General features: G+C 37.2%; 2 protein-coding genes across 2 annotated transcripts in view; both read right to left on the bottom strand.

Annotated features, from left to right (window-relative positions):
* LOC110207506 (liver carboxylesterase 1-like) overlaps positions 1-54,305 on the bottom strand; it is a 54,384-nt gene extending 79 nt beyond the window's left edge. Inside the window, exons 1-14 of the mRNA XM_020985200.2 lie at positions 53,978-54,305; positions 37,589-37,793; positions 35,979-36,123; positions 30,419-30,552; positions 27,546-27,699; positions 19,852-19,956; positions 19,434-19,538; positions 18,119-18,157; positions 13,497-13,637; positions 10,032-10,112; positions 8,906-9,053; positions 3,448-3,579; positions 551-623; positions 1-407 (exon numbers count right to left, since the gene is read on the bottom strand). The exon at positions 1-407 is cut by the window's left edge and continues 79 nt beyond it. Of these exons, the coding sequence (XP_020840859.1) occupies positions 230-407; positions 551-623; positions 3,448-3,579; positions 8,906-9,053; positions 10,032-10,112; positions 13,497-13,637; positions 18,119-18,157; positions 19,434-19,538; positions 19,852-19,956; positions 27,546-27,699; positions 30,419-30,552; positions 35,979-36,123; positions 37,589-37,793; positions 53,978-54,029 (1,692 nt within the window). The 5' untranslated portion in view covers positions 54,030-54,305 and the 3' untranslated portion in view covers positions 1-229. The remainder of the gene's footprint in view (positions 408-550; positions 624-3,447; positions 3,580-8,905; positions 9,054-10,031; positions 10,113-13,496; positions 13,638-18,118; positions 18,158-19,433; positions 19,539-19,851; positions 19,957-27,545; positions 27,700-30,418; positions 30,553-35,978; positions 36,124-37,588; positions 37,794-53,977) is intronic.
* A 7,381-nt stretch (positions 54,306-61,686) lies between these two features.
* LOC110207508 (liver carboxylesterase 1-like) lies at positions 61,687-133,217 on the bottom strand. Its single transcript, XM_020985202.2, is given in 14 exon segments — positions 61,687-61,864; positions 62,003-62,075; positions 64,663-64,667; positions 68,148-68,274; positions 96,265-96,412; positions 97,188-97,246; positions 97,249-97,267; positions 116,047-116,187; positions 119,144-119,182; positions 120,111-120,215; positions 121,832-121,936; positions 131,040-131,193; positions 132,605-132,735; positions 133,158-133,217. Coding segments are annotated over 14 exon segments (1,344 nt in total).
* Between the last annotated feature and the right edge of the window lie 10,962 nt (positions 133,218-144,179).

The following is a 144,179-nucleotide window of genomic DNA, read 5'->3' as shown; positions in this document are numbered from 1 at the left end:
AAGTAATCTTTGGCTCCTCATGCCTCCAGTGCTTACGTTGTGTTTCCTTCCCTTTATTAGGCTGATATATGGCTATATCTGTTTCTGTTTCTTTTTTTCCCCCTCCTTCCATGCTGAGAAGCTCTCTGACAACCAAAGGACCAGGCATCCATGCCAAGTAAAACAAAAAAACTCTTGCCATTGAGGTCTACTGAGGCTTCTTTCCTATGTGATGGCAGACCTGGTCAGATTAAAGCTCAACATGTTCTCTCTTCACCCCAGCTGGCTCCTTTGACATGACCTGAGTCCAAAATTTGACTTCTTTCTCTAGCAGACTTTTGGCTGCTTTAGGGGTGATGTTAATTTGGAGGTAACCTTCATTCTGATTATAGCTAGGCCACTTTGGCAGTCCTTCCCCGTTAGGGTTTCTGAAAAAAAAAATCAGTATTTTAAAAATAAAAATACTCATTGAATCAGTGGTGGTGGTTAAAAAAAAAGGAGAGAGAGAGAGATAACTACAAAACATACTGAAGCAAAATCCCTAGTAGCTCCCCTGTGTTACTAATCTTACCCATTCTTAGCAAAGTTGGCCCAGTATTTCATCACAGTCCTGCTAAGTTTCTTCTCTTCCTCTGGTGAGCCCACTGAAAATGAGAATTAAAGATATTAGAATGTGACTAGAATATTTTTAGGGATAAAATTGAGAGGTATATACTCAGTGCCCATCTCATGCTTCTTTCACACCCATTCCCACTCATGAGCTCTCCCATGACTCCTGCACTTTACAGTGTTGCATATATCCTGGTCTGTCCTCCCCAGGTATTGCTGTGACCCAATACCTCTCTATTTCTTTAACTTATTTTACTAATCCTACCAGAATTTTACCTTCCTGTTCTCTAGAAGTAATTTTAAGAAATAATCAAATAATACCTAATATTACCTAATAAGTACCAGTACATGGGCGTGCATATTTAGAGAGAAGGAAGGGCCACACTCGAGAAAGTAGAGGGCCACATATGTCCTTGAGGCTGCAGGTTCCCCACTCTTGGTTTAGATTCATACCTTTATCTTACAGATAGTGAGGCTGAAGACTAAGTGATCCATTGTATTAAACATTCAACTTCAAAGCCTTTGCTGAGGGTGACAATTAAAATGTCAAGGTGGTCTGCATTCAGATTTTATCTCATAGAGGAAAATATGTAGAAATCCTCAGGAAGCCCAATAAAGGTGGCCAGAACTGGCTGTGCTTAAAAGGAAAATGGGCATCCAGCTCATGGACCAAGGGTGGGGAACCTGCAGCCTTCAGGCCCCATATGGCCTTCTAGAGCCTTAACAAACTCTTTTGTTCTGTAAAATTTGGATTCAATCAAAAGGCCACACTTAAGGATCTAGAAGGCCACATGTGGCCTGGAGGCCACAGGTTCCCCAACCCTGGGTTAGACTAAAGACCCTAGATCCAAGGTTTGCTGTTACATGGCCATCATATAAATTAACCTTGAACACACTGATTAGCATTTTGATTCTGTGGTACAGAGACTTCTCTAAAGTATACTTTTGCTATGGTCATGTTACTATGAGGAGCCTCTAAAGCAGGGCAGACTATCAGTGAAAGCTACGCCCCAGAAGCAGAAGTATGTGCATGCTCCAGTGACAGGATATAAGCTTATTTTTGTCTTTGACCTCAAGTGCCTACTACAGTGCCCAGATCATAACAGATATTTAATAAACGCTTATTGATTGATTGTTCATGATATTCTTTCACTGAGAATTCTCTCATAATCAGAATTGAAATTTAGATGGACTTTGGATGAAGGATACCTAGTCCATCCAATCCTCAACAGGAATCCCTCCTACAACATTCTTAACAAGTGGCCATTCAGCCTTTGCTTTGTTGTGGTTGCTGTTGTTGTTATCATTTCAGTTATGTCCAACTCATCAAGAAGCCATTTGGGGTTTTCTTGGAGTTAAGTGACTTACCCAGGGTCACACAGTTAGTAAGTATCTGGGTCAGATTTAAATTCAAGTCTTCCTGACTCCAGGGCCAGTGCTCATCTACTGCACCACCAAGCTGCCCTCAGCCTTTGATCTCATGAAACAGAAGGACACTCTGGGACATTTCTAATTATTAAGAAATTTTCTTCACATCAAGCTGAAGTTCATCACTCTCTATAACTTTCATGCACAGCTCCTAGGTCTACCCAAGCAGAAAAAGGTTAATCCTTCAAATACTTGAAAAAGCTCTCAGATCCTGCAAAGTCTCCTCCTCTTCAGGTCAAATATCCTGCTTGTTTCCTTCAAGCATTGCTCATATGACAAAGTCTAAAGGTCCCTCACTCTCCTGGTTCCTTTCCCCTAGATGTTCTCCAGCTTGTCAATGTCTTTTCAAAATATGGTACCAGACCTGAACACAATATGCCAGATACCATCAAAACAAAGAACATTATAAGAATATTATCATCTCACTAATTCTATACACTACGATTCCATCAATTTAGCCCCAAATGCCATTTACTCCTTGTGGTAAGAAGAAACCCTTGTTCAGTGATGACACATAAAGCTTAGGATACATTGCCTAGTGAAAGAATCCTGGGAAGGGGCGTAGGGAGCCAAAAGACCTTCATTTTAGTTCTGGTTCTGCCACTAAATTTAGGTAATGCATTTCTTTTCTCGGGGCCTGTTTCCTTATCGGAGGGAATGGCTGTTAATCATTCCCATTTAAGAAACTCTAGTTGCTCTCTATCATGTCCAAGATCAATATAAAAATTCTTTGTTTGGCATTTAAAACCTTCATTGCCCAGCCAACTCTTAGCTTTCCAGTTTCTTTTATACCTAAATCTCCCCCCACTCACCCACCCTGTTTTCTCTATGATCTGGTGACACTGACCTCCTTGCTGTTGCTTGCACAACACCTTCCATCTCTCTCAACAGTGCATTTTCATTTACGGTTCCTCTCCCGTAATTGGAATTCTCACCCTCCTAATAACTGCTTTGGCTTCTCTGGCTTCCTTCAAGTCTCAGCAAAAATTCTACCTTCTGAAAGAAACCTTTCCTGCTCCTCCTTAGTCTAAGTGCATTTTATCTATCTATCTATCTATCTATCTATCTATCTATCTATCTATCTATCTATCTATGCATCTATCTACCTATCTAGTTTAAATGTAATTATTTGCATGTTATTTCCCCTATTAAACTGTGAGCTCCTTGCGAGCTTGTCTTTTACCTTACTTTTCATCCTTCCCTCTCCATGCATCCCTCAGTGCTTAGCACAGTGCCTGGCACATAGTAAATACTTAACAAATTCTTATTGACTTGACTTGATTTTCTGCTGCATAGGAGATGCTGTGAGAATCAAGTGAGATGACTGGTAAATTAAAAGGGTTAAGCAATTGTTTAAGTTAATATTATTTTTCAAAATAACCAGTAAGTAATGTTTTGATAAGGTTTTTGTAGTAAGCAGAGACCAATCACCTTTCAAAAATGGAGCCCCAAAGACAGAAAGAATTTCATCCCCATGGTCTGCCTTCACTGTCTCTGGTTTCAGGTTGGTTGAGAAGCTTGGCCGATGTTGAAATTCGTACATATATGTGGGTGCACCTGATGCTGAAAGAAAGAAGAGTAGAAAATTCAGTATATCAAGTTTTCTTCCTCAGATGTACTTACAAGGGAGTCTCTAGGGGCCACTTGGTAAATATGAAAGAATTTTGCTCTGAGTTCTTAAGTTAGTTTAATTAATAGGGAACCCTAAGTTCTGGGTATATAAGAGAACTAGAGGAGCTGACAGAGATATGCAGAGTGATGGCTGGTACTGATAGACATGATTTTCCTAATGTTGAAAACTGTCTTCAATTCAGTAAAAGATCTGCAACCTTGATCATATTATCTTAGTTGTCCAGGACCATCTAGTCCAGTCTTCCCTCATCTCCATCAGATGGTTCCTTATTCCTAAGCACATGGTAACATTATTCTACCCCGAGATGAATTAAAGATCCACAGAAGTTCATAGCCGAAAGAAACCTCAGGAGCTTTCTAGTCCAGCCTATCCCTGAAAAAGAATCCCACAACAGCCTAACCAACACGTGAGCAACCATCAGCTGCTTGAAGACCTTTAGTGAGGGGACACCACTACTTTTCACGACAGCCCATTCATTCCACTAGTTTATAACTCTCATTGTTAAGTAGTTCCTTTTTTTTTACATTAAACCTAATTTTCCCTTTTTGCAATAAATCCCTTACTCTCAACTCTTCCCTTTGCAGATACACAGAAAAAGCCTAATCCTTGCCTCCCCCCCTCCACCAAGATAGCCCTTTAAATACTTGCAGAGAGATATCATGTATTTCCTGAACCTTCTCTTCCCCAGGATAAAATCACCAGTTGTTTTTTTTTTAACTTATTTTCACACAGTTTAGATTTGATTTATTTCACAATGTTCATTGTCATTTCTGGAACATTCTCCAATTTATTAATGTCCTTCCTAACTGTAGCATCCAGAAATGAACATGTACTCTACATATGGTATGACCAGCGTGGAATATAATGGAATTAAACATTTTGTTAACTTAACCAGTCCCTCATTTCATTAAGGCAAACATTCTTTGTCTGGATTCTGTTGATTCACTATCCCAACATTCTCATCTCTCCTCAAGCCTCCCACACTTTCATCTGAAGACCTTGACTCTGGCTTCACTGAAAAATATTGAGAATATTTGTCAGGAGCTCTTCCCTTCTCCATTTCTTCTTAAGTCTCACATCACTTGAAAATCTCCTTCCACTTCTCCTTCACTCTGCTCTCAGATGAAGAAGAGGCTCTTCTTGCCATGGCAAATTCCGTTACATGCACCCTTGATTCCACTCCTTCAAAATTCTCAAGCAAATTGCCTCCTACTTTTATCCCCACTCTCATCTTCCAATATGTCCATGTCTCTCCCATCCTTAAAAACTAAAATCTCATGCAATCTGATCATTCTCAGTAGCTATCATCCTATATCTGTCTACTCCTGCATGACTGAAGTCCTTGAGAAAGAAGACTGCAATCAATGCCTCCATTTCCCTTCCTTTCATTCTTTTCTAAACATTGTACAATCTGGCTTCCAACCTCATGATTTAACTGAAACTGCCCTTTCCGAAGTTCTGAATGTTCTCTCAACTACCTATGAGAACTGGCCTTTTCTCATTCTTGATCTTCCTTGCTATCTCTATAGCATTTGACACTATTGATTGTCTTCTTTTCTTGGAAAACGTCTTCTCAAGGCTTTAGTGACACTGCTGTCTTCTAGTTCTTTATATCTGACTGTTCCTTCTTATTCTTCTATGCTGGTCACACTTACTAGCTTTGTGGCTTTGGGCAAATAATTGTAATATCTGATCCTGGAGTTAATTGGGAGTTCCTGCAGTTTACTGAATAGGGAAGTTACCTAGTCAGACCTATATTGTAGGATAAGCACACTTTATCACAAAAGCAACATATTAGGACGTCAAGAATATATAAAAATAAAATGTATCTATAACTTTTTTAATCTAAAATGTTCAATGAATCAAAGCAAACTAATGGATTCACAATCTGAAATTCTAGTGTGGCCTATTTAGGTCAAACAGTGTCCTGTGCTCACAAGCTGTTCCTCTCCCCCACATCAAAAAATGTATTGTCCTGTGTCCTAATAAAAAATAGTAGAGTCAGAATTTGAATCAGATTCCCTGAACCTATTACTTTTTTTTGAAATTATTTTTATATTTCATTAAATATTTCCCAATTGTATGTAAAAAAAATTAACAATCATTTTAAACTTTTGAGTCCCAAATTATCTCATTCCTAACCCTCCTCACTCCATGAGAAGGCAAACACTTTGATTTTGATTACATATGTGAGGTAATGGAAAATATATTTTCATATTAGCCATGTTGAAAAAGGAAACACAAACATAATAAAATCATGAAAATAAAGAAAGTTTAAAAAGTATGATTCAATCTGCATTCAGAGTTCACCAGTTCTTTCTCTGGAGGTAGATAACATTTTTCTTCAATTACTTTAGAATTGCATTGAATTATTGTCTTGATCATAGCAGCTAAATCTTTCAGAGTCTATCATCTTTATAACATCGCTGTTAGTGTATGCAATGTTCTCCAGGTTCTGCTCACTTCAGTTTGCATGAGTTCTATCCCTTCAATTTCTATTCTTTGCCACCACACAAAGAGTGACTATTATTATTTTTGTACAAATGCACCATTTTCCCTTTTCTTTGATCTCTTGGAGATATAGACCTAGTAGTGGTATGGCTATATCAAAGGGCACGCATAGTTTTATGATCTTTTGGGCATAGTTCCAAATGGTTCACCGGAATAGTTGGACCAATTCACAACTCCACCTACAGTGCATTAGTGTTCCAATTTTTCTACATCCTCTCTAGAATTTGTCATTTTGCTTTTCTGTCATGTTGGCCATTCTGGGGATGTGAGGTATCTTAGAGGTGCTTTAATTTGTATTTCTCTAATCAATAGTAATTTAGAGCATTTTTCTTGTGACTATTAATAGCTTTAATTTTTTCTTCTGACAATTGCCTGTTTGTAGCCTTTAATGATTTATCCACAAGAGAATAAATCTCATTTTCATGAATTTGACTCAGTTCCCAATATATTTGAGAAATGAGACCTTTATCAGAAAAAAAACTTATTGCAATTTTCCCCCACTTTCCTCTTTTTCTTCTAATTTTGCCAGAATTAGCTTTGTTTATGCAAAAGCTTTTTAATTTCATGTCACCAAAATTATCCATTTTACGTATTGTGATCCTCTCTGTCTCTTGCTTTGTCATAAACTCTTCCATTATCCATAGATCTGACAGGTACACGTTTCAATGATCTCCTGATTTACTTAGGATATTACCCTTTATGTCTAAATCACTTATTCATTTTCCTTTTATCTTGGTATAAAGTGTGAGATGTCAGTCTATGTTTAGTTTCTGCCAAATTGCTTTCTCATTTTTTCAAAACTTTTTTGTCAAACATTGAGTTCTTGGTTTATCAAACACTGGATTACTATACTCATTTACTACTGTGTATTGTGTATCTAATCTCTTCCATTTATCCTCTACTCTTTTCTTATCAAATACCAGAGTATTTTGATGATTACCATTTTTTAATATAGTTCAGAATCTGGCACTGTTGGGCTGCCTTCCTTCACATTTTTTTCATTGATTCCCTTAATATTCTCGACCTTTCATTTTTCCAGATGAATTTTGCTACTTTTTTTTCTAGTTCTATAAAATAACTTGGTAGTTTGATTGGTACAGTACCAAATAAATAAATTAACAGGTAGAACTGTCAGGTATTGTAGCCCAATAATTCTTAAATTAGCTCTCCTCAATATATTGTCCAGGTCAGGTACCTTTCCAAATACATATTTTACCTTTTCTTCCATTTTTCTATTCTTTTGAATTTGTTTTAAAATTGTTTCTTGATGTCTCATGGAGTCATGAGCTCTCTTTGGCCAATTGTAATTTTTAAATAATTATTTCCTTCAGTGATATTTTGTAGCCTCTTTTTCCATTTGGCCAATTCTACTTTTTTTAGGCAATTGGGGTTAAGTGACTTGCCTAGGGTCACAGAGCTAGTAAGTGTCAAGTGTTTGGTCTGAGGCTGGATTTGAACTCAGGTCCTCCTGACTTCTGGGCCAGTGATCTATCCACTGATCCTTCTTTAGATTATTTTTATGCCTCTTTTACCAAGCTGTTGATTGTTTTTTAATATTTTTTCCCTTTGCTTTCATTTCTTTACCTATTTTCTTTCTCTACCGCTCTTACTTGATTTTGAAAAAAAGATGAATTTTCCAAGAATTTTTGTTAGGCTGATGTCTAATTTACATTTTTCCCCTGTACATCTTTGCTTGTAGTTATTTTGATTTCATTGTCTCTTCTAGATTTGTGTTTTGATCTTCTGTATCACCTTATCAAGTTCTTTTTTTGTTGTTTGCTCCTTTTTCCACCCTATTTCTCTATTTGGAACTTTATGTTAATGTTGGGCTCTATTGTAGGCATGAGAGTTGGGATGTGCAATCTTTCCAACTTCAGGCTTTTTCACACTACTGTTTTCATAGCTAGTTCTGGAATTTGGGGTGCTTTCAAGGTGATATGATCTGGGGAGAGGTGTGGTAGTTGCTGTCTTGGTCTGCACCCTTCTCTTATCCAGGAAGGGCCCCTGATCCCTTGGGATTACAATCGATACTGATCCTCAGGGCCCCTCCTTCCTTAGGACTAGAAATGATACTGCATGTCTCGGTCTCTGATCTCTTGGGGCCAAAAGTGATAGCAACTCTTAGGGCCCCCAATCCCTGTTAGCTAAAAATGCTCCTGTCAGCCCTTGAACTTTGGCCCGGAAGTGGGCAAGTGCGATGAAGTTGCCAAGCAACGTCTGGTCCTATATGTAGTGCTACCACAGAGGTACCATGTAATTTCTTACCATTTGCCAGATCTCCTTACCATCTCTGGCTTGGGAGATCCTGAAGCTGCTGCTGCTTCTGTCTCCAATACCTAGTCCAACTAGTAGTGTTTCATCCACATGGTCTCCAGGCCAGCCTCTTCCCCCATGTCAAAAATCTCTCTTCCCAACCTCTTATGTTGTCTTGGACTGGAAGAATGTGTCACTCTGACCTTTTTTCCTTTTTTTTTTTTTTTTGGCTCTGCCACTCTAGAATTCAATTTGAGGTATTATTTTAAAGTTGTTTGGAGAAGAATGTTGGGAGAGCTCTGCTGAGTGCTTTTCTATTACATCATCTTGGCACTTTGCCCCTGAAAGTCTTAATATTCTTTTTACTAAAAAGACAGTATTCTATTTATTCTGTCTCAGGGTAGGGTTTGAGTGCTGAGTATTCATTGTTGCCTAATTATTGAGATGAATAAGGTTGACTCTGTTACTACTTGCTGTTACTCAGGAACTCACCCATATGAAATCGAGCCAACCTCACAGCTGGAATTCCAAATGCCAAGTCTCCTAACAATTTTGCAAACAGGTCTTTCCTTTCAATAGGATCATTTGTCATTCCAAGATATTCCTTAGTTAAAACAGGAGTAAGGTCTTTGTGGATTTTCTGAAATGATAAACAAAGAAGTAAAGAGGGAGAAATGACTGGCTTTTCATGCATTCATTCATTAACTAGTATGCATCACATAAGATTGTATCAATTAACACATTTTTACAACATCATTATACCATAACGAACCTGCATTGTAAAGTTATGGTACTTTGTTATGACATCATTTAGCCAATGCCCATTTATAACACTGCCACTGAACCAAATGTCCTTTGAAATACTGTTTCACCTAATATTATGTTTCTGTAAAGACGTTTATAAATTCTAGGTGAGATATCCTATTTTAAGCACTTATATAATGTTTCTATGGTATGCATGTTAGAAGTTATAGAAATGAATGAGACAGAATTGCTTTCCTCAAAGAGATTATAGTCAAACACATAATATGCTAAGTATATAAGAGAGATATAAACAATGTGATAGGGGGGTCCTTCAGAGAAGGATTAAAGTACTTCCATTTTAAGGGAAGAAAAGGATTAGAGAAGGCTTCATTAATTCACTACGTGCAGTCTTTTACTGACCACTACCTTACAGTGAGGAAAATTATGCTGAAGTTTTCTAGTTCTTAGCCAAAGGAAGGAAATACAAAGTAGAGTAAAATTCTGCCTCTTTTAGTGATTTTTTTTCTGCCTTAGGATGTTAGCCATCATAGTGAATTGAAAATCATGTAGGATTAGGAATCAGAATACTTTGATTTAAACCCTGGCACTACATATACATATACATACATAAGTATAGGTATATATGCATGTGTGTGTGTGTGTGTGCGCGCACGTGCGTATATATATATATATATATATGTATATATATGTATGTATATATATGTATATATATATATATGTATATATATGTATATATGTATGTATATATGTGATATGTGTGTGTGTGTTAGATTCTATGATCCTTTCTAGCTCTGACATTCCAAAGTCTAAGTTCCCTCCCGGCCCTGACATCATAAAGTTCTACATGTCTTACAACAAGTGGGTAGGAGTGCCATAACAGTGCCATTGCTGTTTCTTGGTCCGGTATGCCTTCTGAGAGAGGGAACTTCAAAAACTGCACAAAACAATCATTTCACATAAAAAAAAAAAACAATTAACATATGAAATAAAGCAGGCTTTATGAAACAAACATGGAGAGTACTCATTTTATTTTGCTTTAAATTGAGTTAATCAGTGAATTTACCTGGCTTATTAAATGTCCTAGGAAACATCTGAAGTGGAAATCAGGAAAATGTTTTTAAAAGTATGAGAACAGCAAATGCCCCACTTCTACTCAGCCAACAGGCATATCCATTAATACGAAGATCTCTATGGTGCCCAAATAATCAGAAAATATGAAGCTTCTAGATTACTGTTCCTCAGAGTTTACTTAGGTAACTAGGTAAGGGGGAAACTGAATCTTCAGTCCTTTTAGCAATGCCTTTAGAAGTCTCCCACACACCATTTGTGATTCCTGAAATTCTGGCATTAGAGTTTCCCTTAGCTTATAAGATTGTTCACAAGTAGAATGTAAATAACATTGAGAAATTTAATTGAATGAACTAGTTACTTCTTACATGAGTCATTTAAATTTGGAAGGATAAATTCAGAAAAGGAAGTAACCTCTAAGATCTCCTTGTTCAATGACCTCATTTTAAATATATGCATATACCCCTGTTTAAACCAATTACATAGAATAAGGACAGAGAAACTTAAATGTAAAGGGAAGGACTTTCAGATGTAAAGGTAACATTCTGCAACTTGGATAGGGTGGGAGGTGAAAATAGCATGTGAAGAAGCCATCAAGATAATGGATTTATCCTGAGACCACAGACTATTTCAAAAGCTCTGTTTCCAGCCTTTCATCTGCATGAACTGGACTCTGGGGACTGTAAGGTGGCTGATCATAAGTAAGGGCAGAACTCCTCACTGGGAGAAGCCATCTTTGAAGCAGAAAAAATGGTCAGTCAGAAATGAGTAGACCTCTCTACCCCCTCCCTGGACGTCACAAAACTAAGACCCAAAGCTCTGAAGGAATCAAAGGGGAGAGACTTCTGTCAGTCTCAGGCTAAGGGTTGTGGCCCTTGCTGAAAAGAGCACTGTAACACTTCAGCTGAGAAAAGTGTTGTAAGAGAGCCTGAGATTGTTGAAGATTTCAGATGTCCAACAAACACCAAGCACAGGAAATACAGAAGATAGAATACATACAGCAGAGCCAAGCTCTGGGAAGAGTACAGTGGCCTAGGGATTTATTTGCCTTACCCAGAACAGTAGTAGCTGATATTTTATTTACTTACACAGGTACATAAATAAAGCATGTGTCCAAAAATACACAGTGGTTGGGGGAGGATACTAATGAGGAAAGGCATAGTGAAGGATGTAGCATTTGAGCTGAGTCTTTAAGGAAACTGGGGTCCTGAGAGGTGGAGATGATTAGGGAGAGACAGGAATAAGTAAAGCTTTTCAAAGGCACAGAGACCAGAGATGTAATATTATGCAGAATCAACAGCCAAGTTGGCTTAAGTGCAGTGTAGAGAATAGTGGATAGCTAACTTGAAAAGATATGCTGGAATCAGAGTATGAAGGAATTAAAATGCTCCAGGAGTTTGTATTTTATCCTAAAGGCTTTGGGAAGTCATTGAAACTTACAAGATAGGGAAATTCCATGGTTAGATTTTCACTTTATAAATATCTATTTAGCAGCTTTGAGGAAGATAGATTAGAGAAGGGAAAAACCTGGGTATAGGGGGACCAATCAGGAGGCTATTAAATTAGTGTCTAGGCCAGACCTGTATAACTTTGCAGTAGATAGGGGCCAAAATTAAAATAGGCTAAACTTCTTTGGGCCACAGAGAGGTTTTTAGCTGCTCTCTTTCCAAATAAAGGTATAATAAATGATTAAATTATTTTGCAAATAAACCATATTAACAAAAGGAAATTTAAATTAATATCAATTAATTATACTTGAGATTTTTATTTATTATGAAATTGCTCCTCTCAGACTAGAGACAGACTGAGAATAGTTGGTTGCTGTGGGTCATGTAACACACAGGAGAGAGTACGCAGTGGCAACCCACCTGCCAAGTTACATGATGGGCACAATAGTGACTAGTGGAAGGTGGGTTAAGTGGGGCATGGACAAAGCACTCGTTACTTTTTTACTTTTTTTTACATCCTCTACATTTTTTGTGGGCCACCCAAAATCCTTAGACTGAATGTTGTGCTGGCCTGATCTAGGTAATAGGCAATGATGTCTTTGACTAGGGTGGTTGTGGTATTAGTAAGGAGAGATACTCATGGGAGAATTGTTGGAGAGGCAGAATTCTTGAGGCTTGTTATCCTTACCCTTGGATAAGGGAAGTAAGAGTGAAGAAACAAGGATGACTGTTAGGTTTTGAATTTATATGATTGAACTTGTGCTTCTCTCACCAATAATAGGGGATGGTTGAGTTTAGGGGAAAAAATAGCTCTGCTTTAGATGCGTTGGATTTGAGATGCTTATGAGACATTCAGATGCAGATGTGAATCAGCCAGGTGAAGATGTTGGACTGGAACTCAGGAGGATATGTGGACTCAGGAGCCATCTGTAGAGAACTATTAGTTAAATCTATGGGAACTGGTAAGATTGCATTGACTATTGAGAGAAAAGAAGATGAAGAAAAAAAGAAGACCCACTGCTAGGATATACCCATGCACTAGGGCAGACCATGGATAATGAATCTCTGAATACAAATAAGAAAGAGTAGTTCAACAGGCAGTCCAATGTCACACCAAACACACACACACACACACACACACACACACACACACACAATGGGTCGAGGAGAGATATCCACAGGAAAGAGGGATCAGTGGTGTCAGATTCTGCAGAGAGATCAAAAAAGATAAATTCTCTTTTGGTTCTAACTCTGAGAGACTCTAATATTTACCAACCCTTAAAAGGAACTGGATGGAAAAGACTATAAAATCACTGGATAGCTGATTGTGTGTCCATATTGGGGCAGGAGGCAGTGGGAGAGAGGGTATAAGAAAAAACAGGGAAAGACCCAGGTTTTAATCCTAGCTATGCCACTAACTTACCTTGTCACTCTGAGTCTCAATTTTACCACATGAAAAATAAGAGATTCAGATTAGATGGTCTCTAAAGTTTCTTCTTGGTTTAATATTCCATTCTGTGAGTGAAAGTGCCAAATACCAGGTTTGCCTTTCCAACAATTTTACCGCTACCTAGAGCAGCTATTGAGGAATGAAGTTTGATGCCGATGTGAGGGTGGGGGTGGGGGTAGTTATTGTAATTAGCTCAGAACCTGCAGCAGATTATCTCTAGATCAAGTTATAGATTATTTTTCCAGTTAAACTACAAGGAAGCCCTAGTCCTGCAGACTGCAGAAAGAGAAACATGAGATTCCAGAAAACACAAAACCAAAAACTTAAACAAACAAAAACACAGTGTTCTCACAGTTGGAAGAATCCAGCCAAATTCATGATTGTTAATTCCTATGATATAGGGAACATGATTGAACTTCTTTTCAGCCAGGAGCTCTTCAGGACTTTTTGGCAAAAATACTCCATCAATGACTCCAGACAGGAAAGAAATTTTCTGGAAGAAGATTGAAAAATAAATAACATCTGCTTTCCATTAGTAGAATCGAATAAAAATAGATGACATTACTATGAACTATAATACAGGGGTACTATGCTGGCATTTATCCAAGATCATCATGGAAGCATTCCTCTTGGCTTCTGAAACACAAGGATATTTGAAAGCTAGTGTAGTTATGACATTACCAAAGCGAGATACCCAAGAGAGAACTGTTAGGAAGGCAGAATTCTTCAGACTTGTTCACTTATTGCATAAGGGCAGTAAGAGTTAAGAAACAAGGATGACTCTTAGGTTTTGAATTTATGGGATTGTAAGAATGGTTATTTTCTCATGAGTAATAGATGTCTGTAATCACAAATACTCAGTTCATCAGTGAGCTAATTACTTTCAGCTATATTAAAACTGTATCAACAAAATGACACATTTGGAAAAGTTAAATTGGATTGATATAACAAAATATATATTTTTTATGAATTTAACAAACACCCAAAAAGGAGCATTTCCATACACAAAGTAGAATTTTTAAAAGTATCATAGATGAAACTATAAGTTCCTACTACACACAACTTGCTTTAAAAAAAAAAGGTTTAACTTGTCACTTTCAAAGCTACCCTGCTTGTCTGTTTCTCTCTGAACTTCTTTGCATTTGACTCTCTTTTATTCCATTTCTTCTTCTTCTTCTTCTTCTTCTTCTTCTTCTTCTTCTTCTTCTTCTTCTTCTTCTTCTTCTTCTTCTTCTTCTTCTTCTTTTCTTCTTCTTCTTGAAATGTTGTCATTAGTTCCCTTATTCCCCAAATAAAAAGGGAAAAATAATTATTATAAAAAAACAAGCAGGCAAGCAAAATGAATCTATATATTTGACATGTGCAAAAAATAAATGCCTCATTCTGCACCTTGGTTCTATTATCTCTGATAAGAGAGGGTTAGAATGTTTCATCATCAGTCCTATAGAGTAGTGTTGTTCTCATTGATCAGAGATCTTAAATCTTTAAGTTGTTTTTATTTTATAAATTGCTCTCCTGAGTTGTTCAGTCCACTGTACATCACATCAGTTTATAGAAGTCTTCTAAGGCTTCTCTGAAAGCATTTCATAATGTCAAATGGCACAATAATATGACATAATTTGTTCAGCCATTCCCTAATTGATGGACACCCCTTAGTTTCTAGTTCTTCGCTTCTTCAAAAAGAGCTTCTATAAATATTTTTGTACAAATGGGTTTTTTTAACTTAAAAAATTAATTTCAATAAGTACTTATTAAGCATTTAATATATGCCAGGTACTATGCTAACTTCTGAGAGTACATGTAGGAACAGAAAGACAATCCTTGTCTTCAAGGAGCTTACATTCTAATGGAAGTAGTCAACAAATACCAGGTGAAGTCAAAGCTAAGGGAAAGGAAGGGAGTAGAAATGAAGGTTCTGAGAACTGAGGCATTGCAGAGAAAGTCTGGGAGAATAAGTATAGCCTGGGGAGAAATTAAGATGTGGCTGGCCTGGGCCTCCTGCAAAAGGAGGTTCTGTGAGGAACCAGTCAATCAGAGGGAGAGTGCATACTGGTGAAGAGTACTTCCAATGTGTGAAGTCCGGCAATGGGGTGAACTTTTAAGATGAAGAGATTTTCAGAATAGGAGAGTCTGGGAGTGTCAGGAGTACAGCAGCCTGGAGGTGTTCCTTTGGGGGTACAGGACTACTAATAGTAGCTCTGAGTAAAAGAGGAGGCACAATTTAGTGGCTTCCAAACTGATTTCCAAAATGGCAGTTTCACCAAAAATGTAGCAGAGTACCCGTCTTCCCCCAGTCCCTCCAATGCTGTCATTTTCCTTTTTTGTCATCTTTGCTAATCTGATAGAATTGTTTTAATTTTCATGGCAAAATAAAGTTTTTAAAAATTAGGGCATAAAAACAAGTCCTTCAGGGTTGGGATAGCTGTGCAGGATAATGACCATCCTAGGGCTCAGTGCTTCTGAGATAAAAGCTATCTGTCTTTTCATCTCTCCAACATCAAGTCAAGCCCTACCTCCCTCCAGAAAGTCTTTCCTGACTTTGCCTATACAGATCTCTCCTTCTTCTAAACTCATATAGCACTGCTGTGGAGATGAAAAGATTGCTGAATTTGGAGCCATACCAGGATTCAAGTTCTGGCTCCAACACATCCCAGTCATGTGACTGTGAGCAAATGACTTATACTCTCCAAACCCAACCCTACTTTCCTTAATTATAACAGAGAGAGAGAGAGACAGTTCCAACTGCCTAACTCATGGAATTGAGAGATAAAAAGTTAAAAACAAAAGGAGTCTGAACCAAATTAAAATGTAATTATGAAATATTTAACAAAATCAATGAAATATAATTGAACATAAATAATATTAATATGCAATTACACACACACACACATATATTACCTCATATTAACATTACAAAGTTAATCCTCAACTTTCACAGGGTAACTTTTCTGAAAAATGGTGCAAAAGTCATAAATGCTATTGTTGATACATTGAACCTATGGGAAATAGGGAGTTAGGTTCCAAGGACCACCAAAAATACCATTTTTTTTTACTAGAGTTGGCTGAAAATATACTTTTCTGCATCCAATTGTTTTTTTCCAATTTATTTGTTTATTTTTAGTTTTCAACATTCACTTCCACAAAATTTTGAGTTCAACTCCCTATCTCTCCTCTTCTCCCCCCTCTGTGATGGCATGAATTCTGATTCCTTCCCCCAATCTACCCTTTACCACCTCACCCCTTTTCTGATCCCCTTCTCCTTCTATTTTCCTGTAGGGTAAGATAGATTTCTATACCCCATTGCCCATGTATCTTATTTTCCAGTTGCATGCAAAAAAATTTCCAACATTCATTTTTAAAACTTTGAGTTCCAAATTCTCTCCCTTCTTCCCTCCTCATCCACCCTCCCTGAGAGGGCAAGCAATTAGAGCCTATACCGTATAATCATGCAAAACACTTTCATAATAGTCATGTTGTGAAAAACTAACTGTATTTCTCTCCATTCTATCCCACCCCTCATTTGTTCTATTCTCTCTTTTGACCCTGTCCCTCCTCAAAATGTGTTTGCTTCTGATTACCCCCTCCCCCTGCATCCAATTGTTTATAATAAAACATTAATTTTGATGAAATGAACTTTTCCTAACATAGTAACTATTAAATAACCCATAAAATGCAGTACACAAAATGAAATTGGTAACATGAAAAACATTTTTCTCATTAGTAATTCCCTAGAATTCTGTGACTTTTTGTGCTAACATTTCAATAAAAACAAAACAAAACCTTAATTTCAAACAATATTCACTTTTTATAACACATGATACCCATAGTACCATAAATGCAATAAAGTACAGTAAACAAAATTTTTAGAGCTAAAATATTTTTTAACAAGAATCTCATCTTTCACTGTGTCAGATGGTGGTGTGAGTCTGTGGTATTATATACTGTATTACTGTAAACCTCTCTACCTTGGCTGCACTCTGAAAACCGAAGGAAAGATTGCTGGGGCTTCAGTCACTGCTGTTGGAAGAAGGTAAGACTTCAAAGAATTTGACATCACCTTAGAGTCCAAAGATGTTATACTTTGGAGGCATAATTGCAACACAAAACTCAGTTTTAAAGGCAAACAATGAAAATATTCAAGGAATGCATGAGTACCTCTTTACAATGGTAGGGCGAACAAGATCAGTGAAATGTCTAATAGTGAAATGTCTATTGCTCTACAGACTTACGAGCATCACACCTCTTTTTTTTTCTCTACTTGCACATAGCTGCGAATGTCAAAATGAGGTCACTAATAAAATCACACTGATGCTTGAAGTCACAAAAAAATTAAACATGGTAATGTTAAAGGTTGACTCTGTGTGTCTGTGTATGTGTATGCATTATATAGTACAGAGGACATTTCCTCCCCCAGAAGTGGCCCAGATCAATAAAATCCTTAGTTCCTTTCTGTATCTCTATCACCTAGCTCAGGACTTTTATTTGTGTTTGCTAAATGAATTGTTTAATTGGTAAATTAATAGGAAAAAAAAAGTTTGGAGTCTCAAAAGAGACAGTAACAGCAAATGGTTTTGCAAAAGGCACTGGATTAATACTTTGTTCAAAGCAAAGTGGTTCTGTAGCAGTTGCAAGTATTCACCTCACAAATTGGTGGAGATTAACAGAGAACTGATTGTCTGAAGCCTTGGCCTTATTTCTGAGAGCTACTGAAAGGATTCATCAGCCCAGCTCATGTGGTTCCCTAGAGGCCACTATGAAACTGACAAAGCCAACCACAGCCTCAAGAAAGGGCATGTTTAGCAGTGGCTAATTGTATGTGTGTTGGGGAGGAGGCAAGGTAAGAGAGGAAGACAGGATGGTAGTGGAGGAATGGGACTGAAAGAATTCATGCTGGGCTTCCTCCTGTCTTTAATCAGCACTTGAAGGAGCCAAGATTTAAAACCCATAATTAAGAAAAGAAGAATTTTTTTTTACCTCCAAGGGATCTCCCAAGAAATCCAGGCCAAATAATCCCTGTGAAAACAAACAAAAAGGGTGGATGAGAGAACTTCACATAAAGAGTAGATCATGCTTTACATACTGTTTCAGTTCCTTCTCTCAATGTTCTTATGGATTAAGTGAACAGTTTCTGATCCCTTTCATACCAGGAGCAAACTGAAGCTGGGATAGTTACTGAGATAATGACAAAGTCTCCTGGAGCAAAACTAGGAGTCACCATATAAGGATCTCTTACCCAATTTTTCCCCACATGCTAGGCCTCTGAAGGAGAAAACTGGCCTGTGAATAACAGATGCTTTTTTTTCACTATTTTTGAGAACACCTAATCTGTCAGCAGGCCTTCCCTGCCATCAACCCATTCCCAGCTCCAGAATAGAAGCTGGGGAAATAAGAATGCATTGTTCATTCATATAACTGCAATTAGGATCATATTTGCGCTTGGTGGAAACATTGCCAATGGGCCTAGAACTGATCTAGGAACAGCCCCTTCATTGCTGTTGCACAAACCAGCTGGAGATGATTCCTTCATTACTTAAAGAAACCTGGCTAGAACCTTGACCTATATCACTAGAATTGAGATTCTCCAGAATCCCACCAGCCCCTTACCAACTGAGCTCATATGCATAAAGCAGAGTATTGTTGATATAGCCAAGTTGTGTTCTAAGCCCTGAAAACCACTTTTGCTTCAGTTTCCCAAACGTGTCTTACTTAATTGTTTGGGGCTGGAGCATATCTAGTTAAATATTCTAAGGCTGTATTTTATACTGTATGTGTGGACAGAGAACTAAACATCTGTGGGCAGATGACTTCAACTGAGTAGGCCAGAGAAATCCTGAGAAATGGGCCTATTTGGTGGAGAATTCAGGAGTTCGGCTTCCCTTTCCTCCAGAATGGGAACAAGAGCTCAGTTTCTCCTGAGCACCAAAGCATATACACACCACAGGCCCCTGCCTTTGTCTCCTCTGCAAAGATAGATTCTCAGGAATATCTGACAATGTGGTTTCCTTGAGTGGGCAGGGAATTCAAGAGTTCTTCTGATCTAGCCCCTCAGGTAGTTAGATAAGACATTCAGTAAGAAATCCTGAAGACTAGTTGTCTGGTCATGTCTTAATCAAACAAGGTGAGTTGGAAGGACTTTTATGAAAACATTTTTTTCTTAAAATATGGCTGTCTGTACTTTTGCAGATGAGAATTTCACATTCATAGAGGGCCATTCATTCTGTCTGAGAAAACTGAAGAATCTGAAGGGATCATGGGCATTGGCAATGGATTAGAATCCAAGGTCACTTACCATCTTCAGACCTACATCCAGGAGCTCCTCCTCTGATTTCTGTCGCATACAGTGAACCGTGCTGGCTGAAGTGACTTTTTTGCACCCAGAAAAAGTTGTAATTTTCTGCAACAAGATATAACAAGGACAATTTATGCTATCAGCCTATCCAGATAGGAATGCTGTGCCTAAATCCATGTGTTCTCAGACCTGTGACAGTACACCATAAAGGAAAGAACACTATATTAGAAGCTCAGGGTAAGTCCATGTTGTCATCAATTGCCCCTGCAACCTTCAGCAGGTTACTTTCCTTCTTTGGAATTCAGAATCCACTTCTGTAAAATGAAGGGTTTGGGCTAGATAATCTCAAAGGTCTAGATTCTATGACTCTTTGAAGACAGTAAAGGGTTTGGAATAAAATATAATGCAAAAGGCCTACCTCAGCTACTTCTGTGACACTAGAATTGAGCAAACTATCCAGTAAGGCAACTCCACTCTGAGAAATAGCTCGGTGGAAAAGGTTCTTGGTCAAAGGAGATAAAACCTAAAAGAAGAAAAGAAAGGGAAAAAATTACATTTCAAGAGCAGAGCCAGAGCTAGGATGGGGTCACTATGGCTCTGCCACTGGGCACTGAAATTCGGAGGGCACTGACAGCCCTAACATTTCTTCCCTTGCATTGAAAACAAAACAAGCAAACAAAACCTAATAACAACTGAGTTGGTATGTACATAGCATAAACAATTCATTAAAATAAGAAGCTACCATTTGATGACTACTTCCCCCAACTACTGTACCTTAGGTGAGCTCTTTCCCAACCTAGGCCTAACCTGTTCCTCACCATACATTAGTAGAGGCTTCTGCAACAGCCTTGAGATATTCCCAGGCTTTCTCCCCACCCAGGTCCTTTTTTCTAAGGATTCTCTTCCTTTCTCAAGTAAATTTTTCTTAAATGGTTGATTTGAGGGAATCCTGGGAAGGAGGCTAAATGAGAGATTTCTTAGTAGTAACTCTCCCTCAACTAGATTGAATAATAAAAATAAAGAACCACAAAATGCAAAACCAAAAATCTTCAATGACAATAAGAGGAAAAGTGAACGGCACCAACACAAATTCTTGGGGAAAGACAACTGGAGACCAACTTATCTGCTTCTGATTTCTCCTGCCATCCTTATTCTTAGAATTCCTTTATTTTACAACCTGGGTGCTAGCCCAGGGTAGAGAACTGCCATGCCCATGGCTGTGGCAGTTTCAGTTAATGACTTTGGAGTTAGTCCCTCGGGAGTCTACCAAGAGTATTCTTGATCCCAGAGCAGGTGGAAGTCTTACCATTCTGGTCCTACACTCTCCCACAGTTAATGTCCTGGTCTTAATAGGCCCTTATTTTAGGACAAGAAGAAACACAGAGGTAGTAGAAAGAATGAGAAAGAAGTGGAGAAGAGAGCCAATTACAAAGATTTTCCAAACACCTCTTTCAGCATTGTCCTGGGGGTCTCTCTCTTAACTCTTTCAAGATTAGCTCCTGGGAGCCATATATGAGTCTGAATAAAGATATATGTAGAGAGGAAAGTGGAAACCAGAAGAGCGAAACTGATAAAGGTGGTGAAAAGTCTCCCTCCTGTGGTATCCCAGAATTTGTTAACTTCACTCTCTAAGGGAAAGAGACCTCATCCATTTCTAGTAGTCTGAGAGAATAGAGAATAGACAGTGAGGGTTAGGGCCATGGGATAACAATACTGAATCTACAGGATGGAAAGGATTGGTTTACTAAGGGACACACTTTCATCAAGGACATGATAGAAAAATCAGCCCAGTGACTGATAAAAACAGACAAAAACTTATTGAATAGGAGACATAGACATTAGAAAAAAAGAAAAAAAAGGAACAAGGATCTTGCAACAAAGGAAACTGAGTAAATAATCACCTAAGCATTATGAAAGTATTGAAACAAATTGTTTGAGAGGCTCAGAAATGACAATTGAACAATTCAAAGAACAAAGTGAAAATATCAGAGAGATAAGAACAGAAATTAGAGATTTTAAGAAAGAAATCAGTGTCCAATCAAAAACTAGAGTGTTCGGAACAAAAGTCAGACATTTTCCCTATAGTACATTCTCTGAAAAAGGAAAAAAAAAGAATTAGAATAAAAAAATGAAAGAGAAGGAAAAATAATGGAGCAATTTTTTCTAAATGGGGGGAAAAAAACATGAAAGTTCTACAAACCAGGAATACTGAACATAAGGGAAGGTACATAAAGAAACAAACTGAAAATCATAGATTTTCCAGAAACACAAACACACACATGCACACACACACACACACACACGCACACACACACACACACACACACACACACACAGAGAAAGAAAACTTGAAACCTGAATATCTTGTAAGAAATCATTCAGAAATAGTGGAAGGACACAACAAAGCACAAATCAAGAGAACCCATAGAACAATGATAAAAAGACCCCCACCCAATTTTAATAAAGAAATCTTATAATCAAATTTTAGAACTGTAACATTAATACATTTTGTAGGTAGCATGGGAAAAATGCTTTACATTCCTAGAATAATCAGAATAGCACAGGATTGCTATTAAAATTAAAGAAGTAAAATTAAAGAAATTAAAAGAAAAATTGGAATATATTGTGATGAACAAAGAAAATCTGTTGACACCCCCAAATGGCATATCTTGCAAAGGTGAATCTCAATTGAAAACAGCAACAACAACAACAACTAATCATTCAGTAAAAGGAAAAGAAAAAAATTCATTCCTTCAAAGGAATCTCAAAGTGAGCTGAATATTTAACATGTAAACTAAGCAAACAGCATAGTTAAGTACTTTCACATAGTAATGAAAGATTAAGAAATGAAGTGTTTGTTTTCAAGAAGCTAGGGCTAGACAAGGATGTGAAAGTAGGCGGGGAGGGTGCTTTAATTATGTGATTTAATTTTTAAAAATATCATCTGAGAGGCAAGCAAAAGTCAACAAAAATATGACATAACTAAGAATAAAAGATATAATGGGAAAAATGAGTAAGTAGAATGAGTCAATCAAAATTTCAGGGAAAAAATTTCATTTTCTCCTAAATCAATATTAAAGGTGATGAAATAATATAGAAGAAAACCTTTTGGATGTGGAGATAGCAAAGTTAAAGTTAATGACAAATCAGGATTCAAGAGGAGAGATGGAAGATCTGTTCATTATCTATTCCCTCAACCACTGGAAAAGTAAGGATAAAAAACAAAACCTGACACTTTGCATAAAGTAACACATTGAAAACATACACACAGTAAAATTAAGGGGAAGAAAGAAAGTTTTTTATGTTTCAACCAACACTAAAAAAAGTAGGAGTTGAAATTGTGGTCTCAAATAATATAAGAATAAAATTTAAAGCCAGGAGTGACAAATAGTGAAATAACCTCATACTTGGTCAATAGAGTTAAAGCCTGAGATAAGACAAGTATGATTTAGTAGCAGAGACATGGAGGGTGGGGGTGAATAAAGATAGCTTTGTTCCAGAGCACCAAAATTCAGAGAATTCTGACAGGACTTTTCATTAGCATAGCCTACATAAATAATGAAAACAATTCTCTTCATCTCCCACCCCACTTTTCTCCTCTCTCTGTATCTGTCTCTCTCCCTCTCTTCTCTCCCTCTCTTCTTTCTCTCTCTCTCTCTCTCTCTCTCTCTCTCTCTCTCTCTCTCTCTCTCTCTCTCTCTCTTCTCTCTCTTCTCTCTCTCTCTCTCTCTCTTTTTCTCTCTCTCTCTCTCTCTCTCTCTCTCTCTCTCTTCTTCTCTCTCTCCTTATGTCTTTGTCTCTGTCTCTCTGTCTCTGGTAGCTTCTAAGTATTTGTTTCTATTGAGCTTTGTTGACTATCTTCTGGTCTAATATTTTCAATGCCATGCAAGTCATATTATACCCTACTAACCAAATTCAGGAAAAGTTGCTTAATGCAACTTTTGCAACCCATGTTCTGGGAAACAGATCATTGATTTCTGTTAAACATAGCTATCTAATTTAGTAGCAGCTGAGCATTCAGATGAAGTTTAGTCTGAATGAAAGTTAGGATAAAAAAGATGAATTCCTAGTTCCTCCACCTACCTAGCCTGTATTCCTGCCTTTGTAGTACATATATACAAGCTGACTTTGCATAGAAAAAGATCCAGCAAAAGAAATTGAGGAGTGATCACATGGGTAGGAGGAAAACCAGGAGAGAGTAGTACCATGTAAACCTAGAGAGAGGAGAATATCAAGAAAAAGGTAATTAACAGAATCAAAGGCTGCTGAGAGATCAAGAAGGCTGAGGATTCAGAAAAGGTCGTTGGATTTGGCAAATTAATATGTGATTGTTAACCTTGGAAAGAGGAGTTTCAGTTGATTGATGAAATCAAAAGCCAAATTGCAAAGATAAGAGAGGGAAAGGAGAGGAAGTAGAGGCACCTATTACAAATGGCCTTCTTGAGGAATTAGCCACAAAAGTGAGGTGAGATAAGCGATGATAGCTAGCTGGGACAGACAGATCAAATGAAGGATTTTTGAGGATGGGAAAGTCATGAGGGTGTTTGTAGGCAGTAGGGAAACAACCACCAGACATGAAGACATTGAAGATTAGTGAGTGAGTTGGGATGATAAAGAGTGCAATCTGCTGGAGATGTTGAAATGGAATTGGAGCATGTATTCATGTAGAAGAGTTATCTTTGCCAAAGAGAAGGGCCCACATGTTCATGTGAGACAGGGGTGAAGGAAGAGATAACTGCAGAAGGCATCTGAGTGATGAGAAAATATCTCATGACTATATAATCAATCTGAATGATAAGAGGATAAGAGGGAGCTTTAGTTAATGGCCTCAATTATTTCAGTGAAATAGGTGGAAGGGGAGGCATCAGAGGAACCAGGAGGCATCAAAAGATTTGGAAAAGCCAGTATGTTGGGCAGAATAGTGAGTCAATCAGGGACGTGTAAAATGATTGCCTCACTACACTGAGGTCCTCATTGAGATTACGAAACACCAATTTCTAATGGAGTTTGTTGACACAATTATAACAATACTACCTAAATTAATTCATATACTTGATATTATCCAATCAAATTACCAAGGGCACACATCTTTGTAGAATTAGAGATAATACCAAAATTCATGTGATAGGGAAAAAGGTCTACAACAGGGTTCTAAACTATGTGTATGTGTGAATCTGTCTGGGTGTCAGTCAGTGTGGTAAAGCTTATAGGTACCTTCTCAGAATCATATCTATAAATACATAAAATGTATAGTATAACAAATCAATTCTATTGAAATCCAGAAATCAAAATTAAAAAAAAAAGTTCATGAACTCCATGTTAAGAACTTTCTGTCTAGGTATGGGGGAAGGAAAGGGGAGGAACCTGCAGCCTCAAGGCCACATGTGGCCTTGTATGTCCTTGGGTGCGGCCCTTCTAACTCAAACTTCACAGAACAAATTCCTTTAATAAAAGAATTTATTCTATAAAATTTGGACTCAATTAAAAGGCCACACCCGAGGACCTAGAAGGCCACATGTGCTATTGAGGCTATAGGTTCCTCATCCCTGGCCAATGTCAGGGGAAATCATGAGAAAAAGAACAAATGACTGGGAAATATTACCAGAACTCAAACTATACAAAGTGTTCTAAAAGTCTTAGGGCAGCTTTAAGCCACTAAAGCTTGATAGGCTTACCTTCTTCAACCTCTTTAAACTTTAGTAGCTTAAAACTGCACTGAAAGTTTGGAATACTATCTACTATAAAACAAGTCTTTTGAACTATTGCATACTGCTAAAAAAAAAAAAAAACAGAAAAGGGGATAAGTAGAACTAACCCGAAAACCAAGACACAGAAGCAAATGAAAATAGCACCCCAGTGTTTGATAAACCCAAGGACAAAAGTTACTTGGGGGAAAGACTCTTTTTGACAAGAACAGCCAGGAAAATTGAAAACAAATTTGGCAGAAATTGAGTTTAAAGCAACATCTTATGCTATATATCATAGTATGCACATAATAGATATAAAAGCCAAACATAAAATGTCATAGTGCAAGAAAAGCAGAAGAGAATAAGACTATGATGAGTAGGCTTATAATTAAGAGAATTATTAGCTAAATTAGGGATAGAAAAGATCATAAAAGAAAAAATAGGCAATGATGACTGCATGTTTTTTAAAATCATACAGATAATATATATATATATATATATATATGTATATATATAATATATATATATATATATATATATATGAAAGTATAATTAGAAGAGAAATGAGAGAGTAGGGAAATATTTAAGCATCACTGATAATAAATTTTAAATCCCAGATGTTTAGGGAATCAATAAAAATAGAAAACATGAAGATGGATTCCCCAACAGAAATGTATGTGAACAATTTTCAAAAGCACTAAAAATCAATCAGTCCATCAACATGCATTTATTAAGCACCAGAAGCCTTAGGGGTAAGGTCTGGGCTTGGGGAATGCAAAGACAAAAGTGAAATAATTCCTACCCTCAAGAAGCTTAATAGGAGAGAGAATGTGCACATGTATTAATACATATACAACACATATAAAGCAGATACAAGATAATCTGTGTGGGGAGAGCACTAACATGGGGGGAATCAGGAAAGGCCTAATGCAGAAAGTGATGCTTTCAATGAATCTTACTAACAACTAGAGAATGAAAGAGGCAAGCAGAGATAAGAAGAGGGAGTATTCCAGGCATGGGAGAGTCAGTGTAAGGGCACAGAGATGGGTGATGGAGTGAATCACTAATAACAAAAGAAATATAAAGTTACAACAGTGAGTGGATGTCAAACTGTGAAGAATGGTGAAGATAAAAAAAAGTGACATCAGTGTTGGAAATACGGATATGGGAAAGCACATACTAATACATTGTTGGTGAGCTGTGAAAAACTCCAGCCATTCTTGATATTAATTTGGAATTATGTTAAAAAGAAAAAAACTATTTATATCCTTTGACCCAAACTTTTCTTTATTGGCCATATAACCCTAAGGGAAATCAAAAATAGAAACAAAAGTCTAGTATATACAAAAAATAAAATCATAGCATCACTCTGTGGTGGCAAAAAGACAGCAACAAAGCACCTTGTGGGAACTTGTGGGGAAAAACCAAATACCAAAAACAAAAAGACAAACTATGCTATATGGATGTAATAGAATATTGCTGTGCAGTAAGAGATTATAGAAATTAAGAATTAAAAGAAACATGGGAAGAACTATAGAAACTAATGTACAAGAAAATGAGAATTCCTTCTGAAATTTATAACTAGCAGTGGGATCTCTAGGTTAAACTATATGGATAGTTTGGGGTTACTTTCTTGGCATAATTCCTAATTCTTTTCCAGAATAAGTGGACTACAGCTCTATCAACAATAAGTCAATGTTCCTTTATTGCTTACTATCTCAGGGAAAGGCAAAGAGAGGAGAGAATATGGAACTCAAAATTTTTTTTAATGAGTGTTAAAAATTGTTTTTAGATATAATTGGGAAGATATTATACAAGGAAAAAAAAAACAAATAGTTTCCTTTATACAATATGTGAGAGGAAAAAGAACTAGAAAGATTGCCTTAGCCAGCCAGTGCCCTCACCACCCCCACCACTCCCATTGCCAGGCTCAATTTACAGAGGTAGAGAAAAATGGAGACAAGAGAAAGAAGAGAAAGAACCAAGAGGCAGAAAAGAGAGAAAACAGATGACAGAGAAAACAAGAAACAACAAAGAATATGGAGGAGAAAAAGGCTTTTCTAACCCCCCCCTCCACCCATTGACACCTTGACCACAAAGCCTTTTAATCTCCTGAGCCAGTCAATAACTTTCCCCTCCACTCGGACCTCATGCAGCTCTTTTGTCAGCACATTTTCAATACACTTATATGGAATATTGTATAGTATAGTCATCTGTGTTTGGGTCTTTTCCCTCTATCTGAGTATAGGGACCATAAATTAAATAAATTTTACATTTTTCCTATTATCTCAATCCTATGTACACAGTTGTCACCTAATAAAACATTTGCTGAATAAATGAGAAAAGGGGAAAATAGGTAGTTAAGAGGAAAAGAGGAGTGGACTGAATCCTCTTGTGCCATGGCATGGTACCCCTGGAAGCTCACCAATGTAGAAACACTGACACCTCCTGCTGACTCCCCAAAGATGGTGACTGAGCCTGGGTCTCCTCCAAAATTGGCGATGTTCTTCTGGACCCATTGGAGGGCAGCCACTTGATCTAAAAAACCCCAGTTTCCTCGGGCATGTTCATCTCCAGTGCTGTAAGGGAGAGGAAGCAAGAGGTATACATTGAATGGAAAAGACAGAGAAGGGATATCAGAGAAACAGTCACAAGTTAAGAGCAGAGCCAATAACCACCCAGACATGACAAACTTGGGTATCAGAAATAATGAGTAATGGTGAGCTTCCCCTTCTACTGAATCCAATTCATTTCATCCACATTGGGGTTTTTTTTTTGTTTGTTTTTGTTTTTGTTTTTACATATCTGTCATATATAAGTCCTGTTCACTTACTAGCTGTGAGACCTTCGGCAAGTTATTTAACCACTGTCTACCTCAGTTTACTTAATTATAAAATGGAAGAATAATAGCACTTAGTTTATAAGTAAGGTAAAAATCAAATGAAGAATATTTGTAACAGGCACTTAGCACAGTGCCTGGCTCTTACTAGGCGCTTAGTAAATGCTTATTTCCTCCTTTCCTCCCCTTCTGCTTCCTTCATTATATGTAAATTTACTAAGCACAGGAAATATGTGCTTGATTTCCTATTAACTCCATACCCCCATATTGCCTTCTGGGGGGGGGGTGTCTATCAGTATTGTTAACTGAATCCCTCAAAAGGGTCAAGATGAAGTCTCTCTTCCTTTGGTGCTCATCTCCTTGTAGTCTCACTATACCATGTTGATGCCCAGAGTCATAACTAGCATGAGGAAAATGGTGCTTTCCTTTACTTGGCCAACATGTAGGGCAGGGAGCATATTTCTTTCCTGGGAGTGTGTGTATGAGGGGTGGGGATGAGGCACAATAAGAGAAAGAATTGTTCTCTTTTGGTGAGCACCACAACCATGCCTTGGCATCCTGAGATTCTCTCCTCCTAGTGTTCTTCTCCCAGGACCACTATTCCCCCACCTCCCTTGAGGTGAAAGTTAGTGACTGTTCTCTTTTTATAACTATACCCAAGATTACAACATTCTCTTAAACACCACTGTTGCCCTCCACAGACACAATGGCTTTTGCTCAAGGCAAAATGATTCCTACTTTTGGCTCAGAATATGCCTTTTTCTCATGTTGTTTTCCTGCCCAAAATGCCTTCTTCCGACCTTTATGATCATGTTCCAAATTCTTTCTACTCCAGGCCACGGTGATTCCTCCCTCGTACGAATACCTGTAACTCTGGAGCTCTGGATTTGGAGACTGAAGGCCCCAATTCATTTAATAACTGCTATTTAATAACCTTGGGCAAGCTGCTTAACTACTACTCTGGGCCTCAGTTTCCTTATTCATAAAATGAGATTATAGTATATGACTGCTAAGGTCCCTGCCAGGGATATGATCCCCCTTAGCCAAATGTCTTTGTATTGTTAGTTTTTTTCAAGTGCACCTCATCTTCCCAGCTAAATGGTGATTTCTTCCTGGCCAAGGGATAGGTCCAACATTTTTATATCTTCTTCAGGGCTTAACTCAGAGCTAGACATAGAACCTTGTATCTGGTACTTAGAATTCATTATGTCAAAAGGGCAGCTAGGTGGCACAGTGGATAAAGTCAGAAAGACTCATCTTCCCAAATTCAAATCCAGCCTTACTGCCTGTGTGATCCTAGGAAAGTCACTTAACCCTGTTTACCTCAGTTTCCTCATCTGTAAAATGAGCTGGAGAAGGAAAAGGCAAACCATTTCAATAGCTTTGTGAAGAAAACCCCAAATGGGGTCACAACGAGTGGAACAGGACTAAAGCGACTGAATAATACAAATGTCAAAAGAGCTATGATTTCTACCGACATAGATTACAACCCCTCCACACTTTAATTTTAACTTTAATCTTCACTTGATGTCTAGAAATGGTGATTTGCCTCTCTGAATTTAGCTAAATTGTTCCTTAAAATAACAGCTTAATAGGGCCTGTCAGAATTTATATTACACTAGCATTCAAATTAAAAACAAACAAACAAACAAAACCATTTGTTTAGTAACTACTTCAGTCAGAGACAAACATTTATGAAGCACCTATTATACTCCAGTGACCTCCTGCCCCCCCCATGAAGTACCTTCTACTTATTTTGCATTTATTCTGTATATAGACATATTTTCTCCTCCAATAGAATGTATCCTCCTTGAGAGCAGAGGTTGTTCCATTTTGTCTTTATGTCCTCAGGGCCTAGTAGTGCCTTAATAAATGCTTACTAATCTATTAACTTAATGAGTAGCAGGTATATAATGCAAAACTCTTAATTCCATGATAGTAACTGGCACTCCAAGATGCATCTCACCAATCATAGGATAATAAGATTATAAATTTACAGCTCAGGGACCTTAGAGGCCATTTAATCCAACCACCTCATTTTACATGAGGTAAATGAGACTAGAGGAAGTTAAATGACTTGCTGAGGGAGAAGTGTGGGAGGGAGAATTTGAACTCAGATTCTCTTCAGATTCAAAGCCCTTTCTTCACTACTTCATTTGTGGATAAACAGTGACCCTGGCTATAGCTGTGAGATGCTGATGACATGATAGACTTTATGCCACAGTCTGTGACATTAAGAAGAGTAATTAGAGAAGAAGTCAAATAGGACCCATTTGTAGGCCAAGTTCCACTAAAGCACAAGGACACATAGAAGTGGTCTCTAGCAGGATGAGTTCACCATATTCCTGTGTCATGTGTTTCTCGAGAGTAGTTGTCATGGGAGAATCACAGCATTTCAGATTTGGATAGTGTCTAGGGTTCATATTGCCCTGTGGGGGTTCCTAGGTGGTAGATCTTACCTAAAGAGTCCAAAGATTCCCAGGCGATACTGAATGGCTACCACTACTACATCCTCAAAGGCTGAGAGGGCCAGCCCATCGTAGGTTGATGCAGCACCCACCAAAAGACCCCCTCCATGGATCCACACCATCACCTGAGGAAGTAACAAAGAATCGTACTGTCCACAGGAGCCCAGAGTTGAGAAAGCTCTCGAGGGGTCCCTTTCTGTAGCCCTAATTTCAGGAATATGAATTAATATTTAAACCACTCAGACCAGGTGTTATACCCATAGGTTCACACTTTTAGAACTGGAAAGGCCCTTAGTCCAACCCCCTCATTTTACACATAATACAACTGATGCTCTGACAGGTTAAATGACTTATTTGAAGTCACAAGGGCGGTGTGAGAGCTTGGATTTCAACCTAGATCCCTTGTCTACAAATCCAATATCATTTCCACTGTCTCCCTTCCAGTGACATCTAGGGAGTCGGTATAGGCATAGGTCTAGGAGATAGGAGACTTGGGTTCTAATCCTAGCATTCCCACTAACGTATTATATGAATTCAGATAAATTCCCTTCCTTTTACAAGCCTCATTTTATACCAAAAAAAAAATGAGAATGTTGTGCTAGGTGATCTCCAAGGTTCTTTTCAGCTCAGACATTCTGATTCTGAATGTCCTCTGATGGATAGATGGAAACAAAGGCCTGCTGGTAAATGTTTTGAAATTAGCTCTCTGATTTTAAAAAAAAAAAATGTATACAACACTCTTAACTTTAATCTGTTTCACTAATGTTTTCTCCATTACTTAGATCTAGACAATCAACAAAATATCAACAAAACAATCAAGAATTGTAGCATTTGTGGATTTCTGAAATGCATAAAAATGAACAATTGGCCCCTACTAGCCAGTCTGAGCTGGCTTCAGCACACCCTGGGATGGCAGGAAGGAAAAAATATCTCCAGCGATTAATCCCTGTTTTCAGTGTCTTTGTACCACACCTCTGAACCAGTTTTTAGTGTGGGAGCTCTAGTGTAAGATGATGGAAAGCGATAAACAGAGACAAATAATGCACACCTTAGCTCTATGGGCCGAACTAATTGGGAAGGGAAACCACTGGTGATGAAGGAAAGTAGAAGGTAATACTGTGCTTCCCATTCAAGTTTGTTAAAGAAATGTGATGTTTAAAAAGTTTGGGAGACATAATTTCTGGGTGATTTAATCATTTTATTAATAATGCCAGTATATTTATTAATAAAAGGATTTTATTTGGCTGTCTGTCTCTTAGACCAAAGACAATCATGGCAGGCTCATGGCTTATATGCCTTTTGGAAGAGGAGTGCTTCTGAGGGTGGCAATCAACTCTGACTGGTTAACAATTAATGAGAGGTAGACTTTACAAAGAGAAGTGTGCTCACTGCAATAAGGGGCTGAGAGTGACATCTTGTCACTCTTGGCCAGAGAGACTATCCCTATACCCAGACCACACCCAACCTTGGGCAATCTAGACAAAGAATCTATATCCCCCATCTAAGCCTGAGCTAGTTGGGTGGAGTAGCAATAACTAGAAAAAGGAGAATGCTCATCCTATCTTTCATCAGCCTGGTCCTTCAGAAAATGGACAGGAAAGTAGGAAGAGTAGATAAAACTGGGGTCTCCCCAATTTTGATAATTGTCCACTAATATGAGAGAGAAATAAACATTTCTCTCAGAAACTAGTGATGTTTGCCCTGGAGAACACTTCCGGGGAGATGAGTTTAGGTAGCTATTATCAAGTATATGAAGGACCGGCATGCAGAAAAAAAAAAAAAACTAAACAATAAACTTGTTCTGTGTGGCCCCAGAGGGAAGAACCTGAAGCAATGAATGGAAATTACAAGGAAACAGATTCTAACTCAATGTCAGAAAAAAATTTCCTAACACTAAGAGTTCCTTAAAAGGTGAATGGGATGCCTCAGTTGATCTCTCATTTTTCCTCATTGGAGGTCTTCAGGCAGTGGTTTCTTTATCATTTTTTCAGGTATGCTATAGGGGAGACTCCAGTTCTGGCATGGGTTGACTCGATAATCTCTGAATTAGTTCTAGCTCAGAAATTCTGTAATTAAGCTGGAGAACCTCCAGATGTTAGTGACCATGGTAGAGAAAAGCCTGAAGACAGGAGAAGCTTGGAGAAGATTCAGGTATAATATACCATTTTCATGTACATAAAAGAATGGCATAGGCCCATTAGTTCTCAAGAACAGAGCTAGAACGAGAGAGGAAGATAAGGAGCAACTTTTTAACAATTAGAGTTCTCCAACAATGTACTGGACCTCATGGAGGAGTGAAGTGCTGTGTGTTATCTTAGGCAAAACAATTTCGATCTGTTATCTAATACTTGAGGAGTTAAGGGTTTTCCAGCAATCCAAATTAAATAGGAAGCAGGGAGGTGGAAATGTCATGTTTCAGGGCTGTTCAGGTAGACTATCTATCTTCCAGATTAGAATTGGATTCAAGTTTGGTTCCAAGCTACCCCATCTGGCCTCTAAGAGAAGCCATATACCTCTATATGCCCAAGGAATTCTATTCCATTCTTAGAATTGTACAAATTAAAAAGAAATAAACAAGGAGTACAAATTTAGGCTTGAGAGGAACCTTAAAGACCATCCAGTTGAAGCCCATAACTTTACAGATGGGAAAACTGAGGCCAAGAGAAATTATCTTCAAGAAAATTGCAGAATACTTTGCAAAGTCAATCAGAATCCTATTAAATTGTTCATGCTGCTAGTTCTCTTTCTCATTGATGTGGATAAATGACAGTTATGGAGGAGAGGAGGAGTTACTAATCTAATGCAAGGGCCTTAAACAGAATCAGGAGACCAGATCTAAAGTTTTGGTGGAGGAAATGAAAACACGTCCCACGGAGAATACATGATTTGGGATAAGGGTGGGAGTACAATAGCTGCCTGCAGGCATTTAACAACCCATCACGTGGAATCAGTGGAGCATAGTATACAGATAGAGAGTCAGACTTCAAGCCAGAAAGACCTGGGCTCAGGTCCTGCCTCTGATATTCTGGCTATGTGACTCTAGGCAAACTAAGTTGAAGAGAAAAGTGCTGACCAACACAGGTAAAGGAAGATTCTTTACCTGCAAATTCTTTATACCAGAGGTGTCAAACACTTCAGCTGGCCTGAGCCAGATTAAAGTAAAATTGGGAAATATTTAACAAGATAGCTACAAATACAATAGAACAAAAATAATATTAACTTTAGGACAATTAGGTGGTGCGGTGAATAGAATTCTAGGCCTGGAGACAGAAGACTTAATTTCCTGAGTTCGAATCTGGCTTCAGACACTTAGTAAATGTGTGACCCTGGGCAAGTCACTTTACTCTATTTGCTTCAGTTTTCTCATCCGTAAAATGAATTGGAGAAGGAAATGGCAAACCATTCCTTGCCAAGAAAATCCCAAATGGAGTCATGAAGAGTTCAACATGTCTGAAATGACTGAACAACAATAAAATATTAATATGTAGCTTTCTAAGCCTATATGGCCTAGAGAGAGTCTTACATATGTTTTAGTCCTATTTCTATTTGAGTTAACACTACTGTTCTATACCAAAGTAATCATAATTCTAGCCTTTATCTTTTATCATATGGTATAGGGATTAGACTTTTCTCTTTTGCCAGAGAAAGCAGGGCTCATAATATCAGGGATGAATTACTGAGAGATTTGGCTGCCTTGAGAAGTAGTGGGTTCCCCCTCAAAGGAAGACTCTAAGCAGAAACTGGATGACCACATGTTAGAGATGTAGTAAAAGTTCTGGCTCAGTCATGTTTTTGAATTGATGCTCTCTGGGTTGCTGGTCAATTCTGAAATTCTGTGATATTGTCAGAGTTTCATCTCTTTCAGCTGGTCAACAAGCAGTGATGATGATGATGATGATGATGATGGCAGCTAGATGACTCAGTATATAGAGCAGTAAGCCTGGAGTCAGGAAGATCTGAGTTCAAATTTGCTCTCAGACATAGCTGAGAGACCTTGGACAAGTCATTTAATCTGTTTGACTTAGTTTTCTCATCTGTAAAACGGTAGTAATAATAATAGCACCTACCTCCTGGATTTGTTATGAGGTTTAAATGAGATAAGAATTGTGAATTTCTTAACCTAGTGCCTGCCATGTAGTGTTATATAATTGTTAGGTATAATAAAAATAAGAACTAATATCTATGTAGCACTTACCATATGCCAGGCACTATGTTAAGCTCTGGGGAAATAAAGAAGGGCAAAAGATGGTCCCTATTCTCAAGGAATTCAGAGTCTAATGGATGAGACAACATGTAAACAGCAATATATAAACAAGCTACATGCAGTATAAATAAAAAATGATTAGCAGCAGGAAGCCACTTTAATTAAAGGAGATTGGAAAAGACTTCCTATAGCTGGGACTTGAAGGAAGCCTGGAGACAGAGATGAGGAGGAAGAACATTTCAGACATGAGGGACAGCCAGAGAAAATGCCTGGGTCTGAGAGATGGAGGCTATTGTATCTGGATCTCAGAGTGAAGTGGGGGTGGTTTGGGAGGGCATAAGGTATAAGAAAACTGGAAAGGGGTGTGTGTGTGTGTGTGTGTGTGTGTGTGTGTGTGTGTGTGTGTGTGTGTGTAATTCAGAAGGGCTTTAAATGCCAAATAGAGAATTTTATATTTGATCACAGAAGTGATAGAGAGTAACTGGAGTTTATTGTGTAGAGAAATGACATGGTCAATTCTGTCCTTTAGGGAAATCATTTTGACAGCTGAGTGGAACATAAGCTGGAGTGGGGAGAGACTTGTGACAAGAAGACCGCTCAGTAGGCCAAGAGTCTATTGTGATAGACTAGGTACGAAATACCTAGTCTGTACCAGGGTGGTGGCAGTTTTAGAGGGGAAAAGGGACCTTATGCAAAAGATGTTGCAAAGATAAAATCAACAAGCCTTAGCAACAGATTAGATATGAGGGGTTAGGGGTAGAGTAAGGAGTCAAGGATGGCACCTAGATGATGAACTTGGGTGACTGGGAGGATGGTGGTACCCTTGACAGTAATAAGAAAATTAGGAAGAGGGGTAGGTTTGGGGGAAAGATAATGGATTTAGTTTTGTCCATGTTGAGTTTAAGATATGTATGAGATATCTGATAATTGGATATACCACTAACCAGCTGTGTTAACTTTGGTCACTCTCTGGATCTCATTTTCCTTCTCTGTCAAATGGAGAAGATAACATTTGTCCCTAGGGTTGAATGAAATAATGTGGATGAAAGAGTTTCACAAATGTAAGAGATATGTAACATTTTACTCTAAGTTACCACTGTGAGTTTCCTGCCACCTTCCAAGGCTATATAAATAAAGAAAACTGAGGTGAAGAGAGAGAAGCTATGTGTCTTTAAAAGGCTAAACAGCTTGCTGCTGAGAACCAATGGAAAAATCAGTATCCCAAGTCCCTGTTCCCCTCTTCCAGACCATGGGCTCTTTCTCTATCCTCTTCTACTGTAGATGCATGTAAGGACAATAAATCCCCAACTCTAAAGTCACAGTAAACCCCATCTACAGCCTCCTTACAGGTAAGTTGGTCTTCTTTGATAGGTCAGCAGGGGTATAAATATTTAGGTATAAACAGTCTTCAGATACTTTCAAGGAAATTTTTTCTTCCCGGTTGGTAAAAAGGTCAGAGAGTAATTGTCCAGAAACTGGATCCTGGGCACACCTGTGCAAGGAAACATGACAAAAACATCATTTATTTTCAACACCATAGACATGGAACTATAAGAGACCTTAGAAATCATCCAGCTCAACCGCTCCATTTTACAGACAGGGAAACTGAGATCCAGAGAACATAATGGACATCTAGTAAGTGTTCCTTGATTAACAAGTTGATTGTTAAGTGCATAAAAATAAGTGGCACAGCACGGGCTCCTGGTTTCTGCCTCTAAATTCAAATTGTCCTATACAGCAGCACATCTGGGAAATTTTACTTGAAGCCATAGACTCAAAGATCACAGATCATAATGGGTTTGAGGCTGGAAGGGACCTTAGAGGTCACCTAATCCAACCCCTTCATTTTACAGTTGACAAATTTGAAGCCCAAAGAGATGAAGTGATGCCTAATGTCATATAGGTTGGAGCAGAGACAGGATGTTGAGCCAGGTTCTTTGATCCCTCTCCCAATTCCTTCCCCTAATTATTTAATGGAAAGGGTAATTATGGTTTGGCTTTGAATGATTTATTTATTTTTTGAAAGTTTCTAATATGAACTACTTACTTTCAATGTGGCCTTGGGCAGGCCCTTCCCTGTCTAGATAACATTTCTCCCTCTGGATCATGAAGGGTTTATATTAGATGATTTCTAATGTCTCTTCCAAATCTAACATTCTATAGATAACTTAGGTTTAGGGACATCAGAATGGTAAGGAGAAAGAGAGTTGTAATGAGAGAGAGAGAGAGAGAGAGAGAGAGAGAGAGAGCCTGAAGATATCAGATTCATTTGGTAAACACTGAGATATTTCCAGGGCCAGCCATGAGCATATGTGGTAAAAAGAATTCTTCATGCCCTTTTACTCCCCATTTCTACTTAGTGTCCTCCCAATACACTTGAGCTGTCCCTAAGTTCCTTGGGGATCTGCTGTCCCTCTCCCAGATATTCCCTGTGCTCTGTAGATGCCAGTGGTCAAAGATCAGATCCACGCCTTTCCTCCTAAATCTCCTGATTTAAAGGTTAATGGCTCACCAATTACAAACATTTTATGGCTCAGGATCAGTCCTGACATGAGGGAAGAATAGAGGTGAAGTTCATTTGCCATTGTGCTTGGCAGTGTTCCCCTTCAGTAGATAAAATATCCACATACAAAAGAGGCAAAGGGCAGTGCCTTCTAATCACATGAAGGAAACAAACTCAAGAGATTTTAGGAATACTAGTGTCATCTGGCAGCAGTTAACTCATTTGGTCATTTGGCTGGGATACCCCAAGGCAGGCCAATCATTTCACAGCTTTAGGGAAGACCACTGTGCAGACCTGCTAGGTTCCCCTACAAGAGGCCCTCCAATCTCTGACAGTGCTTAAGCTCTGGGGTGAGCAAGTTGAAGGAACAGGAATGTTTCTCATTGAGTAAGGCAGAGGGCATGTTCTCTTAACTCTTCCCATCCTCAGAAGAAGCTGAAGGCTGATGGCTTACATGGGTGGGTAAGTAGTGGTGCTCTTCACATAGTCCCAGGGCTCTGCAGGCTGTGGTGGAGTAAATCTCAGGGGTCCAAGAGGAGCTTTGGCAAAAGGGACACCCAGGAAAACATTGACAGTTTTGTCAAATCCTTGTAGGCTCTCAAGTTTGCCTTGGACTTTTCCATACTGAGTGTCCACTACAGGTGTTGAGGACTGCTGCCCTGTGAAACATAGAAAAAGAGAGAAAGAGGGGTGATTGGATTGGGGAGGTAATATGGTGGAGTGGAAAAACCACTGGACTAGGGCTCAGGAAACCTTAGTGCTAGTCCTAAATCCATTTTTCACAAGCTTTATGACCTTGGGTAAGTAACTTAATCTCTCTGGTCTCTGCTTTTTCCCCTATAAGTACAGTACTAAGTCAATAATTCACATTTCTTTAGTGCTTTATAGTTCATAAAGTGTCTTCCTCACAACCTTGGAGTCAGGTAGCATAATTATCTCCATTTTGCATATGGGGAAACTGAGGATTCTAAAGGTTATATGATTTGCCCAAGACCACATAATAGGGTAACAGTTTCTAAAAAACCAAGATCTGTGCATTTTATACTATACCACAGCTTCATTTGCAAGGATTGGTTGATAGGAATGCATGAATTTTTTGGTATTTCTTCCCATGAAAAGTTCTGCATTTATTTGGTTATTATTTATCAAAGACCTACTATATGCTGGAAGTTGAGGACTACACAGATGAATAAGACCCAGTACTTTTCCTCAATGAGCTTATACCCTAGTAGGATAGATGACATATATAAATGGGTTCATTAAGGATGTGTGATTTTTCCAGCTAAGGAACTACCAGATGGAACTCTCTCCATTACTCATTTAGGTAAGTCCTAGGATCTCATCTGAGGTACACAGAGGTCAGGTGACATGGCTAGGGCCACATGGCTAGTAAATATCAGAGGCAGAGTTTGACCCTAGGTCTTCTAAGTTATAAATATAGCATTCTCTCCATCATGACACATTGCCTTTGAGTACACAACTAATTGATACAAAATAGAATGAAACATATAAAGAAAGATAGGAAGAAAGTGCTTCAGGAATACAAATGAGAGAAATTATTTCTAGCTGGGAACATCAGAGAAAGCTGTTGGTGGTACCACATCCTCCCAGTCACTTAGGCACTCCAGAGTTATTTGATTCCTCCCTCCCTTCATTACTCATGCTTGGTTAATCATGAGATTTATTAGTTCTTGGTAGGGGTGAGATATTTTTATAAAAATGTGGATAAAATACTCTATAGATAAAAAGCCCCATGAGGGCAGGAACTTTATATCTCCCTGAAAAACCTTGTACAGTTCTTATCTCAGTACATAGGAGATTCTTCATGAATGTTTATTAAATTAGGCCTTCTTTTTAGAACTGACTTCCCCCGTATAACTAGGCCTCCCCATTTAGAATGTGGCCTGTCCTTTTGAAGGCTATTACAAAGAGAGGAAAGATAAAGTTATTAATGATTATACACAGGTACTTGTGAGCAAGTGGACTCTGAATCCTTCCTTAGATATCTGGGGAATCATTTTTTTTTTCCTGTGGATTGTGCCAAACGTAACCGTAGTGGAGGGAAAAGTGCTTAGTTGACATTTTCTGACATTACCTAGAAGGCTAATAGAACATTTGGATAGCAGCCCAAAAGTCTTTGCCTTTGATCCCCTGAAGCTTTTTGTACTTTGGCTATGAAAACAGTTTTTAGACAAAAGTCTTGATTTCATAAAACTTGGAGGGGAATCACACCCAGGATTAGGAACACAGATTTGTGGAGCCTAATTGAAGAGGTTGGGCTGAAGTTTGGAATTAAACAGATGTCAAAAGTTCCAAGTTGCCCAGCCATTTGGCACCTTTCTAGCTACCTACAATTGGTAGAAATGTTCTATAGCATTGAGCCAAGCAAACATGATACAAGTGGGTATCAGAAGGCCTAAATTTAGTCAGAAGACATGGGAATTGACTTGATATGGTCTCCCAAGTAGAATGGATTAGAGCTTGGGCTATCCTGTTTGCTCAGAGATGGAGGGTCTCTATCAGCAGACACATGGGCCTGGAGGAAAGAAGCAAAAAGATGGGCAGCCCTAGTAATAAGTTGACAAGGGCATATTAGATTGGACTATGGGACTCATAGAGCTCCTCTTGCAAGAAATTTGAGACCTGAAATATCAAATCTTTCAGCTCTTCCTCTTGGCTCTAGTCCATACACTCTACAATGATATGTATAGTAACACCAGGGCTAACAGGTTACCCCACAGAGACTATGGCTACTGTTTATCTTCAAGACACACAAGAGATTCTTGAAGAACTTGGCTGTTTAGTTTTCATTCTGGAGAGATGGTTGAGTAATAGCTTGAGAGAAACAGTGAGAATACAAAAAGAATAAAGGGCTTTTCTGTTTTTTAGAGAGAACTCTTTCAACTTTGATCTTGGGAAGAAGATGAACAGAATTCTTAAAGGGCCGAAGGATGTGGAATAGACCTGTGAATTTATTGATAGAGAATACTCCCAGATAAAGATTGGCTTCTTCTAACCAATGTATAGTCCTAGAGAGTTGCCCTTAGCACTGAGAGGATGGTGGTATCCTGATAGAATTGAATGGCAAGACTGTGAACAGGATTAGGAAGTGTCTTAGTAGCTGGTTAGGGTCATAGATTTAGAATTTCAAGAGACTATCCAGCTGAACAGCTTCATTTTATAGATGGGGAAACCAAGGTCCAGGGCATATAATGGGCATCTAACAAGCATTTGTTGATTTACAGATTGATAACTAAGTGCATAGAAATAAGTAGCACAGTGCGCCTTCTGGTTTCTTTGACTCTAAATTCAGTGCTCTCTTCTATTGTTCCACAGAGCAGCACCTCTGGGAAAGTAGTTGTAATTATGGTTAGAGGACTGGCTGTGAACTTTCTTAGAGCTAAAACATTGTAAAAAAAATATGCTTTTGTGTAACTATTTGTCACATTGTTTAAAATGCATAGCCAGTAATTTTTATGTTTACTTAAGCCTAGAAGATTAGAGGTTTGGACAGATTGATAGATAGATAGATAGACAGACAGACAAATGTTTTTGGGAAAATAGGTCGCTTTAGCTTATTAAATGAGTAATATTTAATAAATGGGGGTGAGATTCAAAGAAAACTGATTAATTAATGAGAGTCTTCAATTTTAGTAATTATTAAGGAAATTCCCAAGCATATACATGTATTAACTTAGAATGCAGGATGATAAGAATGAATTTTATAAAGAGGTAAATAGCAGACTGAGAGGTGACCACAATATATAGGTGGAATGTGAAGCAGTTCACCCCCAAATTCTGCTATGGAGGAGGGTTTATGTCTGAGATCTATATTTTTTATTTCTTTCCCATGGAAAAATTCTCATTGAATCATAAATGCAAAGTATCTGGCAATCACTATTGTCTGTTATTAATGATATTAACTTGCTTGTTTTAGATTTTAATTGATAATTGCTAGAACTGTTAGTTTATTTCTTATATAGATTTTTATTTAGATTTATTGTTTTGATAAATTGTTCACTATATATTATATAGACTTCATGTTAAGTAATTGGCTAGCCTTATTGGTTTTCTAACTATACCTTTTATATCATCTCTATTTAAAAATGGAATGTATCATGCTTCAAAAGTATTGTGATGTATTTGTACTGGGAATTCGTTAAGGGTCCCTTAATTTTAGGAGAGATCTGGAAAATAATAACTAGAGTGTTATAAGAATTTTAAAAAGAAAGCTCAGTAGCATCATAAAAGTGGCAGAATCTGGCTTAGAAAGAGGGACACATCAATGAAGAATCTTATAGGTTTGTCTTATGGACCTATAGAAGGTATAAGATTTTCCTAGCCTGATATCACATGATGAACTTATTCCTAAAAACCTGAGAAGCATTTGGGGAATAATAAAATAGCAGGTCATCTATATGCTGCATTCATCGAATCTGCATTTAAAAGCATAGGGGAAACTCCCTCTACCTTTGTAAATGCATTTGAAATTCATGTTACAGAAATTGCTAAGAGATGGGTAACTACAAAACAGTTTCTATTCTTTCCTTCTTTGGGACTTAGAAGTTTAGTTCTGGGGTGATTTGTTGATCACTCTTAGGATGATCAAGATATTCTGGCCATTCCAGGGTTGAGGGAAGGGGACAGGCCATAATCAAGTCCATACAGGGGGAAGGAATACTGACTGCAAGCAGCTGTTGAGTGAGGGAAATGGTGGACACAGTATAATGAAGGGAGCTGGGCCCCAGTCTCTACAATGAATTGTATATTCCAGACCCCATGATATTTCAATGATGACAGTGCTTTCATGTGGTACCACAAACAGAAGCTAAGGAAGAATAGAGATGATGTGGGATGTGACACTCAGATTACACTGATCACTAGAATCTCCTGGTCAGGGAGATGGCAAACCAATTTGTCTAATCTCCCCAGTGGTTGAGGGGGCCAGGCCTTATGTATTTTGGGACTGGAGGAGGAGTTATTTCCATTCATTTTACAACCCAGAGAATGAAAAGACTAAGTGGCTTGACATGAATTGGTTCTCCTTTTACAAGTATGTTGAACAAAAGCAGTAAAAAGACAGTATATACAATGGGAGATTAATCTGAAGGCTACCTTAAAAAATGGGTGGAGATACAGATTCCATGTGCACTAATTGGCTGGACATCGTATTTTCAAAAGAAATTTCACCCTAAGTTTCTGATGAAGAAAACTGGCTCAGAGGGCTTGGCTTGAGACCAAAAAAAAAAATGGTAGGGGAGAAGCTAATGCCACTTTTGCTCTCAAAGGGAAAAAAAAATAGAGCTCTAGTAAATACCAGGAGTTTTTCTACCATGTAAGTTAAAAACAGAAATTCCAAGATGTTGTTGCCATCAAATGTCATTCAATTAATACATCCCCTAGATATAGTCCTTGCAAAAATGATATTCTTTTCTCTGAACAAAATCCTTGATATAACGTTGACTCAAACTTAAACTTTAAATATTTCTTTAGGTCATACAGGGGATAGAGCACTGGACTTGGAATCAGGAAGACTCATCTTCCTGAGTTCAAATCTGGCCTCACACACTGACTAGCTATGTGACCCTGGACATGGCCCTTAGCCCTGTTTGCCTCAGTTTTCTCATTTGTGAAATGAGCTGGGGAAGGAAACAGCAAACCACTCCAGAATTTTTGCCAAGAAAACCCCAAATGAGGTCATAAACAGTCAGATATGACTGGCAAAACAACTGAATAACAACAACAACAACAACAAACTAGTTTAGGAAGTCTTGATCTTTTCAAGATATTATATTAGGTTAGAGTGTTTTTCTATTTTATGATTTAAAGTTTTATTGATGCTTTATTTTTACATTATAAACATTTATTTACACATTATTCCCAGTTCATGAGGGGACTCGTAACAAAATAAAACAAGTATAATGATGAATATAGTGACTTCATCTGAAAGGGCGTGTGACATTTCATATTAGTGGCACCTCTACCTCTTTAAATCCAACACCTCTGTCAGAATATGTTTCATGTGGAATTATGAATGGTCATTGTCCTCACGGTTTTCAAAGTTGTCTATTTTCACACTATTGTTATTTTACAAATTTTTCTGGCTGGTTCTGCTCATTTCCTTCATCAGTTTCTGAGAGTCCTCAAAATTGTTTATAATTTTCATAATGATATTACAATATAAATTGTTCTTTTGTCTCTGCTTGCTTTACTTTTAGACAGTTTACATAAGCCTTTCCATGTATTTTTGAAATAATTTATTTCCTCATTTCTTAACAGTACGATAATATTCCATCACATTTATGTACTATGACTGATTTAGGAGTTCTTCAGTTTCTGGGCATCCCCTTACTTCCTAATTTTTTATTTTGTTTTGTTTTGCTACAATAAAAAGTGGGCCTTTTATCTTTTTTTGATCTCTTTTGGGTGTAGGTCTAGAACTGCTCGGTAACCTTTTGTGCATAACTGCAAACTGCTTTCCAAAATGCCTGTGCCCATTTACAGCTCCACCAACAGTGGATCAATATTCCTGCTTTCCACAATCCCTTGTTGTCAATTTTACTCATATTTTTCTCTTTAATTAACTTTTCTCATAATTTTTACTTTTTTTTTCAGTTGAGGGAAAATTGAAGTTCAATGAGAAATGTAAACTAGTTTCTCTGAGACTTTGAATGGCAAGGGAGCCAGTACCAAAATATGCCACCAATCAAGGATGAAGGCCTGGCTGCCAAGTTTGTCAGGTGCACTGATCCTCTCTTGTACTTAATTGGGTATCCATTACCTGGGGGACCCCCTCTGCTACCTCATGGCAAGTTGTCTATATCAATTCTCTGCTATCATTTCAGGATATCAATATTAATGCAAACTATGACATTGGCTGGCCTAATATCCATAATAGATGGTATTAAACAGTCACAGCTGGTATGGAGTGAATGTGGATTTGTCCCAGGGCACCAAAATGGTTGGTGGGAAAGGGAGTGGGGTTCTTCTTTCTCTGTAGAGCAACTTCTATCTCATTCCCCCTAGGCTCTATACATAAAGTAGAACCACCTAATATCCCTAGGATCCTAATATCATGGAATCCTTCTCCTGGGATTCTGTCATTGCCACTCCCCAATACACTTTGGAAGTCAAATCTCCCACTGTGGATGAACTATGTTTTCTTTCACCTCTGTCCCATCCCCATATACTTCAGATAACCCTTTTTATACTATACAAAAATAAAAAATTCTTTATTACAGCTATTGTGTATAATAGAAATGTGTCTTTTCTTCCCTCATGGGATGCTGCAGAGGATTGCCTCTGATGATGATGACACCCCCTTCCTAGCCCAGGAAGTGCAATATTAGGTTCATACTCTGACCTCTAGATAGACATAATCACATCTTAAATACCTTGGAAGATGCAGACCTCAAGAACTTAGAATGAGCTTTTAAAGTAGTATTTATTCAACTTGCTGTCCCCCTCTTTTCTGGCAGGCTGGGGGTACCTACCTCACTCAGGCAGTCTGCAGAGTTGAACACCTTGTTCCTCTGTGGCATTAACCATAACAGGCTAATAGAGTAAGGAAGGGGATGAAAAAGCAAACAACGAAGGGGTCCAGAGGTGGCAATAATGATTTGACCAATATCATTTACCTGCTTCCTCAAATCAAAATGAAAACCAGAATCTATAAATACCCTCTTTTCAGTTCCTACTCTGGAAGTAAAAGAGCAGTAAGACTATGTCCCCAGACCAGAAGAATGGGAATACTAAATCTGAGGGAACCCACCTTTCCTAAAAGCACAGGATTTGTATTCTCTAACCCAAATGGATATAGCTTACTTTTAGAATAGGTCTGGCCTAGCAGTTTAGAATGAGTTACAGACCAATTTTGAAAAAGCTGGGGAATTAATGATTTCATGAAATGTATTTATTAAGTACTTACTGTGTGCCAGGCACTGCAGATAAAAAATACAGTGAGACAGTTCCCTAAGGAATGGATGTTCTTTTAAAACATTTTGTTATTATATTTTGTTTTTATATAACTTAGATTTCCCATTAATCCTTCCTCCTTCCTCTTTCAGAAGGGTAATCACTGTCCTTTGTGGTAAAGAATTTTAAAAACAAACAAAAATTCTTTCAGAGAAAATTAAAGAATACATAGAAAGAATCTGACATTTTATACAGTCTTCCATATCCTAGTTCCCTCATCTCTTCAAAGAAATGTGGAAGATGTCTTCTCATAGCTATTCTCTGGGGCCAAACTTAGTTATTAGAATTTCATAGCATTAATTTTCAGTTGTTTTATTTGTGTAATTTCCATTTAATTTTTAATAATCATGTTTTATATACGGGGCCAGTTTAGACAATTATCCCACCTTACTTAAAGTTAATGACTAGATAGCCAGGCATGGTATTTGCCATTACCTGTTACTGGGGAAGGCTGAGGCAAGTGGATCATTGGAACTCATGAGGAATTCTGAAATGTAGGAGGGCTAAAACCGATTGGATGTCCATACTGAGCCTGGCACTAATATGGGAAGCCCCAAAGAGCAAGGGGCACCTGGTTTTCTTAGGAGGGGCAAACCAGCTCAGGACAAACAGAGCTAGTCAAAATTTCTATGCATTCAGCCAACAGTGGGATTGAGACCATAAATGGCTACTGCACTTCCATCTTGGGCTTGTAAGGAAGACTCAGTCTCAAAAAAAGTGACAATTTGCAACTCCTAATGCCTTAATTGTGTGAGAATGTATATTGATTGATCACTAGATATGAACAAGGTCTGGAAGTCTCTCTTGAATCAATAAATTAATCATGGACTTTATATTATATGTAAAACATCCTGATTGATTTAGATGTCATTGAGAGTCATTGAATAAACTGAAGTGATGTTACATAAGAAGTCTATTTGTTTGGCTGAAAACTTTGTTACATCCTGTGGGACTTGTTATAAAATCACTGAGATAGATGGAATTAGAATTGGATTGTCTAGTGGTGGATTGGGAAAAAAAAGGAAAAAACAAAACAAAACTTGAGACCTTAAGAGATGAGCTAGAAAGAATTAGCAGCACAGGGACAACAAATAAGAAGGAAAGGAGAAATTGAAGAGGGCCATTGGTCCCAGAGCCATTTTGGAGAAGATTTGTCATCATAAAGTATCCATTGAACCCATTTCCTTAACTACTGAAGGACATTCCAGGAAAAGTTCTACTTTTTCCCCAATTTGTCCACTTGGTGCCTGTCTATAACATGATCTATTTACTTCTTTACCCAAATGTTCCACAGGAATTTTGCCTCAATGATAAAGAGACTAGGAGTGAATTAGAAAGATTAACATAACCAAACCCCAACCTAAATGTTAGGAATTTTCCTAAATGGGGACTAAGCGATTGTCATTGTGCTCCTGGTTTTTCATTTAATATAAATTCCTTTAAGCAGCAGAGAACTACATGAACCTGAAGTGCCATTATCTTGCCCCTAGTATACATTGTAACAGGTTATGGCTGATTAGATCTCTAGAGATGAAGGGAAGAAAGGAGGGAAGGTTGAAAGAGCAGTGATGACTGTCTCTGGTCACCTACAATACTACATCCGTTGTTATTACATGCATATTAATTTCCAGATCTCACATTGTATCAGTTCATACAAATCTTGGTATGCTTCATTGGAAGCTCCACGTATTCATGGAGCTAAACCCATAGGAAGAGATAGTAAATGTAGAGGAATGGTTGCTAGAGTATTGAATTTTGGTCTGGTGAATCACAGGGATGAGGAGTTAAAGAGATGCAGCCATACAACTCCACTGTTATCTCCTTTCCAGAAGCAACATTAGCATTGATTTTATTTCTGTTCCAGAACAAAAACTGGAAAGCAAAGAGGGTGAGAGCATAAGAGGAAAGGCTGGCAGGCGTAAGGTATAATTCAAGTAGTGGGACAGATTAGAAGATATCCAGATGGATACAAAGAATGGTCAGGGTTAACCAGGATGGGAGACATAGTCTAGTCTGGATGGTGCTATTCTAGGAATGTTGGGCAGGGATAAGGGGAGGGAGGCAGTAGCAAGGCAGATTTGAAGATGTACAAATACTTTAAGGATGAATGGATTAAAATATGGTCTGGGAACAGTGAGATATGGTTAGTTTGATGATATTTAACTCACTTTCCAATCAAGTGATTGGAAATACCCCTACTAAATGAGAAGAAGAACAAATTGTCCAGATAGTATGGTTCAGATCCAGAAGGTGAAAAAAAAAGTAGTATTAGGCCCAGTCGTTTCATAATAATTCAAAATGATCCAAATATCAAATTGGTTGACTTGAGAGAAGCAATGGATTTCTTATCACAGGAGTAAAATCCATGGTTCCAAGGTCATCTGTGCCTCCAAAAGAGTCATGAGGAAAATGCCAGAAAAAAACTAGCTCTTATCCTGGGACTAAAGTTCATGTTTTGGACTTTCTGTTTACAAGTCACTCTTACTGGTTCTCTGACTTTCTGAATTTTAGAAAAATGCAATAAACTCCCTTTTGTCTTCACTTATTTCCATGAACTTGGCCTCTTGTCTGCCTAGTTCCTCAATAATATACCAGTCCTCTCTTGCCAAGTTTTGCCTCCTTATTACCTACAACACTGTGTGACAAAGACATTCCAAGTTTTATATTTCAAGAGAACCATTGGATAGAATCAGTCAAAAAAAGAAATATTCATCCTGCTAATGAAGGGAATTAATAAATCATCATGAGAGTTACTTTAAGAAGCCCTACTTATTGTGTTAGCTCTCAATGAATTATGTAAAAACAAACTTAGCCTAATAAATCCAAACCACAGATAACCCTTAGGATATTCCTATCAGGCATAATAAAAAAAACCAAAACACTCTTTGTGTATAGGGACCATGGGGAAAAGCCTGTCTACTCTTCTAACAGTCAGAAAAAAAAAAATGGAAAGCTGGCTGATAAATACAACCAGCCCTTAAAATAGATGCCTTTGAATTACAACTTATACCAATTTTTTCTACCTACTGTTATTCCTCTCTTTGAAATTCTATTCCTAAGGAATACAGGTGTACTCTTTATTTCTGTAAAGAATATCTAAACTGGGAGAAGAGAGGACTTCCTTGATCCCATGGAAAGAAGTCACAGAATCAAAGAATTTGAGTGTCAAAAAGAATCTCAGAGGCCATCTAGGTCAATGTCCACTGTAACATAACTGAAAAAAGGTCATCCAGCCTCCATTTGAAGATCTTCAATGAGGTGTAAGCCACTATCTCCCAAGGCAGCCCATTCCATTAATGTATAGTTCTAACTGATGGGAAGTTTTTCCAAACATTGAGAACAAACTCTCCTCTTTGCAACTTCTGTCCATTGCTACTGACTTGATGCCTTTTCTGTATGACAGCCCTTCACGTACTTGAACACAATTGTCATGTATTTTTCTTTCCCTATCCCCAAATTTTCTGCAGATTAAGCATTCTTTCAAACAATCATAAAATGACATAGATTCAAGGCCCTCATGATCCTAGTTGCCCTCCTCTGGCTACTTTCTACCATATCAATGTTCTTAAATTGCATTAGCCAGAACTGAACACAGTATTCCAGATATAGGATAATTTCAAGGACTTTCAGCTAAGATGGTTGGTAGATTACACACAAACTCAATTCTCTCACTCTTACTTCAGCGGTGGTTTAAAAAGAGGGCCAGATTGAATAACAAACAAAAAAGTCAAAGAGAAACTACAATTCTCTTCAATCTCCCTCACCACCGCTCCCCCCCCCCCAAGCTATGATTATACAAAAAAGTGAGAAGGCATAGACAGTGGCAGGGGAGTCTTGCCAAATAAATCAGTAGGAGAATAGATAAAGCAGACCATAAACTTTCCTAAAGAAGAACTGAAGAAAGAATCCTAAAGTAGAGCCCATCACCTTGACTGGAGCTCTAAAGGAGATAGAAGATGTAATACTTCATTATCGAGGAGTGAAGAAAGGGGCAGAGTCTGGTCCTGGCACTGTTTCAGTTAGGAAGTAAAGCTTGAAAAATAATTAAGAATAAGAAAACATTGCTGATAAAGAAATGTTATAGGCCAGAGATGTTCCAGAAACAAGCCCATAAGAACAGAATAACTCCACATTATCTATAAGCAAATAGTGAACAAAAATCACAGCTTTGCCACACAGTCTACTGGAATTTCTAGAATAAATGTGGTATGCTTGAAATAATCATATAATAAAATGAAAGCTACTGAGGAAAGAATGGGAAAGGAAATGAGAGTTCAGGGAGAAATAATTCGAGCTTAATTCAGGAGCTATAAAACTTTATTCAAGTAAGGGGCAGCTAGGGGGCACACTGAATAGAGCACCTGCCCTGAAGTCAGGAGGACCTGAGTTCAAATCCAGCCTCAGACCAAACACTTGACACTTACTAGATGTGTGACCTTGGGCAAGTCACATAACCCCAACTGCCTAAAAGCAAAAAACAAACAAACAAACAAAAAACCAAACCTTTATTCAAGTAACAGATTCCTTGAAATTTAGCTTGTAACAGAGTCCAATGATTACAAGAGACAGTGAAATATATCAAAACAAAATAGAAAGACTAAATAAACCCTCATAAAATGTAAAGTATTGTCTATCAAGAACAAATATCAAACAAATATATCTATGAATCATCAGACTAACCTGCAAAGCCCACCAGAAAGAGTCTATCAGGAATATCACATTTCATAAATTTATAAGTGAAAACTGGTCAGACCAACCAGAACAAGAGAACAAAGCAAATATAAAAAGAGTGCACTAGTTACTTCCTGAAAGAAATCTCAAAATGAAAACTCTCAGGAATGTCATGGACAAAATCCCAAACTTCCAGATCAAGAAAAAAAAATTGGCAGTATGTAATTAGCCAGAATGAAAGAGCTGAAGTACCAAGGAGTCACAATGAGGATTGTGCCAGACCTGGAAGTTTCCACCATAAAGGAAAACTTGAAATAAGATAAGTAGAAGGCAACAGATATAAGCTTATAACTTAAGAATAGCACCAAGAAAAGTTGAGCACATATAATCTTTTAGAGGGGGGAAATGGATCTTTAGTGAAATAGAGCACCTCTAAATATTCTTGACGAAGAGATCAGAGGTAGATACTCTGAAATGGAAACACAAGAGGCAAAAGAAACAAAGGCAAATACATTAGAAGAAGACTCAGAGGAATGTCTCTAGCCTATAACATTTCTTTATCAGTAAGAAGACTCAGGGGTTTCCCTATTCTAATGAGGAGGGGGAAAAAAGTGTCCTCTCAGAATCTCACTTCCTTCAAGGGTCAGAGAGAGAGAAAAAAAACTTCTGTACTAAATTTTGATGACCCTAACAGGAAAAAGGAATATGCTAAGAAGAAAGAAAGAGAGAAGGTAGAATTTATTATTTCTTATAAAGTGGATATTTGAGAAAATAGTATACAAATATAGAAAGAAGTGTGGTATGCATAAACTTCACTTTCTTTTGAACTGGAAAAGGAGAATTGAGTATGTGCACACAGTGAGGAAGAGTTTGGTATAGAAATACATTAAAGTCAACAAAGATTTAGATAGAGAAGTATCAAGAGGGAGGGCTTAGGGAGAGATTTATTATGACCAAAATAAACTCTATCTTCAGAGGGTACAATGTAAAGGAAAAGAATAAAAAGAAAGAATGGTTAATTTATTTTAATATAAACTATTGCTGCACGGTGGTTAAAACTTTGGCACTCAACCACACTGCCAAAGAAGAAAAGTAACAATACACTGCATTATCTTGCTACTACTTTTTTTTTTTTAAATCAATGCATTGCCTTAATGGAGTAGAACTGCTAGTGATAGTATTGTTGTTGGAAATAAATGAAGAGTATTTATTGGAAAAAATAATGTAAGTACCTAGGATTTAAAGTGGATGCCATTTGCATTTTTAAATCATTGACTTGTTAAAACACATATGTTGTGTAATAAAATAAAATTTTAGAAGAAAAAAAAAAACTGTGACTGAGGCCTAGATGGAAGGAGAGACCAGAAGTAGTTGAATAGAAGTAAAATGCATAAAATGTAAATCACCAGTGTTGAATATAACTCTTTCAAAATGCTCACTTCATTGAAAGAAGGGCTGATGAAGAGAATGAGAGGATGAAACAAGGAAAAAGTATAGAAGGACAAGAGAAAAGAAAATGTACAATTAACAAGTATAACTATGTGAATGAGATCCATTCACTCAAACAATAGACAAAGGTAATAAAGTAGATTAGAAAGCAGAATCCCCAAATACTGGATATATCCAAAAATACTGTGTTTGCAAGAAAAACACTTAGAACAAAAGTATTGCTGGAATATTAATATGGGAGTCAAGGAAAAAATTATGCTTCTAATATACTCAAAAGTCAGTGGCAGCAAGTATGATCTTAAATAAGGCAATAATAAAATTAGAGTTGATTGAAAGAAATAAATAGGGAAACCACATTATATTTAAAAGTACCATAGATAATGAATTATTCAATACATTTGCATAAAATAGCATAGCATCTAAATATTTAAAAGAAAAATTTGATCAATTTGCAGAAAAAATGGTAAAACCATAGTGGATGAGGATCTCAACGGCATTCCTCTTAGACTTTGACAAATCTAGTCAAAAGAATAGGAAATAAGTTAAGGCCCTAAATAGAATTTGAGAAATACTAAACATGATAGATCTGTGGCGACTATTGAATAGGAAAGAAACGAATATACATATTTCTTGCTTGTGTGTGGCATTAAAAAAAACTGACCATATATTAGCACATGTGAACTTTATAAAATTATTTTTAGTTGTGTACAGAACTCTGTCCACTAATCTACAGCAAAAATCTCACCATATTTCCATGATTTACCTTGGTTCTGACTTAATAAGCATAAATCATAGAATTGCAGAGTTTATAGCTAGGAGACACCTTAGAAATTATCTTATCTAATCACTTTATTTTACAAAGGAAGATACTCAAACCAGAGACTAGTATGAGCATAAAATAAATACCCGAGTGTTTTGACTTGCTCCCCTTCATCTTACCAAATTTAAGAGATTTCTTATCTTGGTCAGGAGATTTTTCTCACAATCTATCTCCTTCCAGCCAACATTGAATTATTCTTTTTAATACTAATTATTTTCATTTGCTTCTTGAGAACCTGATAGGCTTACTGACTGTTAGAGCTGGGAAATATTATGTTAATTATCTAGTCATTAGTGATATTAATTATTATTGTCTAGTTCAGGGGTTCTTAACTTTTTCATGTCATGAACTTCTTAGGTAGTCTGGTGAGCTTATGGAATAATGTTAAGAATAATGTTTTTAAATACATAAATTAAAATACATAGAATTACAAAGGAAAGTAGTTATATTGAAATAAAGATATAATTGTTTTCTACCCAAGTTCATAGACCCCTTAAATCTACCCATAAACCCCTGGGGTCTCTAGACCCCAGGTTTAACAACCCCTGTTCTAGCCCAGATCCTTCCTTTTATAGCGCCTTACCATACATATTTTTTTCTAAAGGAACAGAAAGAGACAAATGGTTCTTTTGAACTAGAGTCTTATCAGGGAGCTAGCTGCACACTGGATTTTCCCTCTATAAATCCCAACTCCATATAAGCAAATATACAAAGTGAACTGAGTTACTAAGGTGATATTTAATATGTCCAGGTAATGCAAAATCACAAGATGCAGATAAATCAAGGGCAAACTTGTTTTAAATCTTGATAAGTGTCAGTTTGCCATCTCATTTACATGCCCAATCTAGGCATGAAAGATTTTACCTCTTTTCCTCTTTAAGCCTGCCCCTGAATACCTACTCCCATATCCCACTCTAATCACCCCCAAGCAAATGCTTTTGCTCATTATCGAGAGCTTATCAATCAGTAGCAGAAATCTCTTCACCAGGTACAGCCCACTCTGTTCCCTCATACACTCTCTTCCTTTTTTACCTATTGAAACCTATTATTTGCTGTGAGCAGAGTACTCATTCTTGGGCACCTTGATCACCCTCTAACTGTACCTTTACTTGTGTTACTGATCAAGATCTTTTTAACCCTCAGCTTTATAACAAATGAGTGTTTTTGCCTATGAGGAAGGGGTAACTTTTTAACAAATTCCATAGAATGACAATGTAAAGAACAAACACTTAACCAGATTTTTTGTTGATTCTGCCATAAACTAGCTTGATGCTCTTAAACAAATCATTTCCCCTTACTAGGCCTCAATTTTGTTCATTGGATGATAGGGTTGACTTAGATAATCTCTCAGGTCCCTTTCAACTTTTATCATTCTCTGATTTGGACTATCCAAATGATTTGGACAAATGCACAAAATACTAGCATGCAAATTTTCTAGCTGTTTTAGAAAGCATTTTTTCTTTTTTTCTTTTCTCTGTCATTAATAAGATATCCATTTCCCATTGTTTCTGTGATTATTGAGATTCCATTAGCTTTATTTTAAAGTAGGAACTGGTTTGTTTGTTAAGTGGTTTCCTTTCCCAGATACTTATTCCAGTTCATCCAAAGCCAGAAACAGCACCCTGACCTCCTTAAGTAGGACACTAATTAGCCTAGAAGGAGGTGGCCCACCCTATCAGCTTTCTCACACAATTACTACCTTAATAAAACCACAGATCTCTTCTGGTAGAGAGTTATCCAAAGGCAAGTTCCAAATGTATCAGGAAAAACAAAACAAACCCAAAGAAACCATAAAATAAAACAACCCCCAAACCAGTCCTCACTTAGTTTTCTACCAAGTTAACACTACATCTTTCTAAGGTTTATAATTGTTCTCGGTTGGAAATTAAGAGAAAACAAACAAACAAAACAAAACAAATAAGCCCTTACCCTGCACAGAGACAGCAGTGAGGGAGCAGAAGAACAGGGAAAGCAGCCACATCTTGTCTGGAGCAGTGTGTTTCCAGCTGCTTGGTACAGGTATCTGAGTTGTTCTGCAGGGCTGCCTCTGCTGTGAGCTACACAGGAGTTAGCTGACTAGTTGGCTGGCTGATTGCCTATCTGAGCGACAGACCTATAGCCCAAACAGGCAAAAGCCAAGTCAGTGAGAAAAAAATAACAAAGATTTACCTTCTTCCAAAGATCTTGGTGTACTTCAGTGTTGGTATCTTGAAACTCCAACCACAAAATAAACTTTCCCTCTTTATTTGTGTGGCTCTAATTCCAGAAACACTCAGATTACAGTCTCAACACCCACATCAGTACACAAGGCCAGGGTTACATAATGGTGAACTATAATCTTGAAAACTAATCTGGAGTTTCTATCCATTTCTGAGATTCGCGAAAATCCAGTAGGCTCTGGAGAGCAAACAATAGGCTGGGAAAAGTCTGGGGCTGACCCCCCATACAGATGTACACTCCCTGTCTGTGTGACTTTGAAGAACTTTCCGAATTTTTAGTCGTTTTTCCAAGCATTACAAAAGGGCATGAATCCCTTACTCTCAGGTAATGAGTTCTTTAGAGAAGGAATTTCTCTAATTTATTAGGAAACACTGAGTTCTGACTGCACTATCAGGAGACAGAAAGAGACCACAATACATGGAAACTTGGCCTTAAGGAAGTTCAAGTTCACTAGGAGAAGACATTCACATTAGAAAAATAAGAAGAAATAATGACATCATAATAGAAATAATCATTCTCATTTCTCTGGCACTTTAAAGTTTATAAACCACTTCAAAGTTCTTTTAATATGCATTTCTCTAATGTCTAATTTAGAGCACTTTTTCATATGACTATTGATAGTTTTGATCCCTTCTTCTGAAAAATTGCCTGTTCATATTCTTTGACCATTTATCAATTGAGGAATGACTTAAATTCTTATAAATTTGGTTCATTTCCCTACACATTGTATTTGAGAAATGAGGCCTTAAAAGAAACATGCTGTAAACCCTGCCACACCCCCAGTTTCTTGCTTTCCTTCTAATCTTGGCTTCATTGGTTTTGCTGCTGCAAAAACTTTTTAATATAATATAATCCAAATTATCCATCTTATTTCCTATTATCCTCTTTGTCTCGTTTGGCCATAAATTTCTTCCTTATTCATCGATCTGATACGTAAAATTTTCCATGCTCCCTTAATTTTCTTGTGATATTATCCTTTATTTATCCATTAATTATGTACCAATATTGACCTTATCTTGGTATATGGTGTGAGATGTTGGTCTATGCCTTCCCAGAAATTTTTATCTAATAGTGAGTCCTAAACCCAAAGTTTGGGTCTTTGGGTTTATCGAACTAGATTACTATGGTGATTTACTACGGTGAATTGGGTACCTGATCCACTGTTTCATTTCTTAGCCGGTACCAGATTGTCTTGATGATTATCACTTTGTAATATAGTCTGAAATCTGGTACTCCTAGGCCACTTTCCTTCACATTTTTTCATTGATTGCCTTGATAGTCTTGACCTTTCGTTGTTCCGTATGAATTATTTTATTATTTTTCTAGCTTTACAAAATAATTTTTGGTGGTTTGATTATTATGGCACTGAATTAGTAAGTTAACATTGGTAGAATTTTCATTTTTATTATATTGGCTTGGCCTACCCATGAGCAATTAATATTTTTTCCAGTTTTTCAGATCTGACTTCATTTGTGTGAAATGTGTTTTGCAATTGTGTCATATAGTTCCTGGGTTTGTCCTGTGAGATAGACTTCCAAGTATTTTATGTTGTCTGCAGTTATTTTAAATGAAGTTTCTCTTTCTATCTCTACCTGATGAACTTCAATGTTAATATATAGAAATGCTGATGATTTCTGTCAGTTTGTTTTATGTCTTGCAACTTTGCTAAAGTTGTTCATTGTTTAAATTAGTTTTTCAATTGATTCTCTAGAGTTCTCTAAGTATAGCATCAAGTCATTTGCAAAAACAATAGTTTTGTTTTCTTATTAGCTATTTCATATTCTAATTCCTTCGATTTTTTTTTCTTTTCTTATTGCAATAGCTATCATTTCTGGTACAATATTGAATTAATTATTGAGCGTCCTTGCTTCATCCCCGCTCTTATTGAAAAGGCTTTTAGCTTATCCCCATTACAGATGTTTGCTAATTGTTTTAGATAGACACTACTTGTCATTTGAAGGAAAGCTCCATTTATTCTTATGCTTCCTAGTGTTTTTTTTAATATGAACCATTTTTTTTCAAAATTGTTTTTCTCCATCTATTAATATAATCACATGATTTTTGTTGGTTTTGTTATTGATATGGTTAATTATGCTAATAGTTTTCTTAATATTAAACCAGATCTGCATTCCTGGTATAAATCTCAACTGGTAATTCCCCATATATTTTTGCTATCATGGTTAGCAGAGGTGTCAGATGAATATTTTCAGACTACTATTATGCTTCTTTTCATTGCTTCATTGATTTTATGTGCCAAAAGTCTTCAATTTTGCATAATCAAAATTATCTATTGTATATTTCATGATTACTTCCACAACTTGCTATTCCTTTAAAATATACAAAAATATCACAAAAATTTCTTTTGTTCCTCTCTCCCCACTGCCATTGCCCTAGAGATTGCTACCATTAGACACAAATAGGTATGTATATATAAAATTATTCTATATATACTTATATCTATCAGTTCTTTCTCTGGGTATACTTAGCATCTTTCTTTATATGGCTTGTAGAGTTACTTTGGGTATTTATAATAGACAAAATAACTTATTTGCTGAAAGTCATTCTTAAAACAATATTGCGGTTACTACATACAATGTTCATTTCTTTTTAAAAATTAATTTATTTGTTTTTAATTTCCAACTTTCACTTCTGCAAGATTTTGAGTTTCAAATTTTCTCCTTATCTCTACCCTCCACCCCACTCCAACATGGCATAAATTCTTATTACCCCTTCCTCCCATCTGCCCTCCCTTCTATCATAACCTCCCCTTTCTCTTATCTCCTTCCTCTTCTATTTTCCCATAGGATAAGATAGATTTCTATACCCCATTGCCTGTGTATTTTATTTACCAGTTACATGTAAAAACGATGTTTAACATTTTTTTAAAAAACTTTGAATTCCAAATTCTCTCCCTTCCTTCCTCCTCACCCAACCTCTCTGAGAAGTCAAGCAATTCAATATAGGTTACACATGTGTAGTCATGCAAATCACATCCTTAACAATAATGTTATGAAAGACTATATTTCCCTCCATCCTATCCTGTCCTCCACCCTCACTTATTCTATTTTCTCCTTTGACCCTGTCCCTCCTCAAAAGTGTTTGTTTCTGATTACCCCCTCCTCCAATATGCCTTCCCTTCCATCACCCTACCTCTTATCCCCTTTCTCTCTACTTTCCTACAGGGTAAAATAAGTTTCCATACTCAAGTGATTGTGTATGTTATTCCCTCCTTAAGCCAAATCCGATTAGAGTAATGTTTACTCACTTCCTCTCACCTCACCCTTTGTTCCCCTCCGCGGCAAAAGCTTTCTCTTGCCTCTTTGATGTGAGATAATTTACCCCACTCTACCTCTCTCTTTCTCCTTCTCCCAATACATTCTTCTTTCACCCCTTAATTTTATTTTTAGATAGCACCCTTTTGTACTTAACTCACTCTGTGCCCTCTGCTTATATATATTCTGCAAGTACCCTAATAGCAAGAAAGGTCTCATGAGTTACAAATATCATTGTTCCATACAGTAATGTAAACAATTCTACTTTAATACATCCTTAATTATTTCTCTTTCCTGTTTATCTTTTCATGCTTTTCTTGAGTCTTGTATCTGAAAGTCATTTTTTTCTACAATATAGCCAAATTCCAGAGTTCCCAGGTCAAGGAGAAAATATTGCAAGCAGTCAGAAAGAAACAATTCAAGTATTGTGGAACCACAGTCAGGATAACAGAAGATTTAGCAACTTCTACATTAAGGGACCGCAGGGCTTGGAATATAATATTCTGGAGGAATTATTTTCTTCAGTGAGCTTTTGGGCCTTCTTTTCAATTTGGCCAAATCTACTTTTTAAGGCATTCTTCTCCCCATTGGCTTTTTGGACCTCTTTTGCCATTTGGTGTAGTCTATGTTGTAAGGTGCTATTTTCTTTAGCATTTTGGGGGGATTTCCTTAAGTAAGCTGCTGACTTATTTTTCATGATTTTCTTGCATCACTCTTTTCTTCTCAATTTTTCATCTTCTTCTCTTACTTGATTTTCAAAATCCTTTTTGCGTTCTTCCACGGACTGAGACCAATTCATATTTTTGTTGGAGGCTTTGGATGTAGGAGCTTGGATTTTGTTGCCTTCTCAATATATATTTTGGTCTTCCTTGTCACCACAATAAGATTCTATACTCTGAGGTTTTTTGTTCTGTTTGCTCATTTTCCCAGCCAATTACTTGACTTTTAAACTCTTTTTGTTAAGGTAGGAATCTGCTTTAAGTGTGGAGAATGTACTGTCCCAAGCTTCAGGGGTTTTGTGCAGCTATTTTCAGAGATACTTCTTGGACCTGTAAGTTTTCTGTTCTTCCAAGGTGGTATGATCTAAGGATAAGTGTTTACTCCTCTCCTGGTCTGTGCTCTGCTCTTTGAGTGACCACAAGCAATCGTTTCTGGCCTGGAATTGTAAGGAGGGTTCTCTCTCCACTGCTGGCAGAAGCCCTGCTATGCCAGTGTTCCTCCTTGCCGCAGTACTTCCACCCAGGAATGCAACCCAGATCCAAATGTGGACAAAGCAACAGAATCCTGCCTGGGTACCAGCAAAGAGCCCCCTGCAATCTCCTTTTGATCAGGTGTTCTATCCCCTTACCATCTGCATGTTGAGAGCACTGGAAGCCAGCACTGTTGCTGCCACTGCCACTGCTACCACTGCCACTGCCACTACCACTGTCACTGCCCTGTGGCCGTGGCTGGACTGCAGTCATCTTTTACCCAGGTCTGACAGACCTTTCCTACTGACCTTCTAAGTTGTTTTTAGCATTTGTGGTTGAGAAGTCTGGAAACTGCCACAACTACCAGTTATTCAGTCCCCTGAAGCCTACTCCAGGCTGCTGGGCCCTTGTTTGTGCTGGAATGCTTTCCTGAACAGCACTCCTCTCCCAGCCTGACATAAATTTCATGAGCAAATAAACATTGTCTCTTGAGAAGTAAGAGGCAACAAAGACATGTGGGCAGGAATACCTATCCTTAAGTGTGTTCCTCTGGATGAGCCCAGAAAAAGCACTATCTCTCCATGCACATCTCCTGGCTCCCAGATCTGTGCTGGCTATTTCATCATCATAACTCTGCTTCTTCTTTCATGGCTGTGGTTTTTTGAAGCTTTGCTTTCTCACTCTCCTACTCTACTGTTTGTTGGGGCTACTCTCCCTGGGTTCCTTCTCCTTCTCTTGGGTAGCTTCTCTCATGCTGGGGACTAATAAGAGTTTACCTTACCCTAGCTTTCATGAGACTTGCATCATCACCTTCCTTTAGAAAGAGAAGGAGGTTGCTTGTCAATGAAGTTCTGGCCACATCAGTTCAGAGCCAGGGAAGTTTTCCAGGGGATCAAAAAGCTGGGAGGTGGAGGGAGGCACGTAACATTGATTGTGGTTTTTGTTTGAATCAGCAGCCATTGCTTTCCAGAGACCATATTTTCTTCATAATCACAAAGGGCATTAGTAATAGTAGTAGCAAAATGTAAGGTCCTTGAGGGCAGGGTCTGTCTCTAAGCTATATTGCACTCATAGCACAAAGACTAGCACATCACATTTAATATGTACTTGCTATTGTTTTCTCTACTGGTGTATCTTAAATGTTGTTGTTTTAGTTCTTGCTGTTATGTGTCTTACACTTAGGTTTGGTTCTGTTGGTTTATTGTAATTTATGTAAGAAATCATATTTCAATGAGGTGTAGAGCTGAACAAAAGAATGGAGCTGGAATCTTTGGCAATACCTGGTTGGCTTGTTGACATATACTATTCTAAGTATGACAGCCAAGGCACTAGCATTCAAAGAAAGTATCTGCAAGTAATGAATGGGCTGTAGTGAAACTTTGCAAATAAATTACAATTTTCTTAAATAGAAACAAAAATAGGCAAGGAAACTGATAGCAAAAGAATGAAACTTGGTTAAACCTAGCTTGGATGATCAAGACAACCCTGCATAACAACTCTCTCACATCCAAGGGGGATTTTTGACAAAGGATAGTGATGATATAGGGATAGCCTGGATAGGATGATGTCTTTGGTCATCATAGAGAAGGAGAAGATAAGAAGTTCTGCACAATCTCTAGCCAGTTGAATTAGATCTTGAGAAAGAACATTCTTGTAACTAAGACAAATCACCTTGGACAATGAAGCAATCTAGATGTGCCAATGTCAATCAAACCAGATATTGTGCCCCTAAGGATTTAACCTTTTCATTTCCAAATCTCCTATTCTGATTGTTGAATGCCTCATAGGGCCCACTATATCAGGTCAGCTCTAGTTATGGTTCATTTTACTCTCTAGCCATCTGTTCAACATATACCTTGCTGCTGCTTGTATAGCTTCTACAACATCTTTCCTTCCCCTGTCTAATTCTTTAGCCATAATTGATTCAATACTGCCATCGTTTTTGGAAAGGATGTGCCATTGTATTCCCTTATGCCTCTACTCATCACCCTTGTTACTTTCTGAACCAAAATACCCCTCTCTGGCCATAATTCCCCTTTATTTGTGCTCTTCCTGTGTCTGCATGTAAACTCCTTTAGGGCAGGGACTATGGATATGATTAGATATGTTTGCATCTGTTATTTGGTATGGCTTTACTTTTGTATTTGTATCCCTAGTTCTTGGCTTTTAGGAAGTACTGAATAAATGCCTTTTAATTATTTCATTCATTAATATCTTAAAGTACAGATCTATATCTATATTTATGTATATGTATATGTATATGTATATGTATATGTATATGTATATGTATATGTATATGTATATGTATATGTATATGTATATGTATATGTATATGTATATGTATCTCTATCTCTATCTCTATCTCTATCTCTATATCAATCTATAGAGATTGATATAGAGATAGAGATAGAGATAGAGATAGAGATAGAGATAGAGATAGAGATAGAGATAGAGATAGAGATAGAGATAGAGATAGAGATAGAGATAGAGATAGAGATAGAGATAGAGATAGATAAAATTGTAAACCCAAACCTCTAAAGTATATAGCAAAGGCCGTGACTGGGCATGAAGGATAATAGCTTTATTTCAGGGAAGGGCTTATTCATCTCAATACCTGAAACCAAGACACTGACATAGGTACCAAGAATTCCAAGTAAAGTGGACTTTATTTAATATATTAGCATAATCCAAAGCCAGCCTCACCCACTAAAAACATTTCAGAAGAGAAAGTAATCTTTGGCTCCTCATGGCCCCCAGTGCTAAAGTTTTGTTTCCTTCCCTTTATGAGACTGATATACGGCTATTTCTGTTTCTGTTTCTTTTTTTTTCCCTCCACCCATGCTGAGAAGCTCTCTGACCACCAAAGGACCAGGCATCTATGCCAAGTGAAACAAAAATCTCTTGCCTTTGAGGTCTACTGAAGCCTCTTTACTATGTAATGGCAGACCTCACCAGATTAAAGCTCAACGTATTCTCTCTTCACCCCAGCTGTCTCCTTTGATATGACCTCAGTCCAAAATTCTACTTCTTTCTCCTTCAGATTTTTGGCTGCTTTGGGGGTGATGTTAATTTGGAGGCAACCTTCATTCTGATTATAGCCAGGCCACTTTGGCAGTCCTTCCCCATTAGGGTTTCTGAAAAAAAATTCAATATTTTAAAAATGAAAATACTCATTGAATCAGTGGTGGTGGTTAAAAAAAAAAAAGGAGAGATACCTACAAAACATACTAAAGGAAAAATCCCTAGTAGCTCCCCTGTGTTACCAGTCTTACCCATTCTTAGCAAAGTTAGCCGAGTATTTCATCACAGTCCTGCTAAGTTTCTTCTCCTCCTCTGATGAGTCTGCTGAAAATGAGAATTGAAGATATTAGAATGTGACTAGAATATTTTTAGGCATAAAATTGGGAGCTATATGCTCAGTGCCCATCTCATACTCCTTTCACACCTACTCCCACTTGTGAGTTTTCCCATACTCCTGCACTTTACAATGTTGCATACATCCTGGTGTGTCCTGCCCAGGTATTGCTATGACCCAATACCTCTTTATTTCTTTAACTTTTTTTTTGCTAATCCCACCAAGATTTTACCTTTCTTTTCTCTAGAAGTAATTTTAAGAAATAATCAAATAACATCTAATAGATGCCATGTCATGTGCATATGTATTTAAAGAGAAGGAACCAATTGTAAAGGAATTAGTCTCTAATGGTGGAATTTCAGGGATAAGCAATAGCTTAGCAGGAGAGAGATTTTGGAAAGGAGAATGAATACTAATAAATAGTATCAAGGATCATAAAATTTTACTTACAGGAACCATCTAGATCTTTGATAGTCAAAGGGCCATACTTGAGGACCTAGAGGGCCACATGTGGCCTTGAGGCTGCAGATTCCCCACCCTTGGCCTAGGACCCCTCCCCTTTATTTTGTAGATAATGAGGCTAAAGAGTAAGTGACTTGTCCAAGGTCATATATCTAATAAGCAGCAAAGCTTAGATTTGATGTCTTCTTAGGTCTTCTGACTCCAAATCCATTTGTTATGTTACACCACTTCCAGCTTGTATCTAAGGCCTAGGGATCCATTGTGTTAAACATTAAACCTCAAAGCCTTTGCTGAGAGTAGCAATTAAAATGTCAAGGTGGTCTGCATTCAGATTTTCTCTCAGAGGCGGAAATATGTAGAAATCCTCAGGAAGCCCAATAAAGGTGGCCAGAACTGGCTGTGCTTGAAAGGAAAATGGGCATCCAGTGCATAGAGCAGGGGTGGGGAACCTGCGGCCTTCAGGCCACAAGTGGTATTATACCTCCTTAACAAACTGCTTTGTTCTGTAAAATTTGGATTCAATCAAAAGGCCACACTTAAGTATCTAGAAGGCCACATGTGGCCTTCAGGCCACAGGTTGCCCAACCCTGGGTTAGACCAAAACCCCTAGACGCAAGGGTTGCTGTTACATGGCCATCATATAAATTAACCTTGAACACACTGATTAGCATTTTGATTCTGTGGCACAGAGACTCCTCTAAAGTATATCTTTCCTGTGTCCATGTTACTATGAGGAGCCTCTAAAGCAGGGCAGACTATCAGTGAAAGCTAGGCCCAAGAGGTAGAGCTATGTGAATACTCTAGTGACAGGATATAAGCTTATTTTTTTCTTCGACCCCAAGTGCCTACTTCGGTGCCCAGACCTTCAATAAATGCTTATTGATTTATTGATTGTTCATGATATTCTTTCACCGAGAATGCTCTCATAATTGGAATTAGAATTAAGATGAACTTTGGATGAAGGATACCTAGTCCATCCAATCCTCAACAGGAATCCCTCCTACAACATTCTTAACAAGTGGCCATTCAGCCTTTGCTTTGTTGTGGTTGCTGTTGTTGTTATCATTTCAGTTATGTCCAACTCATCAAGAAGCCATTTGGGGTTTTCTTGGCAAAGATGCTGAAGTAGCTTGCCATTTCTTTCTCCAGCTCATTTTGCAGATGAGGAAACTGAGACAAATAGAGTTAAGTGACTTACCCAGGGTCACACAGTTAGTAAGTATCTGGGTCAGATTTAAATTCAGGTCTTCCTGACTCCAGGGCCAGTGCTCATCTACTGCACCACCAAGCTGCCCTCAGCCTTTGATCTCATGAAACAGAAGGACACTCTGGGACATTTCTAATTATTAAGAAATTTTCTTCACATCAAGCTGAAGTTCATCTCTCTCTATAACTTTCATGCACAGCTCCTAGGTCTACCCAAGCAGAGCAAGGTTAATTCTTCAAATCCTTGACAAAGCTGTCCGATCCTGCAAAGTCTTCTCCTCTTCAGGTTAAATATCCTGTTTGTTTCCTTCAAGCATTGCTCATATGACAAAGTCTAAAGGCCCCTCACTCTCCTGGTTCCTTTCCCCTGGATGTTCTACAGCTTGTCAATGTCTTTTCAAAATATGGTACCAGACCTGAACGCAATATGCCAGATACCATCAAAACAAAGAACATTATAAGAATATTATCATCTCACTAATTCTATACACTACGATTCCATCAGTTTAGCCCCAAATGCCATTTACTCCTTGTGGTAAGAAGAAACCCTTGTTCAGTGATGACACATAAAGCTTAGGATACATTGCCTAGTGAAAGAATCCTGGGAAGGGGCGTAGGGAGCCAAAAGATCTTCATTTTAGTTCTGGTTCTGCCACTAAATTTAGGGAATGCGTGTCATTTCTCAGGGCCTGTTTCCTTATCTGGGGGGAATAGCTAATAACCATTCCCATTTAAGAAACTTTAATTGCTTTCTATCATGTCCAAGATCAATATAAAAATCCTTTGTTTGGCATTTAAAACCTTCATTGCCCAGCCAACTCTTAGCTTTCCAGTTTCTTTTATACCTAAATCTCCCCCCACTCACCCACCCCTGTTTTCTCTATGATCCAGTGACACTGACCTCCTTACTGTTCCTTGCACAATACCATCTCACCCAACAGTGCATTTTCACTGACGGTTCCCCTCCCATAATTTAAATTCTCGCACTCCTGATAACTGCTTTGGCTTCACTGGCTTCCTTCAAGTCTCAGTAAAAATTCCACCTTCTGAAAGAAGCCTTTCCTGCTCCTCCTTAGTCTATGTGCTTTCTCTCTGAGATGATTATCTGTAATTTACTCTATCTGTCCATCTATCTATCTATCTATCTAGTTTGAATATAATAATTTGCATGTTGTTTCCCCTATGAAACTGTTAGCTCTTTGAGAGCAGGGGCTGTCTTTCACCTTACTTTACATCCTTCCATCTCCATGCTCCCCTCAGTGCTCAGCACAGTGCCTGGCACATACTAAGTACTTAAATTCTTATTGACTTCACTTGATTTTCTGCTTCATAGGAGATGCTGTGAGAATCAAGTGAGATGATTGGTAAATTAAAAGGGTTAAGGAATTGTTTAAGTTAAATATTATTTTCCAAATAACCAGTAAGTAATATTTTGATAAGGTTTTTATAGCAAGAAGAGATCAATCACCTTTCAAAAATGGAATCCCAGGGGCAGAGGCAAGATGGCGGAGTGAAAGCAGTGACTTGCTTGAGCTCTCCTCCAAACCCCTTCAAATACTCATAAAAAATGGATCTAAACAAATTCTGAAGCAGCAGAAACCACAAAAAAACAGAGTGAAACAAATTTACAGCCCAAGACAACATGGATGATTGATCAGAAAGGTGTGTCCCGCCGGGCTGGGAGCACAGCGCAGCACAGCATGGGTGCGCAGGCTGCAGCAAACCTGGAGCAGGCCTCAGAGGACTGAATGACGGGCAGCTGTGGAGGTTTCCAGACTCCTCAATCCACAAATGCCAAAGACAACTTAGAAGGTCAGTGGGAAAAGTCTGTTTCTGTGGTGCCTGAGAAAGGAAGGCGGCATTTCAGCTCCATTCCCTAAGAGCGTGGCCCTGTGGGGGGCAGCTGCTTCCCGAGCTTCCGGCCCACAGACTGAGGGGGAATCCAGTGGCTGATCAGAGAGGGATTGCAGGGATCTCTTTGCCAGTGCTGAGGCAGGAATCTCTTGCTTTGCCCATGTTTGGATCTGGGCCACAGTTCTGGGCAGCGGTGCTGGGGTGAGGAGGAGTGCTGGTGTGGTGGAGCTTGTAGTGATTGTGGAGAGAAGGCCCTCCTCACAGTTACAGGACAGAAAGGAGTACTTATAGTCGCAGGCCAGGAAAGGAGTAAACACCTGGCCCCTTATCATACCACCTTGGAAGAACTGAAAATTTACAGGTCCCTACAAGTATCTCTGAAAACAGCTGTACAAACCCCCCGAAGCTTGGGACAGTACATTCTCCACATTGGAAGCAGATTCGTACCTTAACAAAGAGTTTAAAACTCAAGTAATTGGCCGGGATCATGAGCAAGCAGCACAAAAAGAGTCAGACTATATTATCTTACTTTGGTGAAAAAGAAGACCAAAATATACAACCAGAAGAAGACAACAAAGTCAAAGCCCCTACATCCAAAGCCTCCAAGAAAAATATGAATTGGTCCCAGGCCATGGAAGAGCTCAAAAATGATTTTGAGAAGCAAGTTAGAGAAGTAGAGGAAAAACTGAGAGTGATGCTAAAGGAGACCCAAAAAAATACTGAAGAAAATAACACCTTAAAAAATAGCCTAACCCAAATGGCAAAAGAGGTCCAAAAAGCCAATGAGGAGAAAAATGCCCTAAAAAGAAAAATTGGCCAATGGAAAAGGAAGTCCAAAAGCTTACTGAAGAAAATACTTCCTTAAAAATTAGAATAGAGCAATTGGAAGATAGTGACTTTATGAGAAATCAAGACACAGTAGAACAAATCCAAAAGAATGAAAAATTAGAAAACAATGTGAAATATCTCATTGGAAAAACAACTGACCTGGAAAATAGATCCAGGAGAGAGAATTTAAAAATTATTGGACTATCTGAAAGCCATGATCAAAAAAAGAGCCTAGACATCATCTTTCAAGAAATTATCAAGGAAAACTGCCCTGATATATTAGAACCAGAGGGCAAAATAGAAATTGAAAGAATCCACAGATCTCCTCCTGAAAGAGATCCCCAAAGGAAAACTCCTAGGAATATTGTAGCCAAATTCCAGAGTTCCCAGGTCAAGGAGAAAATATTACAAGCTGCCAGAAGGAAACAGTTCAAGTACTGTGGAAACACAATCAGGATAACACAAGATTTAGCAGCTTCTACATTAAAGGACCGTAGGGCATGGAATATAATATTCCGGAGGGCAAAGGAGATAGGATTACAACCAAGAATCACCTACCCAGCAAAACTGAGTATAATCCTTCAGGGGAAAAAATGGTCATTCAGTGAAATAGAGGACTTTCAAGCATTCTGATGAAAAGACCAGAGCTGAATAGAAAATTTGACTTTCAAATACAGGACTCAAGTGGAACATGAAGAGGTAAACAGGAAAGAGAAATCATAAGAGACTTATTAAGATTGAACTGTTTACATTCCTGCATGGAAAGATGATATTTATAACTCATGAGACCTTTGTCAGTATCAGGGTAGTTGGAGGGAAAAAATTATATGTATGTATATGTAGATAGACAGATAGAGGGCACAGGGTGAGTTGAAGATTAGAGGGTCATATCTGGAGAATAAAATTAAGGGATGAGAGAGGATTATATTAGGAGAAGAAGAAAGGGAGAGGTAGAATGGGGTAAATTATCTCACAAAAAAAAAACAACAGAAAAGTCTCTTACAGTGGAAGGGGAAACAGGGGAAGGTGAGAGGGAATGAGTGAATCTTATTCTCATAGGATTTGGCTTAAGGAGGGAATAACATACACATTCAATTGGGTATGGAAATCTGTCTTACCCTACAGGAAAATGGGGGGGGGGAAGGGGACAAGAGAGCAGGGGAATGATAGAGAGGAGGGCAGATTGCGAAAGGGGTTAATCAGAAGTAAATACTTCTGAGGAATACAGGATCAAAAGAAAGAATAGAATAAATGGGAGGGCAGGATAGGATTAAGGGAAATAGAGTTAGTTTTTCACAACATGTCTACTATGGACGTGTTTTGCATAACTGCACATGTACAACTTATATTGAGTTGCTTGCCTTTTCAATGAGGGTGGGTGGGGAGGGAGGAAGAGAGAAAATTTGAAACCTAAAGTTTTAAAAACATATGTTTAAAAAAAATGTTTTCACATGCTCTTGGGAAATAAATATAGGAAATGGGGTACAGAAGTCTATCCTGCCCTACAGGAAAATAGAAGGGGAAGGGGATAAGAGAAGGGGAGAGAGATAGAAGAGAGGACAGAGTAGGGGAAGGGATATTCAGAATGCATGCCATCTGGGGGTGGGGGCAAGGGGGAGATGGGGTGAAAATTTGGAACTCAAAAACTTGTGGAAGTGAATGTTGAAAACTAAAAATAAATAAATTTATATTAAAAAAAAACAAAAGAAAACAAAAATGGAGTCCCAACGACATAAAGAATTTCATCCCCATGGTCTGCCTTCACTGTCTCTGGTTTCAGGTTGGTTGAGAAGTTTGGCCAATGCTGAAATTCATACATGTATGTGGGTGCACCTGATGCTGAAAGAAAGAAGAGTGGAAAATTCAGTATATCAAGTTTTCTACCTCAGATATACTTACTTGCAAGGGAGTCCCTACAGGATGCTTGGTAAATACGAAAGAATTTTGCTCTGAGTTCTTATGTTAATTTAATTAATAGGGGACCTTAAATTCTGGGTATATAAGAGAACTAGAGGAGCTGACAGAGATATACAGAGTGATAGCTGGTACTGATAGACATAATTTTCCTAATGTTGAATACCATCTTCAATTCAGTAAAAGATCTGCAGCCTTGATCACAGAATCTTAGTTGTCCAGGACCATTTAGTCCAGTCTTCCCTCATTTCCATCAGATGGTTCCTTATTCCTAAGCACATGGTAACATTATTATACCCCAAGATGAATTAAAGTTCCACAGAAGTTCATAGCCGAAAGAAACCTCAGGAGCTTTCTAGTCCAGCCTATCCCTGAAAAAGAATCCCACAACAGCCTAACCAACGCATGAGCAACCATCAGCTGCTTGAAGACCTTCAGTAAGGGGACACCACTACTTTTCATGACAGCCCATTCATTCCACTAGTTTATAACTCTGAGTAGGTTATCTACCTATATATAAGCAGTTCTTTTTTTTTACATTAAACCTAATATTCCCTTTTTGTAATCAATCCCTTACTCTCAACTCTTCCCTTTGCAGATACACAGAACAAGCTTAATCCTTGCCTCCCCTCCTCCACCAAGATACCTCTTTAAATACTTGCAGAGAGATATCATGTATTTCCTGAACCTTCTCTTCCCCAGGATAAAATCACCAGTTGTTTTTTTTTAACTTATTTTCACATAGTTTAGATTTGATTTATTTCACAATGTTCATTGTCATTTCTGGAATGTTCTCCAATTTATTAATGTCCTTCCTACTGTGGCACCCAGAAATGAACACGTACTCTACGTATGGTATGACCAGCACAGAATATAATGGAATTAAACGTTCTGTTAACTTAACCAGGCCCTCATTTCATTAAGGCAAACATTCTTTGTCTGGATTCTGTTGATTCATTATCCCAACATTCTTATCTCTCCTCAAGCCTCCCACACATTCATCTGAAGACCTTGACTCTGGCTTCACTGAAAAATATTGAGAATATTTGTCAGGAGCTCTTCCCTTCTCCATTTCTTCTTATGTCTCACATCACTTGAAAATCTCCTTCCACTTCTCCTTCACTCTGCTCTCAGATGAAGAAGAGGTTCTTCTTGCCATGGCAAATTCCTTTACATGCACCCTTGATTCCACTCCTTCAAAATTCTCAAGCAAATTGCCTCCTACTTTTATCCCCACTCTCATCTTCCAATATGTCCATGTCTCTCCCATCCTTAAAAACTAAAATCTCATGCAATCTGATCATTCTCAGTAGCTATCATCCTATATCTGTCTACTCCTGCATGACTGAAGTCCTTGAGAAAGAAGACTGCAATCAATGCCTCCATTTCCCTTCCTTTCATTCTTTTCTAAACATTGTACAATCTGGCTTCCAACCTCATGATTTAACTGAAACTGCCCTTTCCGAAGTTCTGAATGTTCTCTCAACTACCTATGAGAACTGGCCTTTTCTCATTCTTGATCTTCCTTGCTATCTCTATAGCATTTGACACTGTTGATTGTCTTCTTTTCTTGGAAAACGTCTTCTCAAGGTTTTAGTGACACTGCTGTCTTCTAGTTCTTTATATCTGACTGTTCCTTCTTATTCTTCTATGCTGGTCACACTGACTAGCTTTGTGGCCTTGGGGGAATAACTGTAATATCTGACCCTGGAGTTAATTGGTAGTTGCTGCAGTTTACTGAATAGGGAGATTACCTAGTCAGACCTATAGTCTAGGATAAGTACGCTATATCACAAAAGCAACATATTAGGACGTCAAGAATATATAAAAATAAAATATATCTATACCTTTTTTTAATCTAGAATTTTCAATGAATCAAAGCAAACTAATGGATTCACAATCTGAAATTCTAGTGTGGCCTATTTAGGTCAAACAGTGTCCTGTGCTCAAAAGCTGTTCCTGTCCACTACATCAAAAAACATATTGCCCTGTGTCCTAATAAAAAATAGTAGAATCAGAATTTGAATCAGATTCTCTGAACCTATTACTCTTTTCTGAAATTATTTTTATATTTCATTAAATATTTCCCAATTGCATGTGAAAACATTTTAACAGTCATGTTTTAAACTTTTGAATTCCAAATTATCTCCCTCCTAACCTTCCTCCCTCCATGAGAAGGGAAACACTTTGATTTTGATTACATATGTGAGGTCATGCAAATATATACATTTCCATATTAGCCATGTTGAAAAAGGAAACACAAACATAATAAAATCATGAAAATAAAGAGAGTTTAAAAAGTATGATTCAATCTGCATTCAGAGTTCATCAGTTCTTTCTCTGGAGGTAGATAACATTTTTCTTCAATTACTTTAGAATTGCATTGGATTATTGTCTTGATCATAGCAGCTAAATCTTTCACAGTCTATCATCTTTATAATATCGCTGTTACTGTATGCAATGTTCTCCAGGTTCTGCTCACTTCAGTTTGCATGAGTTCTATCCCTTCAATTTCTATTCTTTGCCACCACACAAAGAGTGGCTATTATTATTTTTGTACAAATGCACCATTTTTCCTTTTCTTTGATCTCTTGGAGATATAGACCTAGTAGTGGTATGGCTATATCAAAGGGCACACATAGTTTTATGATCTTTTGGGCATAGTTCCAAATGGTTCGCCAGAATAGTTGGACCAATTCACAACTCCACGTACAGTGCATTAGTGTTCCAATTTTTCTACGTCCTCTCTAGAATTCATCATTTTGTTTTTCTGTCATGTTAGCCATTCTGGGGATGTGAGGTGTCTTAGAGATGTTTTAATTTGTATTTCTCTAATCAATAGTAATTTAGAGCATTTTTCTTGTGACTATTGATAGCTTTAATTTTTTTTCTTCTAAAAATTGCCTATTCATATCCTTTAACCATTTATCAATAAGAGAATGAATCTCATTTTTATGAATTTGACTCAGTTCCCAATATATTTGAGAAATGAGACCTTTATCAGAAAAAACTAATTGCAATTTCCTTCCACTTTCCTCTTTTTCTTCTAATTTTGCCAGAATTAGTTCTGTTTATGCAAAAGCTTTTTAATTTCATGTCATCAAAATTATCCATTTTACTTATTGCGATCCTCTCTGTCTCTTGCTTTGTCATAAACTCTTCCATTATCCATAGATCTGACAGCTACACTTTTTGATGCTCTCCTAATTTACTTAGGATATTACCCTTTATGTCTAAATCACCTATTCATTTTTATCTTATCTTGGTATAAAGTGTAAGATGTTGGTCTATGTTTACTTTCTGCCAAACCGCTTTCTAGTTTTTCCAAAATATTTTGGTCAAACATTGAGTTCTTGTTTTATCAAACACTAGATTACTATAGTCATTTACTACTGTGTATTGTGTATCTAATCTCTTCTATTTATCCTCTACTATTTTTTTTATCACATACCAGATTATTTTAATCATTACCATTTTGTAATATAATTTGAAATCTGGTACTGGTGGGCTGCCTTCCTTCACATTTTTTTTCATTGATTCTCTTAATATTCTTGACCTTTCATTTTTCCAGATGAATTTTGCTACTTTTTTTTCTAGCTCTACAAAATAACTTTTGGTAGTTTGATTTGTACAGTACTGAATAAATAAATTAACAGGTAGAACTGTCAGGTATTGTAGCCCAATAATTCTTAAATTAGCTCTCCTCAATATATTGTCCAGGTCAGGTACCTTTCCAAATACATATTTTACCTTTTCTTCCATTTTTCTATTCTTTTGAATTTGTTTTAAAATTGTTTCTTGATGTCTCATGGAGTCATGAGCTCTCTTTGGCCAATTGTAATTTTTAAATAATTATTTTCTTCAGTGATATTGTGTAGCCTCTTTTTCCATTTGGCCAATTCTACTTTTTTTAGGCAATTGGGGTTAAATGACTTGCCTAGGGTCACACAGCTAATAAGTGTCAAGTGTTTGGTCTGAGGCTGGATTTGAACTCAGATCCTACTGACTTCTGTTCTATCCACTGAACAACCTAGTTGACCTTTCTTTAGGTTATTTTTCTGCCTCTTTTACCAAGTTGTTAATTTTCCTTTAATATTTTTCCCTTTACTTTCATTTTTTTTACCTATCGTCTTTCTCTACCACTCTGATTTTGAAAAAAAATAGATTTTCAAGAATTTTTGTTGGGCTTATGTCCAATTTACATTTTTCCCCTCTACAGCTTTGCTTGTAGTTATTATGATTTCATTGTCTCTTCTAGATTTGTGTTTTGATCTTCTGTATCACCTTAGTAGCTTTTTATGGTCAAGTCCTTTTTTTGTTGTTTGCTCCTTTTTCAACCCTATTTCTTGATTTGGAATTTTTTGTTAATGTTGGGCTCTATTCTAAGCATGAGAGTTGGGATGTGCTCTTTTTCAAACTTCAGGCTTTTTCACACTACTGTTTTCATAGCTAGTTCTGGAATTTGGGGTGCTTTCAAGGTGGTATGATCTGGGGAGAGGTGTGGTAGTTGCCATCTTGGTCTGCACCTTTCTCTTACCCAGGAAGGGCCCCTAATCCCTTGGTTTTACAATCAATACTGATCCTCAGGGCCCCTCCTTCCTTGGGACTAGAAACGATACTGCATGTCTCGGTCTCTGATCTCTTGGGGCCAAAAGTGATAGTGACTCTTAGGGCCCCCAATCGCTTTTAGCTAAGAATGCTCCTCTCTGCCCCTTGAACTTTGGCCCAGAAGTGGGTATGTGCGATGGAGTTGCCAAGCAACATCTGGTCCTGTATGTAGTGCTACCATAGAGGTACCATGCAATCTCTTACCGTTTGCCAGATCCCCTTACCATCTCTGGCTTGGGATATCCTGAAGCTGCTGCTGCTTCTGTCTCCAATACCTAGTCCAACTGGTAGTGTTTCATCCACATGGTCTCCAGGCCAGCCTCTTCCCCCATGTCACAGATCTCTTTTCCCAACCTCTTATGTTGTTTTGGACTGGAAGAAAGTGTCACTCTGACCTTTTTTCCTTTTTTTTTTTTTTTTTTGGCTCTGCCACTCTAGAATTCAATTTGAGGTATTATTTTAAAGTTGTTTGGAGAAGAATGTTGGGAGAGCTCTGCTGAGTGCTTTTCTATTACATCATCTTGGCACTTTGCCCCTGAAAGCCTTAATGTTCTTTTACTAAAAAGAAGGTCTTTTATTTATTCTGTCTCAGGGTAGGGTTTGAATACTGAGTATTCATTGTTGCCTAATTATTGAGATGAATAAGGTTGACTCTGTTACTACTTGCTATTACTCAGGAACTCACCCATATGAAATCAAGCCAACCTCACAGATGGAATTCCAAATACCAAGTCTTCTAACAATTTTGCAAACAGGTCTTTCCTTTCGATAGGATCATTTGTCATTCCAAGATATTCCTTAGTTAAAACAGGAGTAAGGTCTTTGTGGATTTTCTGAAATGATAAACAAAGAAGTAAAGAGGGAGAAATGACTGGCTTTTCATGCATTCATTCATTAACTAGTATGCATCACATAAGATTGTACCAATTAACACGTTTTTACAACATCATTATACCATAACAAACCTGCACTATAAAGTTATGGTACTTTGTTATGACATCATTTAGCCAATGCCCATTTATAACACTGCCACTGAACCAAATGTCCTTTGAAATACTGTTTCACCTTACATTATGTTTCTGTAAAGACATTTATAAATTTTATGTGAGATATCCTATTTTATGCACTTATATAATGTTTCTATGGTATGCATGTTAGAAGTTATAGAAGTGAATAAGACAGAATTCCTTTCCTCAAAGAGATTATAGTCAAACATAATGTGGCAAGTATATAAGAGAGATATAAACAATGTGATATGGAGGTCCTTCAGAGAAGGATTAGAGTACTTCCATCTTAGAGGAAGAAAAGAATTGGAGAAGGCCTCATTAATTCACTACGTGCAGTCTTTTACTGATCACTGCCTTACAGTGAGGAAAATTAGCTTAAGTTTTCTAGTTCTTAACCAAAGGAAGGAAATACAAAGTAGAGTAAAATTCTGCCTTTTGGAGTGATTTTTTTTTTTGCCTTAGGATGCTAGGCATCATAGTGACTTGAAAATCATGTAGGATTAAGAGTCAGAATTCTTTGATTTAAACCCTGGTACATATATATATATATATATATATATATATATATATATATATATATACATACATATATGTTTGTGTGTCTGTGTGTGTGCGTGTATATATATATATATGTATATATGTATATATTTATATACGTATATTTATATGTATGTGTGTATATGCATACACACACACACACACACACATATATATATATATATATATATATATATATATATATATATATATATATATATATATATATATATATATATATATATATATATATATATATATATATATATATATATGTATGTATGTATTGGATTCTATGATCCTTTCTAGCTCTGACATTCCAAAGTCTAAGTTCCCTCCCGGCCCTGACATCATAAAGTTCTACATGTCTTACAACAAGTGGGTAGGAGTGCCATAACAGTGCCATTGCTGTTTCTTGGTCCGGTATGCCTTCTGAGAGAGGGAACTTCATCAACTGCACAAAACAATCATTTCACATAAAAAAAAAAACAATTAACATATGAAATAAAGCAGGCTTTATGAAACAAACATGGAGAGTACTCATTTTATTTTGGCTTAAATTGAGTTAATCAGTGAATTTACCTGGCTTATTAAATGTCCTAGGAAACATCTGAAGTGGAAATCAGGTAAATGTTTTTAAAAGTATGAGAACAGCAAATGCCCCACTTCTACTCAGCCAACAGGCATATCCATTAATACGAAGATCTCTGTGGTGCCCAAATAATCAGAAAATATGAAGCTTCTAGATTACTGTTCCTCAGAGTTTACTTAGGTAACTAGGTAAGGGGGGAAACTGAATCTTCAGTCCTTTTAGCAATGCCTTTAGAAGTCTCCCACACACCATCTGTGATTCCTGAAATTCTGGCATTAGAGTTTCCTTTAGATTATAAGATTGTTCACAAGTAGAATATAAATAACATTGAGAAATTTAATTGAATGAACTAGTTACTTCTTACATGAGCCATTTAAATTTGGGAAGATAAATTCAGAAAAGGATTTAGAGCTGGAAGTAACCTCTAAGATCTCCTTGTTCAATGACCTCATTTTAAATATATGCATATACCCCTGTTTAAACCAATTACATAGAATAAGGACAGAGAAACTTAAATGTAAAGGGAAGGACTTTCAGATGTAAAGGTAACATTCTGCAACTTGGATAGGGTGGGAGGTGAAAATAGCATGTGAAGAAGCCATCAAGATAATGGATTTATCCTGAGACCACAGACTATTTCAAAAGCTCTGTTTCCAGCCTTTCATCTGCATGAACTGGACTCTGGGGACTGTAAGGTGGCTGATCATAAGTAAGGGCAGAACTCCTCACTGGGAGAAGCCATCTTTGAAGCAGAAAAAATGGTCAGTCAGAAATGAGTAGACCTCTCTACCCCCTCCCTGGACGTCACAAAACTAAGACCCAAAGCTCTGAAGGAATCAAAGGGGAGAGACTTCTGTCAGTCTCAGGCTAAGGGTTGTGGCCCTTGCTGAAAAGAGCACTGTAACACTTCAGCTGAGAAAAGTGTTGTAAGAGAGCCTGAGATTGTTGAAGATTTCAGATGTCCAACAAACACCAAGCACAGGAAATACAGAAGATAGAATACATACAGCAGAGCCAAGCTCTGGGAAGAGTACAGTGGCCTAGGGATTTATTTGCCTTACCCAGAACAGTAGTAGCTGATATTTTATTTACTTACACAGGTACATAAATAAAGCATGTGTCCAAAAATACACAGTGGTTGGGGGAGGATACTAATGAGGAAAGGCATAGTGAAGGATGTAGCATTTGAGCTGAGTCTTTAAGGAAACTGGGGTCCTGAGAGGTGGAGATGATTAGGGAGAGACAGGAATAAGTAAAGCTTTTCAAAGGCACAGAGACCAGAGATGTAATATTATGCAGGATCAACAGCCAAGTTGGCTTAAGTGCAGTGTAGAGAATAGTGGATAGCTAACTTGAAAAGATATGCTGGAATCAGAGTATGAAGGAATTAAAATGCTCCAGGAGTTTGTATTTTATCCTAAAGGCTTTGGGAAGTCATTGAAACTTACAAGATAGGGAAATTCCATGGTTAGATTTTCACTTTATAAATATCTATTTAGCAGCTTTGAGGAAGATAGATTAGAGAAGGGAAAATCCTGGATATAGGGGGACCAATCAGAAGGCTATTAAATTAGTGTCTAGGCCAGACCTGTATAACTTTGCAGTAGATAGGGGCCAAAATTAAAATAGGCTAAACTTCTTTGGGCCACAGAGAGGTTTTTAGCTGCTCTCTTTCCAAATAAAGGTATAATAAATGATTAAATTATTTTGCAAATAAACCATATTAACAAAAGGAAATTTAAATTAATATCAATTAATTATACTTGAGATTTTTATTTATCATGAAATTGCTTCTCCCAGACTAGAGACAGACTGAGAATAGTTGGTTGCTGTGGGTCATGTAACACACAGGAGAGAGTACGCAGTGGCAACCCACCTGCCAAGTTACATGATGGGCACAATAGTGACTAGTGGAAGGTGGGTTAAGTGGGGCATGGACAAAGCACTCATTACTTTTTTACTTTTTTTTACATCCTTTACATTTTTTGTGGGCCACCCAAAATCCTTAGGCTGAATGTTGTGCTGGCCTGGTCTAGGTAATAGGCAATGATGTCTTTGACTAAGGTGGTTGTGGTATTAGTAAGGAGAGATACTCATGGGAGAATTGTTGGAGAGGCAGAATTCTTGAGGCTTGTTATCCTTACCCTTGGATAAGGGAAGTAAGAGTGAAGAAACAAGGATGACTGTTAGGTTTTGAATTTATATGATTGAACTTGTGCTTCTCTCACCAATAATAGGGGATGGTTGAGTTTAGGGGAAAAAATAGCTCTGCTTTAGATGCGTTGGATTTGAGATGCTTATGAGACATTCAGATGCAGATGTGAATCAGCCAGGTGAAGATGTTGGACTGGAACTCAGGAGAATATGTGGACTCAGGAGCCATCTGTAGAGAACTATTAGTTAAATCTATGGGAACTGGTAAGATTGCATTGACTATTGAGAGAAAAGAAGATGAAGAAAAAGAGAAGACCCACTGCTAGGATATACCCATGCACTAGGGCAGACCATGGATAATGAATCTCCGAATACAAATAAGAAAGAGTAGTTCAACAGGCAGTCCAATGTCACACCAAACACACACACACACACACACACACACACACACACACATGCACAATGGGACGAGGAGAGATATCTACAGGAAAGAGGGATCAGTGGTGTCAGATTCTGCAGAGAGATCAAAAAAGATAAATTCTCTTTTGGTTCTAACTCTGAGAGACTCTAATATTTACCAACCCTTAAAAGGAACTGGATGGAAAAGACTATAAAATCACTGGATAGCTGATTGTGTGTCCATATTGGGGCAGGAGGCAGTGGGAGAGAGGGTATAAGAAAAAACAGGGAAAGACCCAGGTTTTAATCCTAGCTATGCCACTAACTTACCTTGTCACTCTGAGTCTCAATTTTACCACATGAAAAATAAGAGATTCAGATTAGATGGTCTCTAAAGTTTCTTCTTGGTTTAATATTCCATTCTATGAGTGAAAGTGCCAAATACCAGGTTTGCCTTTCCAACAATTTTACCGCTACCTAGAGCAGCTATTGAGGAATGAAGTTTGATGCCGATGTGAGGGTGGGGGTGGGGTAGTTATTGTAATTAGCTCAGAACCTGCAGCAGATTATCTCTAGATCAAGTTATAGATTATTTTTCCAATTAAATTACAAGGAAGCCCTAGTCCTGCAGACTGCAGAAGGAGAAGCATGAGATTCCAGAAAACACAAAACCAAAAACTTAAACAAACAAAAACACAGTGTTCTCACAGTTGGAAGAATCCAGCCAAATTCATGATTGTTAATTCCTATGATATAGCGAACACGATTGAACTTCTTTTCAGCCAGGAGCTCTTCAGGACTTTTTGGCAAAAATACTCCATCAATGACTCCAGACAGGAAAGAAATTTTGGAAGAAGATTGAAAAATAAATAACATCTGCTTTCCTTTAGTAGAATCGAATAAAAATAGATGACATTACTATGAACTATAATACAGGGGTACTATGCTGGCATTTATCCAAGATCATCATGGAAGCATTCCTCTTGGCTTCTGAAACACAAGGATATTTGAAAGCTAGTGTAGTTATGACATTACCAAAGCGAGATACCCAAGAGAGAACTGTTAGGAAGGCAGAATTCTTCAGACTTGTTCACTGATTGCATAAAGGGAGTAAGAGTGAAGAGACAAGGATGACTCTTAGGTTTTGAATTTATGGGATTGGAAGAATAGTGATTTCCCCATCAGTAATAGGAGATGTGTGTGACTCACAAATACTCAGTTCATCAGTGAAGCTAATTACTTTCAGCTAGATTAAAATTGTTTCAACACAATGACACATTTGGAAAAGTTAAATTGAATAAACATAACAAAATACTTATTTTTTCTCAATTTGACAAATGCCCCAAAAGGAGCATTTCCATATGCAAAGTAGAATTTTAAAAAGGATCATAGGTGAAACTATAAGTTTCTACTACATACAACTTGCTTTAAAAAAAAAGTTTAACTTGTTACTTTCAAAGCTACTCTGCTTGTCTGCTTCTCTCTGAACTTCCTCTTTGCATTTGACTCTCTTTTATTCCATTTCTTCTTGTTCTTGTTCTTCTTGTTCTTCTTCCTCATCTTCTTCTTCTTCTTTTGGCAATACTATCACTAGTTCCCTCTGTTCCCCAAATAAAAATGGAAAAATAATCATTATAGAAAAAAAACATACAGGCAAGCAAAATGAATCTATTATTTGACATGTGCAAAAAATAAATGCTTCATTCTACACCTTCATTCTATTATCTCTGATAAGAGATGGGTAGAATGTTTCATCATCAGTCCTTTGGAGTACTGTTGTCATTGATCAGAGATCTTACATCTTTCCAAGTTGTTTTTATTTTATAAATTGTTCTAAATTGTTCAGTCTGCTTTACATCACATCAGTTTATACAAGTCTTGTAAGGCTTCTCTGAAACCGTTTCATAATGTCAAATGACACAATAATACTACATAATTTGTAATATTACATAATTTCCAAAGTGGCAGTTTCACCAAAAATGTAGTAGAGTACTTGTCTTCCCCCAGTCCCTCCAATGCTGTTGTTTTCCTTTTTTGTCATCTCTGTTAATCTGATAGATATAAGGTGAATCCTCAGAGTTGTTTTAATTTTCATGCAAAAAAAATGTTTTTAAAAATTAGGGCATAAAAACAAATCTGTCAGGATTGGGATGGCTGTGCAGGATGATGATCATCCTATGGCTCAGTGCTTCTTTATCTGTCTTTTCATCTCTCTAATACCAAGTCAAGCCCTACCTCCCTCCAGAAAGTCTTTCCTGATTTGCCTATACAGATCTCTCCTTCTTCTAAACTCATAAAGCACTGCTTTGGAGATGAAAAGATTGCTGAATTTGGAGCCAGACCTGGATTCAAGTTCTGGCTCCAACACATCCTAGACATGTGATTGTGAGCAAGTCACTTACTCTCTAAACTCAACCCTACTTTCCTTAATTATAAGAGAGAGAGACATTTCCAGCTGCCAACTCATGGAATTGAGAGATAAAAAGTGAAAAACAAAAGGAGCCAGAACCAAATCAAAATATAATTAGGAAATATTTGACAAAATAAATAAAAATATAATAGAACATAGATAATATTAATATGTGATTATACACACACACATATATTGCCTTGTATTAAATTTATAAAGTTAATCCTCTACTTTCACAGGGTAACTTTTCTAGAAAATGGCACAAAAGTCAAAAATGCTAATGTTGATACCTTGAACCTATGGGAAGTAGGGAGTTAGTTTCCCAGGACCACCAAAAGCAAAAGCTGTCATTTTTTTTTGCTAAAGATTGCTGAAAATATATTTTTCTGCATCCAATTGTTTTTTCCAATTTATTTGTTTATTTTTAGTTTTCAACATTCACTTCCACAAAATTTTGAGTTCAACTCCCCATCTCTCCCCTTCTCCCCCCTCCATAATGATATGCATTCTGATCCCTTCCCCTAATCTACACTTCGTACCTGTATGCCTTTTCTGATCCCTTTCCCCTTCTATTTTCCTGTAGGGTAAGATAGATTTCTATGCCCCATTGCCTGTGTATCTTATTTCCCAGTTTCATGCAAAAAAATTTCCAACATTCAGTTTTAAAACTTTGAGTTCCAAATTCTCTCCCTTCCTCCTTCCTCACCCACCCTCCCTGAGAGGGCAAGCAAATAGATATAGTCTATATATGTGTAATCATGTAAAATACTTCCATAATAGTCATGTTGTGAAAGACTAACTATATTTCACTCAATTCCATCCCACCCCCCAATTATTCTATTCTCTCCTTTGACCCTGTCCCTCCTCAAAAGTGTTTGCTTCTGATTACCCCCTCCTCCTGCATGCAATTCTTTATAACAAAACATTAATTTTGATCAAATGAACTTTTCCTAACATAGTAAATATTAAATAACCATAAAATGCAGTACACAAAATGAAATTGGTAACATGAAAAACATTTTTCTCATCAGTAATTCCCTAGAATTCTGTGACCTTCACGCTAACATCTCAATAAAAACAAAACAAAACCTTAATTTCAAACAATATTCACTTTTCATAACACATGAAATCCATAGTACCATAAATACAATAAAGTACAGTTAACAAAATTTTTTGAGCTAAAATACTTTTTAACAAGAACCTTATCTTTCACTGTGTCATATGGTGGTATAAGGCTGTGCTATTATATTCTATACTACTGTAAACCTCTCTACCTTGGCTGCACTCTGAAAACCAAGGGAAAGGTTGCTGGGGCTTCAGTCACTGCTGTTGGAAGAAGGTAAGACTTCAAAGAATTTGGCATCAGCTTAGAGCCCAAAGGCATTATTTTAGAGGAATAACTGCAACACAAAACTTGAGTTTTAAAGGCAAACAATGAAAATATTCAAGGAATGCACTTTGTACCTCTTTACAATGGTAGGGTGAACAAGATCAATGAAATGTCTAATAGTGAAATGTTTGTTGCTCTACAGATCTACGAGCATCACACCTCTTATTTTTTTTTCTCTACTTGCACATAGCTGCTAATGTGAAAATGAGGTCACTAATAAAATCACACTGATGCTTGAAATCACACAAAAAAAACATGGTAATATTAAAGATTGACTCTGTATGTATATGTTTGTGTATGCATTATATAGTACAGAGGGCATTTCCTCCCCCAGAAGTGCCCCAAATCAATAAAATCCTAAGTCTAGTTCCTTTCTGTATTTCCACCACCTAGCTCAGGACTTTTATTTGTGTTTACTAAATGAACTGTTTAATTGGTAAATTGATAAGAAAAAAAAAGTTTGGAGTCTCAAAAGAGATAGTCACAGCAAATGGTTTTGCAAAAGGCACTGGATTAATACTTCTTTCAAAGCAAAGTGGTTCTGTAGCAGTTACAAGTATTCACCTCACAAACTGGTGGGTATTAACAGAGAGCTGATTGCCTGAAGCCTTGGACTTATTTCTCAGAGCTACTGAAAGGATTCATCAGTGCAGCTCATGTGTTTCCCTAGAGGCCACTATGAAACTGACAAAACCAACCATAGCCTCAAAAAAGGGCATGTTTAGCAGTGGCTAATTGTATGTGTGTTGGGGAGGAGGCAAGGTAAGAGAGGAAGACAGGATGGTAGTGGAGGAATGGGACTGAAAGAATTCATGCTGGGCTTCCTCCTGTCTTTAATCAGCACTTGAAGGAGCCAAGATTTAAAACCTATAATTAAGAAAACAAGAATGCTTTTTTTTTTTTACCTCCAAGGGTTCTCCCAGGGAATCCAGGCCTAATACTTCCCTTGAAAACAAACAAAAAGGGTGGATGAGAGAACTTCACATAAAGAGCAGATCATGCTTTACCTGCTGTTCCAGTTCCTTCTCTCAATGTTCTTATGGATTAAGTGAACTCCCTTTCATACCAGGAGCAAACTGAAGCTGGGATAGTTACTGAGATAATGACAAAGTCTCCTGGAGCAAAACTAGGAGTCACCATATGAGGATCTCTTACCCAATTTTTCCCTACATGCTAGGCCTCTGAAGGAGAAAACTGGCCTGTGAATAACAGATGCTTTTTTTTCACTATTTTTGAGAACACCTAATCTGTCAGCAGGCCTTCCCTGCCATCAACCCATTCCCAGCTCCAGAATAGAAGCTGGGGAAATAAGAATGCATTGTTCATTCATATAACTGCAATTAGGATCATATTTGCGCTTGGTGGAAACATTGCCAATGGGCCTAGAACTGATCTAGGAACAGCCCCTTCATTGCTGTTGCACAAACCAGCTGGAGATGATTCCTTCATTACTTAAAGAAACCTGGCTAGAACCTTGACCTATATCACTAGAATTGAGATTCTCCAGAATCCCACCAGCCCCTTACCAACTGAGCTCATATGCATAAAGCAGAGTATTGTTGATATAGCCAAGTTGTGTTCTAAGCCCTGAAAACCACTTTTGCTTCAGTTTCCCAAACGTGTCTTACTTAATTGTTTGGGGCTGGAGCATATCTAGTTAAATATTCTAAGGCTGTATTTTATACTGCATGTGTGGATGGAGAATTAAATGTGTGTGGGCAGATGATTTCAACTGAGTAGGCCAGAGAAATCCTGAGAAATGGACCTATTTGGTGGAGAATTCAGGAGTTCGGCCTCCCTTCTCTCAGGGATGGGGACAAGAGCACAGTTTCTCCTGAGCACCAAAGCATATACACACCACAGGCCCCTGCCTTTGTTTTCTCTGCAAGGATAGATTCTCAGGAATATCTGACAATGTGGTTTCCTTGAGCAGGTAGGGAATTCAAGAGTTCTTCTGATCTAGCCCCTCAGGTAATTAGATAAGAAATCAAGTAAGAATGCCTGAAAACCATTTCTCTGGTCATGCCTTAATCAAACAAGGTGAGTTGGAAGAACTTTTATGAAAATATTTTTTCTTAAAATATGGCTCTCTGTACTTTTACAGATGAGAATTTCACATATATAGAAGACCATTCATTCTGTTGAGAGAACTGAAGAGTCTGAAGGGATCATGGGCATTGGCAATGGATGAGAATCCAAGGTCACCTACCATGACAAAACAGGAAAATGATAAGTGTTTGAGAAGATGTGGGAAAATTGGAACACTAATGCATTGTTGATGGAGTTGTGAAATGATCTGACGATTCTGGAGAGTAATTTGGAACTATGCCCAAGAGACTATAAAAATGTGCACACCCTTTTACCCAGGAATAGCACTTCTAGGGCTATATCCCTAAGAGATCATACAAATGGGAAAAGGACCCACATGTACAAAAATATTCATAGCAGCTCTTTTTGTGGTGGCAAGGAATTGGAAATTGAGAGGATGCCCATCAATTGGGGAATGGCTGAACAAGTTGTTTTTTATGAATGTAATAGAACACTACTCTGCTATAAGAAATGATAAACAGGCTAACTTCAGAAAAACCTGGAAAGACTTGTATGGTCTGATGCTGATTGAAATGAGCAGAACCAAGAGAACATTGTGCACAATAACATCCTCATCGTGTGATGACTAATATTGATAAACTTAACCCTTCCCAGCAAAACAAGGATCTAAGGCATCTGCAAAGGTGTCGTGACAAAAAATGCTATCCCCATCCAAAGAAAGAACTGTGAAATTTGAATGCAGATTGAAGTATACTATTTGCTATTTTTTTCCCCTCTTCTGTTGAGTTTTGTTTCCTCTTTCTGGTGGTTCCTATTGGTTCTAATTTTTACTTATAACATCACTAATCTGAAAACATATTTAATAAGAATGTGCATATATAGCCTATATCGGATTGTGTGCTGTTGTCGTGGGGAGGAAGGTGGAGAAAAAGTTGAAACTCAAAAGCATATGGAAGTGATTGTTGATCAATCAAAATAAATAAATAAATACATGAAATTTTTTTTAAAAGACCATGCTTACCCATGTTCAGAGGCTAACTTCTTTACCTTGAGTAGGATGTGCTGAACCTGGATGATGCTTCCAGGCAAAAGTTACCCCAGGGCGCAAGGCCATTACCAGAGGAGTCCATGCTGTAGCTGCTGCCCCTCCACCCTCCTTCCTTTTCCTTTCCCCAGGTGTGGGAGGGCAAAATAAAAGGTGAGGAGTAAAGGGTGAAACTCTTTTCTCCTTTGAGAAGAGTTAACAGATATCCTCATGACTCAAGCAAAGGGAGTGACTAGGGTTGTACAGAGGTTTTTCAAAACTCCTTAATGATTGATCACAAAATCTCCAGAATGTGCTAACGTGTTTTTGGCTGTTCTAACTTGTCCCCATAAACTCCATGAAGGAGGAGCCAGGGGTTTACAGGGAAAGGAACAAGTAAGCCTCAGGGAACCAAAAAGCACCTGCAGTTTTCCCAATTCCCTAGTGCCTAGAGAATTGACAGAATTGGGCATAGGCTTTTGGATAGGGTGTCTGTCTTCTTCTTCTATGCTGCGGAGGGTGTACCCAGGTCCATGGCCTCAAACTGAACCAATGGACCAAGAGCCTGAGAGCATCAGGCTGAGTGCAAGATAGCCACATAACTGTATGCCTTCCTGAAAAGCACCTCCAAGCCTTCCTAGGTGCTTGGAGAGCAAATCCAACTGCAGGGCAAGAAAGAGGGGTGGGAGGCTTACAGACCTGTTAGTCTTAGTTGGAGAAAAACTTGGGGTTATGTAGCTTCCCTGTATGGACCACCAGAATATTGAGGTGTAGGGGTTTAGGAGTGCTGGGACAACAAAATCACGACACGTGAGTCCTTCCCAAATGAATTCAACTCAGTCCTTCTTTTAACCAAAGACAGGGTTTATTAGAACATCCTGCATATTGGCCAGACTCTTAAGGAATCTGAAAATTAATGAGCTATTGGCTAGATTATAAGAATAAGAATCTTAGCAGTGGCTAGATTTTAGGAATCTGAGCCTTAACTTTTTTTTGCATGTAATTGGGAAATATTTAATGAAATGAATAAATATCTATATTTTTTAAAAGTCTCCTGGGGGGATACATTATGTAAATCTAAGTTTAAACCTAACAATTTGAGGAGGGAGAGTGCACTAAGAGAAGGCAGTATTTGACCTGAACCCTGAAGGGAGATATGGATACTAAAAGGGAAATATGAAGATTTAATGCCTTCATGGCATGCAGGATTGACTGTGCAAATGCACAAAAGAGAGATGGAATAATAAGTTCAGAAATTGCAATTAGACTGACTTGTCTGGAAAGCAAAGTACTTAAAGTGGAGCGATATGAAATAATCATACAAAAATAGGCCTAGGGTCAGATTGCAAAGGGTTTTAAACACCAAGGTGAAGAATTTGTATTTTATCCTAAAAACAATAGGGAATCAATGAAGGGTTCTTGAGCAGTGTAACTTGCCTCTTTGTGAGGATTATTTTTGACAACTAAGAAAGATGGCTTGTACAGGAAAGAGAACTGAAGTTAGATGTGTAGTAGTCAATAAATGAAAGAAAATAAAAGCTTACTCTGTACAAAGCACTATGCTACATCCTGGGGATTCATGTAGATGAACAAGATAGACCCTGCTCTAAGGAGCTCACATTCTATTGGGGGCAAAAAAAAAATAATACAGGAAGTTTCAGCTGCAAATAAGACAGAAAGATCTTATGATTGTTACAAAACAACATCAGATGGTGACAGTTCTTTAATGTCACTACCATTGATGAAAACCTATCTGTTTCCTAGGGTGAAGCATATGAGCAGATAAACTAGGCTGATGGTCATGGGAGGGAAGATAAGGGGATCAATTTCAAGAGATGTTTTGTGGTAGCAAAATAAACAGTACTTGGTCACCGATTGGGTAGGAAGGTAGGTAAAGGGAGAAGCAAGTGTTAGGGATGATTTGGTGGTTGCAAACCAAAATGACTGAAAGGATGGAAGTGACTTTGGGAGGTAATGAATTTGTTTTAGGTATGTTAAATTTAGACCTAAGAAACATGAGAATACCTATCCCTATCCCAAGTCAACTCCACAACCCCAGTCTGTCTTGTGATGGAAGTACCAAAGGAGAGTTTGGAGGAAGGCTCATTTAGTTAACTTACCCAAACATATCTGACTTCCTCTTTGATTAAATTCTCTGATGTTTCTCAACATCCTCTTTAGTTGTAGCTCTTTCCATGTAGAAAGTCAACTCAGTCAGCTCTGCTTTTATTGAGGCCTCTACCAGCCCAGTGTGTCTCCTGTGTTTCCCTCCTTTAACATTGACCTTATCAGCATCAACATGTCCTCAAAAGTATGCAAGTGCTGGTGAAAAGGAGCAGTGTATTTCAGAGCAAATGTGGTTGCTGTTTCACCTAAGTTGACTTTCAAAATGGGGATCCCTTGGACACTATTATGTCAGGTGAGATGAAATTCTTTCTTCCCTGATGAAATCACATGTTATCTGAAGAGCTGCAACCAAAGAAGGTCATCAGTCATAGACCTTTTATTTTATTAATCACCAAAATGTTTTCCCAATGTAAGATCAACAAATTGTAGTGTTAACAGGATTTTAAAAGTAGTCTGGACAGGACTACTTTCTAACCTGTGAATACTCAGAGCTGCACAAAGCAGGCCTAGAGATAGGACTGCCAGGAATCAAGTAGTGGTTGAATTAATCAGTTTCAGAGTAAGGAATGCTCTCTATGCTGGAGTAGAGGCACAGCTTATGTACATAAACCAAAAGTGGGGAAGGAGAGGAAATGGATTACAAAACAATCATTTCTAGGGCCTGAGTAGTTTCCCATGACAAGCCCATGAGTCCACAATACAGGTGCTCTGGAATCTGTGGGAACAGCATTGTTTCAAGTCTTTGGGGGTCATTACTTGGTGAGGCACAGGGCCAGAGTTCTGTGGCAGGAACAGGTTCTACAATCTTGGATTCTTTGATTCACTTCACTTTAACATATCCAGGCCTAGGAAAGTAGTGATTGTGATAGTTTTGTTAAGGTTTTGATTGTTTATTTCAAGCTGCATTATAAGCTTCTGACTCCCAAGGCAGATGAGGCTGAGGAACCTAAATTATTAGTATATTCACTATGCATATCATATAGATTAATGAGGAAATCATGAATCCCTTCACAGTGTATAGTAGTACATTACCTCCAAAAGTTTAAGGAATGTCACCTTGTCCTTTTGGTCCTTGTACATTTCCAGTAAGGCTCTGTGTGTATGCTCCCTAGGTTGGAAATGACTTTTATTACTAGCCATAGCATCCAAAATACATCCTGATGTATCATTGATGTTTAATAAATGTTTATTGATTGATTAAAGAAAAACAGAAAAAAATATAAAAATGAAGAAAAAAGTTATAGAAAGGAAAATTGAAATAGAGGAACAGAAATAAGAAGAGGAAGAGTAATAAGAAGCAGAAGAAAAAAAGAGGAAGAAAGGTAGAAAGCTAAGCATTAGTGTGCCATAATGATTGTAGGACTTAGTGAGGGTATGTAGTATGAGAGCTCTGTCTCTATGGGTTTTGGGGAATAGGATAGAAAGATAATATAGGGAAAGAAAGAATAAGGTGATGCATGATAGGCAAGGAGTGATCCATATGCCTTCAAGGGACTTAAGTTGGATTGTGTAAGCAGATGGGACGCACATATTTTGATTAAGTTGAGTTACATGGTATGATAAAGATTCTTTGATGTATCTTTGAAAGTCTCAACTTCCACTTTATCCTCAAAAAAGAATGTGGTAGAGAGGGGTCCTAATTAAAATTCATGTATGCATTAAATTTTATTTCAAATGTGGACTTATTTATTTCCATGGATAAGACTAAAATCCTGGCATAGTTAGGAAGAATCACAAATAAAGTAGATTTCATTTAACATAACCATAAGCAAACTCCACCCAAGGAAAACTGGTTCTTCTAAGCATTCTCAAAAAAAAGCAATGGTATGTTGTCCCACTGTGTGAGAGCTGTGGGGCCCTAAACTCCTAATAATTGCCCAATATGTTGATGTCTGGCTGGTTCCATTTGTCCCCTCCACCTTCATGTTGAAAAGTCCTCCAAACACAAAATAACCAGACACCCATCTTAATTCTGAAAGATACTGTTTTCATGTTTCATAGAGGCTTCTTGTGAAAGAGAAATAATGGACCTTTTCAAATTATAACTCTGTAATCTCTCTTTTCACTCCACCTGGCTTCTCTGAGAAGAGCTTACTCAAAATGCCAGTTCCTTTTCCTTTAGCTTTGTGGCTGTCTTCATGGTGATGTTAATTTGAAGATACTCTTCATTCTCATCATATACAGGCCACTTTAGCAGGCCTTCACCATTGGGGTTTCTGGAAAAGTAACAACATTTTAAAAAATGTATTAATCATTTAAACATTGATGATGGCCACGGTTTTTAAAAAGTGGTACACAGTGAAGAACTCACTCATTAGTCACACAAAGCCAAATTCCCTAGGTTTGAGGCATTATTAAGTTTCTACCTTCTCAATTTCACTTCAAGTTCTCATATGGTGCAATAAAGCAATAATCATTAACCATTGTTATAAAACAGACAAGTGAATCAGTGGAACAGAATTATAAACAATTGAACATAATAACAGAGTTTTTGATAAACTAAAGAACATAAATTAGTAAATTATTGGGGACAAATTCCATATTTGACAGTGGAAAAGATATGTGAGGGAAAATTGGTTCCTTCCTCTGCTTCTAGCTCAATTAATGCAAGTAAAATTTATAAGCAGAACTGACAAAATATTAATGTGTTAACAAGGTGCTAACACCTTGTAATCTGCTTCAAAAGGGTGAATACCTATCTGTAATTGAATTAGAAAAGGCACCCATTGGCTGGGCAAAAATTGGCAGGGCCTCTTAGGTACCTTGAAAGTCTGAGTTGCTAGTTCTGCAGTCCCACAAAGAGGAACCTAACCCTCAAGAGGTAATGGAGGCAGAGGAAGTAATTTTTTTTTCCTTCCCCACCTCTGACTAAGAGAACTACTTGCTTAGAAAGAGAGACTCCATCTAGTAGTTGTAAAAATCACTTTAAGTAATTTTAAGGCTTATTTGAGGAAGATTGAGACATAAACATTCACTCAGGGATGGAAGCAATATTGAATAGCAGGACCTCTGGTAAAAAGAGAGAGAGAGAGAGAGAGAGAGAGAGAGAGAGAGCAAGTCCTCTTGTTACAGACTTAAGATAGACTTAGTTCTGTATATCTAGAGCCATTCTTCAGTGAGAAATTTAAACTCTGGAAGTCAAGGTAAGAAATTATGCCGTCTTGGGTATGATGCAGTGGAATGTGGTGAGATAGAATCAGTGGAGGGCTTGGTGCTTGGTGACAATTTGACAGGAGACTAAAGACTTCAGCACCCCAGTGTCCTGGAGTAGTGAATGGCCTTGTCCTTATGTATTCCCCACTTGTATGCCTAACTACCAATGAACTCCAAATTTATATCTACTCTTCCCACATAAGCTGTGAGCATTCATGGGAAATTATTCCCCAAGTTCAAAGGGGAAATGTTTTGTTGTTTTGTAGCTACTCTTCTTATATGTGATCTTGTTAAATGCCTTTGTTTTCAAGCTAATTTTGTCTACTGGCTGACCATTACTGAGAAGTACACTGGGGAAGAGGGGAGCTTGTGAACTGTATAGTTTTTAGGATTTATAGCCTCAAAGACCTTTGTCAAATCTACAAATGTTGTAAACAGTCCTCTGTTCTGCTTCTGGCATTTCTCCTGGAGACTTTGGGAAGCAAACACCATATCAATCATTCTTCAGGTCTTTCTGAAGCCACACTGGCTCTCAGATAGATGACCATCTTCTAGGTGAAAAATCAGCCTATTAAGGAGAACTCTGGCAAGAATCTTGCCAGCAATGACTTAGAGAGAGACCCTCCTGTGATTGTCAAAGGACATTCTATTTCCTTTACCTTTATAGAGATGGACAATGGAGGCATCTTTGAATTCGTAGGGGATAACTTAAATTCCACAGGGTTTACCAGCAGAATAGTTTATCCATCTCTAAGAAGGCAGCATTTAATTCCATGAAAAGTAAAGTATAAGCAAAGCTTAGAGAGATGCAGGATTCTTGGCTCAATAAGAAGGCAAATGAAATTCAGTTTTATGCTGATAGTAACAACCCAAAACACTTTTATGAGGCCCTGAAGGCTATTTATGGGCAAAAGACCTATGGTGCATCTCAATGACTCAGTGCTGATGGAGCCACATTGATTAGGTCATATTCACATTAGGTCACTGATAAGTTCATGATCCTAGGGAGATGGGCTAAACACTTCCATAATGTTCTCAACATACCATCATTAATCAATGCTGAAGCCACTGACTGTTTACCTCAAGTTGAAGTCAATCCCTCTCTAGCTGAAGTTCCAACTGAAGAATAGGTTTTGAATGCCATTGAGCTCCTTTTGTGAGGCAAAGCACCTGGTGCTGATTCTATTCCAGCTGAGATTTTTGTTCATACAAAAGCTGCCTGAAAGAGCTGGGGTATTGCTAGGTTAGGTATGCATGGTTTTATAGCATTTGTGTATAGGTCCAAATTACTGTATAGAATAGTCGGATCAGTTCACAACTCTCCCAACAATGCATTAATGTCTCATTTTTTCCCTACATTCCTTCCACCACCGATCATTTCCTTTTCTTTCCTATTAGCTAATCTAATACATATGAGGTAATACCTCAGAATTGTTTTGATTTCATTTCTCCAAACAATAGTGGGCTAGAGCATTTTTTTCATATGCCTATAGATAGCTTTGATTACTTCATCTGAAAACTGTTCATATCTTTTCATCATTTATCAATTAGGAAATGCCTATTTTATAAATTTTCCTCAGCTCTCTATATGTTTGAGAAATGAGGCCTTTTCAGAGAAACTTGCTTCAATTCTTTTTCAAAGTTACTATTGCTAACTGTATTTCCCTTAATCCTATCTCTCCCCCGCCATTTATTTTGTCCTCTCTTTCCTTTCACTCTGTCCCTCTTCAAAAGGGTTCTGCTTCTGACTATCCCCTCCCCCAATCTGCACTTCATTTTTTTTATGAGGCAATTGGGGTTAAGTGACTTGCCCAGAATCACACAACAATTAAGTGCTATGTGTTTGAGGCCGGAGTTGAACTCAGGTCCTCCTGACTCCAGGCCAGTGCTCGTCCACTGTGCCACCTAGCTGCCCCTACTGTTCCTTCTTTCACCCTCCCTCCCTTCTCTTATCCCTTTCCCCTCCTACTTTCCTATAGGGTAAGATATATTTCTATACCCAATTGAATGTGTGTTTTATACTCTCTTTGAGCCAATTCTGATGAAGGTAAGGTTCACTCACTACCCTTCACTTCCCCCCTCTTCTATAAAATCTTTCTCTTGCTTCTTTTATGTGAGATAATTATGTGAGATAAAAACCCCAGTCTACCTCTCCCTTTCCCTTTCTCCTGCTACGTTTCTTTCTCACCCCCTTTATTTTACTTTATTTTTATTTTTTAGCTATCATTCCTTCATATTCAACTCACACCTGTGTCCTCTGTCTACATATACTCCTTCTAGCTGCCCTAATAGTGAGAAAGTTCCTATGAGAAGTGTCATCTTCCCATATAGGAATGTAATCAGTTTAACCTGATTATGTCCCTTATGATTTCCCTTTTCTGTTTACCTTTTTATACTTCCCTTGAATCTTGTATTTAAAAGTCACGTCAGTTCTAGTCTTTTAATCAAAAATGCTTAGAAGACTTCCAGGAGCCAAGATGGCAGAGTAAGCAGTGAGTTGCTCTCACTCTCCCTTTTGACCTTGAAAAACCCAGAAAATACTGTCCCAGGCAAAAGCCTGCAACAGTGGAGCCAGCAGAAAGATAGGGTACAGCACGGGGTTTTTTTGTTTGTTTGTTTAGCACGTGAGGCTAGGGGGATTAATGGGAAAAATCTCTCCTGCTGTGGCTCAAGGGGACCTGTACAGGATGGGAGACATCCCAGCAAGCCAGAGAAGTTCCTGAGCTCCAGAGAGGTGGACTGGGCAAGTGCAATAGAAATGAAGGTGATGGGAGAAATAAAGATATGGTAACATTTTTGGAGGAAAAAATTTCCCTCTTTTCTGTTACTAGTCTTACCCATTCCAAGAAAAGTTGGCCCAATACTTCATCATTGTCCTGCTAAGTTGTTTCTCCTATTCTAAAAAAACTCTCTGAAAATAAGTGCAAAAGATGGAATGCAAGTAGATGTTAAGGATCAATACTAGTTATTTTTCAGGGTCCCATACCACTTTTGACTTCACACTGTGCTTCCTTTAGGGAGCTCCCCTTCATAAACTTCCAAGTTTTTTACTTTGCCCAGTGCCCTCTCTAAGCAATACTTTGATTTTATCCATGAAACTTAGAAGGGGTTTTGATTTCCATGTATCCACCTCCCAGGGAAATTTACCTATTATCAAAAGACAATAAATTAAAGGAATTTAATCCCCAGTGGCAGCATTTCAAATGCTAGCAAGTTTTTGGGAAAGATGATGATGATATCTGATAAATATTATTTATTATCATAAGATTTTACAGCTTGTGGCAGGACCCATCTAGTTGAACCCCTTTATTTTACAGATTGGGAAACTGAGGGCCGGAGTTAAGTGCCCTGCACAAAATCATACAAGTAAAAGTAATAAAGCTAGGATTTGACTGCAGGTTCTCAAAGCCCAAACTTACTGTTCTCACTATGCCAAAATCCAACTTTCCATCTAAAACATGAGTGTCCTTAATATTATCATTCTACCTGAAGGTTATTACTGCTACTAGCAAGGAAAAAATAAAGAAAAAGAGAAAATGGGCCCAGGTTTTCTTTCTGAATCTTCATGAAGCCCCATGAAGCCACCCAGAGTTTACAGCACTTGAATGGAAAAATAGAAAAAATGGAGAGACCTGAATTCCATGATGGAAAGAGGTGAAATCATGGGACTATAGCATGTAGCATGGGGCATGTAGCATCACTAATAGATTCTGTGACTCTGATACACAAAGACTCTTCCAAAGTATGGCATCATGTGTCCTCCTAACATTATTACCAAGGTCAGCTAAATGGCCCAGTGGATAGAGCTCTGGGCCTCTGGTTCGGAAGAGTCATCTTCTTGAGTTCAATCTTGTCTCAGTTACTTACTAGCCATCTGACCCTAGGCAAATCACTTTATCCTGTTTGTCTCAGTTCCTCATCTATAAAATGTGCTGGAGAAGAAAGTGGCACACCACTGTAGCATCTTTGCCAAGAAAACTCCAGTGGGTTTCCTTATTTGGAAAATGTCTGATGACGAGTCTGACATGACTGAAACAACACAACTGAATCTCATTACCAACATATTTTAAAGCAAGGCAGTCATCAAAGGGAATCAAGGACCTGGAGCAGAGTTGTCTGGAATATTCATGGTATTCTGCCTATAGAAATGCACTCAGATTATCTTATATTCCACAATACATTCTAAATGGATATCCAATTTAAATATTAAAAAGATTGTATAATAAAAATTAGAAGATAAGCAAATCATATACCCTTCATAGCTATAAGTACAATATGTATCCTTAACTAAATATTCATTAGAGATGATTACAAAAGATAAAATTAATAATTTTGATTGCATGAAATATAATATATTTATATATTAAAATAATATCAACATATTACATTAATCATTATACAATAATTATGCCATAATTACATAGTATTAATTATTATATAATATGATACAATGTTTAAAAAATATATGTATGTATGCATGTGTGTATATATGTATGTATGTATATATACATATACACATATGTGTGTGCATGTATGTATTTGCTATTCCCCAATACATAAGTGGTCAAAGAATATGAACAAACATTTCTCAAATGGAGAATTACAAAATATTTATGGCTACATGAATGAATGCTCCAAATCACTAATATTAAGAGAGTCATAAATCAAAGCAACCCTTAGGTTTTACCTTACACTTTGAGAATTGGCAAAGATAACAAAAAATGTCAATAATCAATGTTGGAGGATAATAAGCACACTATACACTGTTGGTGGAGCTGTGAATTGGTAAAAAAAAAAGGATAGAAAGCAATTTGGCATCATGCAAATAAAATTACTAATATATCTATGCCCTTTGACCCAGAGACTCCATTACAGTGAATATACCCTGAGGAACTCATCAAGAAGATCAAAGTCCCCATGTATACCAAAAAATTTATAGCATTATGTTTGATAGGGTAAGAAAGAAACCAAAATAAAGTAAATGGTTATCAATTAAGAAATGGCTAAAAAAATTGTGGTACATGAATGTAATAGAATACTACTCTACTGTAAGAATTGATGACTGTGATGAATACATAGAAGCATAAAAAGATATACATGAGTTAAGACCTACATAAAGTTAACAATGCCCCCAAACTCCAACATACAAATGGCAACAACAATGTAAATATAAAGAAGAACCACTCCAAAAAATCAAAAGTGAATATGGCAAAATCTAAGCAAAATTCAAAAGAAAAATTATGAGTGGACATTGCTAATCTTCTCCTTTGTGGAAGAGGAAGACCCACAGGTTATGCACATTATGCATGATTCCCCTTTTTTATTTTTTAAAATGCTATTTGCTGTATAGGATAGCTGTCTGGGAAGGGAAGGGGCAGGGATATTTGGGAAAACTATCATGATGTTAAAAACATGAATGAGAGCTTCCTTTAAAAAAATACACTCAGAATCGTAAACTCTCCAAACTGAAAGGGGGCTCAGATGGCATCTAGCCCAAAACACCATGAACAAGAATAACCTTTTCAACTCACCTAACAAGTGGCCATATAGCTTTGACTTGAATGGTCAAGTAGTAGGGAACACATTACCTTAATAGAAAGAACAAGGATGCTTTTAAACAGCCAAAATATTTCCTTACATCAGTCAAAGTATACCTCTATGTAACTTTTTATTCATTATTTTTATTTTCACCCAAGACCAAGTCTAATATAGTTGAAGAGAGCTAGTTATCATGCTGCTGCAGCCTTCTCTTCATGCTAAATCTCCTCAGATTCTTCAACTATTCTCTTTCAGCTTGGTCTCCAAGTTCCTCCATAATCTGGAAATTGGTAGGAAATTTAGAACTTCAAGTCTCTTAGCATTGATGGAGCTTCTTAGAGACCATTTAAAATGTAATAAAAGATTTCTGCTCGAGGACATTCAGCTATTTTAAATAATGAGACTGTAAGTCCAAGGCAAAATACCTAGATTTTTCAACAGAGGCATGCAAAATGATATTGCACATTATTTATATTCTCTAAAGTTGTTATTCATAATTAATGCTCTTCTTTCTTGATTACAGAATCTTAGTGATGGCTAGGATATTCAAGATCTTATTGTATAATATCCTATGGGCATTCTCAATATAAGTCATCAAATCTCTGCTTGATAAAGGCAGGCCATTCTATATACCCAGGTACCAAGTGTCATCGTGATGCTGTCCCCAGCTGACCAATGTCACCTGCTCACAAACTGTTGCTTTTTCCTCTACCAAAACCTTTACATCTTTCCTATTCATATTTAGAAAATATGAAAGCTAGGATTTGATCTTAGCTGTCCTGTCTTCAAGCCCAGCATTATCTCATTTATATATACAGTTATCTACATCATCTCCAAATACAATTAGTTAGCATCTTTGGCTAAAAAGTGGAAGGACTAAATCTGACTGTATCACTACACTCCTACTTGGTGTCTTTGGGAACTCACCTCTATGAAGCTGAGCCACTATTATAGATGGAAGCCCAAAAATCAAGTCTCCCATCATATCCTGAAATAGGCCTTTCTCTTTTACAGGATCTTCTGTCACTCCAAGATATTCCTCAGTTATCACAGGAGTAAGGCCTTTGGGGATTTTCTGAATAAGTCTTAAGTGAAAAGCAATGGTCATTCATTCAGAGCTTGCATTTTTTCACCCATACACACATCATTTCCTCTATTCATTGATTTTATATCTTACAAAAGAATGGCCCAAGCAACAGCTTTTCCAAATGGCATTGTCAATCTGTTGTAACCAAGCCTCATTACAAAATTATGAAATATTACTATGAATTGTTAAGCCAATCATCCATTTATAACATTACTTACTAAGGCTAACTGAACACTGAACATACTGTTTTATTTAAAATAATGTATTTATGGAACCATCATACTGTTGCTCAGTTGTTCAGTCATGTCCAATTCTTTGTGACCCCATTTGGGGTGTTCTTGGCCAAGATACTGGAGTGGTTTGCCATGTCTTTCTCTAGCTCATTTCACAAATGAGGAAACTGAGACAAACACTTAAATGACTTGCCCAGCTAGTAAGTGTCTCAGGACAGATTTTAACTTATGTCTTATGGATGCCAGACCCCATACTCTATCCAATCCAGCCACTGAGCTCACCCTGGAACCATTAGAGTTCAGCAGAAAATCTATATTGATAACCTGGTTCTGCCCCTGAGGGAAATAATTTTACTTCTTTGTGGCAGAGGCTCTCGATTTTTACAATGAAGGTATTGATCTACTTTTCTTCTAGGTCCCTTGAGTTCTAATATTTCTGCATTCTAACCTTCCCCCTCACCCACTCATCTGTGAATTTATATTGTAAGTTTCTTCTCAGCTCTGAAATTCTATGATTCTTGATCCCTTACAAAAAGTGCATAGGAACTCCACAAAAGAGCTGTTGCTGTTTGTTGATCCAGTCTTCTCCTGATAGAGGATATCCCAGAAGCTGCAAAATAAATAAATAAAAAGCAATTATTTCTTTAATTAAATGAAAAATAAAGTTTTGATAGTATTTTTTCCAAATTTCATGTCAAGACTATTTTTAGGATGAATTTTTACTAGATTTTGAGTTTCAAAATTTTTTCCCTCCCTCCTTCCCCTCCCTCCTTCCAAAATTGGTAGGCAATTTGATATAGGTTATACATGTGCTACTGGGTAAAATATATTTCCATATTAGTCAAAGCTGTGAAAAAAGAAACAGATCAAAAGGAACTAAAAAACATGAAAAAGAACAAAGTAAATAAAAAAATGCTTTATTATGCATTAAGAGTCTATCAGTTTTTTTTCTTTCAATCTGGATGTGGCTTGCATTTTTCTTCCTGAATCCTTTGTAATTGTCTTGGATCACTGTATTGCTAAGAAGAGCTGAGTCATACATAGTTGGTCATCACACGATGTTGCTAATGCTGTGTATAATATTTTCTTGGTTCTGCTCACTTCACTTTTCTTCAGTTTGTACAAGTGTTTCCAGGTTTTTCTGAAATCTGCCTGTTCATTATTTCTTATTGCCTGATACTAATCCATCATGTATATACCACAGCTTGTTCAGCCATTCCCCAATTGATTGGCATCCCCACAATTTCCAATATTTTGCCATCACAAAAAAGGCTACTTTAAATATTTTTGCACATGTAGGTCCTTTTCCCTTTTGATGATCTCTTTGGGATATGGATCTAGTAGTGGTATTGCTGGATCAGAGGGCGTACACCACTTGGTTGCCCTTTGGGCATAGTGCCAAAGTGCTTTCCAGAATGGTTAGATCAGTTCACATCTCTACCAACAGTGCATTAGTGTCCCAATTTTCCCACATCCTCTCCAATATTTATTATTTTAATTTTTTGTCATATTGGCTAATCTGGTAGTTGTAACGTGGTGCCTCAGAGTTGTTTTAATTTGCACTTCCCTAATCAAAAATGATTTAGAGCATTTTTATATGCCTGTAGATATCTTTGATCTCTTTATCTGAAAACTACCTCTTCATATCCTTTGACCATTTGTATGTTGGGAATGGCTTGTATTCTTGTAAATTTGACTTATTTCTCTCTATATTTGAGAAATGAGGCATTTATCAGAGACACTTGCTGCAAAAATTATTTCTCAGTTTTCTGCTTTCCTTCAAATTTTTGTTGTATTGGTTTTGTTTGTAAAAGCTTTTTAATTACTACAATGAAAATTATCTATTTTGCATTTTGTAAAGCTCTCTGTCTCTTTTTTGGACATGAATTCTTTCCTTCTCCATAGATCTGATAAGTAGACTATTCCTTGTTCTTCTAATTTGCTTATAGTGTCACCTTTTATGTCTAAATCACGTACCCATTTTGATTTTATTTTCATATATGGTATGAGATGTTGGTCTACACCTAGTTTGTGCCCTTTTGTTTACTAGTTTTCCCAGCAATTTTTGTCAAATAGTGACTTCTTATTCCCAAAGCTGGGGTCTTTGTGTTTATCAAACACTAGATTACTATGGCCATTGCCTTACTATGTCTTATATACCCCATCTATTCTATGAATTGACCACTCTCTTTCCTAGTCAGTACCAAATGGTTTTGATGATTACTACTATAGTTTGAGATTTGGTATTGATAGGCTACCTTCTTTTTAATTTTTTTTTCATTAATTCTCTTCATAGTCTTGACTTTTTACTCTTCCAGATGATTTTTGTTTTTACTTTTCCTAGCTCTATCAAATAATTTTTAGGTAGTTTGATTTGTATAGAACTGAATAAATAAATCAGTTTAGGCAGAATTGTCATTCTTATTCTATTGGCTCAATCTACTCATGAGCAATTGAGGGTATTTCAATCGTTTAAATATAACTTTATTTGTGTGAAAAATGTTTTTTTTTAATTGTGTTCATATAGTTCCTGGGTTTGGTAGACTCCCAAGTAATTTATATTGTTTACAGGTATTTTAAATGAAATTTATTTCTCTCTTGCTGATGGGTTATGTTGGTCATATAAAGAATTGCTGATGATTGGATTCAAGTGGATTCAAAATGGCAGAATAGGAGCCAAGATGGTGGAGTGAAAGCAGTGACTTGCTTAAGCTATCCCCCAAAACCCTCCAAATACTCATAAAAAATGGCTCTAAAAGATTCTGAAGCAGCAGAACCCAAAAAAACACAGAGTGAAACAAATTTCCAGCCCAAGACAACCTGGATGATTGATCAGAAAGCTGTATTGTGCCGGGCTGGGAGCGCAGCGCAGGGTTGCATGGGCGCACAGGCCACAGCAAACCTGGAGCAGGCCTCAGAGGACTGAATCGCGGGAAGCTGTGCAGGTTTCCAGACTCCTCAATCCACAAACGCCAAAGACAACTTAGAAGGTCAGTGGGAAAAGTCTGTTTCTGTCAGTGCTGAAAGAGGAAGGTGGGGTTTCAGCCTCATTCCCCAAGAGCGTGGCCCTGGGGCGGCAGCTGCTTCCTGAGCTTCAGGCCCATAGACTGAGGGGGAATCCAATGGCTGATCAGAGAGGGATTGCAGGGATCTTTTTGTCAATGCTGAGACAGGAATCTTTTGCTTTGCCCTGTTTGGATCTGGGTCACAGTTCTGGGGCAGTGCTGGGGTGAGGAGGACTCGATGGTGGAGCTTGTAGTGGCTGTGGAGAGGAGCCCCTCCTCACAGTTACAAAAGAGAAAGGAATACCTGTGGTCACAGACCAGGAAAAGAGTAAACACCTCACCCCTTACCATACCACCTTGGAAGAACTGAAAATTTACAGGTCCCTACAAGGATCTGTGAAAACAGCTACACAAACCCCTGAAGCTTGGGACAGTATACTCTCCACACTGGAAGCAGACTCTTACCTTAACAAAGAGTTTAAAACTCAAGTAATTGGCTGGGATCATGAGCAACAGCGCAAAAAGAGTCAGACTATATTATCTTACTTTGGTGAAAAAGAAGATCAAATATACAACCAGAAGAAGACAACAAAATCTACATCCAAAGCCTCCAAAATATGAATCAGTCCCAGGCCTTGGAAGAGCTCAAAAGGGATTTTGAGAAGCAAGTAAGGGAAGTAGAGGAAAAACTGGGAAGAGAAATGAGAGTGATGCAAGAAAATCATGAAAAACAAGTCAACAGCTTGCTAAAGGAGACCCAAAAAAATACTGAAGAAAATAACACCTTAAAAAACAGCCTAACCCAAATGGCAAAAGAGGTCCAAAAAGCCAATGAGGAGAAAAATGCCCTAAAAAGAAAAATTGGCCAAATGGAAAAGGAAGTCCAAAAGATTACTGAAGAAAATACTTCCTTAAAAATTAGAATAGAGCAATTGGAAGCTAGTGACTTTATGAGAAATCAAGACACTGTAAAACAAATCCAAAAGAATGAAAAATTAGAAAACAATGTGAAATATCTCATTGGAAAAACAACTGACCTGGAAAATAGATCCAGGAGAGAGAATTTAAAAATTATTGGACTATCTGAAAGCCATGATCAAAAAAAGAGCCTAGACATCATCTTTCAAGAAATTATCAAGGAAAACTGCCCTGATATTAGAACCAGAGGGCAAAATAGAAATTGAAAGAATCCACAGATCTCCTCCTGAAAGAGATCCCCAAAGGAAAACTCCTAGGAATATTGTAGCCAAATTCCAGAGTTCCCAGGTCAAGGAGAAAATATTACAAGCTGCCAGAAGGAAACAATTCAAGTACTGTGGAAACACAATCAGGATAACACAAGATTTAGCAGCTTCTACATTAAAGGACCGCAGGGCATGGAATATAATATTCCAGAGGGCAAAGGAGATAGGATTACAACCAAGAATCACCTACCCAGCAAAACTGAGTATAATCCTTCAGGGGAAAAAATGGTCATTCAGTGAAATAGAGGACTTTCAAGCATTCTGATGAAAAGACCAGAGCTAAACAGAAAATTTGACTTTCAAATACAGGACTCCAGTGGAACATGAAGAGGTAAACAGGAAAGAGAAATCATAAGAGACTTATTAAGATTGAACTGTTTACATTCCTGCATGGAAAGATGATATTTGTAACTCATGAGAACTTTGTCAGTATTAGGGTAGTTGAAGGAAAAAAATTATATGTATGTATATGTAGATAGATAGATAGAGGGCACAGGGTGAGTTGAAGATTAAGGGGTCATATCTGGAGAATAAAATTAAGGGATGAGAGAGGATGATACTCAAGAAGAAAGGGAAAGGTAGAATGGGGTAAATTATCTCACAAAAAAAAACAGAAAAGAAAAGTCTCTCACAGTGGAGGGGAAACAGGGGAAGGTGAGAGGGAATGAGGGAATCTTATTCTCATAGGATTTGGCTTAAGGAGAGAATAACATACACATTCAATTGGGTATGGAAATCTGTCTTACCCTACAGGAAAATAGGGGGAGAAGGGGACAAGAGAGCAGGGGGATGATAGAGAGGAGGGCAGATTGGGAAAGAGGGTAATCAGAAGCAAATACTTCTGAGGAGGGACAGGGTCAAAAGAAAGAATAGAATAAATGGGAGGGCAGGATAGGATTAAGGGAAATAGAGTTAGTTTTTCACAACATGTCTACTATGGAAGTGTTTTGCATAACTGCACATGTACAACTTATATTGAGTTGCTTGCCTTTTCAATGAGGGTGGGTGGGGAGGGAGGAAGGGAGAAAATTTGGAACTCAAAGTTTTAAAAACACGTGTTTTAAAAAAAATGTTTTCACATGCAACTGGGAAATAAGAAATACAGGAAATGGGGTACAGAAGTCTATCCTGCTGTACAGGAAAATAGAAGGGGAAGGGCATAAGAGAAGAGGGGGGAGAGATAGAAGAGAAGGCAGACCAGGGGAAGGGGTATTCAGAATGCATGCCATCTTGGGGTGGAGGGAGGGGTGAGAAATTTGGAACTCAAAAATCTTGTGGAAGTGAATATTGAAAACTAAAAGTAAATAAATTTATATTTTAAAAAAATGGCTCAGTAAAGCCAGGGACTTGCCTAAGATTTTCCCCAAACCCTTCCAAATACCTTTAAAAATGATTAAACAAATTCTAAAGCAGCAAAACCTACAAAAACATGGAGTGAAACAAATTTCCATCCCAAGGCAACTTGAAAGGTCATCAGGAAAGGTCTATTACACCAGAGTGAGAGAGGAGCACAGTACAGCTCAGGCTGCATAAGCACAGGCTGGGCCCTAGAAAACATGTAACAGACTTTGGGGTGCAGCCAGGGAGGTTTCCAGACCTCTCAGTTTACAGATGCCAAAGAAAACTTAGATCAGCAGGAAAGGTCTGTTGCATCTGAGTGAGAGTAGAGTACAGTCTAACATAAGACTCCCTCACATAGCTCCTGGCCCAGCAAACCAGGAGCAGGCTGTCTACAACCAGAGGCTAAAATACAGATGGACAGAATCCAATGATCACCTCTTAACAGAGATCCCAAAACAAAAACTGCCAGGAATATCATAGCCAAATTCCAGAGTTACCAGGTCAAGGAGAAAATATTGCAAGTATCCAGGAAAAAAAAAAATTCAAATGTCATGGAGTCACAGTCAGGATAACATAAAATTTAGCAGCTTTCACATTAAAGGTTCAGAGGGCTTGGAATATGATATCCAGAGCACAAAGGAGCTATGATTACACTAAGAATCACTTACCAAGCAAAGTTCAGTATAATCTTTCAGGGGAAAAAATAGATATTCAATGAGATAGAGGACTTTCAAGAATTCTTGATGAAAAGATCATAACTGAATAGAAAATTTGACTTTTAAATACAAGACTGAAGAGAAGCATAAAAAGGTAAACAGTAAAGGGAAATCATAAAGGACTTAATAATGTTTAACTGTTTATATTCCTACGTGGGGAGATATAGTTGTAATTCATATGACATTTCTCATTATTGAGGTACTTAGAAGGAGTATATATAGACTGAGAGCACAGATGTGAGTTGAATATGAAGGGATGATATCTAAAAAATAAAATGAATAGGTGAGAGAGGAATGTGCTGGGAGACAGTGAAAGGGAGAGGAAAAATGGGATAAATTACCTTCCATAAAAGAGGCAAGAAAAGTTTTTAAAATGGAGTGGAATGGGGGTGCGGAGAAGAGACCAGGAATGAGTGAACCTTACTTTCTTTAGAAATTGGCTCAAGGAAGGAGTAACATACACACTTATTTGGGTATGCAAATCTATCTTACCCTATAGGAAATTAGGAGGGGAAGGGGATAGGAGAAGATGGGATGATAGAAGGGAGGATAGATTGGTGGAAGGGGGCACTTTTGAGGAGGGACTGTGTGAAAAGAGAGAGAATTGAATAAATGTCGGGGAGGAATAGGATGGAGGGAAATACAGTTAGCAATAATAACTGCAAAAAAAAATAAATCTTTAAGCAAATTTCTCCAATAAAGGCCTCATTTTTCAGACATATAGAGAAGTGAGTCAAATTTATAAAAACCAGAGCCATTCCATAATTAACAAATGATCAAAAGCTATGATAAATTTTCAGATGAAATAACCAAAGCTATCTATAGTCATACAAAAATACTCCAACTCACTATTGATTGGAGAAATGCAAAATAAAACAATTCTGAGGAAATACTTCATACCTATTGGATTGACTAATAGGATAGAAAAATTAAATGACAAATGTTGGAGGGGATGTGGGAAAAATGAAACATTAATGCACTATTGGTGGAATTATGAATTAATTCAATCATTCTGTAGAGCAATTTGGAACTTTTGCCAAAAGGTTACAAAACCATGCATACCCTTTGACCTAGCAGTACCACTACTAAGTCTGTATCCCAAAAGAGATAAAAAATGAAAGGAAAAGAACTTATTTCTACAAAAATATTTATAGCAGCTCTTTTCTAGGGGCAAAGAATTAGAAATTGAGGGGACAGTTATCAATTGGGGAGTGGCTGAACAAGTTGTGGTATGTGATTATGATGGAATGTTATTGTACTTTAAGAAATGATAAACAGGATGTTCTCAGAAAAACCTAGAAAGACTTTTATGGGCTGATACAAAATAAAATGCACTATACACAAATTAATAGCAATATTCTGATGATCAGCTGTGAATGACTTAACTGTTCTCAAAATACAATGATCCAAGGCAACTCTGAAAGACATATGATGAAAAATGCTATCCACCCCCAAAAAAAGAATTGATAGCATCTAAATACAGGTTGAATCATCCTTTTTTTTTTTTTACTTTCATTATTTTTCTTGAGGTTTTTTTTTTGTGGTTATTTTCTGTTTTGTTTCACAACATGACCATTATGGATACATTTTACATGGATGGCTACATGTGTATAACCTATATCAAATTGTTTGCCTTTTCAATGAGGGGAAGTGGGGCAGGGAGAAGGGAGAGAATTTGGAATTCAATATTTTTAAAAAGAATGTTAAAAATTTGTTTTTACATGCAACTGGGGGACAAATGCTATGGCTTATAGTTATATTTTGCTGCTATTATATTAAAATTGCTTTCTAAATGCCATGTATTTTCTATATATTTGAAGTTTTTATTCAGTAGTAAGGATGAAGAACTTTATAAAAAAGAAAACCAGATGATTTATATGGGTTTATCTTATATCCTGCAACTTTAATTGTTAATTATGGCAAGCAGTTTTTTTTTTTACTTGATTCTCTAGAGTTCTCTTAACATACCATCATATCATTTGCAAAGAATGATAGTTTTGTTTCCTCATTGCCTATTCTAATTCCTTCAGTTTCTTTTTTTTTTAATTGCTGGAACTAACAATCTAATGCAATATTGAATAAGTGGTGATTATAGGCATCCTTGCTTCACCCCTGATCTTTTTGGGAAGGCTTCTATCTTATTCCAACTACAGATAATGCTAGATGATGGTTTTAGATAGATACTGCTTATCATTTTAAGAAATGTCCTCTTTATTCTTATGCTCTCTATTGTTTTTAAGTATGAATGGGTACTTTATTTGCTCAAAAGCTTTTTCAGCATCTATTGAGATATCATGATTTCTGTTGGTTTTGTTGTTGATATGGTCAATTATGTTGATAATTTTCCTAATAGCGAACCAACCCTGCAGTCTTGGTATAAATACCACTTGTTCATAGTGAATAATCTTTTTGATGTATTGCTTTAGTTGCCTTGCTAACATCGTGTTCAAAATTTTTGCACTGATATTCATTAGGGACATTTTGCTATAATGTTTTTCTCTGTCTTAGTTTCTCCTGGTTTAGGTATCAGCATCATATTTGTGTCATAAAAGGTGTTTCATAGGACTACTTCACCTATTTTTCAAAATAGTTTATATGGTATTGGAATTAATTGCTCTTCAAATGTTTGGTAGAATTCACTTGTGAATGAACCCATCTGGCTCTGTAGATATTTTCTTAGGGAGTTCATTAATGGCTTGTTCAATTTCTTTTTCTAGGATGGGGCTGTTTAGGTATTCTATATCTTGATCTATTAATCCCAGTAATTTACATTTTCATAAACATTCATCAATTTCTCTCATATTGCCAGATTTATTGACATATAATTCCTAATGATCAATTTCTTCTTCATTGGTGGTGACTTCACCCTTTTCATTTTTGATATTGGATATTTGATTTTCTTTCTTTTTTTAATCAAAGTAATCAATGAGATCTATTTTATTTAAAAAAACAGGTCCTAGTTCTATTTATTAGCTTAGTATATTTTCCTTTGTTTTCAATTTTATTAATCTCATCTTTGATATTCAGGATTTCCAATTTAGTACTCAATTATTAAATTAAATTAAATTTTGTTCTTTCTCTAGTTTTTTTTAGTTGCTTGCCTAATTCATTGATCTGCTCTTTCTCTATTTTGCTGATGTAAGAAATTTTTTTAAATTTAATTCAATAACCATTTATTAAACACCTAATGTACATGTTAGGCACAATGTAAAGAACTGGACATACATAAACAAAAGTAAAATCATCTCTTTTCTTATTCCAGGACAGAGGTGAGAAAAAGATGTACACAGATAAGTAAAGATAAAATATATATGCTCCGACTGAAGTTTTTGGATAGCCCAAAAAAAGACATCAAAGCAACTAAGTTTTGCTGCTGAGTACTGTGTGTGATAAAAGCAGGAATGTGGTCTGGTGGGTGGAGAAAAATGACCTTTTCTCCTTAGATTACCTTTTGTTCTGGCTTAAATTCATCTGCATGTTAATGTACAAGGATTTTGTGATTACACAACCATAAATTAGCTAGGTTTTTTTTTTTTGCACATTCTCCTGTGTGCGGTTTTTTTTATTGATTTATTTTGATTTATCAACAATCACTTCCATAAGTTTTTGAGTTTTAAATTTTTCTCCCTCTCCCTTCCCACCTCCCTCCCCAAGACAGAACACAATCTGATATGGGCTATATATATACACATTCTTATTAAACATATTTTCACATTGGTGATGTTGTAAGTAAGAATTAGAACCAATAGGAGGAACCACTAGAAAGAGGAAACAAAACACAGCAGAAACAACAAAAAAAAACAAATAGTATGCTTTGATTTATATTCAAATTCCATAGTTCTTTCTTCAGATGTGGATAGGCCTCCATTATGAGGCCTTTGGAGTTATCTCAGATCCTTGTATTACTGAGAAAGGTTAAGTCTATTAATATTAGTACCTAATTGATTATGTTATTCCCTTCTTGAGCCAAATCTGATGAGAGTAAGGTTCAAACAATGCTCATCTCCCTCCCTTCTTTCCCTCTGCTGTAATAGGTTTTTGTGCCTTTTCTTGTAATGTAATTTGTCGTTATCTTTTTCCTCCTTTCCTTTTCTCTTAGTACATTTTCTTAATTAGATCAGATTGATCCACTTACTTGGATCCAATTTAACCCACCTGAATAGATTTTTTTTTTTATCATTTAATCAAGTCAACTTATATCCACCCCTTTTATGTATACCACTTTAACATGGTATAATAACAACACAGTTCTCAGGGGTTACAAGTATCCTCTTCCCTTGTAGGGTTATAAACAGTTTGCCCTTATTAATAACATGTTGTTTTTTTCTGTCTTGTTTACTTTTTCATATCTCTCTTGAGTCTTGTATTTGAAGATCAAATTTTCTGTTGAGCTCTGGTCTTTTTATCAGGAAGATTTGGAAGTCCCCTATTTTGTTAAATATCCATCTCCTCCCCTGAAAGATCATGCTCATTTTCAATGGGTACTTGATCCTTGGTTGTAATCCAAGCTCCTTTGCCTTATGAAATATCATATTCCACACCCTATGATCTTTTAATGTAGAAGCTGCAAGGTCATGTGTAAATCTGACTGTGGTTCCATGATATTTAAATTGTTTTTTTTCTCCTGGCTGCTTGTAGTATTTTCTCTTTGACCTGGTAATTTTGGAATTTGGCTACTATATTTTTTAATTTTTATGGCATTTTTAATTTTGGATCTCTTTGAGGAGATGATCGGTGGATTCTTTTTTTTTATGTTTTTAAAATTTGGGGTTATAAATTTTCTTCCTTCCTCCCTCCTCACCCACCCTCATTGAAAAGGCAAGCAACTTGATACAGGTTATAAATGTGTAGTCATGCAAAACACTTCCATAATAGCCATGTTGTGAAAAACTAAGTATATTTCCCTTCATCCTATCCTACTCCCCATTTGTTTTATTCTCTCTTTTGACCCTGTCCCTCCTCAGAAGTGTTTGCTTCTGATATCTCCTCCCCCAATCTGCTCTCCCGTCTATCATCCCCCTGCTCTTTTATCCCCTTCCCCCCTTATTTTCCTGTAGGGTAAGACAGATTTCCATACCCAATTGTATGTGTATGTTATTCCCTCCTCCAGCCAAATCCTATGAGAATAAGATTCACTCATTCCCTCTCACCTTCCCCCATTTCCCCTCCATTGTAAAAGCCTTTTCTTGTCCATTTCATGTGAGATAGTTTACCCCATTCTATTCTCTCTCTTTCTTCTTCTCCTAGTATAATCCTCTCTCATCCCTTAATTTTATTTTCTAGATATCACCCCTTCATCTTCAACTCACCCTATGCCCTCTATCTATCAATCTATCTATCTATCTGTCTATCTATCTACATACATATAATTTTTTTTCCCTCCAAATACCCTAATACTGACAAAGGACTTATGAGTTACAAATATCATCCTTCCATGCAGGAATCTAAACAGTTCAACCTTAATGTATCTCTTATGATTTCTCTTTCCTGTTTATCTCTTCCATGTTTCACTTGAGTCTTTTATTTGAAAATTAAATTTTCTATTTAGCTCTGGTCTTTTCATCAAGAATGCTTTAAAGTCCCCTATTTCACTGAATAATCATTTTTTACCCTGAAGGATTATACTCAGTTTTGCTTGGTAGGTGATTCTTAGTTGTAATTGTATCTCCTTTGCCTCCAGAATATTATATTTCATGCTCTGTGATCCCTTAATGTAGAAGCTGATAAATCTTGTGTTATCCTGATTGTGTTTCCACAATGCTTGAATTGTTTCTTTCTGACTGTTTGCAATATTTTCTCCTTGACCTGGGAACTCTGGAATTTGACTACAATATTCCTAGGAGTTTTCCTTTGGGGATCTTTTCAGGAGCTGATTGGTGGATTCTTTCCATTTCTATTTTGGCTTCTGGTTCTAAAATATCAGGGCAGTTTTCCTTGATAATTTCTTGAAAGATGATGTCTAAACTCTTTTTTTGATCTTGGCTTTCAGATAGCCCAATAATTTTAAAATTCTCTCTCCTGGATCTATTTTCCAGGTCAATTGTTTTTCCAATGAGATATTTCACATTCTTTTCTATTTTTTCATTCTTTTGGATTTGTTTTACAATGCCTTGATTTCTTATAAAGTCATTAGCTTCCAATTACTCCATTCCAATTTTTAAGGAAGCATTTTCTTCAGTAAACTTTTGGACTTCCTTTTCCATTTGGCCAATTTTTCTTTTTAGGGCATTTTTCTTCTCATTGGCTTTTTGGACCTCTTTTGCCATTTCAATTAGGTTATTTTTTAAGGTGTTATTTTCCTCAGTATTTTTTTTGGGTCTCCTTTAACATCACTCTTAGTTTTTCCTCTACTTCTCTTACTTGCTTCTCAAAATCCCTTTTGAGCTCTTCCAAGTCCTGGGACCAATTCATATTTTTCTTGGAGGCTTTGGATGTAGGAGCTTTGGGTTTGTTGTTTTCTTCTGGTTCTATGTTTTGAACTTCTTTGTCACCAAAGTAATATAATATAGCTTAACTCTTTTTGTGCTGCTTGGTCATGATACCAGTCAATTACTTGAGTTATAAACTCTTTGTTAAGGTAGGGGTCTATTTTCAGCGTGGAGAATGTACTGTCTCACACTTCAGGGGTTTTGTGCAGCTGTTTTCAGAGATACTTCTAGGGACCTGTAAATTTTTGGTTCTTCCAAGATGCTGTGACCAAGGGTGAGGTATTTACTCCTTTCCTAGAATGTGCTCTGGTCTATGAGTGACCACAAGCACTCTTTTCTCTCTTGGAACTGTGAGGAGGATTTTCTCTTTACTGCCACTACAAGCTCTACCATGCCAGTGCTCCTCCTCACTGAAGGACTGCCACCCAGAACTGCGACCTAGATCCAAGCACAGGCAAAACAAGAGAATCCTGCACCAGCAGAGAGATATCCTTGCAATCCCCCTCTCATCAGCCACTTGATTCCCCCTCAATCTGTTGGCTGAAAGCTCCAAAGGCAGCCACCGCCCCAAGGCTGAGCTGGGGGACTGGAGCTGAGACCACCACATTTCTCTCTCTCACCACAGACACAGGCTTTTCCCACTGACCTTCTAAGCTGTCTTTGTCATTCATGGTTTTAGATTTCTGGAATCCTCCACAGCTGCCCATAATTCAGTCCTCTGAGGCCTACTCCAGGTTTGCTGAGGCCTGTGTGCCTGCACTGAACTGCATTCCTCTCCCAGCCCAGAGCAATATACCTTTCTGATCAACCATCCAGGTTGTCTTGTGCTGCAAATTTTTTTCACTTTGTCTTTTTGTGGGCTATGCTGCTATAGAATTTGTTTAGAGCCGTTTTTTATATGTATTTAGAGGGGTTTTGGGGACAGCTCAAGCAAGTCACTGCTTTTACCATGACATCTTTTCGGTGGATTCTTTCTTTGGCTATTTTGCCCTCTGGTCCTAGGACCTCAGGGCAGTTTTCCTTTATGATTTCCTGAAAGATACTGTCCAGGCTCTTTTTTTCATCATAATTTTCAGGTAGACCAGTAATTTTTAAATTGTCTCTTCTACATTGTTTTTTCTAGGTCAGTTGTTTTACCAATGAGGTATTTTACATTTTCATCTATTTTTTTTTCATTCTTGCATTTTTGTTTGGCTGATTTTTGCTCTGAAAGAGTCATTAGCTTCCATTTGCCCAATTCTAATTTTTAACAAATTGTTTTCTTCTCTTAGATTTTGTATGTCTTTCCCCATTTGGCCAATTGTATTTTTTAGGGATTTGTTTTCTTCAGTGTACTTTTTTCCAGTTGGCCAAGTGTATTTTGTAAGGACTTGTTTCTATAGTTAAATTTTGTCCTTCCTTTACCGCGCTATTAACTCTTTCTTGCTTACCCTCATTTCTTTTCCCATTTTTTTCTTCTACCTCTCTCATTTGACTTTTAAAATCCCTCTTGAGCTCTTCTAAGAAGGCTCTTTGGGCTTCAGATCAGTTCGTATTCCCTTTTGAGGTTCCAGATGTGGGTTTGTTGACAATGTTGTCCTCTTCGGAATTTCTGCCTTGAACTTCACTCTTCCCTTAATAAGAATCTATGGTACATTTCTTTTTGCTCATGGTGTTTGCTTATTTCCTGGCCTTTAAAGAGATTAATCCTCCTGCTGCAGTGCAGAGGGCACTGCTCCAAGCTTCTTGTGTTTGGAGCTTTGGGCTTGGTCACTGGCTTTGTGTGCTGGGGCCTCCAATGCCCCCAGTTGGAGACTGTAGGGTTTTGGAAGCTTACCTGGTGTTGGGCTGGAATCAGCAACACTGTAATTCTAGGGATAGGATTGGTTAGTGTGATTCCTGGAGATTTCTCTTCACTTGGGCCTTTCCTTTCTTTTGCTTTCTTCAGCCCCTTTCAGATGGATGTTGCAGGATATTTATCCACCTGGGGCTCCTTGGAAAGCTGCTTCCCTTAGTTTTGCTGAGGCACTGGGAGACCTGGTTGCTGTAGAATGCTGAGGCACATGGTGGTTCTCTATGCTGGTTTCCACTGATTCCCTTGCCCTCACTGAGGCACTTGGGGGTCCTGGTGTTGGTGTTTGCGTGCTCCACTACCTGGGTTTTACAATCTCCTCTTCGTATGCTGAGATGGGGCTTTCCACTAGCTTTCTGGGATGCCTACCATTTTATACTGCTTCCCTTCCCCCAGGGTAAGAGGGGCCTTTCCCATTAATCCCTCAAACTACCTGGGCTACTTGACTGCTGTATCCCATCCTTCTTCTGTTTCAAATATTTCAGGGTTTTTCTTGAGGTGATATTTTCTGGGCTTTCAGAGGTTAATAAGGGAGGGTAAGAATGACTTACTTCTTATTCTGCCATCTTGGCTCACAGAAGCAAAAGCCCCAATGTAAGAATTTTAAGAAATAAATTTCTCCCTAAATACAACTTTGGCTGCATCCTGTAAATTTTGGGATGCTATCTCGTTGTTGTCATTCTCCTTAATGAATTTATTGATTGTTTCTGTGATTTGTTCTTTGACCCACTTATTCTTTAGGATTAGATTATTTAGTTTACAATTAATTTTTAGTCTATTTTTCCATCGCCCTTTGTTGAATTTCATTTTTATTGCATTATGATCCAAAAATAAAACAGTTAATATTTCTGCCTTTTTACATTTGGTTTTTCAGGGTTTATGGCCTAATACGCGGTCAATTTTTATGTAGGTGCTATATGCTGCTGAGGAAATGGCATATTCCTTTCTGTTCCTATTAAGTTTTCTCCAAAGGTTCATCATATCTAATTTTTCTAATATTCTATTTACCTCTTTAGTTTCTCTCTTGTTAATTTTTTTTGTTGGATTTATCAAATTCTGAGGGGGGACAGTTGAGATCCCACACTAGTATAATTTTGTTATCTATTTCATCTTGTAACTCACTTAAGTTCTCTAAGAATTTGGATACTATACCACTTGGTGCATATATGTTTAGTATTACTATTCATTGTCTATAGTATCTTGTACAAGTTGTAGTTTCCTTCTTTATATGTGTTAATTAGGTCTCTTTTTTTTTTTGCTTTGTCTGAGATCAGGATGGTTACCCCTGATTTTTCTACTTCTATTGAAGCAAAATAGATTCTTCTCCAACCCTTTACCTTTACTCTGTGTGTGTCTCTCTCTACTTCAAGTGTGTTTCTAGTGAACAACGTATTGTAGGATTCTGGTTTTTGATCCACTCTGCCATCCACTTCCATTTTATGGGAGAGTTCGTTCAATTAACATTTACGGTTATGACTAAAACTGTGTGATGGAGGGAAATCCTCCATTCTATTTTTCCTCCTGTTTGTCCTCTCTCTCCTTTTCCCCTTTCCCTCCTCATCAGTGTCTTGCTTCTGTCTCCCACCTCCTTGCCCCTCTTTTCTTAATCTCTTCCTCTCTTATTTTCCTGTCATGTAACATAGATTTTTATATTCAACTGATTGTGAATGTTGTTCCCTCTGAGCCAATATTGATGAGAGTAAGGTCAAGCAATGCCCATTGCCAACCCTTCCACCTTTCCCTTCAGTGTAATTTGTTTTTCATGCCTCTTCATGTGAAATTTGTCCCATTCCACCTATTACTTCCTTCTGTACTCAGTGTATGCCTCCTTCTCATCTCTTAATTATTTTTTATGTCATATCCTCAAGTTCACCTGATACCTCTACCCTCTGTCTATATACATTCCTTCTATTAGTAACACAATTTTAAAGAATTAGAAGTATCATCTTTCCATGTAGGGATGTAAACATTTTAGCTTCATTGAATCTCTTATGTTTTTTTAAACCCTTTTAGGCATCTCAAGTCAATATTGGAGAACATTTTTCTTTGGTTCAACTCTGATCTTATGAGAGCTTGAAATCTTTCTATTTTATTGAATGACCATGTTTTCTTTTGAAGTATTATACTTGATTTCACCAGGTAGATGATTCATGGTTGTAGTCCTAGATCCTTTGCATTCTGAAATATCATGTTATATGACCTTTGATCTTTTAATATTACAGCTGTTGAGTCCTTTATAATCCTGATTGTGACTCCCCAATATTTGAATTGTTTCTTTCTGACCACTTGCAGTATTTGTCTTTGAGCTAATAGTTGTAAAATTTGGTTATAATGTTCCTTGTAGTTTTCATTTTGGGATCCTTTCCCTGAGGTGATTGGTGGATTCTTTCAATGCCTATTTTGCTCTCTGAATCCAGGACATTAGAACAGTTTTCCTTGATAATTTATTGAAAGATGCCGTCCAGGTCTTCTTTTTGAGCATGGCTTTCAGGTAATCCAATGATTCTGACATTGTTTCTCCTGGATCTCTTTTCCAGGTCAGTTGTTTATCCAATGAATTATTTTAAATTTTCTTCTATTTTTGTTTTCATTCTTTTGGATTTGTTTGATAGATTCTTGATGTCTCATAGAGTCATTAGCTTCCACTCATCCAATTCTAATATTTAACAGGTTATTTCCCTCAGTTATCTTTTGTATCTTTTTTTTTTCATTTGGCCAATTGTATTCTTTAAGGGGGTGTGTTCTTCAGTGGATTTTTGTGTCTCCTTTTCTATTTGGCCAATTTCTTTTTCCAAGTTATTTCTCTTTTTTTTTCATAATTTTCTTGCATCACTATAATTTCTTTTCCTAATTTTTCTTCTACTTCTCTAATATAATTTTTAAGCTCCTTTTTGAGCTCTTACATGAATTCTTTCTGGGTTTGAGACTACTTCCTATTTTTGTTTGGGGCTTTGCCTATAGGTGTTTTGACATTATTGTCCTCTTCTGAATTTGTGTCTTGGTCTTCTTGGTCACCATAATAACTTTCTATGGTCAGATTCTTTTTTTGGGGACACTGTCTCAAGCTTCTTGTGCCAAGGGCTGCAGGCCCTGGATGTTTACCTGGTGCAGCACAGAAGTTGCCCTGATGCCCATGGGGGGACTCTTGTGTCTGGTGTTTCGCTGGGGGTGATTGGTACTGCTGGAGGCTTTAGGGGTCTGGCAACTTACCTGGTGCTTAACCAGGGTTCTAATGGTGTTATCTGGTGTGTGCTGAGGCTGGTAGAGTGGTTCTACATTTCCCTGTGGCTATGCTGAAGCACATGGTTGGGGCCCTCTTAGTGGCTGCCTGTTTGCTTAAACACCCTTAAGTTGGTATCTATGTGTTTGCCCAGGGCTATGCTAAAGCACTTGGTGGTTCTAGGCACTGGGATCTATCCATTCCCCTGGCTATCCTGGGGCACCTGGGAGGTCCTAGTGTTGGCATTTGCCTGCTCAACCACATTGAGGCTCAAGATCTCCCACTGGTTTGCTAAGCTGGGGATTGCTGCTGGCCTACTGGGATGCTTCCTGTCCTGGACTGCACTTTCCTTTTACCTGAGTGAGACAGATCTTTCCTGCTGATCTTCCAAGATTTTGGGCTAAAAAGTTGTTTCACTGCGTCTTTTTGCTAGTTTTGCTGTTCCAGGATTTTTGGGGGACACTATGTTATGCTTGTTGAAAGTGACTATGGGAGAGTTCCATTGATTTACTTTTTACTCCGCCATCTTGGCTCTTGGAAGTCCCTTCCATTCATAAAAATGAAAATTTACAAAAAGCAATGGCAGTCAACAAATGAAGTAAAGTATTCCTTTTGAAACAAGTGAAGAAGAGCCACTCTGTCATTGAATTAAGATTTTTCAAGTTGGGTTAGATCAATGAATTCATTTAGTCTATAAAATATTCCAAGAAACTACAAAAAATAGGAACATGATTTTTTAAATCATGAAAATAATAGTTGCCTCAAATTTATCCAACTGATAAAAAACATCCTAGGGTTCTTATTGTGTTTGGAAGGCTGGCCAATGGGTCACTTCCTGGCCATTAAGTCTTATATATCCTTGGTTCTCCATTATCTCTCATACCCCATATCCAAGCTGCTGCCAAGAGCCTGTCCATTTGACCTTTGTAACACCTCTCAAATTTGACCCCATCTCTTCTGCCACCACTCCAGTGTATGGCTTCATCAACTCATGCTTGGACTATTCTAATAGCCTGCTGGTGGGTCTGCCTGCTTCAAGTCACTCCCCACTGAATTCATACTCCAATAATCTGCCCAAATGATTTTTTTCCTAAAGCAGTTATCAAACCATGTCTCCCCACCTCTTTTACACCCACTCAGTAAACTACAGTGACTTCCTATAACCAGTATGGTCAACTAGGAAGTTGGAGGGAGCATGAGGATCCTATGCACTGTGTTGTAGGACTAGAACCCCAAAAGGGAAAAGAACTAAGTTTTATTTCTAAGTCTGCTACTAACTCGTGTGTGGCCTCCTGATGACCCCTTCTTCTTTAGACCTTAGATTTCTTATTTGCAAAATGAAATAATTAGATGAGATGGTCTCTAAGTTCACTGATCTTTGATTTAGGGAGTACTAAATGCCATCTTTACATCTCCAATAACTTGAACACTGTCTAGAGCAATTCTTTGGAAATACAGTCCTATGTGAAGGGTGAGAAGTACAGTGCTAACACAACAGAATGGTTCCATCACAAAGAAGACAATTTTTTTTGAGTTAATCAGTAGGAGGTTTCTGGTCCTGGAGAGAGAAGAAACATGAGAATAAAGAAAAACAGTGTTCTCACAGTTGGAAGAAGCCAGCCAAATTCATTGCTGTTGAATCCCACAATATAGGGGACATGATTGAACTGCTTTTCAGTGAGGAGGTCTTTGGGACTCTTGGGGAAAAATATTCCATCCACAACTGTAGGAGGCAATACAATTTTCTGAAAGGAAAAAATAATAACACAAACATTTTCTCATGCTAGCTCTAAGAGAATTAAACTATGTGATATGTTTAATTACCTTCTTCTATGAACTATGGAGTGACACATTCTCCCCATTCATTGATGAGGTGAGGAGGGACAAGAGCCTGCAGGTTTATTCTAAACCACAAGGACTTTTATGGGTACTATCTTTATCTCACCAATGGATTATTTGTGAACCACTTACATTTTCCTCTCTTATAATTGATTCAAATATAATGGATTAGACAATCAGTTAAGTAAACTTAATTCAGTTAATATGGTCAAATGTGTAGAAAAATATGAGTTTATAAAAATTAACCTCTAGTAAAAGGCTCTCCTTGTTGCAGAGATGAAAAGTATTGAATGGTGTCTTCATCTTTTTGAGACAACGTTTAAGTACTACATTCTCTAAGGAACCTTCCAAGATTACTCTAACCCAGGTGTTCGTATATTTTTTGTGGCATGGACTCCTCAGAATTTTTTAAAATGCATTAAATAGAGTTACAAAAGAAAGCAATGATATTGAAACATATTAATTTGACATATAGAAATATATCAATTATCAAAATGCTTTTTCAAAAATCAAGTTCATAGATGTGAGCTTAGGAACCCTTTCACTAGCCATATAGATCTCTCCATCCTATAATCACACACATATGCATACATATGTGTATGTACATATGTATATATGCATATGTGTATGTATGTATATGTGTGTATATGTGTGTGTATAAATATTTTAAAAAACCCACCAATCTCAGAGCCAAGAATACAAAGTTTGAGTCAATATTCCATAGTTATGACACTATGGACAAGTCACTTACTCTCTATACTTCAGTTAACTCACCTGTAAAATGAGGATAATGATAAATATCTACACTCTGTACTTTATAGGGCTATGAGGAAAGCAAAAAAAACCCACAACTGGTTATATTTCTATACCAATTTAGATTAAGCCAATGAAAATATTTTGTCAATCATTTTGCAGTGATGTCCAAAGCTTTGTGACCCCATTTGGAGTTTTATTGGCAAAGATATTTGAGAGGTTTGCCATTTCCTTCTCCAGTTCATTTTACAGATGAGGAAAATGAGGCAAATTGGATTAAATGACTTGCCCAAAGTCACACAGCTAGTATCTGAGGCCAGATTTGAACTCAGATCTTCCTGACTCTAGGCCTAATGCTCTATCTACTGTGCATTTTAATTGTTTTAAGTGTGATAGTCCTGTTACAAAACTAAGAATCTCAAAGTTGTAAAGTGCTCAGGTGCAATCTAGTCTAACCCACAATTGAAAAGGAATCCCTTCTACAACATACCCAAAGAAATAGATATCCTTCAAAAGACCTCCGATGAGGTAGAATTCTTTACCTTTTTAGGTAGAACATTCCACTTTGTGATATTTCTGGTTATTAAGAATGGTTTCCTATGTCTATTCACTTTTCCTAGGTCTAGTCTATGAGGCCAAAATGAACAGATGTACAAATCTAATCCCCACTATAATATACCTGAAAGTGATTGTATCAGGATCTCCCCTCTGATAAGGATGAACCCACTAACTCTCATTCTACTTTTGGTCCTTCTAATTCTGAAATTTTGTGAGTCAGTGAATAAAAGTATGTGTAAGTACAGAATTGTCCCACCTGTAAATTACACCAACACCCATTATCAGATTTAGTCATAACTATGTAATAATTCCATTTTATCTATGAGGAAACTATGGCTAAAAAGCATCATAGACTCTTTAATTCTGAGAGATAAAAGAGACCTTAGAAATAGTTTAGTCTAACTCTGTTATTCAATAAATATTGATCAAATATTTATTGTGGGCTAGCCCTGGGGAATACAAACATAAAACCTAAGCAATCCCTGTTCTCAAAGCTTTCATTTTCACCTATGAACTTAACATTTCTATATGTCCTCCACTTGGAGAGATGGAAACTAAGGCTCAGAGAGGAAGTGAGGTACTCCAAGTATAATGATTATTAAGCTACAGAATCAGGACTTATAGACTAATTTCCCATCACCTGACTCTTTCCAGGGTTCTTTCCACTGTACCATGATGCCACTAGTGCAAAACGGACTGCAGGTCATCAGTTCAATATGGCAACTGGGCTAAGAAGAGAGGAAACATTTATACATACAAACCATGGATGTTTGGATGGGGTAAGAATCTGGGAAGATTCCAAATTCCAAACTTAGACACAGTGGGGTTGGAGGGAAATTATTATTTTTAATATTTTTTATTACTATTTTTCTCTTTTGATTTCTTCAAGAGCATTCCTTGGAGCAGGTGGAATTTAAAGGATAATTTAAATTAAAATGTGGCCCTAGAGTCTTCTACAAATATTGAAATGGGGACTAACTTTAGTGATGGTGATGTGAGCCAGGGAAAATATTTATTATTATACAACTGAGTGGAAAAATATAATGGACAAGTCACTTACTCTCTATACTTCAGTTAACTCACCTGTAAAGTGAGGATAGTGATAAACATCTACACTCTGTACTTTATATGGCCAATCAGTCCCACAACATTTCTTCTTAATAATTAGCCCAAAGCAAAGACTTACAGACATTATCCTCCTAGGATACATAAGAGGTGGTTGACATTAACAATCATAGACTTTCTTGCCTGGAGCCTTGGCAACATCTCTTACAACTTATGAAATAATTTGTAAGCCCAGTTATTTCCCTAGGGTGCTGCTTTGAAAGTGAAAAAGAACAACTTTGGCCTCTTGAAGAGGGCATTTTCATTAGTGGTTATTATGGAATGTTAACTTGACAGTAGCTTGAGAATGGGGCAGACTACTTCTCAAGGCTATGGGACTGAAATGATTCCATTCAAATAGGGTTGCCTTCTTTTTGTTTACCTGGAACTTAAAGAAATCAAGATTCAAATAATTAAAAAAAAACAAAAACAACAAGGATGTCTAACCAGTGTAGGATCTCGCATGAAATCCATGCTGAATAGTTCCTGTGAAGACAGAAAAAAATGGGTGAGAAAAATTTCTTAGGAAGTGCTTCTCTTGCTGCTTTACCTGATTTTTTCATATTTTGTCAAGATTAGGTTCAGGTCTGAAGTACACAGGATTTCTGGTTGCCTGTGTTTCACAAGAGGAGTAAAGCCAGGCTATGGAATCCATGAAGAGAGTCACAAGGTCTCTTAGAATTCTAACTTGGAGCAACGGCCTGAAAATCAAGGGCTTTTGCTCTGCTACCTACAATTTCCCCAAACTGGTCCTTTAGAAGAAAAGCCTGAAGAGGCATATATGCCAACGAAGGGGCACTTTGTCCAAGACTTTTGAATGTCTAATATTGAAGTTAGTGCAGAGGCTCAGATTCTTAAAATCTAGCCACTGCTCTGATTCTTATAATCTAGCCAATAGTTCACTAATGTTCAGACTTTTTAATGGTTTGACTCTAATATGATAGATGTTCTAATAAACCTTTTCTTTGGCTGAAAAAAAAAATACATGATTCTAAATCCAAGGCCTCCCAGTCCTAGATTCACAGAGAGCAAGTCCAATATTGGGAACTATTCTAAAAGATGTTTTTTCCCCTTTTTGACTCATTATGCCCCACTCACACACCCAAAGAAATTTCAGGAGCTCTAGATCTCTACAAATGGTGGTAATTATGAGGATGGGATCTAGACTCCAAAAAGGAAAAACCCTAGACTTTCCTACTTGGCCAAATCTCTGGAGTTTGCCTGAGGCTATAATCCCATCAACTGGCCTTTTGTTATTGCCTACACCCAAACTACCAATTCTTTGTTACCCTTAATCTAGCCCATTCCTCCATTGTTTTACCTCCCCATAGCCTAGAGCCATAGGGGTCTCAGGAGATCATATAAAATGATTCTTAGTAAAGAGACAAGGGGTCAGAACTCTAAGGACACCTACCATCTTTAAAGCAGAGTTCAAGATCTCTTCTTCTGTCTTCTGCCTCATACAGTGAACCATGCTGGCTGAAATGGTTGTTTTACACCCAGCAAAGGCTGCAATTTTCTGTAACAAAATTTGACAGGGACAACCTTATATTCCTGAAGGTGGGACATAGTACACTGGGAAAATTTTCAGAATGGAAGCCAGAAAAGTGAAATTCAAAAAACCCTGCTCCTTCCTATGTGATTTATGATCACAGAGATAGATTAGGCACACTACTTGCTGAAACAATAAATCTGAAGATCTCAATTATCGGGGTAAACACTTACTATTTGACAAAACCTACTAGGAAAAGTAGACAGCAATGTGGCACATACTTGGCTTAGCCCAATACCTCATGTGATGTATCAAGATAATTTCTAAATGGATTCATGAGTTAAGTATAAAAGGCCGTATTGTAAACAAATAGAGGTCAAGGAAGAAATTACCTTTTTAGATCAACGAACGGGGAAAAATTCCCAATCAAACAAGGAACAGAGAAGATAGCAGAATATAAAGAATTTTGATTATATAATTTAATTCAAAAAACTAATCCAGTTCAGTTAGGATTAAAAGAGAAACAGTGAAGTAGAGAGATATAGGCTGCATTTCTAAGATATATCAGGAACTGATTCAAATGTGTAAGAATGCATATCATTCAACAATTGATAAATTATTAAATATGTGAAAAGTTTGCTCTCAAGTGAAAAAATCCAAGGTACTTAAAATTCATTTTTAAAATGTTTGAAATCATCAATAATTAGAAAAAATGAAAGCATCACTGAGATCATCTATCAGATTGGAAAAATTGACAAAAAAGGAAAATTATAGAAGTTGGAAGGGATTCAGAAAAAGGACATTGATACAATTGATGGAGTTATGAAATGGTCTAGACATTTTAGAAATGAATTTGAAACTATTGCTAAAACATTACTAACCTAGACATACCTTTTGACCTAGAGATAACTCTTTTAGACTTATATGCCCAAAGTGATAAAAAAAAAGAGGAAAAGGTACTATATGTACAAATATACTTAGAAAAGCTTTTGGTAAAGTCAAATAAATGGGAAATAGTTGACAAATTATGCTATATAAATATAATGGAAAACTATTGTATTCAAGGAAATGAGGAAGGACATGGTTTCAGAGAAATCTGGGAAGACTTGTATGAACTGAACACAAAGTAAAGTGAGATGAACCAGGAGAACAATTTGTATAGTACAACAGAATTTTAAAGACAGTTTTGAAGGATTTAAGAACACAGATCAACAAAATTATGAATTGTGATTCCAAAGGACTGACATTGAAGAATGTTGTCTATCTCCTGAGGGAGACATGATGGACTAATATGAAAGAGAAGAAAAACATTCTTTAACTTAGCCATTCTGGGAATTTTTGCTTGACTATGCATGTTTATGATAAGACTTTTGCTGTTTTTCTTTTTTCTTTTCTAGTATGGAAGTGAATTTGAAGGAAAAAAAACCAGAAAACAGATGCTTGCTAATTTAAAAAAAATAGTTAACAAAGACATTTCTTTGTGACTTAGACAAGTCAATTCTTTATGCAGGGATTCCATTTTTACCTCTGGAAAATGAGAAGACATCCCTAAATTATTTCTAATATTCCTTATAACTCTAAATCCCTTTAAATCTGTAAATGGAGTCAAGTTTTTGGAGAGTCATGTAATATCAAAAACCAACCTCAGCTGTTGATTTGATGTTAGAAATAAATATGGATTCCATAATGGCAACTCCACTCTGGGAAATGGCTCGGTGGAAGAGATTCGTTGTCAAAGGAGAAAGAACCTGAAGGGGACAAAAAGGAAAGAATTGAGATTATGATTTAGGATTAGAAATCTAACTAGGGTAAGAAAATTGTAGCTTTGCCTGAGGACATTGGGAGGATGTTGACAATACTCCTTCACCAATATAAAAATTGTCAGTTAGCATCCTGCTACAAAAAAAACATTAGTTGAAATGAAGAAAGCTGGACTAGTTGTGGTATGGATAGAAGGCCAGCCTTGAAATTAGAAAACCTGAGTTTAAACCCTATCACTGACATATACTGACTATTTAACCTTGGACAGCTGACAACTTATTAGTATCTCTTATTGTTGATTTGCTTCTAAAGTAGAGTTTTTCTCATCAGGATTTCCTCAACTATTGAAATCACTTAGACATTTCCCCAAAGAATTAAAGTTGGAAGGCACCAGAAAGAAAAATTTCTCCTCTTGACTAACCCTCCTCAAGTGAATTCCTTCCTGTCTCAGGTCTGTAGGGCTCCTCTGCCCCATCCAATGGAGGCTTTCCTAGAAGTAGACTATCAATTGTATCTTTAGCTGTTGTTTCTTTTTAAAGGTATACAAACATCTTAAAGGCAGAAATTCTCTATTTGTCTTTATATTTCCAGCATCTAGCACTAGCACAAACTCTCTGTGTGTGTGTCTCTCTCTGTCTCTCTTTGTTTCTGTCTCTGTCACTCGCTGCCTTTCCGTGTCTCTGCCATTAATCTTAAATTTTTGATTTTGGGGCATATTTCTAGCTCCTTGCCCCAAATGCCAAAATGGCTAGTTATAGCATTATTAAATAACACTGATTGGGTAGATCAAGGTAGATCCACTCATGCTCAAAAAATACTATCTCTCTCATGTGATCCTAGAAAATATGTATTCCCTTCAGCTTTAGCTTTTCCATTTTGCATTATTTCATCACTGTTTTTTCAAGATTTCTTTGTGTGCTTTCTTCTTGTATTGATTTTTGTATATATTCTGTCTATTTGTATTTACAAATGAGCATATTGGCTTCCTGGAAGAATGTAACCACTTTAAGGGAAGTCTCATTTTATTTTTGTCTTTGTATCCCTGGCACTTGCCATAGGACTTAGTAAATAGTAAGTACTTCATAAAATCTGGTTGTTTTACTAACTGAACTCATAAATTTACCTAATATGTTTGACATTTTTCTTACAGTTACATTTAGGAACTTTCATTTTGCTATGGAAACCTTTGAACACACTGATTTTTTTGTTTCTTTTTAATAATACTTCAAGGGAAATGTTCATAGCAATGTAATTATGGTTAAAAAGATAGGAAATTGACTGAAAAACCATGTCGCATTACAGTAAAAGAATACTGTTCTTACAATGAGAAATGAGGAATCCAGAGAAATATTGAAATATTTGTTTGAACTGACATAGAATGCAATTAGCAGAACCAATAGAAAAATATGAACAATAACTCTAACAATATAAATGAGATAACAAAAACAAAACTGGTTTCTTTTTTTCTTCTGTTTTACTTTTAGGTCTTGAGACGATACCTTTACCCACAGCCAGTACTTCTCCTCCCAAGTAATGTTCTGTAAGTCACACACATGTACACACACACACACACACACACACACACACACACACACACACACTAAAGTCACCATGGGTTAATCCATTTGTGACAATATGGAGCATCCTCAGCAATAGCTTCTTCGAAATGCTTATCCCTTCTGATGGTTTCAAGTGAGATGCTAATAATGATAGACAGCTGTTAACCAAAACAGAGAGAAGTCATTGTTTATCTGTCATCTATAAACATGGCAGGCAGAGACAACAGAGAGGTAAACATGCCACACTAATAGTACATATGAAAATAACTCATTGATAATGTACAAAACAAAATTGTTAAAGATACAGGCTTCATGGTAGCAAGATGGCCAATGTGAAGGCCGATAGATTAGGAATATGGTACAAATTATAATCAGGTGCTGCACTAGAATTAGATATATATTTTTTTAAATTTACCATGAGCTAGTTCCCTGCCTGTGTGGAATTATAATCAAATAATTTATCTGTCATTTTCAAGGGATATAGAACTCCATGTCAAATAACAGAAATGAGTAGACAGAAAAAGTGAACAGGCACTCAAGGGGAACTAAGGCACAGTAAAGTCCATTTATGATAGCCCAGATCATTGGCTGCTGAAAAAGGTCTTTTGGCACAAGAGGAAACATCCTACATAAACACACAAAAGTATCCCAGCTACTTTTTTCATAGAAACACAGCAATAGTAAGGGCCATAAAGGCCATATAGTCATGTATTCCCCACTTAAATCATGAATCCTGGCCACTACTATAAAACTTCTCAAAAGTGGTTATCCAGTTAATAATTAAATACTACAGACACAGGGAACTAACTAAATGGCAAGGCAGCCCTTGTTATAATTAGAAATTTCTCATTAAATATTTCTTAAGAAGCTATCCTCTATTTTAAATTGGCAGTTTCCACTCTAACTTTCCTTAATTTAAGCCCTCAGTCATCATATCTCCCTTCTCATATGTGAATATATGGATATAGATAGAGATGATATAAATAAAGATGAAATAGGTATACAACTATAGATATTTCCTTTAGACTAATCATGATCTGTTCCTTTAAGCCTTGCATGGCTTAGCAAACAGACCTCAAATGCTATGGAGATGTTACCTTTAATAAAATTATCACATTTTCCACCTCAAATGTTTTCTGTCAACGTCCCTTCTAAATGATGGTGTGCAGAGTAAACAGTACTGGACCAGATGACCTCTGAGAACTCTTTCTCAGTCTATGATCTTATGCTCCTATAATTTGAACATGATACTCCTAATATTGTATGATAGAAGTCTGACTGGTGTTTTCCTTTGTTTCCTATCTCAGATCAATTCTTACCCAGGCAACTTCTTGCATATGTGTACAGATATTAATGATACACCATTGCCCAGGGTTCATCTGTTAAAAACTAGGAAGTGAACTGTGAGGTCCCCTGAAGTGAAAGGTCCTACACAATCTCCTACATCCTCACTGGGATAGAAGTGAGACTCTGAAAAAGGGTATTCTAGTAATGTGAGTAAATCTTCCCTGTCCCTGTTCCAAGGTTTCTAATTGGATCTAGCTCTTGATTCTCTACTTTCTTAAGGACGTCCTCACCCTTCCCCAAAATAATTCACTTCCTTGAGGGGGTATGAAGATGAGAGATGCTGAGGAAAGAATCCTTGCCCAACACATAGTTGGCACTGCCCACACTTGAGAGAAATGTCTCTTATTAATGGCATATTTAGAAACATGAGAATATTTGGTGCCTGGATTGTTGTCTGAACTTTGTAGGAGTGACTGATGTGTGTGTGTGTGTGTGTGTGTGTGTGTGTGTGTGTGTGTGTGTGTAAAATTGTACTCTGAAGATGAGTATGGCAGGAAAATTAGTTTCAAAGTATTTTCTCAATAAGAAGAGCTAGTACAAGTACCTTGACGGTACACTACATTAAGTGCCAGGTCTGCAGTCAGAAAGACTCAGCTTTCTGGGTTCAAATCTGGCCTCAAATACCTGTGTGACGCTGGCCAAGTCCCCCAACACACTACCCTCAGCCTTTTTATCTGCAAAATGAGCCAGAGGAGAAAATGGCAAACCACTCCAATATTCCTGCAAAGAAAATCCTAAATGAGGAGACAAAGAATCAGATTGAAAACAACTGAACAACAACAACAACAAAAGCAGAATCCTCAATAACATTGTCTTAGACACTACTCAGCTCTGAAGGCCCTCCAGGGAGGGAAAACAGCACTTTCCATTTCTGATCAAAGGATACTAACATTGGTCTGGATTATTCTATACTGCAACTTCCACCATAGGAGGATATGCAGGCATCTAGCACCATCTGGGGTGTCCACATAAGGACCATGGCCAAGAGGATTCCTGAGTTATGCACAAAGCAAACACAATGAAACATACTCAATAAAACTGATTTATTAAAAATGGAAAAATCCAGGAAGATTTTGAAGAACAGATGATGAAACATTGCTCCTTCCTCATGTCGGAAGTGGGGACTAGTAATACAATGTCAGATGCAATCAAGGCGTCAGATGATTTTTACTTCATTGATTTCCTTATTCACAAGGGAGGCTCAGTCTGCAGAGTAGGTTTTAAATGAAGGTAACAGAAAATCAAAGGTTAACAATAAAATATTTTTTTTAAAAGAAGATTCTTCAAGTATGCCATTACAGCAGTACTAGATGAATATATAGTTTCCTCTACAATGCAATAGTGCCTGTTGCGACCATGCTTTAATTATTTGGTTTGCCTTTTCCCTCTGCTTCATGAAGGTAGAAATCACATTTTATATAAACTTCATGAGTTCCAGAGTTCCTAAGGCAACACTGAATATACAATAGGCACTTAATAAATGTTTCTTGAATTTTTTTGAAAAAGAGGGACTTCTGGGAGCCAAGATGACAGAGTAAAAAGTAAATCACTCTCATCTTCCCTTACTGACCTCTGAAAGCTCAGAAAATATCACCCCAGGGGCAGCTACGTGGCACAGTGGATAGAGCACCGGCCCTGAAGTTAGGAGGAGCTGAGTTCAAATCTGGCCTCGGACCAAACACTTGACATTTCCTAGCTGTGTGACCCAGGGCAAGTCACTTAACCCCAATTGCCTAAAAGCAAATATATATATACATATATATATATACACATATATATATATATATGTATATATATATATATATACATATATGTATGTATATATATATACATATATATATACACACATATATACACACACACACACACACACACACACACACATATATATATATATATATATATATATATATATATATATATATATATGTATCACTCCAGGAAAAATCCTAAATATATATATATATATATATATATATATATATATATATATATATATATATATGTATATGTATGTATATATATATATATATATGTATATGTATTATGTATATATATATATATATATATGTATATATATATATATATATATATATATATATGTATATATATTATATATATATATATATATATATATATATATATATATATATGTATCACTCCAGGAAAAATCCTGAAATAGCTGAGCCAGCAGAAAGACAGAGTACAGCAGTCTTATAGCCCAGGATTCTTCAGGGATTAATGGGAAAGGCCCATCTTGCTCTGTGGGATGGGGAGCAGTACAGGATGGAAGGCATCCCAGCAAGTCAGCAGCAAGTCCCACCTCAGCAAACCGAAGAAAGATATTGAGCCCCAGGGTGGTGGAGCAGGGAAACACCAACACCAAGACCCCCTGAGTGCCTCAGCACTGGGAGGGAACTGGTAAACACCGGCTCTGAAAACCACTTGTGCTACCATTCTGCAGAAGCCAAATCTCCCAGTCCTTTAGCACAACTCAAGGCTCCCACACATCTTCCAGCAGCCAAACATTCCAGTGCTTTAAAGAAGCCCAGGTGAGCAGGAGTCCTCCATAGGCCAGGTTCCCAACCTCCACCCTGAAAGCTCCAGTGCTGCTGACCCCAGTTGAGCATCAGGTAAGCTGCCATACCCCTACAGTGTTCAGCTGCCAGCACTCATGAGGTCAGTGACCCTTTGCCACAGAAGTAGAGACTGACTTTAAAAGCCAGGAAATAGGCAAACACCATGAGCAGAAAGCAGGAATGGATAATGACCACAGATTCTTTCTTTGAGGACAGGGAAGATCAAAACACAAATTCAGACAAAAACAACATTGTCAGTATACCTACAACCAAAACCTCAACAGGGAATATGAACTGGTCTCAAGCCCAAAAAGCCTTCTTGGAAGAGCTCATGAAGAATTTTAAAAGTCAGATAAGAGAGGTAGAAGAAAAATTGGGAAAGGAAATGAGAGATATGCAAGAGAGAGTCAATAGCCTAGAAAAGGAAGGACAAAAATTGATCATAGAAAACAAGTCCTTAAAAAGCTATAATTGGCCAAAGAGAAAAAAAATACACTGAAGAAAATAAGTCCTTAAAAAGTATAATAGGTCAAATGGAAAAGGAGGTACAAAGCCTCAATGAGGAGAACTGTTTAAAAAGTAAAATGGGCCAAATGGAAAAGTAGGTACAAAATCTAAGAGAAGGAAATAATTCATTAAAAATTGTAATTGGGCAAGTAGAAGCTAATGATTTTATGAGATATCAAGAATCAAGATATCAAGATATTAAAAAAGTCAAACAGAAACAAAAGAATGATAAAATAGAAGAAAATGTAAAATACCTTATTGGTAAAAAAATATGATCTGGAAAATAGATCCAGGAGAGACAATTTTAACATTATTAGTCTACCTGAAAACCATGATGAAAAAAGAGCCTAGACAGCATCTTTTAGGAAATCATGAAGGAAAACTACCCTGAGGTCCTAGAACCAGAAGGCAAAATAGTTATCAAAAGAATTCAATGATCACCTCCTGAAACAGATCCCAAATTGAAAATACCAAGGAATGTTGCAGCCAAATTCCCAAATTACTAGGTCAAAGAGAAAATACTACAGGCACCCAGAAAGAAACAATTCAAATATTGCAGAAGCATAATTAGGATAGCACATGATTTAGCAGATTCTACTTTAAGGGACTGGAGGGCTTGTAATATAATGTTCCAGAGGTCAAAGGCAATAGGATTAAAACCGAGAATTACCTACCCAGCAAAACTGAGTATAATCTATCAGGGGAAAAAATGGATATTCAGTGAAATAGAGGACTTTTAAGCATTCTTGATCTAAAGACCAGAGCTGAATAGAAAATTTGACTTTCAAATACAAGACTAAAGAGAAGCATGAAGAGGTAAACAGGAAAGAAAAATCACAAGACACTTATGAAAGTTGACCCGTCTACACACCTGCATGGAAAGATATTTGTAACTCATGAAACCTTTTTCAGTATTAAGGTAGTTGGAGGAAAAACAATATGTATATATAGACAGATAAATAGATATAGGGCACAGGGTGAGTTGAAGATGAAGGAGTGATATCTAAAAAGGGGTACACTAAGACAGAGGGGATGGGTGTAAGTTGACTTTGATGTGAAGATTAAAAATCTAATTAAGTGGTGAAAAAAGATTGTTATGGGAGAAGAGGAAAGGATGAGACAGACAAGGGTAAATCACGTCACATGAAAAGGCACAAAAACATATTACAGTACAGGGAAAGAAGGGAGGGAGATGAGCATTGTTTAAACCTTACTCTCATCAGATTTGGCTCAAATAGAGAATAACATAATCAATTATGTATAGAAATCCAACTTACCCTAAAAGAAGTAGGAGGGGAAAAGGGAAAGAACAGGGAAGGGGTAGATAGAAGGAAGGGAAGAAGTAGTAAAGGTAAAAGGAAAGAAAAGAGAAGGGGCTGAGAGAAGGCAGGGTAGATAGAGGGATGTGGTGGTTGAAAGCAAAAGTCTAGTGATGAGGGAAAGGGAGGAAGGAGAGAAAAAAGCACAAACAGAGGGGAATAAGATGGAGAGAAAGACATGGATAATAATCATAACTGTGAATGAGAATGGGATGAACTCTCCCACCAAACAGATGCAGATAACAGATTGGATTATAAACCATAATCCTACAATATGTTGTTTAAAAACCTGGGAAGACTTTTACAAACTGATGCTGAGTGAATTGAGCAGGACCAGAAAAACATTGTATGTAGTAACAACCAGGTTGTGTGATGACTAACTTTGATAGACTTAGCTTTTCTTAGCAATGCAAGGATTTTAAACAACTCCAAAAGACCCATGATGGAAAATGCTGTCTATGTTCAGAGAAAGAACTTTAGAGTCTGAATGCAGATGGAAGCATACTATTTGCTCTCCTTTTCTTTTGTTGTTTGTTTTGTTTCTTCTTTCTCGTGGTTCTTCCTATTAGTTCTAACTCTTCTTTACATCATGACTAATATAAAAATATTTTTTCATATGAATCTGTAAGTACAGCCTATATCAAATTGTATGCCATCTTGGAGATGGGAAAGGAGAGAAATTAGGAGAAAATTTAAAAATCAAAATCTTATGGAAGTGAATGTTGAAAACTAAGAATAAATTATTAAAAAAACCAAAAAAAGTAAGAGAGTACTAAGCAGAAAGAAAATGAAAAAAAAAAAACAAAAGAAAGTGGGAAGATGGGTCCCAGAACTATATTTTGATTTTTTCCATGTTTGCCCAGAGTTGTCAAGAGAAAATAGGAGTCAGGGATCACAAGAGTTTTCATCCACTCAGAAGGGCATGCAATGGTTCAGTGAAAGGCTTGCTAAGTGTTCATTGCGATGATTTTGTTAGTTACTTTGTAGTGTTGCTGTGAGAGGGCTAGGTGGCACAGCAAATAGAATGCTGGACCTGGGGTCAAGGAGACTCATTTTTCTCAGTTCAAATCCAGCCTCAGACACTTATTAGCTGTGTGATCTGAGCCAAGTCACTTAACCCTGATTGCCTCAGTTTCCTCAACAGTAAAATGAGCTGGAGAAGGAAACAACAAACTACTCCAGTATCTTTGCCAAAAAAGAAAAACAAAAACAAAAATGGGCTCATAAAGAGTCTGACACAATTAAAAACAATGGAGCAACAAAGAGATGCTATGAGTGGAAAGAACATTGGGTCTGGAATTTGATTGTGAATCCAGCTCAGATATCTCATAACTGCATGATTTTAAGCAAGTCACTTTATCACACAGAAATTTAGTTTCCTCATCTGTACAAATATGAATGATAATGCTTTTATTACCTAACTCATAGAGTAGCTATGAGGAAACTGATTTTAAGTATTTTTTAATGTAAATTGTTATTTTATTATAAAAGAAACAACACATTACAAAACTGAATCAACTCTTCAGTCCCACAGACCTTCACTGTTAAACTTCTACAGTTAGTCTTGGGGCATGGTAAGCTCTACATTCTCATCTTCTCTACTTCATTACCTGATTAGGAAAGAAAACTCACTGCCTAGAATCAAGCATGGTCCTGTGGAAGAATCAAAGCAATTAGCAGTCAATAAAAAACATCTGCATGAGGTTAGGGCTCACATTCTGTGCTAACAGACATTTCTGGAACAATTCTGAATTCGAGCATGACACCCTGAAAACTTACCAGTGCTGAAACACTGATAATTCCTGCTGATGAACCAAAAATGGTCACCGAGTTTGGTTCTACTCCAAGGTTGACAATGTTTTTCTGAACCCATTGGAGTTCAGCCATTTGGTCTAAGTAACCCCAGTTCCCTCGGGCATGTTCGTCTCCTGTGCTACAAAGAAGAGAAGGAAGGAGGAAAATGGGTGGTTAGAAATAAAGTGCCTATTAGTATAACAAGGAAGGAAATGGGAGGAAGCATGATGTAATAGAAAGATTGACTAATAGTTAGGAGATACCCAGATTTAAATATGGCCTGGGAAACATAATTCGTGACCACAAATAAGTCACTTAAGTTTTCACAGCTAGTTTCCTAATTTATAAACTGGAGATATCAATAGCACTTACCACATGTAGTTGTTGTTAGACTTGAACCTTGTAAGAAGTATAACACACAGCAATTACTTTAAGAACAAGTGGTGCTATGGGAAATATGGAATAATGCTAAGCTTCCTACTTTTACTGTGTGGTCAACTTTTGTTGTTGTTGTTCAGTCATTTTTTTAGTCATGTTTGACTTTTCATGACCTCATTTAGGATTTTCTTGCCAAAGCTTCTGGAGAGGTTTGCCATTTCCTTCTCCAGATCAGATTTTATAGTTGAGGAAACTATACACAAATGGGGTTAAGTGACTAGCCCAGGGTCACACAGCTATTACATGCATGGGGACAGATTTAAACTTAGGAAGATAAGTCATCCTGACTCCAGACCAAACACTTTAACCACTATGCCACCTAGATGCTGGTCAACTTACCACCTTAGCATTGTTAAGTTTATGTCCGGGTCCTGTTTTTTTTTTCTTTTAAATAAAATTTGATGAGGGTAGGAATCAGGTCTTCCAATTTTCTTCTGTTGCCTTCATGACCCCACCTAGCACTCAAGCAAACTGATTAGTATTATTGATCTTCATCCCCAGCAGGCCTTGGGGGAAACCCCTAACTCTTCTCTTGACTGGAATGTCTTTCTGTCCAATCTGCCCATCCAAATGTCTCAGTCCCTCTCCTATCTCCTCCAGGAAGTTTGAATTTGACCTAAGCCAATTGAAATTCCTCCTTCCTCTGAACTCTAATACTGAATTGAGCATATATTATACACTTAATAAATGCTAAATTGAATAGTTTGCACATAGAAGATACTCAGTAAATATTCACTCAATAAGACAATACATAGCAGTTATTCAATCGATCCTTACTCAACTAGACTGAAAAGAATTTTTAGCCCCTAAGTACAGATAGCTGACTGTAGGTTTGCAATAATATTGGTTATATTTTTACATGATCACAATGCATCAAGCACTATACTTGCCTAAAGCCTTGAACCCAAAGAGACTACATTAGGGAAAAAGTCTAATAAACACATATATATGCCTAAGGAAACAAAAGGAAAGACAAACATTGTCTGCCAGGGTCAGGTAATTGTGTGCTTTTGGAACCTCTTAAGAGAAGTGACATAAAATCACAAAATGTCAGAGTTGAAAGTACCACAGACTACTTTGTGTCAACTGGGTTCCCATCCTCCAGGTCTTACCTATAGAATCCAAAGATTCCCAGACAGTACTGAATGGCTACCACAACATTCTCGAAAGCTGAGAGATACAGGCCCTCCAAAGTTGAAGCATCACCCACCAAAAAAGCTCTTCCGTGGATCCACACCATCACCTAGGGGATGAGACAAGAATCTTATTGGTCACACCACCCCTGAATTAAAAGGAACCTTTAGAAAATACGTGCTTAAACCACTCAGCCCAAGTAATCTCTATTCTAGAAACCTCTTTAGAGATATTAGGGTATAATGGAATGAAAACTGGGCTAGAGGCCAGAAGAACTGAATTCTAATCTGGGTTCTACTACTAACATACTATATGAGTTGAGAAAACTTAGTTCTGTTTTCTAAGTCTCAAGTTGTCCAACTGTCTACAAGGAAGGGTTTGGACTAGATAATCTTTAAGGTCCTTTCTAGTTCTGATTTTATGACTTTGTTTTTCCTCTGATAGAGTCCCAAATTTAGGGAGGGGGTGAAGTCAGGATGGATCAGGCAGCTTAAAGGAGTCATCATAATCTTCATGTCTGGATCAATTTACATCTTCACCAATAGTGCATCTGTCTTCCTGTTTTCCTACAGCTTGTTCAACATTGGTCATTTTCTGTTTTTTACTTTTAAAAATTTTTTCAGGGGTGTGTGTTGTCATTAGTAACCTGATGAATGACAGCAGAAATTCAGAGTTGCTTTAATATTTACTTCTCTGTCTATTAGAGATTTGGAGATTTTTTTCATCTATAGTTGATAGCATGGATTTAATTTGAAAACTTCCTGTTTGTATACTTTTATGATGGAGGAATAGAAAGATAAAAGGTTAAAAACTTTATAATTTAAACAACAACAATGGGATACTCACAAATCCTTTGGCAACTATATTGGAGGGCTCGTTCAAGTAGAAATCAAACCATTAATAATTATTTTTTAGGTCTAGTCATTAAGCTTGTTCTAAATCCATCTCTCTGTAAGTCATATTATTGCTTGCATGTTATTTCCCCTATTTTACAAAGAAGGAAAATGGGGCCTGGAAATGGAAAGAACATTAGTTTGGGAATCAAAGGACCTGAGATTCAGGCCTGTTTTTCCTGTTGACTACATGTTTGATCTTGGGAAAATCACTTCAACTCCAGATACTTTTGCTTTCTCAAGCTGTAAAATGAAGGGGCCACACAAGATAATCTCTGAATTTTCTTCCAGTGCCAAATGCCATCATTCCGTGATTCTAAATAGTGATGAATATGTCACTCAAAAGGGGTCAGAAGTAGAATATGCTGAAGGAACGTCTCTTCCAGTTATTGATTCATGGTTCTATGCTCCCTTTCCCCTAAAACAATGTCTGTCATTTTGTAGATCCTCAATAATTGATTTAAATTGAATTGATGACCATTTCTGCACTTGTACTCAGGTCTCTCAAGGACAGATATATATAAGTATATACACATATATACATACACATATGCATATACACACACACATACACGTATATATACACATACACATACATACATACACATATTATATATACATATATGTGTGTGTGTATATATATATATATATATATATATATATATATATATATATATATATATATATATATACCTATGATTCAAATCTTTTCATCTTGATAGAAAGCTACTGGAGTTTACATTCTGTTGGCATGACTTTCCAAACCCCAGGCTCACAATGAGACAATCAGAGAAATATATTTGTAAGGGTGTTGACCAGGTCAGTAAGTGAAAAATTTACAGTAATGTATAAGGTTAGATTGCTTGTGATACCCAAATAAAAGAAATTAATTTTTATTTTTATAATACAATAGAAAGAATCTGATTTCATCAATATGATAACTCCTTCCACCTACAAAAATCACAGTTATCAGTGACAGGAAATATTTGAACTCACATTTTTCAGACACCAAGTTCAATGGTCTTATTATTATTCCACACTACTTCATTAAAAACAAATTTATATGCACATCATCATTATGTAATGGATTGCATTTTAGGATTTTCTCTTCATGCCTTGTGTCTATTTTCATAGATTGACATTCTATAGCGCTTCATTGTAGCTAGTTATCCCCAGTCTGTTGTTTTTATGCAGAGGATTTGCCCAGGTGAGATGTAGTCCTTTGGCAAAGTGAGCCACCACCTAACATTAGAACCTATATGTTCTTGTACATACTATTCTTTGTGCCAGTAAGGATTTAGACAAAATATATGAAGATCCAGCCTAGCGTTTCTGAATTTAACCAGGAAAGTCTGTCTTTCTTGTTTAAGTGGTGAAATCTAATTGAAATATGCCTCTGTAAAACCAGGCTTTGTTAAATCCCATTGTGATGCAAATAGAGCTACTTGACTATGCCTTTAAACCCAAATCAATCTGGGATTCACTGATTGGCCAATAATAGGTCCAGCCCAAGACTTATTTGCTCATTGTTTGGTTTTGATGGCTCAGAATGAGTGTTAATAGCAATTATTTCTATTCTTGCCAGAAACTCTGAAGTTCTTCCCCTCCCACACTGATTCTTTTATGAAGGCAAACTAGGTCATCTTTTGCCTCAATTCTTACCTAACCTGTAATTACTGAATAAGCTTTGCCTCAAACAAACTGAGACATGGGGAAAATCTTAATCAAAAAGGTCAAAGTCCCCTTTTGTGTCCTGGGCCATCAGCAGTCATCTTGATCAATGTCTTGCCATTAGACTCTAATGACTCTGGAGGAGAGAAGGAAGCTGATGGCTTTACACAGCTCTGCCTCACTTAAATTCAATTCGTTTCCAAGTCAAGACATTATCCTTTTGATGTCATTGGTCCTCTTTAAGAAAAAAAGATGAACAACAGCAATCTGAATCTAATCCAGCTCAAGAAGCTTTTATTATACCCCACTGAAATGTAAGCTTCTTACAAGTAGAGATGGTTTCATTCAACTGTATTTCTATCACTAGTGCCTAGTATGGTGCCTGAACATAGTTGGTGGTAGTTGATTTCTCACAGTATGAGCAGAGTACAGAATTTTGGTTTTGGAGAGTCACTGTAGAGACAAAAATTGAAATGAGTCAGTGATAAAGAAAAAGAGGTATTTTGTGATTCAAGTCAAGAGAGTGGGAGACTAAACATTGGGGTAGTCTAGCTGTCTGAGCTTCTGGAGATGGAGTTGCTTCCTCTATCAGGGCCAGAAGGCTAGTTGAAAGGCACTGAAGACATCTGAGGTACTAGTAGTTACTGACTTTGCACTCTGAAAAATATCCCTGAAAGAGCCCCCTAAAGATTTTTTTGTAAGTTGATTGACATTGTCATTAAGAGATACTTCGGGTTCATATTTGAACTTAACTCAGAGTAAGTTGCTCTTTGGATATGTTCATTCAATTTCTCATCCCCACCCTGAGTAAAAGTTTCTTTGACTCTCAAATAAGGACAGTAATAAATATTGTGAAGCCATTATGGCTTTGCTGCAAGACTTCCAGTATTCCTTCAGTAACAAAGGCTTAGCATCTAATTAGCTTAGGAAGCTATCAAAGGATTTTCCCCATCCCATATTGAAAGTGAGCTCCTCACTAGGCCTGTTGACATTCCAGGCTCCTTTCCAACTCCTTTTCCCTGAGCAAACTTGCCAACCTTACAATATCCACTTACAAGGGCCAGTGGCCTAGGCAATCTTTTGTCCCCTTTCTCCTGTTCCCCACCACCATCAAATGGGTCTGTCTTCCAGAGTTGGTTTATTTTTCCCCACTAGGCCTTTTAGGAATACAGTATTGTATTGTATGGTTCTATGAGTAAAGATGACAGTCTCTGACTAATTCTGGTGCACTAGTACTTGAATTAGAAGAAAGCAGAGGTGAAAGAATTTATAAAGGCATAAAACATGGAACAAATGTACCAAAATAACAAAATGTTGTTCAGCTGCAGAGCGTTTTTCATGGGGTGCAGTACATGCTTCTGGAGCTAAGAAAGATGAATAAGAAAGTAATCTATCTCCTCATAGAGCTCACACTGACATATAGTGGATAACATCAAATGGAGTAAGTGTAAAGTACTTTCTAAACCGTAAAAGAAATACGTATTAACTATTATTTTGTAGAGGGTACTAGGGATATATTGTGGACTTGGAATTAGGGAATCAAGAGTTCAAATCCAGGCTAACTTAGTATCTATATGACTCTAGACAAGTTCCTCAAACTCTCTGTGATTCATTTTTTTCTTCTGTTAAATTGGAATAATAATAGCACCTACCTCACAAGTTTGTTGTGCAGATTAAATGAGATATATTTGTATGCAGTTCATTAAACAAAGAAATATTTGTAAAGGATTTTGTAAAAGTTAAAGTGCTATAAATGCTAATAGCGCATGAATACAACTAATTCTAGTAAAATCATGGATTGTAAGATACAGGTACAAATAATTTTAATATAAGACACTCAGAAATCATTTATTAAGAATTTATTATGTGCCAAGCATTCTACTACTTTTGGGATTATGACAGAAAGAAAATGCAAAATTTCCTTCCTCTCAAGAGTCTCTTTCTAAACAATTTAATCAAAGCTCACATTCTAGGAAGACAACGTGCAAATAACTATGTACGTATATAATATGTACTGAGGAGATAGAAGAAAATCACAGAGGAAAGACACAATGGTACCAAACTGTCCATATACAAAACTTAGAAATAAAAATTCACATTTTCAATAAATTGCAGGAGCAAAGAATAAATCATCATCTGGTAATTATGATTAATTGAAGAGTTCATGACTAAAAATAACTGATAAAGATGATCATAAATGTTAAAATAGACAATTTGGTAGCTTAATAACTTTCCTCTATGGTTATTTTCGGTATCATTTTTGTCATTTTCTTTGATGCAATTTTTGTTTTTGTTATGTGTTTGACCTACCTGTTCTTTAGAATTAGGTCTACCAGTTTTGAATAGATTAAGGGCTTTTTTTTTTTTTAATGGCATTATGATCAGTCAGTGATTGGTGAAGTCTTTATACCACATTATCTGCTCCATTTTTCCAAAGGTGCCGTGTACAGCTGAGAAATATGTAAATTCATTTCTATTCCAACTACAATCATTTAAAAAGATTAATTTTTTAAGTTTTATTTGGGTCCTTAATTGTTTTCTGGTTTATCTTTTGGTTAGATTTGTCTAAGTCTGTCTAGGGCATTTTCTAGGACATTAAGGTCACCTAGTAGTATACTTTTGCTCTCAATGTCTCTTTTGAATATAATTCACTTTTCCTTTCAGTATTCAGATGTTTGTTTTTAAATCCATCATGTATTAACTATTAATAGTAATTCCATCACTCTGGTACCTTTTAGCATAATGTAATTTCCCTGGTTATCACTTTTTGTTTTTTCTATATTTACCGTAACCTTTTCTGAGCTCATAATTGCTTTCCTTTTTTTTTAATTTAACTGAACCACAATAGATTTTGCTTGTTCCCTTTAACTCTCTGTTAATCTTTGTACTTGAAGTGTATTTCTTTTTTTTAATATAAATTTATTTTTAGTTTTCAACATTCACTTCCACAAGTTTTTGAGTTCCAAATTTTCACCCCATCTCACCCCTGCCCCCACCCCAAGATGACATGCATTCTGAATATCCCTTCCCCTAGTCTCTCCTCTCTTCTATCTCTTCCTCCCCTTTCTCTCATCCCCTTCCCCTTCTATTTTTCTATAGGGCAGGATACACTTCTGTACCCCATTTCCTGTATTTCTTACTTCCCAGTAGCATATGAAAACACTTTTTTTAAACATGTTTTTAAAACTTTCAGTTTCACATTTTCTTCCTCCCTCCCCACCCACCCTCAATGAAAAGGCAAACAACTCAATATAGGTTGCACTTGTGCAGTTAAGCAAAACACTTCCATAGTAGACATGTTGTGAAAAACTAACTCTATTTCCCTTAATCCTATCCTGCCCTCCCATTTATTCTATTCTTTCTTTTGACCCTGTCCCTCCTCAGAAGTATTTACTTCTGATTACCCCTTTCCCAATCTGCCCTCCTCTCTATCATCCCCTGCTCTCTTGTCCCCTTCCCCTCCTATTTTCCTGTAGGGCAAGACAGATTTCCATACCCAATTGAATGTGTATGTTATTCCCTCCTTAAGCCAAATCCTATGAGAATAAGATTCACTCATTCCCTCTCACCTTCCCCTGTTTCCCTCCACTGTAAGAGACTTTTCTTTTCTGTTTTTTTTTTGTGAGATAATTTACCCCATTCTACCTCTCCCTTTCTTCTTCTCTGAGTATATCATCCCTCTCATCCCTTAATTTTATTCTCCAGATATGACCCCTTAATCTTCAACTCACCCTGTGCTCTATCTATCTCTCTATCTTCTATATACTATCTACATAAATATTTTTCCTCAACTACCCTAATACTGACAAAGTCTCATGAGTTATAAATATCATCTTTCCATGCAGGAATGTAAACAGTTCAATCTTAATAAGTCTCTTATGATTTCTCTTTCCTGTTTACCTCTTCATGTTCCACTTGAGTCCTGTATTTGAAAGTCAAATTTTCTATTCAGCTCTGGTCTTTTCATCAGAATGCTTGAAAGTCCTCTATTTCACTGAATGACCATTTTTTCCCCTGAAGGATTATACTCAGTTTTGCTGGGTAGGTGATTCTTGGTTGTAATCCTATCTCCTTTGCCCTCTGGAATATTATATTCCATGCCCTGCTCCTTTAATGTAGAAGCTGCTAAATCTTGTGTTATCCTGATTGTGTTTCCACAGTACTTGAATTGTTTCCTTCTGGCAGCTTGTAATATTTTCTCCTTGACCTGGGAACTCTGGAATTTGGCTACAATATTCCTAGGAGTTTTCCTTTGGGGATCTCTTTCAGGAGGAGATCTGTGGATTCTTTCAATTTCTATTTTGCCCTCTGGTTCTAATATATCAGGGCAGTTTTCCTTGATAATTTCTTGAAAGATGATGTCTAGGCTCTTTTTTTGATCATGGCTTTCAGATAGTCCAATAATTTTTAAATTCTCTCTCCTGGATCTATTTTCCAGGTCAGTTGTTTTTCCAATGAGATATTTCACATTGTTTTCTAATTTTTCATTCTTTTGGATTTGTTTTACTGTGTCTTGATTTCTCATAAAGTCACTAGCTTCCAATTGCTCTATTCTAATTTTTAAGGAAGTATTTTCTTCAGTAATCTTTTGGACTTCCTTTTCCATTTGGCCAATTTTCTTTTTAGGGCATTCTCCTCATTGGCTTTTTGGACCTCTTTTGCCATTTGGGTTAGGCTATTTTTTAAGGTGTTATTTTCTTCAGTATTTTTTTGGGTCTCCTTTAGCAAGCTGTTGACTTGTTTTTCATGATTTTCTTGCATCACTCTCATTTCTCTTCCCAGTTTTTCCTCTACTTCCCTTACTTGCTTCTCAAAATCCCTTTTGAGCTCTTCCAAGGCCTGGGACTGATTCATATTTTTCTTGGAGGCTTTGGATGTAGGAGCTTTGACTTTGTTGTCTTCTTCTGGTTGTATATTTTGGTCTTCTTTTTCACCAAAGTAAGATAATATAGTCTGACTTTTTTGATGCTTGATCATGATCCCAGCCAATTACTTGAGTTTTAAACTCTTCGTTAAGGTACAAATCTGCTTCCAATGTGGAGAATGTACTGTTCCAAGCTTCAGGGGTTTGTACAGCTGTTTTCAGAGACACTTGTAGGGACCTGTAAATTTTCAGTTCTTCCAAGGTGGTATGGTAAGGGGTGAGGTGTTTACTCCTTTCCTGGCCTGTGACCACAAGTATTCCTTTCTCTTCTGTAACTGTGAGGAAGGGTTTCTCTCCACAGCCACTATAAGCTCCACCTCGATAGCACTCCTCCTCACCCCAGCACTGCCTCCCAGAACTGTCACCTAGATCCAAATACAGGCAAAGCAAAAGATTCCTGTCTCAGCATTGACAAAAAGATCCCTGCAATCCCTCTGATCAGCCACTGGATTCCCCCTCAGTCTATGGGCTGGAAGCTTGGGAAGCAGCTGCCACCCCAGGGCCATGCTCTTGTGGAATGTGGCTGAGACCCTACCTTCCTGTCTCAGCACCAAAAGAAACAGACTTTTCCCACTGACCTTCTAAGTTGTCTTTGGCGTTTGTGGATTGAGGAGTCTGGAAACCTGCACAGCTGCCCAAGATTCAGGTCTCTGAGGCCGGCTGCAGGTTTGCTGTGGCCTGCACGCCCCAGCTGTGCTCCCACCCTGTCGCGATATACCTTTCTGATCAACCATCCAGGTTTTCTTGGGCTGGAAATTTGCTTCACTCTGTCTTTTTGTGGGTTCTGCTGCTTCAGAATTTGTTTAGAGCGATCTTTTATGAGTATTTGAAGGGGTTTGGGGGGTAGAGCTCAAGCAAGTCACTGCTTTCACTCTGCTATCTTGGCCCCACCAAGTGTATTTCTTCTTAACGATAAATTGTCAAATTCTATTTTCCAGTCCACTCTGCTGCCTTCTTCCATTTTGTGGGTGAAATAATCCATTCATGTTCAGAGTTATGACTGTTAATTTTTTATTTCTCTCAGTCCTGTTTTATTTTGTATTGTTCCCCACTCTTTACTCCCACCTTCCTCTTAACAAATAAGAGGAAGGTGGTAGAATAGAGGAAATTTGTGTGACATTTAAGATCTTATAAAGTGAAAAAACCTGTTTCCTTCCTCTTACAGATCTTTTCCTTTCTTTATTCCACTCCTAGCGTTTTTTTTTTCTTCCTTTGTTTGTAACCCTTGCATCATTTTCCTCTTTCCAACACTGGAGACAGTTTTGCTATGAGTATTTCTTTACTTTGTAGTCCTCTGTCTTAGACTCCTTTTTTTCCTCCTTTGTTATTAACCCTTCTTATTTCTCTTTTGAGTTTAATGTATTCTATGCAAAGATTTCTACATATGTGTAGGGAACGCAATGTGTGTGTGTGTGTGTGTGTGTGTGTTGTTTGTATTCAATCTGCCTTTATTTGATTTAGTTGAAAGTGAAGTTCATGGATTAATCATTACCCCAGCCTTTGGATCAATGGCGATACACTTTATCACATATACCTATATTATATAATGATAATTTCCCTCCCTTTCTTTATTCTTTCCTCTCAAGTATAGTTCACTGTCCTTTCCATTTTTTTCTTCGCATTGGAGAAAATTGATTGATCATTGAAACAGAATGAAATCATCTACAGAATCCTCTGTCATTTTAGTTTTTCTCATTACCCTTAAGCATGTTGTTTCTGAGAAGTTATTTATTTCTCATTTCTCTATTAACATATAAACAATTCATCCCCACATATTCCCTTTCAATTGTACAAATGTACATACCTTTCTTTCTTTTGGCTCCTCTATTTCTATTTCCAAATGTCTACATAAATCTGGCCTTTTATCAGGAATGTTTGATATTCCTCTGTGCCATTTTAGATCCATCTTTCTTTGTAAGATAATAGTTGTTTTGCCAGATAGGTTATATTTGGTAATAAACGCCTGTTTCTTTCCTTCTGGAATACCGTATTTCAAGACCTCTTCTTTTTTATAATCACATTTGCTAAATCTTGTATAATCCTTGTTGAAGCTTCTTGGTATTTAAATGTGGTATTTAAAAGTCCATTTTGGCTGCTTGGAATTTTTTTTCTTTTAACTGGAAGCTGTATTTTTGAATATGATGTGCCTGAGAGTTTTCATTTTAGAGTTTCTTTTTGGAGGTGACTAAAAGATTCTTTGAATTTTTACTTTTGCCTCAGATTCTAAGAATTCTGGATAATTATCATCCATAATTTTTTGAAATATGGCCTGCAGACTAATTTTTTTCTGATCATAATTTTTGAAGAATCTGATAATTCTTAGATTGCTTTTCCTTCACCTGTTTTCCTGGTCAATTAATTGTCTTTGACATTATATTTCTTAGATTTCCTTCTGCTTTTATTTTTTCAATTTTGTTTTGTTTTGTTTTTATGTTCCCTTGGAATCATTATTTTTTGTCTGGTCCATTCTCATTTCTAGGGAATATAGTTCTTGAATGAAGTTTTCCATAGTCAGCTCTAAAGTGCCAGTTGTCCACCCTTACTTTTCCTTCTGTCTCTTGTTTTACTTAGTTATTTGTTTGTTTTATTATCTTATTTAAACTGTGACAATTAACTCTTTTTGTCTCCTAGTTTTACTTCATGGTTTCTTGAATATCACTCTGGTAAACCAGGTTTTGATAAAACCCATTGGATTCAAATGGATCTATTTGACTATGCCTTTAAATCCAAATCACTAGGGCTCTCATTGATTGGCCAATAATAGGTTAGGAATTTGTATTTTATCCTACAAACAATAGAGAATCAATGAAGGTTCTTGAGCAGGGTAACCTGCCTTTTTGTGAGGGTTATTTTTGACAACTAAGAAAGATGGCTTGTAGAGGAGAGAACTGAAGTAGATGTGTAGTAGTTAATAAACGAAAGAAAATAAAAGCTTACTCTGTGCAAAGCACTATGCTAATCCTGGGGATTCATGTAGATGAACAAGATAGACCCTGCTCTAAGGAGCTCACATTCTATTGGGAGCAAAAAAAAAATACAGGAAGTTTCAGCTGCAAATAAGACAGAAAGATCTTGTGATTCTTACAATACAATATCAGATGGTGACAGTTCTTTAATGTCACTACCACTGATGAAAACCTATCTGTTTCCTAAGGAGAAGCATATGAGCAGATAAACTAGGCTGATGGTCATGGGAGGAAAGATAAGGGGATCAATCTTAAGAGATGTTTTATGGAACAAAAAAAAACAGTACTTGGTAACTGATTGGGTAGGAAGGTAGGTAAAGGGAGAAGCAAGTATTAGGGATGATTTGGTGGTTACAAACCTAAATGACTGGAAAGAAGGCAGTGACTCTGGGAGGTAATGAGTTCTATTTTAGGTATGTTAAATTTAGACCTAAGAAACATGAGAATACCTATCCCTATCCCAGGTCACTCCACAGACCCCAGTATGTCTGTGATGGAAGTACCAAAGGAGAGTTTGGAGGAAGGCTCATTTAGTCAACTTACCCAAACATATCTGACTTCCTCTTTGATTAAATTCTCTGAAGTTCCTCAACATCCTTTGTAGTTGTAGCTCTCCTCATGTAGAGAGTCAACTCGGTAAGCTCTGCGTTTGCTGAGGCCTCTAGCAGCCCTGCCCTGTGTGTCTCTTGTGTTTCCTTCCTTTAACATTGACCTTATCAGCATCAAAATGCCCTTAAATGTATGCAAGTGCTGGTGAAAAAATAGCAGTGTATTTCAGGGCAAATGTGGTTTCTGTTTCACCTAAGTTGACTTTTAAACTGGAGAGCTCCTTGGACACCATTATGTCAAAGAAGATGAAATTCTTTCTTACCTGATGAAATCACATGTTGTTTGGGGACCTGCAACCAAAGAGGATCACTAGTCATCAACCTCTTATTTTATTAATCACCAAAATGTTTTCCCAATGTAGGGTCATCAAATGGTAGTACTAACATGATTTTAAATGTAATCTGGACAGGACCACTTTCTAACCTGTGAATACTCAGAGTTGCACAAAGCAGGCCTGGAGGAGGGATTGCCAAGAACCAAGTAATTATTG

This window comes from Phascolarctos cinereus, unplaced genomic scaffold (assembly GCF_003287225.1).
Source record: "Phascolarctos cinereus isolate Bilbo 61053 unplaced genomic scaffold, phaCin_HiC Scaffold_2;HRSCAF=192, whole genome shotgun sequence".
Classification (NCBI taxonomy): Eukaryota; Metazoa; Chordata; class Mammalia; order Diprotodontia; family Phascolarctidae; genus Phascolarctos; species Phascolarctos cinereus.
The sequence above is the reverse complement of the archived record's forward strand: the minus strand, read 5'-3'. Positions and strand labels throughout refer to the sequence as shown.